General features: G+C 39.7%; 2 protein-coding genes across 4 annotated transcripts; both read right to left on the bottom strand.

Annotated features, from left to right (window-relative positions):
* Positions 1-30,908: 30,908 nt before the first annotated feature.
* On the bottom strand, positions 30,909-109,257 carry LOC130861118 (acyl-coenzyme A synthetase ACSM1, mitochondrial). Of its 3 annotated transcripts, none has more exons than XM_057749688.1 (14): positions 109,177-109,257; positions 99,749-99,991; positions 64,531-64,741; positions 61,667-61,874; positions 59,315-59,455; positions 58,372-58,531; positions 56,379-56,458; positions 54,061-54,184; positions 51,216-51,296; positions 50,574-50,675; positions 35,723-35,850; positions 34,029-34,128; positions 32,749-32,868; positions 30,909-31,245 (listed from the first exon to the last, which is right to left on the bottom strand). In XM_057749688.1, exons 1-14 carry the CDS (start codon positions 109,243-109,245, stop codon positions 31,159-31,161), a joined length of 1,854 nt encoding a protein of 617 aa, XP_057605671.1. In that variant the 5' UTR covers positions 109,246-109,257; the 3' UTR covers positions 30,909-31,158. The 3 variants fall into 3 exon arrangements, with proteins under 3 accessions (XP_057605671.1, XP_057605672.1, XP_057605673.1); XM_057749689.1 differs by having other exon boundaries at positions 99,749-99,987; positions 109,177-109,248; XM_057749690.1 differs by lacking the exon at positions 99,749-99,991 and having other exon boundaries at positions 109,177-109,256.
* Positions 72,101-78,095, bottom strand: LOC130861119 (mitochondrial import inner membrane translocase subunit Tim22-like). The gene has a single exon (XM_057749692.1). It carries the CDS (start codon positions 77,617-77,619, stop codon positions 76,744-76,746), a length of 876 nt encoding a protein of 291 aa, XP_057605675.1. The 5' UTR covers positions 77,620-78,095; the 3' UTR covers positions 72,101-76,743.
* Positions 109,258-144,179: the final 34,922 nt, after the last annotated feature.

Here is a 144,179-nt window from a genome sequence, read left to right as displayed (position 1 = left end):
CAGTCTAACAGGCCTCTGGGACAATGTTAAACACACCAACATTCGCACTATAGGGTCCCTGAAGGAGAAGAGAGAGAGAAAGGAGCTGAGAAAATACTGGAAGAGATTATAGTTGAAAACTTCCCTCACATGGGAAAGGAAATAGCTACCCAAGTCCAGGAAGTGCAGAGAGTCCTAGGCAGGATAAATCCAAGGAGAAACATGCCAAGACATATAGTAGTCAAATTGACAAAAATTAAAGACAAAGAAAATTATTAAAAGCAACAAGGGCAAAACGACGAATAACATACAAGGGAACTCCCATCAGGTTAACAGCTGATTTCTCAGCAGAAACTCTGCAAGCCAGAAGGCAGTGGAACGATATATTTCAAGTGATGAAAGGGAAGAACCTACAACCAAGAATACTCTACCCAGGAAGAATCTCATTCACATTCGACAGAGAAATCAAAAGCTTTACAGAGAAGCAACAGCTAAGAGAATTCAGCACCAACAAACCAGCCTTACAACAAATGCTAAAGGAACTTCTCTAAGCAGGAAACATAAGAGAAGAAAAGGACATATGAAAACAAAAACAGAACAATTAAGAAAATAGTAATAGGAAAATACATATTGATAATTACCTTGAATGTAAATGGACTAAATGCACCAACCAGAAGATACAGACTGGCTGAATGGATACAAAAACAAGACCCATATATATGCTGTCTACAAGAGACCCACTTCAGACCTAGGCACACATACAGACTGAAAGTGAGGGGATGGAAAAAGATATTCCATGCAAATGGAAATCAAAAGAAAGCTGGAGTAGTGATACTCATATCAGATAAAATAGACTTTAAAATAAAAAAATATATATTACAAGGGACAAGAAAGGACACTACATAAAGATCAAGGGATCAATCCAAGAAGAAGAGCTAACAGTTATAAATACAAATGCACCTAATATAGGAGCACCTCAATGCATATGACAAATGCTAACAACTATTAAAGAGGAAATCAACTGTTACACAATCATAGTGGGGGACTTTAGCACCCCACTTACACCAATGGACAGATCATCCAAGCAGAAAATTAATAAGGAAACACAAGCTTTAAATAAAGCAATAATTCAGCTTGATTTAAGATATATCTATAGGACATTACATCCAAAAACAGCAGATTACACATTCTTCTCAAGTGCACATGGAACATTCTCCAGGATAGATCACATTTTGGGTCATAAATCAAGCCTTGGTAAATTCAAGAAAATTGAAATTGTATCAAGCATCTTTTCTGACCACATGCTTTGAAATTAGAAATCAATTACAAGAAAATAATTGTAAAAAATACAAACACATGGAAGTTAAACAATACACTACTAAATAACCAACAGATCACAGAAGAAATCAAAGAGGAAATCAAAAATACCTAGAGACAAATGGCAATGAAAACACAATGATCCAAAATGTATGGGATGCAGCAAAGGCAGTTCTAAGAGGGAATTTTATAGCAATACAATCTTACATCATGAAAAAGAGAAAAATCGCAAATAAATAATCTAACCTTACACCTAAAGAAACTAGAGAAAGAAGAGCAACAAAACTTAAAGTTAGTAGACGGAGAGAAATCATAAAAATCAGAGCAGAAATAACTGAAATAGAAAGAAAATAATAGCAAAAATCAATAAAACTAAAAGCTCATTCTTTGATAAGGTAAATAAAATTGATAAACCTCTAGCAAGACTCATCAAGAAAAGGAAGAAGAGGGCTCAAATCAATAAAATTAGAAAGGAAACAGGAGAAGTTACAATGGACAACACAGAAATAAAAAGCACCAGAAGAGATTACTACAAGCAACTATATGCCAATAAAATGGACAATCTGGAAGAAATGGACAGATTCTAAGAAATGTATAACCTTCTAAGACTAAGTCAGGAAGAAATAGAAAAAAAAAAAAAAAAAAAAAAAAGAACAGCCCAATCAGAGGTAATGAAATTGAAACTGCGATTAAAAATCTCCCAACAAACAAAAGTCCAGGACCAGATGGATTCACAGGTGAATTTTTTCAAACATTTAGAGAAGAGCTAACATCCATCCTTCTCAAACTCTTCCAAAAAATTGCAGAGGAAGGAACACTCCTAAACACATTTTATGAGGCCACCATCACCCTGATACCAAAACCAGACAAAGATATTGCAAAAAAAGAAAGTTGCAGCCCAATATCACTGATGAATTTAGATGCAAAAATTCTCAACAAAATATTAGTCAACAGAATCCAACAACACATTAAAAGGATCATACATCATGATCAAATGGGGTTTATCCCTGGAATGCAAGGATTCTTCAATGTATGCAAATCAATTAGTGATACACCATATTAATAAATTAAAGGATAAAAACCATATGATCATCTCAATAGATGCAGAAAAAGCTTTTGACAAAATTCAACACCCATTTATGATGAAAACTGTCCAGAATGTGGGCATAGAGGGAAGCTACCTCAACATAATAAAGGCCACACATGACAAATCCATAGCAAACATCATTCTAAATGGTGAAAAACTGGAAGCATTGCCTCTAAGATCAGGAACAAGACAAAGATGTCCACTCTCTCCACTACTATTCAATATAGTTTTGGAAGTCCTTGCCACAGCAATCAGTGAAGAAAGAGGAATAAAAAGAACCCAAATTGGGAAAGAAGAAGTTAATCTGTTACTGTTTGCAGATGACATGATAGTGTACATAGAAAATCCTAAAGATGCTACCAGAAAACTACTAGAGCTAAACAATGAACTGGTAAATTTGCAGGCTACAAAATTAACACACAGAAATCTCTTGCATTTCTATACACTAGCAATGAAAGATCAGAAAGACACAAATTAAGGAAACAATCCCATTCACCATTGCAACAAAAAGAATAAAATACCTAGGAATAAACCTAACCAAGGAGGTAAAAGACCTGTACTCAGAAATCTATAAGACACAAATGAAAGAAATAAAAGAAGACACAAACAGAAGGAGGGACATACCATGTTCTTGGAATAGAAAAATCAACATTGTGAAAATGACTATATTACCCACAGCAATTTACAGATTCAATGCAATCCCGATCAAATTACCAATGGCATTTTTCACAGAACTAGAACAAGAAATTTTACTATTTATATGGAAATGCAAAAGACTCCGAATAGCCAAAGCAATCTTGAGAAGGAAAGACGGAGCTGGTGGAATTAAGCTTCCTGACTGCAGGCCATACTACAAGGCTACAGTGATCAAGACAGTATGGTACTGGCACGAAAACAGAAATATAGATCAATGGAACAGGATAGAAAGCCTAGAGATAAACTATGATCAACTCATCTACGACAAAGGAGGCAAGGATATACAATGGAGGAAAGGTAGCCTCTTCATTAGTGGTGCTGGAAAAACTTGACAGCTACTTGTAAAAGAATGAAATTAGAACACTCTTTAACACCATACCCAAAAATAAACTCAAAATGGATAAAAGACCTACATGTAAGGCCAGACACTATAAAACTCCTAGAGGAAAACATAGGAAGAACACTCTTCGATGTCAAAGACAGCAAGATCTTTTTTGACCCACCTCCTGGAGTAATGGAAATAAAAACAAAAATAAATAAGTGGGACCTAATGAAACTTCAAAACTTCTGCACAGCAAAGAAAACTGTAAGCAAGATGAAAAGACAACCCTCAGAATGGGAGAAAATATTTGCAAATGAATCAACAAAGGATTACTCTCCAAACTATATAAACAGTTCATTCATGTCAATATCAAAAAACAAACAAACAAACAACCCAATCAAAAAATGGGCAGAAGACCTAAATAGGCATTTCTCCAAAGAAGACATTCAGATGGCCAAGAGGCACATGAAAAGCTGCTCAACATCACTAACTATTAGAGAAATGCAAATCAAAACTACAATGAGGTATCAGCTCACAACCAGTTAGAATGGGCATCATCAGAAAATCTACAAACAGTAAATTCTGGAGAGGGTGTGGAGGAAAGGGAATGCTCTTACATTGCTGGTGGGAATGTAAATTGATACAGACTCTATGGAGAACAATATAGAGGTTCCTTGCAAACTAAAAATAGAACTACCATATGACCCAGGAATCCCACTTCTGGGCATATACCCAGAGAACACCATCATTCAAAAAGGCACATGCTCTCAGATGTTCATTGCAGCACTATTTACAATAGCCAGGACATGGACACAACCTAAATGTCCATCAACAGATGAATGGATAAAGATGTTGTATATACATACAATGCAATATTATTCAGCTGTAAAAATCAATGAAACTGGGACATTTTTAGAGACATGGATGGACCTAGAGACTGTCATGCAGAGTGAAGTGAGTCAGAAAGAGAAAAACAAATATTGTATATTAACACATATATGTGGAGTATAGAAAAATGTTACAGATCAACTGGTTTGCAAGGCAGAAATAGAGACACAGATGTAGAGAACAAACATATGGACACCAAGTGGGGAAAGTGGGGAGGGTTGGTGGGGAATGAATTGGGATATTGTGATATCAAATTTTACATTCTAAGTATATGCAGTAAGTGTAAAAAAAATAAAAAAAACCCAACACAGCCAATGTAATTAATTAATTAATTAAAAAAGGCATGATGACCCAAAATGCATGGGACATAGCAAAAGCAGTTGTAAGAGGGAAGTTTATACCAATACAATCCTACCAGAAGAAAGAAGAGAAATTGCAAACAAACAACCTAACCTTACACCTAAAATAATTGGGGAAAGAATAACAAAAACCCCCCAAACTAAGCAGAAGGAAATAAATCATAATGATGAGATCAGAAATAAATGAAGAAGCAATGAAGGAAACAATACCAAAAAATCAATAAAACTAAAAGCTGGTTCTCTGAGAATATAAAATTGAGAAACCATTAGCCAGACTCAGAAAAAAAGAGAGAAGATTCAAATCAACAGAATTAGAAATGAAAAAGAAGTAACAACCTACATTGTAGAAATATAAAAGATCATGAAAGACTAATACAAGAAACTATATGCCAATAAATTGGATAACCTCGAAGAAATGGATAAATTCTTAGAAAAGTGCAATCATCCAAGCCAGAACCAGGAAGAAATAGAAACTATGAACAGACCAATCACAAGTACGGAAATTGAGATTGTGATTAAAAATCTCCCAACAAACAAAGCCCAGGACCAGATGGCTTCACAAGCGAATTCCATCACACATTTAGAGAAGAGCTAACACCCATCCATCTCAAGATTTTCCAAAATACAGTAGATGGAGGAACACTCCCAAACTCATTCTATGAGGCCACCATCACTATGCTACTAAAAACCAGGCAAAAATGTCACAAAAAAAGAACATTACAGGCCAATATCACTGAGGAATATAGATGCAAAAATCCTTAACAAAATACTAGCAAACGGAATCCAAAAGCATATTAAGAAGATCATACAGCATGATCTAGTAGCGTTTATCCCTGGAATGCTATGATTCCTCAGTATATGCAAATCAATCAATGTGATACATCATATAAACAAAATGAAGGATAAAACCCACATGATCATTTCAATAGATACAGAAAAAGCATCTGACAAATTTCAACATCCATTTATGATAAAAACTCTCCAGAAAATGGGTAAAGAAGGACGTTACCTCAACATGATAAAAGCCATATATGACAAACCACAGCCAACATCATTCTAAATGATGAAAAACTGAATGCATTTTCTCTAAAGACAGCCAAAAGACAAGGGTGCCCACTCTTACCACTATTATTCAACATAGTTTTAGAAGTTTTAGCCACAGCAATCAGAGAAGAAAAGGAAATAAAAAGAATCCAAGTTGGAAAAGAAGAAAGAAAATTGTCACTCTTTGCAGATGACATGACATTATACATAGAAAATCCTAAAGATTCTACCAGAAAACTGGTAGCACTAATTGATGAATTTAGTAAAGTAGCAAGATACATGGTTAATACACAGAAATCTCTTGTATTCCTATACACTTATAAGGAAATAGCAGAAAGAGAAATTAAGGAAACACTTCCATTCATCACTGCAACAGAAAGTACACAATACCTAGGAATAAACCTGCCTAAGGAGGGCAAAAACCTGTACACAGAAAATTATAAGAGACTGATGAAAGAAATGAAAGATGATACAAACAGATGGAAGGACATAAAATATTCCTGGATTGGAAGAATCAACATAGTGAGAATGTCATACCCAAAGCAATTTACAGATTCAACGTAATCCCTATCAAATTATCAATGGCATTTTTCACAGAAGTAGGACAAGAAATTTTACAATTTGTATGGAAATGCAAAAGACCCCGAATAGTCAAAGTAATCTTGAGAAAGAAAGATGGACCTGGAGGAATCAGGCTCCCTGTCTTCAAACTATACTACATGGTTACAGTTATCAAGACAGTATGGTACTGGCACAAAAATAGAAAGACAGGGAATAGAATAGAGAACCCGGAGATAAACCCAAGCACATATGGGTACCTTATGTTTAACAAAGGAAGCAAGAATATACAATGGAGAAAAGATAGCCTCTTCAATAAGTGGAGCTAGGAAAATTGGACAGCTACATGTAAAAGAATGAAATTAGAACACTTTCTGACAGCATACATAAAAATAAACTCAAAATTGTTTAAAGACCTAAATGTAAGTCCAGACACTATAAAGCTCTTAGAGGAAAACATAGGCAGAACACTCTATGACGTAAATCAAAGCAAGATCCTTTTTGACACAACTCCTAGAATAATGGAAATAAAATCAAGAATAAACAAATGGGACCTCATGAAACTTAAAAGCTTTTGCACAGCGAAAGAAACCATAAACAAGGCAAGAAGACAACCCTCAGAATGGGAGAAAATATTTGCCAATGAAGCAAGTGACAAACAATTAATCTCCAAAATATATATGCAGCTCATCTCATGCAGCTTAATACCAAAAAAAGCAAATAACCCAATCCACAAATGGGTGGAAGACCTAAATGGACAATTCTCCAAAGAAGACATAAAGATGGCTAAGAAACACATGGAAAGATGCTCAACATCACTAATTATTAGAGAAATGCAAGTCAAAGCCACAATGAGGTAACACCTCACACCAGTCAGAATGGCCATCATCAAAAAAACTAAAAACTATAAATACTGGAGAGGGTTCTGAGAAATGGGAACCCTCCTGCACTGTTGGTGGGAATGTAAGTTGCTACAGCCACTTTGGAGAACAGTATGGAGGTTCCTTAAAAAACTAAAAATGGAACTACCAGATGACCCAGCAATCCCACTACTGGGCATATACCCGAAGCAAACCATAATGCAAAAAGAAACATGTACTGTAATGTTCATGGCAGCACTGTTTATAATAGCCCAGACATGGAAGCAACCTAAATGCACATCAACAGATGAATAGATAAAGATGATTTGGCACATATATGCAATGGAATATTACTCAGCCATAAAAAGAATGAAATTGAGTTGTTTGTAATGAGGTGGATAGACCTACAGTCTGTTACACAGAGCAAAGTAAGTCAGAAAGAGAAAAACAAATACCATATGCTAACTCATATAAATGGAATCTAAAAAAAGAAAAAAATGGTAGTGATGAACCCAGTGACAGGGCAAGAATAAAGATGAAAATGTAGAGAACAGACCTGAGGACACAGGTTTGGGGGGCTGCAATTGGGAAGCTTGCGTGAAGTGTGAGTGTAGCTTTGACATGTATACACCACCAAATGTAAAATAGATAGCTCGTGGGTAGTTCCTGAATAACATAAGGAGACAAAGTCAATGATGGGTGATGACTTAGAAAGCCAGGATAGGGAGTTCAGGAAGGAGTCGCAGGAGGGTGGGGATATGTGTACAAATACAGCTGATGCATTTTGGTGTACGTCAAAAATTGTCACGGCAGTGTAAAACAATTATATTCCAATAAAGAGCTTAAATAAAAAATATATGAGAATAATAGAGAAATGTTTATAGATATGGACATAAGTGAGAAAAATGGGCAGCTGCTGTTATAATAAAACTGTGATTATTTTTCCAAACAAAATTAATTGCAAATTACTCTTTAGCCCTAGTTTCTAAATCCATTAAGATTTTCTTTCAATGCACACTTTGATTCTGGACCAGAGCACATAATATCAGACTTCTACAGTATATCAAGACTCGCAAAATGAGTGATCTCTTGTATATTATGACTAGAACTAGAAGAATTGAATTTAGTTAAAAATACAACTCCAGGGCTTCCTAGGTGGCGCAGTGGTTAAGAATCCGCCTGCCAATGCGGAGGTCACGGGTTCGATCCCAGCTCCAGGAAGATCCCACATGCCGCGGAGCAACTAAGCCCGTGTGCCAAAAAAAAAAAAAAAAAAAAAAAAAAAAAAAAAAAAAAAAAACAACTCCAAAAGCCAATTAAAATAATTCACTTTTGTACTTCATAAAATCACACCTACGACAATTAATAAATAGCAAACATAAAAATTAAATTGTAAAAAATTCAAAATTTTTGGATAGTGAAAGCAAAAACCAAGTGTAAGCAAAAGGCAAGTGTATCATCTTTCAAAATCTAGATCTATATATATTTTAGGAGGAAAAAATTCAGTGTGATTCATAGTAATCCACATACCAAGCTCCAGTTTTGTCCAAAAAAAAAAAAATTCTCTAGAAAGTAGCCTTTGAAATTCATAACATTGTCATTGTCAACTGTCACAGCTGAGGTCAGTAAAACATGTGCTGGTAGCAGACATGCACTGGCTTTGAGTAGCCACTGTCTGAAAGAGAGCAGGGACTCGCAGCACAAAGGTTAAACATACAGATCAAATGCACAAAAAAGACAAACATCATCTGTTCACAAATTGCTAAAAAACACCCTCAGTCATGGGCACTCTTTTTACTTATGGCAACTGTGTAAACACTGACATCAGCAGGTGACTCCTGCCTAGCATTGATCCAGCGTGGCCCTAAACTCAGGTGCTCCCAGGCAGTGTCCATGAACAACAGTGGAGGTGGGAAATGCAAGATCAGTTACTTTACCCAAAGTTGAGGTGGGGAAAACGGGCCTAACTAATCTCTGATATACAGCCTCATCCCCTTTGAGGGAAAAAATTTCAGCAAAGATTATCTAGAAATGTCCTCCTTTGTAGACACCAAGGAAACAGAATAGACACTTCTCTGGTTGGAGGTATACCTGTGGCATGACACCATCTCAGTGCAACGGTGCTTCCTGACACTGGACCTTTCCAGATCCCTCAGAATCTGGTGCACAGCAATAAGAAAAAACCCATTCATCTCTATGGGGCATTCTCAGTCTTCATCTCTCTTTTCCTGGGTGTGAAGATGCATTCTCATGGGAGTGAAAACATTCACATTAGGAACCTGGCATTTCTTTATATTTGAACAATTTTAAGGGCATGAAGGACCCATTCTACTTTGGGGAAATCAACACTCTTCATATGGACACAACTGCCAAAGGGACAATGACTCATTCATCTCCTGGTCATGTCACTCCCAGGGGTTTCCCATTAGAAGTACCCCAGCAGTATGAAGCCACTTTGGCTGTGCTCTCAGAGCTCCCACACCAGCCTGGTTGGACAGAGTCCCTGGGGGAAGCATTCAAAAGCACAAGGAAAAGGATGGCTCAGAAGTTGCTAAAAGTCAACAATCCAGAATGTCATTGTGCAACAAATATTGTGCACAGAGCACAGTGACATTGCACTTTTTGACAGACTATTACCTACCCAATGCTTAGATACCACTGTTCCCAGGGAGGCAGGGTGTACTTACAGTAAAACAGCCTACACAGGGGGTGAAACCTGAACTCTCATTGCTTGAAGCAGGATCTTGACAAGCTTTCCAGAAGCCAGTCTAACTCCCAGGACTCCTAATCAATAAGAGTTCCTAACATTTATTTAAATTTATTTATTTATTTATTTATTTATTTATTTATTTTAGTGGCCGTGTTGGGTCTTTTTTGCTGTGCGTGGGCTTTCTTTTCAGTTGTGCTGAATGGGGGCTACTCTTCGTCGTGGTGCATGGGCTCCTCATTGCCATGGCTTCTCTTGTTGCGGAGCTCGGGCTCTAGGTGCATGGGCTTCAGTAGTTGCAGCACATGGGATTAATAGTTGCAGCTGGAGATAGGATTAAGATGGTGGAGTAGGAGGATGTGCGCTCACTCCCTCTTGTAAGAGCACCGGAATTACAACTAACTGCTGAACAATCATCGACAGAAAGACACTGGAGCTCACCACAAAAGACACCCCACATCCAGAGACAAAGGACAAGCCACAATGAGATGGTAGGAGGGGTGCAATCATGTTACAATCAAATCCCATAAATGCTGGGTGGGTGACTGACAAACTGGAGAACAGTTATACTGCAGAAGTCTAACCACTAAAGTGAGGGTTCTGAGCCCCACATCAAGCTTCCCAACCTGGGAGTCCAGCAACAGGAGGAGGAATCCCCAGAGAATCAGACCCTGAAAGCCAGTGGGATTTAATTGCAGGACCTCCACAGGACTGGTGGAAGCAGAGGCTCCACTCTTGGAGCACACACAAAAAAATGTGCTCACCAGGACCCGGGGGAAGGAGCAGTGACCCAATAGGAGACTGAACCAGACCTACCTGCTTGTGTTGGAGGGTTGCCTGCCGAAGTGAGGGGCAGCTGTTGTTCACGGAGGAGGCAGGGGCACTGGAGGTAGGGGTTTGGGGAAGTGCTTATTGGTGTGAACCCTCCCAGAGTCCACCATTAGCCCCACCAAAGAGTCTGTGGGCTCCAGCGCTAGGTGGCCTCAGGCCAAACAACCAACAAGGTGTGAACACAGCCCTACCCATTAGCAGACAAGCAGATTAAAGCTTTACTGAGGTCAGCCCACCAAATCAGATTAAAGCTTTACTGAGCTCTGCCCACCCAGCCCTACCCACCATCAGTCCCTCCCATCAGGAAGCATGCACCAGCCTCCTAGACAGCTTCCTCCACAAGAGGGCAGACAGCAGAATCAAGCTGTATCAGCAGTATTTCATCTAGCAGAACTGAAAACCAGAGCCACAGAAAGATAGAGAAAATGAAAAAGCAGAGGACTTTGTACCAGATGAAGGGACAGGAAAAAGCCCCAGAAAAACAACTAAATGAAGAGGAGATAGGCACCCTTACAGAAAAAGAATTCAGAATAATGATAGTGAAGATGATCCAGGACTTTGAAAAAAGACTGGATGCAAAGATCAAAAAGTTTACCAAAGACCTAGAAGAATTAAAGAGCAAAGAAACAGAGACATGCAACACAATAACTGAAATGAAAAATACACTAGAAGGAACCAATAGCAGATTAAATGAGGCAGAGGGGCGAATAAGTGACCTGGAAGACAGAATGGTGATAATCACTGATGCAGAAAAGAATAAAGAAAAAAGAATGAAAAGAACTGAAGACAGCCTAAGAAACCTCTGGGACAATGTTAAATGCACCAACATTCGCATTATAGGGGTCCCAGAAGGAGAAGAGAGAGAAAGGAGCTGAGAAAATACTGGAAGAGATTATAGTTGAAAACTTCCCTAACATGGGAAAGGAAATAGCTACCCAAGTTCAGGAAGCACAGAGAGTGCCTGGCAGGATAAACCCAAGGAGAAACACACCAAGACATATAGTAGTCAAATGGACAAAAATTAAAGACACAGATATGTTATTAAAAGCAACAAGGGCAAAACGACGAATAACATACAAGGGAACTCCCATCAGGTTAACAGCTGATTTCTTAGCAGAAATTCTGCAAGCCAGAAGGGAGTGGCATGATATATTTCAAATGATGAAAGGGAAGAAAGAACCTACAACCAAGAATACTCTACCCAGCAAGGATCTCATTCAGATTCGATGGAGAAATCAAAAGCTTTACAGACAAGCAACAGCTAAGAGAATTCAGCACCACCAAACCAGCCCTACAACAAATGCTAAAGGAACTTCACTAAGTGGGAAACATAAGAGAAGAAAAGGACCTACAGAAACAAAAACAAAACAATTAAGAAAATGGTAATAGGAACATACATATCGATAATTACCTTTAATGTAAATGGACTAAATGCACCAACCAGAAGACACAGACTGGCTGAATGGATACAAAAACAAGACCCATATATATGCTGTCTACAAGAGACCCACTTCAGACCTAGGAACACATACAGACTGAAAGTGGGGGGATGGAAAAAGATATTCCATGCAAATGAAAATTAAAAGAAAGCTGGAGTAGCAATACTCATATCAGATAAAATAGACTTTAAAATAAAAAATGTTACAAGAGATAAGAAAGGACATTACATAAAGATCAAGGGATCCATCCAAGAAGAGGAGATAACAATTATAAATATATATGCACCCAATATAGGAGCACCTCAATACATGAGGCAAATGCTAACAACTGTGAAAGAGGAAATGCAAGGCAGAAAAAGAGACACAGATGTAGAGAACAAACACATGGACACCAAGTGGGGAAAGCGGGGAGGGTTGTGGGGGAATGAATTGGAAGATTGGGATACCAAATTGTACACTCTAAATATATGCTGTTTATTGTCTGTTAACTGTATCTCAATAAAAGTTCTTAAAAAAATAGTTGCGGCTCACAGGCTCTAAAGCACAGGCTCAGTAGTTTTGGTGCATGGGCTTAGTTTCTCCGTGGCATGTGGAATCTTCCTGGAGCAGGGATCAAACCCGTGTCCCCTGTGTTGGCAGGCGGATTCTCAACCACTGCACCACCTAGCAAGCCCCAAGAGTCCCTTACTTTTTAAAAAACAGCGTTATTGAGACATAATTCCCCTATGGCAAAATCCCCCCACTTGTATCACACAAGTCAATGGCTTTCGTCCATTCCCACCTCCTCCTCTGACACAATAAAGTTACTATTTCATGTTTCATCCTGTCAACCCTGCTGTGTTTGGTCTAAGCAGCAGAGACAGTATTCAGATTGTGATAAGGACATCTGTGGCCAGAGCCAGTTCAGGCTGGTCCAGAAACCTGCCCTGAGGGCCTGGGTCTCACTAAGAACACAGCTCCCATCAACGACCCCATGAAAAAACAGTTATTTAACTACAGTATGAAGGAGCCCAATAAAAGGAAATAAACCACCCACGGCTGGGATTTACTCACATTCATAGTTGGGTAACTCAGAGACCCCAGCAGGAGGAGCCAGAAGAGTAGCCTCTTCACCTCCATGCCCTGGTCCTCTCAGGGGCCCTGAGGTTGCCAGGCAGGAGGTGGGGTGGGAGGGGTGGGGAGGGGTGGGGAGTGGTTGGAGTCAATCAGGAATGGGTTTGAGGAGGGAATGTGGCAGGGAGGAGATTTGGGCACCTGGGCAGAGTAAAAGTGGGTCAGGGAAAGTACCAGGGAGGACAACCAAGTCCTAGAGGAGAGGAAGGAGGGTTCAGACAGGTCAGTAGGTCAGTAGGGCAACAGGGTAGCAGGACAGCAGGACACAAGCAGCAGGTACAATGGACTGACAGGAACAGATAGAAGGACAAGGCTCTGTCTTCCTCTGAGTCTTCTCCTGTTTGGACGATGCTATAGAAACGTGAATTTTCTATTCTCCCCCAACCATTCACTTGCCTTTGCCCCTGGCCTATCACAATGGACATGCCTCACGACCCCATTTTTAGAACGCCCCTCCCTTACCTGCTGCCTATAGCGCACTGTCCAACCCCAGGTCCTCTCTGGAACCTTTCAGAGCTTATGGTTTCTCGTCCTCCTGAACCCAGTTCCCCTGTCCCCCAGTCCTGGGCACTTCTTCCTTCATTTGAGAGTCCCCAAGTTTTCCCGAGGGCAGTGGCTGAAATCAATTGAAGACAGAGATACAAGAATAACCAAATACACAAGCAGGGTAGGAGGTTTTCAAACCTCTCCCACAACAAGTGAGCTCACAGAACATCTGTCAGGTGTAGAAGGTCTTCACAGCAAAGCATTTTAATCATACAACTATACCCATATATCCATCAATATCATATAACAACTGTAGAGGAAACATTAATTGGAGGCACATATAGTATATTTACAGAAGTTAACCCTATTTATTTTGGCCACAAAGCTAATTTCAACATATTTCAAAGGCATGAAATGACACAGAGCATGATTTTGGTGCTCTAATTGTGCCAGAAGAGTCACTGATGAAAAGCAAAGTAGAATGTCCCATGTTTGGAAATTGAGAAGTACCCTTATAAATAAAATGTGAGTAACAAGAAATCCCAAAGGGAAAGATGTTGTAGTGGAATTGAATTACATGGTAATGATACCATGGTAATAAAATATGCTTCCTTTTGGCTTGCGAATCCCACTTTGTGTGATGAGATGTTATGGGTATAGTCTCAAAATCATCCCTAATTAACTTAGACATTTTAACACCTGAAGCAGGGTTAGAGACATCACCTGTTAGCATGGGCTTTAGATTATGAACTCAAGAGGGAAACAAATCCAATATGACTCTCATTATTGGCCCAGGGACCTCCAGAAATTGAGAATTTTAATGGAGAAAGTTTATCAGTTTTTCTTCTGGGGGATCTGACAAAAACACCCAAACAGCTTGGCAGCACCAGGAGTGCTGGGGGTGGGGAGAGCCAAGCATGTAGGCCTGACCCCAGGGCCCCAGGTGATTAGACAAACCCCACTGGTGATCCTCTGTTCTGAGCTCTGTCATGTCCTAAAGATGCTTTTCTGCATGATTGACATAGTGTTTTCCCAGGTCATTCAGGCCCTTGGCAAGTTTAGAAGCATTGCTTTAGGGGGAAAAAAGATGGTGGCAAAATGGAGACACAGAGTGCATGTCTCTCCACAGATGCATCAGGAATATATAAAAAGATTCAATAATTCCCACAGAAAATCACCTGAACACTAGCAGAAGACCTTGGACACCAAAAATGACTGCAAAGATCCTGAAATAACTGGGTAGAACAAGGGGAAAAAAAAAGAAAAAGAAAGGAGAAAGAGGAGAAGAAAAAAGGAGAGATAGGTCCCACGCCCTGGAGCAGGGGGAACTGAAACAGAGGAGAGATTGCCAAATTCGGGGAACCCCCCCCCTCCTAATCTGACTGGGAGACCCCATCTCCAATAGGGAATTTGATTGGGTCACAAGGGACACATTTGGGACTGTCCAAAGAGAATGAAGTGGCTGATCTGTGGCAAATGGAAAGAGAAAGAAACACACAGAGGGTCTGTACCACAGCTTTATGTGCCCTGGAGTGAGATGTGGGTTCACAGGTGTATGGGGGTCTGGGAGCTGGAATGAGGGAACCAGAGAACAGGTTCAGGGTGAGAAACATTGTTGGCTGTGGGGAGATGGGCTGAGGGGACAGGAGGGAAGAAATTCACAGTGGAGAATGCCTACTGCAGAAAGCTGGGTGGCCATGGTGGTGGCTCGCTACTGCTGACTCACAAGCAGGGGGTGGAGCCACTGTTGTAGACTCTCTTTCCACACCTGTGATGAACAAAGGGAGGCTCCCTCTAGGCCTGGTTGTTGCAGTCAAAAAAGGATAGAAAAAGCACCCCCCCCAAAGGCTTTTCTGGCCTGGTGTGCCTGCTGTTGAGAGCCAGAAGAAATCCACAGAGTGGGCCATCCCTGGGTACATTCCACTTACACCCGAACCTGATAGTTTCCTGTGCAATAGGCACCACCACCACTGTCATGGCTCCTGTAATATAATCAAGGTGCTACTGCTGGCTCACACACAGGAGAATGAGCCACTATTATACCCTCTCTATTCCCACACATCAGTGCCTACAGATGAACAATAAAGGAAGCTGTGCTGGTCACAGAGTAATACAAAAAGCCCCTGAGTGCTGCCCATCAGGCACCTTGCACTGGGCACAAGTAAAGAACCACATTAAGGCCAGAATTCCTATACCTGCAGCCACCAGCATCCCTGTACATTCAGTGTCCCCACCCCCACCCCAGGCTACTGTGGTCTAAGCAGGGTGTAACTGTTGAGTCACATTCAGGGAGAGGAGCCATGATCAAAGCCCCTGTCTTCCCACAGACTTCCATCTGCAAATGAACAATAAAAGAAACCCTCACTGAGGCAGACCCAAAGAGCTCCAAGGAAGTCTCAGGACTAGACTCTGGCAGTTAGACCACATACAGAAACAGGGACAAAACCAAAGCTGAACACCAGGGACAGGGGGACTAAGGAAGAGTTTCTAAAATCTTTCCATCAAACATACATGCTTCAGATTAAATCTCCATGATCAGTTGGTAGACCCTATGTCTTTGGAATATCTGAATAGACAATGAATGCTCCCACAAATGAAAAAGGTCTAGCTCTGGCAGCTGTGGACTTTGGGAGCAAGCACACACAGGAAGTGGGCCACGTCAGAGCCTAAGTGGACCCCTTAGGACCCACAGAAGGTCCAGAGTCCACCCCAGAGGCAGAAGAGGACCTCTTAGGGAGGCAAAGGTGGTCTGAGGCTCAAGGTGTGTACAAGGACACTTACAGTTCAGATAGCAAGGAAAGAGAATTATTATAATTAATTATACTGATCTGATCCATTCTGTGGTCATTTCTAGCTTTTTTGTTTGTTTGTTTGCTTTTGTTTGTTTGTTTGCTTTATTTTTTAGTTACAATCGTAGTCCTAAAGGATCTTCATGTTTAAAACTATATATTTGATAATGTTTTAATTTATTTCTTTATTTAGACTTTTTATATATTTCTATTTCTAGCTAGCTCTTTTGTAGTGCTGAGTATATCTCCCTTATCTTTTTCTCTTCTTTATCTTTAATACATTTCTATTTTTTTTCTTTTTCTGTTTATATTTCCAGTCATACTAGGGTGTTCTGTCGCTCTGTGTTCTATCCCTTTTTATTTTATTTTATCTTACTATACTTTTAATCAATATTATTGGTCTGCTTTATTACTTGCTTTATTCTTCAGATGACACATTGCTTTGATTTTTATTAGGTTTTGTCTTTATCTTAGATCTAATTATAATTGTTTGATTTCATTTTGGGGATCTTCCCAACCTATGGGAGGCAGCAAAAGCATTCTAAGATGGAAAGTTATAGCAATAAAATCCTAACTCAAGAAACAAGAATAATCTCGAATAAACAACCTAAATTTACACCTAAAACAATTAGAGAAAGAAGAAAAAAAATTCCCAGAGTGAACAGAAAGAAAGAAATCATAAAGATCAGATCAAAAATAAATGAAAAACAAATGAAGGAAACAATACCAAAGATCAATGAAAGTAAAAGCTGGTTCTTTGAGAAGATAAACAAAACTGATAAACCCGAATCATCAGGAAAAAAAGGGAGAAGACACAAATCAATAGAATTAGAAATGAAAGAGGTGAAGTGCCAACCAACACCGCAGAAATACAAAAAATCATGAAGACTACTACAAGCAACTATATGCCAAAAAATTGGTTTACCTGGAAGATATGGATAAGTTCTTAGAAAAGTACAATCTTCCAAGCCAGAACCAGGGAGAAATAGAAAATATAAACAGACCAATCAAAAGCACTGAAATTGAGACTGTGGTTAAAAATCTCAAATGAAAAAAAGCTCAAGGCAAGATGGTTTCACAGGCAAATTCTATCAAACATTTAGAGAAGAGGTAACACTTATCCTTCTTAAACTCATCCAAAATACAGCAGAAGGAGGAACACTCCCAAACTCATTCTATGAGGCAATTTTCACCCTGATACTAAAACCAGGCAAAGATGTCACACAAAAAAAGAACATTACAGGCCAATATCACTGTTGAATATAGATGCAAAAATCCTCAACAAAATACTAGCAAACATAATCCAACAGCACATTCAAAAGATCATACACCATGATCAAGTGGGGTTTATCCCTGGAATGCAAGGATTCTTCACTATATGCCAATCAAATAATGTGATTCCTCTTATTAACAAATTAAAGGATGAAAACAATATGGTAATCTCAATCAATGCAGAAAAAGCTTTTGACAAAATTCAACATCAATTTATGATAAAAACTCTCCAGAAAATGTGCATAGAAGGAAATTACCTCAACATAATAAAAACCATATATGAAAAATCAACAGCCAACATCATTCTAAATGATGAAAAACTGAAAGCTTTCCCTCTGAGAACAGGAACAAGACAAAGGTGCCCACTCTCACAACTATTATTCAACATACTTTTGAAAGTTTTAGTCACAGAAATGAGAGAAGAAAATGAAATAAAAGGAATCCAAAATGGAAAAGAAGTAAAATGTTCACTATTTGCAGATGACACAAAATTATACACAGAAAACTGTAGAGATGCTACCAGAAAACTGCTAGCAGTAATCAGTGAATTTAGTAACATGGCAGGATGCAAAATTGATGCACAGAAATCGCTTGCATTCCTATACACTAACAACAAAAAAGCAGAAAGAGAAATTAAGAAAACATTCCCATTTAGCATTGCAACAAAAATAATAAAATGCATAGCACACCTTCCTAAGAAGGCAAAAGACCTATATGCATAAAACTATAAGACACTGATGAAAGAATTCTAGATGATAGAAACAGATGGAGGAACATACCATGTTCTTGGATTAGAACAATTAACATAGTGAAAATGACCGTACTACCCAAAGCAATTTACAGGTTCAATGTAATCCCTATCAAATTACCAATGACATTATTCACAGAATTAGAACAAGAAATTTTAGGATTTGTATGGAAATGCAAATGAACCCCGAATTGCCAAAGCAATTTTGAGAAGGAAAAATGGGGCTGGAGGAATAAGGCTCCCTGAATTCAAACTATACTACAAGCCTACACTGATCAAGACAGTATGGTACTGGCACAAAAACAGAAATATAAATCAATGGAACAGAATGGAAAGCCCAGAAATAAACCCACACACATAGGGGCACCTTATATTTGACAAAGGATGCAAGGATATACAATGGAAAAAAGACAGCCTCTTCAATAAGTGGTTCTGGGAAGATTGGACAGCTACATGTAAAAGAATGAAATTAGAACACTTCCTAACACCATACAAAAAAAAAATAAACTCAAAATGAAATAAAGACTTAAATGTAAGGCCAGACATTTTAAAACCCTTAGAGGAAAACATAGGTAGAACACTCTATGACATAAATTAAAGCAAGATGCTTTTTACCCACCTCCTAGAATAATGGGAATAAAATCAAGAATAAACAAATGAGGCCTATTGAAACTTAAGAGCTTATGTCCATTGAAATAAACCATAAACAAGACAAAAAGACAATCCTCAGAATGGGAGAAAATATTTGCCAACGAAGCAATGGACAAATGATTAATCTTCAAAATATACAAGCAGCTCATGCAGCTTAATACAAAAAAGCAAATAACCCAATCCAGAAATGGGTGGAAGACCTAAATAAACATTTCTCCAAAGAAGACATGCAGATTGCTAACAAACACATGAAAAGATGCTGAACAATACTAAGCATTAGAGAAATGCAAGTCAAATCCACAATGAGGCATCACCTCACAATGGTCAGAATGGCCTTACTGAAAAAACCTAGAAACAATAAATGCTGGAGAGGGTTCTGAGAAAAGGGGACTGTCCTGCACTGTTGGTGGGAATGTAAATTGGTACAGCCAATATGGAAAACAGTTTGGAAGTTCCTTAACAAACTAAAAGTAAAATTACCATATGACCCAGAAATCCCACTCCTGGGTATATACGCTGAGAAGACCATCATCCAAAAAGAAACATATATCAAAATGTTCATTGCAGCACTGTTTACAATAGTCAGGACATTCAAGCAACCTAAATGCCTATCAACAGATGAATGGATAAAGACTATGTGGCACATATATACAATGGAATATTAGTCACCCATAAAAAAGAATGAAATTTAGGTATTTGTAGTGAGGTGGGTGGATCTAGAGTCCGTCATACAGAGTGAAGTAAGCCAGAAAGATAAAAACAAATACCATGTGCTAACTCATATATATGAAATCTAAAAAATGGCAGTGACAGGGCAAGAATAAAGATGCAGATATAGAGAAAGGACTTGAGGACATGGCATGGGAAGTGAAAGGGAAACTGGGACAAAGTGAGAGAGTAGCACCCACATATATACACTACCAAATGTAAAATAGATGGCTAGTAGGAAGCTGCTGCTTAACACAGGGAGATCAACTCGATGATGGGTGATAACTTGGAGAGCTGGGATAAGGAGGTTGGGAGGGAGTTGCAGGAGGGAGGGGATATAGGAATGCATGTGTAAATACAGCTGACACTCTTTAGTGTACAACAAAATCTGGCAGGACAGTGTAAAGCAATTATATTCCAATAAAGCTTGAAAAAAGCACATCATTGCTTTATATCCTATAGCTTTTTATTACTATGGAAATTTATTGTTAATGGGAAACATTCTATTACTGTTATAATGGAAAATCAATGCCTTTTACCATAAATATAAAGAAACAATTTTAAAAAAGCAAGCAACACAAAAACAAAAAACAGGAAAAACAGGACAATAGGGTTAAAATCTGTTAAGAAGCTCTTGCCTACCTACCTAGCCCCAGAATTGCACTGTCTGGTTATAAAAAGACACACTAGGCACAGAAGGTGTGGAAGTCAGACTAGCCCAGAGGTGAATAGGAGGCAGACACAGCCTCTAAGTGTCTGGGGACTTCCATGAAGTGTACCAGGATCATACTGGTTATAGTTCTAGCAGGAATGAGGGAAAGAAGGAGAAGTGAACAGAGTCAGGGGGCCTGGAAATGGTGAGACCATTTGTTCAGCTGAGGAAGCATCCCCAAAGCTGGTTCAACCTCCCATGCAGGACAGTCCTCCATGGCCTCTGGAGGCAGAGCCAAGAGCCTTGGGCTTGAGACCCAGCTGTGCTGCTCACCAGCCCTGGGATCCTGGGTGGGTTTCCTCCCTAAAATGGGAGTGTCCATTCCTGCATCCAAAGACTTCCATGAGGACAAAGGGAGGCCGTGTGCTGAGCACATGTACACATTAGCAGCATCCTCTCCCAGGGGCACCTGTCCTCCCAAAACTGGCACCTTAGAAGCTGTGAAGCCTTTAAAAGCCTCCCCTGTTACCAACCTGTAACTGGTAACAGGCCTCTTCTTACGGTACATACCATCATCTATCGCCATTGCACAGATGGAAAATCAGGTTCAGAGCAGTCAGGGAGAGGTGTTGTATCCAGGATGAGAAAAAGGGCAGAGGGGATGTTGGGAGAGGAAGAAGCTGGGGCTGGAGTCTCTCCAGAGAGAGAAGGGGCCAGAGACAATGTTTGCCTGTAGTCCCACTTTGCTCGGGGTGAGCCCTGCTCAGAAGGTGAAGCAAACCAGGTAGCCATGGTCACACCTCACTTCTCCACCTCGGGATGGTCAGTCATTGCTGTGGTGATGATACTATTATTATACAAGAGTCCTGATGATGTCTCTACTGTCAATGTTGTTATTGTAGGACAGGGCATGGCCCACTCTGACACACAGTGGGGAATTAGGAATGCTCCCTTCTTTCCCTCTCTTGGCCTTGGGATCTGCTAATTCCCATGCAACACCCCCACTTTAAGTGCATGCTGTCATAGCCTTAGCCCTAGCCTGTGCCCTATCCCCAGAGCCACCTGACCCTGGCCACACTCTGGGTCTAAGGACATAGGCACAGCCCTCTTGAAGGCCTTGCAATGGGGCAGATGCCTAGCACTAGTTTGGAGCCAGGAAAATACCCCCTACCAATCCAGCTTAATTGGGCAGGTCTTGCTGATCCCGGGGTGTGGAGGCTTGAAGCGGTATCTTAGTTCCCTGACCAGGAATTGAACCCAGGCTGTGGCAGTGAAAGTGCTGAATCCTAACCACTGTTCCACAAGGGCCAGTGGACTTGAAACAGGATCTCGGACCTTGTCTTCTTTTTTTTTTTTAACTGTTTATTTTATATTGGAGTATAGTTAATTATAGTTAATTAACAATGTTGTGTTAGTTTCAGGTATATAGCAAAGTGATTCAGTTACCAATATACATCTATCTATTCTTTTTCAAATTATTTTCCCATTAAGGTTGCTACATAATATTGATTAGATTTCCCAGTTTTATACAGTAGGTTCTTGTTGCTTATACATTTTAAATAAAGCAGTGTGTACATGTCAATCCCAAACTCCCTAACTATCCCTCCCCCCGCCCTACCTTTCCCCCTTGGTAACTATAAGTTCCCTCTCTAAGTCTGTGAGTCTGTTTCTGTTTTGTAAATAAGTTCATTTGTATCATTGTTCTTAGATTCCACATATAATTGCTACAATATGATATTATTCTTTCTGTCTGACTTAATTCACTCAGCATGACAATCTCTCCATCACGTCGCTGCAAATGACATTATTTCATTCTTCTTCTTGTTCTCTTTATTTTGCTCTTTATTGGATTATAATTGCTTTACACTGTTCTGATAGTTTTTGCTGTACAACAAAGTGAATCAGCTGTATTTTTACATATATCCCCATATCCCGTCCCTCCCATGACTCCTTCCCAAGCTCCTTATCCCACAACTCTGTCATCAGCAATCATTGAGTTGATCTACCTGTGTTATGTAGCAGCTTTCCACTAGCTTTCTATTTTACCTTGATAGTGTATATATGTCAATGCTACTCTTTCACTTCATCTCAGTTTTCCCTTTGCCCCCACCCTCTGTCCTCAAGTTCGTTCTCTACATCTTCATTCTTATTCTTGCTCTGTCACTGGATTCGTCTGTACCATTTTTTTAGATTCCATATATATGAGTTAGCATACAGTATTTGTTTTTCTCCTTTTGGCTTACTTCTCTCTGTATGACAGATTCTAGATCCATCCACCTCACTACAAATAACTCAGTTTCATTCCTTTGTATGGCTGAGTAATATTCCATTGTACACATATATGCTAAATCTTCTTTATCCATTCATCTGTTCATGGGCATTTCATTGCTTTCATGTCCTGGCTATTGTAAATAGTGCTGCAATGAACATTTTGGTACATGTTTCTTTTTGGATTATACTTTTCTAAGGGTATACGAGAAGAGTGGGATGGCTGGGTCATAAGGTAGTTCTATTTTTAGATTTTTAAGTAACCTCCATACTGTTTTCTATAATGGCTGTACCAACTTACATTCCCACCAACAGTGCAGGATGGATCCCTTTTCTCCCCACCCTTTCTAGCATTTATTTTTTCTAGATTTTTGATGATGATCATTCTGACCTGTGTGAGGTGCTACCTCATTGTGGCTTTGACTTGCATTTCTCTAATGGTTAGTGATGTGGAGCATCTTTTCGTGTGTTTGTTAGTAATCTGCATGTCTTCTTTACAGAAATGTCTATTTAGGTCTTCCACCCATTTTTTAGATGGAGTTATTTGCTTCCTTGATATTGAGCTGCGTGGGTTGCTTTTATATTTTGGACATTAATCCTTTGTCAGTTGCTTCATTGGCAAATATTTTCTCCCATTGTGAGGGTTGTCTTCTTGTCTTGTTTATGGTTTCTTTTGCTATGCAAAAGCTTTTAAATTTCATTAGGTCTCATTTGTTTATTTTTTTATTTTATTTCCATTATGCTAAGGTGTCACAAAGGATCTCATATTGATTTATGTCATAGAGTGTGCTGCTTGAGTTTTCCTCTAAGAATTTTATAGTGTCTGGATTTACATTTAGCTCTTTAATCCATTTTGAGTTTTTTTTTGTGTATGGTGTTATGAAATGTTTTAATATCATTCTTTTACATGTAGCTTTCCAGTTCTCCCAGCACCACTTATTGAAGAGACTGTCTTTTTTCCATTGTATATCCTTGCATCCTTTGTCAAAGATAAGATGCCCATATGTATATGGGTTTATCTCTGGCCTCTCTATTGTATTTCATTGATCTACATATCTGTTTTCATGGCAGTACCATATTGTCTTTTTTTAATTTATTTATTTATTAATTTTTGGGGGGCGTACACCAAGTTCAATCATCTGTTTTTATACACATACCCCCATATTCCCTCCCTCCCCCATACTGTCTTGATCACTGTAGCCTTGCAGTATAGTTTAAAGTCAGGGAGCTTGATTCCTCCAGCTCTGTCTTTCCTTCTCAGGATTACTTTGGCTATTCAGGGTCTTTTGCATTTCCATACAAATCACAAAATTTCTTGTTCTAGTTCTGTGAAAAAATGCCATTGGTAATTTGACAGGGATTGCGTTGAATCTGTAAATTGCTTTGTGTAGTATACTCACTTTCACAATGCTGATTTTTCCAGTCCAAGGACATGGTATGTCTCTCCATCTGTTTGTATCATCTATGATTTATTTCATCAGTGTCTTACAGTTTTCTGCATTCGGGTCTTTTACTTCCTTAGGCAGATTTATCCTTAGGCATTCTATTCTTTTTGTTGCAATGGTGAATGGGACTGTTCCTTAATTTCTTTCTGCTATTTCCTTGTTATTGTATACAAATGCAAGAGATTTCTATACCTTAATTTTGTATCCTGCAATTTTACTACATTCATTGATTACTGCTAGAAGATTTCTGGTAGCATCTTTAGAATTTTCTATGTATAATTTCATGTCATCTTCAAAGAGTTACAATTTTACTTCTTTTCCAATTTGGATTCCGTTTCTTTCATTTTCTTCTCTGACTGCTGTGGGTAAGACTTCCAAAACTATGTTGAATAATAGTGGTGAGAGTGGGCACCTTTGTCTTGTTCCTGTTCTCAGAGGGAATGCTTTCAGTTTTTCACAATTTAGAATGATGTTGGGTGTTGGTTTGTCATATATGGCTTTTATTATTTTGAGGTAGTTCCCTTCTATGCTACTGTCTGGAGAGCTTTTATCATAAATGGATGTTGAAATTTGTCAAAAGCTTTTTCTGCATCTATTGAGATTATCATATGGTTTTTTTCCTTCAATTTGTTAATATGATGAATCACATTGATTGATTTACATATAGTGAAGAATCCTTGCATTCCAGGGATAAACCCTACTTGATCATGGTGTATGGTATTTTTAATGTGCTGTTGGATTCTGTTTGCTAGTATTTTGTTGAGGATTTTTGCATCTATATTCATCAGTGATATTGACCTGTAATATTCTTTTTTTGTGACATCTTTTCTTGGTTTTGGTATCATGGTGAAGGTTGCCTCATAGAATGAGTTTGGGAGTGTTCCTTCTTCTGCTATATTTTGGAAGAGTTTGTTACTTTGGTTGTTACTTCTCCTCTTTCATTTCTAATTCTGTTGATTTTTGTCTTCTCCCTTTTTTTCCTGATGAGTCTAACTAATGATTTATCATTTTTTAAAATTTTTCTCAAAGTTACAGCTTTTAGTTTTATTGATCTTTGCTATTGTTTCCTTTATTTCTTTTTCATTTTTTTCTGATCTGGTCTTTATGATTTATTTCCTTCTTCCCACTTTGGGTATTTTGTTGTTGTTGTTGTTCTTTCTCAAATTGTTTTAAGTGTAATTTGAGGTTGTTTATTAGAGATTTTTCTTGTTTCTTGGGGTAGGTTGCATTGCTATAAACTTCCCTCTTAGAACTGCTTTTGCTGCGTCCCATAGGTTTTGGGTTGTCTTGTTTTCATTGTCATTTTTTCTACATATTTTTTGATTTCCTCTTTCATTTCTTCAGTGATTTCTTGGTTGTTTAATAGCGTGTTGTTTAGCATCCATGTGTTTGTAGCTTTACAGTTTTTTTTCCCTATAATTGATATCTAGTCAATGCAGTTGGAGAAGATGCTTGATACAAATCCAATTTTCTTGAATGTACCAAGGTTTGATTTGTGGCCCAAGATATGACCTTTCCTGCAGAGTGTTCTGTGTGCATTTGAGAAGAAAGTGCATTCTGTAGTTTTTGGTTGAATTGTCTTATAAATATCAATTAAATTGAGATGTGTAATGTGTCATTAAAACTTGTGTTTCCTTATTTATTTTCTGTTTGAATGATCTGTCCATTGATGTAAGTGGGGTGTTAAATTCTCCTACTATTATTCTGTTACTGTCAATTTCCCCTTTTATGGCTCTTAGCATTTGCCTTATGTATTGAGGTGCTCCTTTGTTGGGTGCATAGATATTTATGATTGGTATGTCTTCTTCTTGGATTGATCCCTTGATCATTATGTTGTGTCCTTCCTTGTAATAGTCTTTAATGTCTAATTTGTCTGATATAAGTATTGCTACTTCAGCTTTATTTTGACTTCCATTTGCACGGACTATCTTTTTCCAACCCCTTACTTTCAGTCTCTATGTGTCCCTAGGTCTGAAGTGGGTTTCTTGTAGACAGCATATATAATGGTCTTGTTTTTGTATCCATTCAGCCAGTCTGTGTCTTTTGGTTGGAGGGTTTAATCCATTATCACATATTGTAATTATTGGCATGTATGTTTCTATTACCATCTTCTTAATTGTTTTCACTGTATTTTTGTATGTCTTTTTCTTGTCTTGTGTTACTGCCTAGAAGAATTCCTTTAGCACATGTTGTAAGGCTGGTTTAGTGGTGCTGAACTCTGTTAATTTTTTCTTGTCTGTAAAGCTTTTGATTTCTCCATCGAATCTGAAAGAGATTCTTGCTGTGTAGAGTATTCTTGGCTGTAGCTGTTTCTCTTTCAAGACTTTAAGTGTATCCTGCCACTCCTTTCTGGCCTGCAGATTTTCTGCAGAAAGATCAGGTTTTATCTTTATGGGTTTTCCCTCATATGTTATTTGTTGCTTTTCTCTAGCTACTTTTAATATTTTTTCTTTGTATTTAATTTTTATTAGTTTGATTAATATATGCCTTGTTGTGTTTCTCCTTGGATTTATTCTGTATGGGACTTTCTGCTATTAATGGACTTGGTTGACTATTTCCTTTCACATGTTGAATAAGTTTTCAACTATAATCTCAAGTATTTTCTCATATGCTCCCCTTTTTTATTCTTCTTCTGGAATGCCTATGATTTGAATGTGATGTGCTTAATGTTGTCCCTGAGGTCTCTGAAACTGTCTTCCATTCTTTTTATTATTTTCTTTTTTTCTTTTTCCTGCTCTGTGGCAGTTATTTCCACCATTCTATCTTATAGCTCACTTACTTGGTCTTCTGCCTCAGTTATTCTACTGTTGATTCCATCTAGAGTATTTTTAATTTCAGTTATTATGTTGTTCATTACTGTTTGTTGGCTCTTTAGTTCTTCTAGGTTCTTATTAAATGTTTTTTGTATTTTTTCTATTTTGTTTTAGAGATTTTAGATAATCTTTATTATCACTACTCTGAATTCTTTTTCAGGCATTTTTCCTATTTCCTTTTCAATTATTTGGTCTTGTGGGTTTTTATCTTGCTCCTTTGCCTGCAAGTTGTTTCTTTGTTTCCTCATTTTGTTTAATTTATAGTACTTGCTGTCTCCTTTCCCTATGCTGCCTAGTAGTAATTCCTCTTGTTTCTGCTCTCTGTCCCTTTTGGTGGGGTTTGTCTTGTGTCTTTGAGTAGACTTCTTGATGCCTGGTGCCTGCTTTCTGATGTGTGGATCTGACTCTTTTCCCTCTGATGAACAAGCCCTTGTCAAGTGGTGTGTTTTAGGGCATCTGTGAGCTTAATATGGCTTTAGGTAGTCTGTGTGCTGATGGATGGGTTTGTGTTCCTGTCTTTTTTATAGTTTTGTATGTAATATCCAGCACTGGCAGTTGCAGGCAGTTGAATGAAACCAGGTCTTAGATTCTGATAGAAGCCTCCTTGTGAGATCTCTGCAGTTAATATTCCCTGTGGCTGAGGACTCTCTAGTGGCCTAGCATTCTGGACTCAGTGCTCCTTTCCCAGATCCTCAAACTTGATTTCTGTTCAAGGAATCCAGACTCCAGTGGTCACTTATCCTGGCAATAAAGGGAAATAAAAATGACTATCCAAGCCCCAGATCAAGCTCTTTAAAGAGATGTGATGCCCACTCTTGCAGTTCTTCTTTGTTGGTTGGAACTGGCTCCAAATTCCATGGGCTGAGCCTGCCTATGGAAGTATTTTCACTTGACTGTAATGGATCAACAGCTTGAGGCCCGCAAGTTTGAGAGATGTGTGAGTGGCCAGAGGAACATCATATTTTTCCTTTCCACTTTTCCTCAAGTTCCTGGTCTGGCCATTTTTCTTTCCACCATTTTAGCAGTACTTGATCCCTGGCCTTGCAAGGGTGTAGAGGAGCTTCCAAATGGGGAGGGGACCAAAATGCTGGCTGGTGAGTAACAATGTACCAAACACAATCTATCTGATCCTCCAAGAGTTACTGTGTTCTCAGAGAGGAAGTCCGGGTTGGCATGGAGAAGAGAAGAGAAGATGTCCTCAAGGAAAAAGAAGCCTCAGCAGCTGCTAAGTCAACCTCTCCCCTGTTTTCCACCACAGGCTCAGAGTTCTACAACTTAGTTGGCAGGTTGGGTGTCCAGCCCTGTCTTGAGTGGCTTGTGATGGAGGAGACTTGAGGTGGCTGCCATAGTCCTCTGTAACACAAGGTAAACTTGATAGCACATGAATGATGCCTCACAACATGAAGAGCTCTTCTGAAACCCTTCACTTCACCAGTTCTAGAAGGTTGCCTCTCTTCTATATTTCAGAGTTTAAAAAATGCATATTGGCTTTCCAGGGTGTGCCCTTTGATCAGCAATTCATTTCTCCTCTTGAGCTTTTCATCTTATTCTTTCATTGTTTCCACTGCCCTGAGGCTTCTCAACAGATCCCTGGCCATTATATCTACTACCTTTTCCTTAATAAATAACTTCGTGGGAGGACTTTGGGCATGTAAAAATAACTGTGCCTTCCACAAAGATACTTAGGCTATGAGAAGCACAGGGAGGTGCATAATGTCATCCCTTTGGCATTGTCAGAGGCAAAGGGCTTTAACCCAAAATGGTAACAAGAGAGGTGTAAAGGAAATGCGTAATAAAAGTTTGGGCCTGGTCCTGCAACTGCAAGGCTGGAAAAGCCTGCACAGAGAGAAACAAACAGTAGGCAGAGGACCTTGACCACTTTGAAGAAAATTCAGCAAAGACACAAGAGGTATTGAAGCTTTAAAATGTTTATTGGAGGAAAGGCACATGCAGAAAGGCACACAGATGGGCTCAGAGAGAGAGGTGTGCTTTTGGGGTGGCTTAAATTGCTTATATGGGTGCAGTGTTGCAGGTTCCCTCTAGCCAATTACCTTGCTTCATCTTGCTTTGTGCCCATATTTGGTTCAACTCATGGTCCTCTCCAACGTGCACAAACATTTTTCCGCCAAGATGGATTCCAGCCTGAGGGTCTTTGGATGGTTGGCAGGACATATTATGGGCTAGTGCCCCCTCCCTTTTTTGACCTCTGAGGAACGTGTTTGCACATGTATAGTCAGGAAATGCTCCTTGACCTCAAGAATGAAAAATGTCGTATTCTTATCTTTTTACTCAAGCAGAGCTCAGCTCCTCTCTGCTCCTGCCTTTCTCTTTGTCTTGAAATGTCAACAGGAGACAAGCTGCAGCTGCTCAGCCAGAAGCCCATTTACCTGCTACCTAATGCCAGAGTCTACTCACACTGTGTGCCTGTGGGGGTCTCCACTGGACTGCTAGGGCTGTCTGGGAGTACGTGTGTGTGTATGTGGCTGTATAACTGTGATGTATGGGCCTTTGTGTCTGAGTTTCTGTGTCTGTGAGTATATTGATTGTGAACATGATTTTTCCAATGCACAGCACTGAGACATTGAGCATCTCTGTTCTTCTCTGTGTGTTTTTCTCTGTATGCATTTGTGTTGTCTGCATCTCTGTCCCTGAATGAGTATATGTTATTTGTGCAAATCTCTCTGTGTGTGTGTGTGTGTGTGTGTGTGTGTGTGTGTGTGTGTGTGTCTGTGACTCAGGGCATATGTGTTCATGGAGATGTGTCTGTGTTTTCTATGTGTGTGAACATATTGTGTGTGAAGTTGCTGTCCCTTTGGGTGTCCCTGCTGGTATCTGTGTGTTTGTCTTCATCTTTGTGCCTGTGTATATGTGTCCATGTTTTCTGTCTATATCTCTACCTGTGTATGTATGTGTGTGTGTGTGTTCCCCTCAGGGTGTCATTGTGTATGTTGGTCTGTGTGTGAGCTGTCCATGAGCCCTACAGCTGAGTCCCCAGATGAGATTGGGGGTGATTCTGTGCCTGTGCATCTCCATGTTGGTGGTGCCTCTATATTTCCCTATGGGTGTGTGTATCTGTGAACCTCAGAAGAGGGCAGCTGTAGTGGGGATTACCTTCTCAGTGACTCCCAGGAAGGGGCGAGAAGGAGACCATGTGTTCTTCTCTCACATCCAGGCTCAGCCTCTTCTGCCTCTGCTCCTTCCAACCTCTGCTGGTTCCATCTTAGGCTTCAAGGATGGATGGAGTGAAGCATTAGGTCACAGTACCACAGACCAGGGGTGGGTCAGAGGGCTATGGATGTCAGAGGGGATTATGCAATGTAAACAAGGGTGTCTGGGGAGGACTCTGGGGCCCTGGGGGGAGGGGCTAGGGTAAAATCTCCTGGGTCCTTGGGAAGGGCTGGAGGAGTCCTGCAGGATTCCTGGGTCCCTAGAGGTCAGGTGCCTCACTCACCTGCACTGGTCCAGGCTGGGTCCTGCAAGCAGCAGAAACAGCATAACTGCTGGGAGGGGAGGCAGTGGACCCACTGGAGGGTGGCAGGTGAGGGAAGGTCTGGTAGCAAGTGTGGTCACCAAGCTGGGCTTTCCTCACCTATTCCTCATTCACCAGACATCACAGTTGCCCTGCCTCCCATCTCAACCTCCAGTTGGGTAGAGGGGAGCCAGGCAGGAGCAGAGCCCTGGGGCCACATGGACTGTCCCTCCTATACCTATATGTCCTGGTCACTGAATGGAGGTGAGGGGTGGCCCAGAGTCTCTGGGACCAGGAGAGAGAATCAGGCCCTGGGGCAATCTCTGATGGGGTGGGGGGGGGGGATTACAGAGGGACAGCATTTAGCACAGGAGCTTTCACACAATACATGAACAAGAGAATCATTGTTGATTCTGAGTCAGTATTTTATTTCCTTCTGGGTGCTCACCCGGACAATCTGAAAGGATCAGAAAACATGGAGGAAGGATAGTGACTGATATTAATGTAAAAGAACAAAAATCCTGGACTGTTGGCACTCCTGGTTCTCTTCAAAGACACCTCTCTCAACGTTCCTCTCCTCACCATCACCATTGTGAGGAAACTGAAGCAGCAAGGGATTTGGCCAGGATACACAGTGGCTTCTGCATTTATTACCAATTACACCTGAGCAAACTCCTTCTTCCGAAGCTCACTTCTTTTGATCTTGCCAGTGATGGTTTTGGGCAGCTCTGAGACAAACTCCACCTGATTGAGCATAAAGCAAACCCATTCCAACTAAGTCCCCCTGTCATTATCTATCCACCCCCTGCTCTCCTCCTTTGCCCCTTCACAGTCCCCCAGACAGGCTGGCAACATGTGGGAACCTTCAAGTGGTTCACCATTTGTGTCATATTCTCCTTTGGCCCTTGAAGTGGGATGCAGCCCTTTGATGTACTTTGAGCAATGAAATATGTGTAGGAGTGAGGTGTGCCACCTCACTTCAACAGAGAAGTTGGGAATCACTGAGATAGGCCACCTTCTGTGTCCATCTCTTCTAGTCCTCTGATGGGTACCTACCTGGTGGCTGCTCCTTTATCCTGGTCCCAGCATGAGGGAATGTGGAGCAAAGGCTATAGGAAAGCAATGGTGGACAAAAAAGGCAGCTTCCTTGTCATAATCCACTACGTCTTTGGGATTGTTTGTTACCCACAATAACATCTAGCCCTTCCTAACTGGTATGCATCCTCTATTCTACTCTCCATAAAGCATCAGATCCTGGTGTTAGCAGCTTGAACTGTCTTGTCACACACACATGGGTTTAGATTCCAGCTTTCACGTCCTCTAATCTTAGGGAATTTACTTTAAGTCTTGAAACCTAGTTTTCTCTGTAAACATGGATGTTTATCTCAGGTTGTGGAGGGGAGTAAATGAAATAATAATGCATGTAAAGCATTGAGTCCAGGGCCTGGTGCACATAGTAAATGGTCAATAAATGTAGCTATATAGCTGTATAATATGTATTTATCAGAAACATTCAGACAATGCAGCCAAGAATGATTGCAAAAGAAGGAAATACTAACTTTTTTTGTTTTTAAACAAATAGAAATGTACTATGTACATTTTTTTATAGATTGTTTATTTTAACATCAATAATATGTTGCTGGGATATTTTTATGTTAAAAATAAAAATAATCTGCATCACCACTTTAAAAACTTAAAGAATAATATTACATTTCTTGAATAATTTAATAATTTATCTATTGGACATTTTTTGTAGGTTATGCCTGGCAGTTAAAACAAAGGATGTTGAATAAAATATATCAGAACATATTACATGTTGTTAGGGCAAATATCATTTTGTTAATTTTTGTTTGTTATGTATGTATATGTGTACTCGGTTGCAACATAAAATGTATGTCTCACTACAAATACTGCTTTTTTTTTTAAGTTTAGAAGTTGCTGATTTAAATATCTTTTTTAAATTCTTCAAGGTTACAAATAACCTTCTTGGATATCTTTGATTAATTGTCCGATTTTTTTTCTTTAGTTTGACAGCCAGCAATGCATGAGTTTCTGACACAGGATAGAGGTTCCATCTGATTCAGTTGGCTTTCCCACACCCCTAACCTGAAATGCTTCTTTCTGCAGAGGAAAATGTTAGCTCTCCTGGCAACTTAATCACCAACCCAGCCACCGTGTGAGACTTGAGGCAGTGGAGCACCCAGAACCACTCACAGTGACCAGCCCCATCCATTTGCTCTCACTCACCTTCCTTGGGTACTTGTATGGGGCTGTCACTGACTTTACATGCTGCTGTAGCTCCTTGGTGAGCTGGTTCCGATCATGGGACAGAAATTCTGGGGTCAGGACAATAAATGCTTTCACTACCTGCAGTGAAAAACCAAAATGGAGGCTCAGGGTGAATGACGACCAAATGCAGAGTTTCAAGAGTAAATGCTTGGAACTTCCCTGGCAGTCCAGTGATTAAGACTCAATCTCCCACCTTCAGGGGGCACAAATTCCATCCCTGGTCAGGGAACTAAGATTCCCCATGCCATGCCATACTGGGTGGCCAAAAGAATAAAGAAAAAAAATTAAAACTAAAGAGTAAATGCTTATTAAATTAATGGAAAAACAAATTGACAGGCAAGACTTTGGAAAGCTCAGGTTCAAATCCCAATACCTCCAATTTCCACTCTTTGCCTTGGAAAGTTACTTAACCTAGTTTAATCTGTTTCCTTCTCTGTGAAATGGTGGTGGTGGGGGGGGGGGGGTGGACAGGTTCATTCTTCATCAGTTTTATGTAAAGATCCCACAAGATGATACATATAAAATGTGAAGTGAGTTTACATTTATGTGTATTCCTACCAGTGTTATCATCACCATTTTCACTGCATTGTAGGGAGAGTTCTGTGGGCATTTAATAATGGTTAAACCTTGTGGGCATTTCATAAAGGTTGATAACTTATTAGTTCATATTATTATTTATGTCCTCAATTTCTCAGGGATTGTACATGGAGGGTGTGCAGTGAACACCTGTTGAATCAAGTACCGCAAGCTCGGGAACCAGCACTCTGAATCTCCCACTGACCCCACCACTTATCAGCTGTGTAATCAGGCAAGTCGTTGACCCTATTTCCACCTCTGTTTCTTTGGGGGTCGGGGAAGGGAGGGAGTACGGGGATGTGTGTATGGAAACAGATGATTGAACCTGGTGTACCCCCCAAAAAATAAAAAAAAATAAAAAAAAAAAGGTATAAACAGAACCCTTGCCTCACTGTGTTCTGGGAGGATGAATGAGCTGCACACAGTGAGGCTTCATTAACCACTAGATGGCGCCAGCAGCGAGTCCACTGTCAGCAGCACTTCAGTCCCAGAGGAGGCCACAGTGCCCCCTGCCGACCACGTCAGGTAAGTGCACATGCCCACCAACCATGCCATCCCTTCACCCCAGGTCCAAGACTGGGTAGGTATGGCCTGAAACTTCCCCCTCACCGTCCTTTCCAACCCCACACCTGCCACAGTGACCTCCATGTCCGCCTCCTTACCTCCCCTCGAATCGGGTCCGGGCTGCTCACCACAGCTGACTCAGCCACTGCTGGGTGCTCGGCCAGCGCATTCTCCACTTCCGTCGGCCCAATGCGGTACCTGCAGGGCCAAGGAGTCCCTCTGAGCCCATTCCAGGGCTAGGGCAACCTAGGCCCTCAGGCCTCAACTTCTGGAGACACATCTTCCCTTGGCACAGAGGGTATCTGTCACAGGGATCCAGAGGCCTGTGCAAAGGCTGTGTAGGGGGACTGAAATGGGAAATCCTGAACATTCCATGCTAAGAAATACGAGGCTCAGGTGTTCCCCAGGGCTACTCACCTCACTCCTCCAGGTGAGGGAGGAGGTGAATGCTTTGTCCTCCCAGAGCAGTGGGGCTTGACTCAAGCTCAAGCAGCTTCATCTGGCATGAAAACTCTTTATCTTAAACATCTGTGCAAATTTTAAACCCTATTCCTCACTACATCAACATTTGTTTTAGAAACTTAAAAAAAATTATACAATTTTCCTGAAATATCCAAGAAAACATGTTATTCTAGTGTAATGCATCTTTTGTTTCCTTTATAAATCATATAATAGTTACATGCTTTATGAAGACTTGGAGTCAGACTGCCTTTGTACAGATCCGGGCTGCACCCTGTAGTATCTATGAAACTTCAAGCAGCTTTTTTCAGTGCTCACTGACTCAGTTTCCTCCTGTAAGATGGGCATAATCCCAGGAATTTCCTGGCACTCCAGGGTCAGGGCTCCATGCTTACACTGCAGGAGTCACAGTTTCAATCCCTGGTCAAGGAAATAAGTTCCTGCATGTCTTGCAGTGTGGCCCTCACACCCTCCAAAATAAAATAAGTTAAAATAGCATGGTTATAATCACATCTACATTCTAGCATTGAGAGATGGATTGTATAAAGCACTACAGAGAGGGCTGTCACATAGTAAGTATTTCATAAAGGTGAATTTTATTGTTGTTGTTTTCATTGAGAAATGGATTATTTCCTGCCATGTCAATAAAAAATGGATGTCACAGTCATCTATGATTGTAGCCCTCCAACGTGAACCAGGGTAACTCAGGGCTGAAAAGAATGCCTACCATCTAGCAATCATCAGAATGCAAGCCAAGGAAACTCAGGATGTGTCAGGATACTGGCCCAGATAGCTGAGGTGCATATCAAAGGAACAATTTCAGTGAGCCCAGACTTTGCATCTTCCCATACATAGAATAGCGCTAATTTCCTTAACTTAAGATATCTGATTTCTTTTAATTAACAATAATCTCTTCACTGTCTGGACTACCTGTCCTTTGTTGCAAAACTCCTAGATACATTGGATTTTCCCCTTGCCTCCTTGGAGCAGTTTCTCTGAGCTATCTGAAACACTGACTCACAGGCTGCAGTCCTCATTTTGCTCTAAATAAAACAACACACAACCATCATGTTGTGAATGTATTTTTTAAGTTGACATCACTGTTTTTCTGTGACATGTGCTTCATCACAGCAGCACACAGAATCAGCTCTATCAACAAATCAGGACCAAAGTGGAGTTTTTCTTTCCACTCACTTTAAATTGCATGATGTCTTACTATGGTTCAGAGTCAGGCTGAGAGTCCATCACCAATGCATGAAGGGATGTCTGGGCAAGATAGATCCCACCAGGCATGTCAGGGTGATATCTTCTGCTCAGGGTCAGCCACACCTACCCGGATGCATTGATGACATCATCAGCCCTCCCCAGGAACCAGATGTAGCCTTCTTCATCAATAGTTGCTCTGTCTCCTGTGTTGTAAAAGTCCCCACACTCCACTTCAGCTGTCTTCACTGGGTTATTCTGCAAAGAGAACAGCATTCCTTTGTTGAAAACAGTGAATTTAGAGATGATGAACTACAGCATAGGGCTTGGATCTGGTTTTGAATCCTGCTTCTGGCTCTGCCTGGAACCTGGGCAATGCTTATTATCTCTCTGAGTTTACTTTCATTACACGCAAGCACACAATACATGCTACTGATCAATTAGTGAATGACATTAAGCCAATTTTAAGAACAATTTTCAAAACTCACAACTCACTTTTGTGTGGCACTCCAGTAGAATAAAATTTCCACTAGAGCATAACCCTGTTTATTTTATTCAGTGTTATAAGCTCAGCATTCACACAGTGCCTGGAGAGATGGGTAGGGTTAATAAATGTTTGCTGAACATTTTTTCCCCCAAATTTTACCTCATTTGAACCTCACAGAAAGCCTATGAAGATGGTATTTTCAATTAAACTTTTAAGATAATTGTATACTTGTATGCAGTTGTGAGAATTAATACAGAGAGGTCTTAGGAACCCTTTAACCAGTTTCTCCTAGTTGTGACATCTTGCAAAAATAATGTTCAATATCATAACCAGGATATTGACATTGATAACATCCACCAATCTCACTCAGATTTCCCCAGTTTCTTACTTGTACTCATTTGTGTGTGAGAGTGTACTTAGTTCTATGCGATTTTATCATGTGTATGTCCATTATCTACACCCACAGTCAAGATACAGAACATTCTATTAACAACGGGGTCTCTTATATTGCTATTATATCCACATTAATTTCTCATCCTTCTTCCTCCTCCCTTCTCATCTCTAACCCTTTGCTATGACTAATCTACTCTCCATTTTTTAATTGTTTCATTGTAACAATGTTACATAAATGGAATCACATAGCATATAATCTTTGGAACTGGCTCTTTTTTAAACTCACTCTCATTCTCTGGAGATCCATCCACATTGTTGTGTTCATCAATAGTTTGATCTTATTTATTGCTGAACAGCATCTCATGTTATGGATGAAACACAGTTTAACTGTTTGCCCATTGAAAGGTGTCTGAGTATCTTCATTTTTAACTATTATGCATAAAGATGCTATGAACCTTACAGATTTTGGGTGAGGCTGACACTTTTATAGCCCATGTTAGATAAGAGGAAACTGATGTTCAAGGAAGCAGAATAACTCACTCAAACTCAGTCAGCTGGTCAGTGGGAAGGTTGCTATTTGAATATACAGTCTATGCATATGACCACTAAGCAATGTGCTGGAATTTTTCTTCCTGTAGAACATGGGATAATTTTAAGAGTTTTCAGAAAAAAAGAAGAAATTAAAACCCTGAATTGCATCCCTTTTACATTCCCTTCAAGTGTTCTGATTATATTGAGACCCTCAAACATATTTTAAAAGCTCTGGAACTACCAAAAAGTAAAGTTTCCATTTCAGAACTGTTTTTGCCTTTAATTTTTTATCATTCTACAATTTTAAAGGTAACTTTCTGTTTATGGTTATTAAACCATTTCAGAACTTTTAGTGAAAATAGAAGTTAGCTAGAATTTAAGAAAATTGTTTTGTATGCATTACAGTTATGAATATAATTGCCTCCTCCTTTTGGCAAAAGATACTGTTTTCCACTTGTGATACCAGATCAACCTCTTTTTTTTAAGCAAAAACTTTAAAGTAAAATAATAATTTGATTTAAAGAGAAAAATAAAGTAATAATATAGATGGTGCATGGATATGGCAAAGTAGTTGACATGGACTTGAATGGCTGAAATTTAGGAGACACTACATCAAACACTACAGAAAATGTCCCACACTCATTCATGTACCACTTGAACTGCTGTCCATATAAGTTTACTGTGATACAGCTGACCTGACACATCCCTGTGGATAGGTCTTCCCTGAAGGAAATGAAATTTCTTGATGCCAATCATATCAGGAAGGGTCAGAGCTTGGAACATGGAAGATGGGACTCCCACACCCAGGGAAGGAATTCCTGTCTCTCTTTGGGACTGAACTTCTTGGAAGTAGACTCTTAGGGCCATAGAAGACCTCCTGAATAGTAGAGTAGTACTGCATCTACCAGAGAGTCTACAAAGGCACCCAAGTGAGTCCTTAACCTTGGCCACTTTAAAACACTGCTACTGTTGTGTGATGTCAAAAAATAGCATATGAAGAAGATTTAAGGTCTCATTTACCCCAAAAACACCAAACAAAGTGTACAAGAAGCTGAACAGACTATGTAGGACCTCTGGAAGGAGTCAAAGGCTTAAAACAATCTTATACCCACCCAATCAAGAAAAAGCCATTTTTAAAATGGTAGAAACATTTTGTTACATTTTATTCACCCTTACCTACCCTTTCTCCTGCATGGCTGTCTTGGTCTTGAACAGATGACAGCCCAGTTCCCAGTCCCCCTGCTCCAACCAGAGACAGCAGAGTTGAACTCTATTGCGAGTTATTGTATGCACCTGTTCTAACCTGTCTGGGGGATAATTGGAGGAATGGTGCAAGGCACCCAGTTCATGTAACTCAGAATTTAGGTGGGAAAAGCAACAGGAACTGTTCATATGAGCTACCAGGCAGACTAGAAAACTGAAAGATGCCTGAGGTAGGAAATTTTGGGTGGATATATACAATAGACCATCAAGGTCTGGAGGAAAAGCTGGGGTGAGATTCTTTGGAGAAATTAGGATATTCAAGACAGCTGTGTACATGGCAGAATTTAGAAAACCATGCACATACCTGAGCAAGATGTGTGCTCACAAAAGTCCTAAGAAGACCTGAAGCTTTCACTTCAGGTGGATCTCTAGGCTCAGAGCAGCCTAGGTAAGTGGTGATGGACAGCCCAGCACACACCCAACTTGTACAGTGGTTGTTCTCTCTTTTTAGTTGTTATTGGCATTTTTGTTTATTTGAGCTCTTGGCACTCAAGAGGGTCTCCACAAAAGCATTAGCTAAACATAAGCTAAATGATCTGAAACTTCAGTGTGCTCAAACATTGTCATGTGAGGAAACAATTTTCCTTTGGAAAAATAATTAGAGAAGTCTCAAAAGAAAAGTACTATTATATGCTTCAAAGGTCAACAAAAATACAAAAACAAACAAACCAATAACAACAGCAGAACCCCAGAAACCCCAGCCCCTAGAGAAGCAGGAGAATCTGATTTCCAGAGTTACCACATTCTAATAGTGAGAGGCCCAATTTTCAACTAAAACTTACAAGATATACAATGAAACAGAAATCATAATTCATTCAAAGGAATGAAATTAATTGGCAGAAACTATCCCCGAGGAAACCCAGACATAAGAGCTACTAGACAAATAGTTTAAATCAAGGGTGTTAAATGTGGTCAAAGAAGTATAGAAAGAAATGCATAAAGCACTATAAGAAGTCTGAAAAATGACACATGGACAAAATCAGAATATCACCAAAGAGAGAGAAATTATAAAAAGGAACCTAATAGGTGTTGTAGAAAAATACAGTAACTAAAAGAAATGATTCACTACAGTAATTGGCAGGAGATTAAAACAGGAATAAGAAAGAACCAGAGAATCAAAGACAGAATAATAGAAATTATTGAGTCTGAGGAGCAAAAAGAAAAAAAAATGAAGAAAAGGAAAAAGAGCCTAATGGACTTGCATGGCAGTTGCGTGTAGTGAAACACACGAATTTACAAACAGAATAAAATCAAGGAAATCCAATAAAATAATCCCAAGAGACCCACACTAGCACACATAATAATCAGAATGTTGGAAACCAAATAGAATCTTGAAAGCAGCAAGAGAAGTGACTCATCATATACAAGGATCCTTAATAAGGTTATCAGCATATTCTCACAGGAAACCCCAAGGCTAGAGGGGCGGGATTATATATTTAGAGTGTTGAAAGAAAAAACTGTCAATTGAAACTTCTATATCCTGCCTTCAGAGCTCTCCATAAAAATGAGGGAGAAATTAAGATATTTTCAGATGAAAGCTGAGGGAGTTGATTACCAATAGACCTTCCCTACAAGAAATGGTAAAGGGATTCCTACAGGTTACAATGAAAAGGCTCTAGACCTGTGTCAATCCTGAATCAAGATATTTTTGAAAAAGGTAGTGAGTGGTCAAATATAAAAGTCAATACTACTGTAATTTGGATTTGTGACTCACTTTTAATTTTCTATAGTATTTAAAAGAAAAATTTATTAAAAGAAAATTCTATATTATTGAGTATACAATATATAAAGATATAACATGATATCAGTAATAGAAAGAGGGGACAAAGCTCTATACAAGTAGATTATTTTTTTGGTCTTTTTTCTTATACTGCTTAAAAGATTTTTAATGAGGTAACATTGGTATATAACATTGTATGTTTAATGTGTACATTATAATTTGACTTTATACACTATAGTGTGCTCACCATCAAGTCTAGTTTCCATCTTTCATGATACAATTGACCTGCTTTACCCATTATGCTCTCCAAGCCCCATCCCCTCTGATAATCTTCAAAATGTTCTCTGTATCTATGCATTTGCTTTTGTTTTATTTGTTGTGTTTTCTAATATTCCACGTATGAGTGAAATCTCATGACATTTGTCCTTCTCTGCTTTCTTGATCATTTCTTTTGCTGTGTTGAAGCATTTTAGTTTGATGTAGTCCCATTTGTTTATTTTTGTTTCTGTTGCCCTTGCCTGAGGAGACATATCCAAAAAACTATTCCTAAGACCAGTGTCAAAGAGCACACTGTCTATTTTTTCTCCTAGGAGTTTTATGGTTTTTGGTCTTCCGTTCAAGTTTTTAATCCTTTTTGAGTTAATTTTTGTGTATGGTGTAAGATAGTGTTCTATTGTCTCTCTTTTTGTGTGTGGCTGGTCAGCTTTCCCAACACCATTTATTAAAGAGACTTTCTTTTCTCCACTGTAGATTCTTGGTTCCTGTGTCATAAATTACTTTTCTGTATATGCATAAATTTATATATGGGCTCTGAAATGTCTCATTGATGTATGTGTTTTGTGCTTGTTTTTCTGCCAATAATATTTTGAATAGTATAACTTTGTAGTATAATTTGAAATCAGCAAGTGTGATACCTCTCATTTTGTTCTGTTTTCTCAGTCAGGATTGCTCTGGCTATTTGGGGTCTTTTGTGGTTCTGGAAAAGTTTAGAATATTTTCTCTATTTCTGTGGAAAGTGTTATTGGGTTTTTGAGATGGATTGCACTGAATCTGCAGATTACTTTACATAAAGTGAATGTTTTAACCATGTGAATCCTCCAATGCATGAGCATGAAATAGTTTTCCATTTCTTGCTCCTTCTTCAATTTCTTTCAACAATGATTTATAGTGTTTAGTGTACAGATCTTTAACCTCCTTAGTTAAATTTATTCCTAAGGATTTTACTCTATTTGTTGTGATTGTAAATAGGATTTTTTCTTAATTTAATGTTCTTCTAGTTCATTGTTATTGTATTTAAATGCAACAGATTTTTGTATACTGATTTTGTATCCTGCAACTTAACTCTTTTCATTTATTACTTCTAATAGATTTGGGTGGTGTCTTTAGGGCTTTCTACATATAAAATCGTGTCATCTGCAAACGGTGACAAGTAAAACATGTCATCTTTCCAATCTGGATGCCTTTTTTTTTTCTTTTTCTTGCCTAATTGCTGTGGTTAGAACTTCTAATACTATGTTGAAGAAGAGGGGCAGGAATGGGCATCCTCATCTTGTTCCTGATTTTAGAGGGATGGCTTTCACTGTCTCACGGTACACTATGGTCTTAGCTATGGGTTTGTCAAAAATGGGCTTTATTATGTTGAGATATATTCCTTTCATCCCAATTTTTTTGAGAGTTTTTTTAAGTCATAAGTGGATGTTAAATTTTGTCAAATGATTTTTTCTGCAAGTGTAGAGATAACAGATGAATTTTATTCTTTGTTTTGTTAATGTGGTGTATCACGCTGCTTGATTTGCATATGTTGAGCCATCCTTGGATCCCTGTAATAAGTCCCACTCAATCATGGTGTACTATCCTTTTAATGTATTGTCATATTAGGTTTGCTAATATTAGTATTTTGTTTATAATTTTCACATCTATGTTCATTAGAGATGTTGGTGTATAATTTTCTTTCTTGCATGTGTTATCCTTGTCTGGTTTTGGTATCAGCCTAATGATGGCTTTGTAAAATGAGTTAGGAAACAGTCCTTCCTCTTTAACTTCTTGGAATAGTTTGAAAATGATAGGTATCAAATTTTCTTTGAATGTTTGGTAGAATTCACCAATGTGGTCCTGGACTTTTGCTTCCTGGGAGGTTTTTGATTACTGTTTCAATCTTCTTAATGGTTATCAGTCTATAGAGATTTTCTATTTCTTCATGATGCATTCATAGAATTTTATATGATTCTAAGAATGTCTCCATTTATTCTAGGTTCTCCACTTTTTTTTATTCATAATGGTCTCATAATCCTTTGTATTTCTGTGGTATCCATTGTTATTACTCCTCTTTTTTTCCCCATTGTTTTCTGCTGTGATTTTTAACATTTCCTTCCTTCTACTAACTTTGGGTTTCACATGATCTTTTTCTAGTTCCTTTGAGTGTAAGGTTAAATTACTTGAGACTTTTCTTGTTTCTTTAAGTAGACCTGTATGACTATAAACTTCCCTCTTAGTGCCAATTTTGCTTCATCCCACAGATTTTGGTATGTCATATTTTTATTTCTATTTGTCTTCAGGCTTTTAAAAATATTTCCTTTGATTTCTTCATTGACACAAAAGTTGTTGAGTACCACGTTTTTCAGTCTTCACCTATCTGTGACTTTTCTAGCTTTCTTCTTTTAGTTCTAGTTTCATACCATTATATTCAGAAAAGATGCTTGATAGGAGTTCAGTCTTCTTAAATTTATTGAGACTTATTTTGTGTCCAAACACATGGACTAACCTTGACAATGTTCCATGTGCACTTGAGAGGAATGTGGAGCCTGCTGGTTTTGCATACAATGTTGAATATAAATCTATAAAGTTCATTTGATCTAACGTTTCATTTAAGACCAATGTCTCCTTGTTGACTTTTTGTCTGAATGATCTATGCGTTAATGTAACTGGAGTGTAAATTCCCCTACTGTTATTTTGCTGCTGTCAATTTCTCCCTTCAGGTCTGTTAATAATCGCTTTATATATGTTGGTGCTCCTGGGTTAGGTACATACAATCGTTGGTTCCAGGACCATCTGCAGATATCGAACTTTGAGGAGGGTCAAGTATCTAATAATTTGCATATAATGTACATTTTCCTGTAAAGGTAATATTATTTCTAGATTACTTATAATATCTAATACAATGTAAATGCTATGCAAATAGTTGCAGGCACACAACAATTTAAGTTCTGCTTTTTGGAACTTTCTGGAATTTTTTTCTGAATTTTCTTGCTGTGCATTTAGTTGACTCTGGGGATGAGGACCTGTGTATGTGGAGGGTGGACTATATATGTGTTAATATATACTATATATTCCTGAGGGGTTGTCTCCTGTATTATTGTATAATCCTCATCTTTCACACTTGTTAACTTTTCTGGCTTGAAGTCTATTTTGTCTGATGTGTATATAGATACACCCACTTTCTTTGGCTGCCTTTGCTTGGGGTATCATCTCTCATGCCTTCATTCAGAGCCTATTTTGTCTTTAAAGCTCAGATGAGTCTCCTGGAGGCAGAATATAGTTAGATCTTTTGTTTTCTGGTTTCTCTGTATCATCATTGTTTTTGTTTTTGTTATTGTTGTTGTTTTGTTTGTTTTTTGTTTTTCCCCTTGTGTTTCATTCCACCATTTTACTTTTAGTTTAGTTTAGTTCTCAACTATTACTTCTTACTTTTTTATATGCTCTCAGCTCTTGTTCCCTTCTCTCCTCCTTGTGGAATATATATTTTACTTCTGTTTCCTTTTCTAATGGAATCTGATTGTTTTCAAAGAGTGTATTCATGTTTTGAAAATTTAGTTCTCTCTCCTACCTGATTCGTTTCTAGATTTCTATCTTTGAACTCAGTAATTCTGTTTTCCACATGGTCTAATCTATTTTTATTAATTTCTAGTACTTTCTTTGTCTCATTTATTGAGTTCTTCTTCTCCAGAATTTCTGTGTGTTTCTTTTTTAGTGTAACCAATCTCTTTCATAAAGTATACCTCTGCTCAACAGCCTTATACCTGAGCTCATTCAACTGCTTTTCTGAATTTTCTTGTAGCTCACTGTGTTTCTTCATGATAGCTGTTTTGAATTTTCCATCAGTCAAAGCACACTCTTCTGTGATTTGCACTTTTGTTTCTGGAGAATTGTCATTTCCTTTTTGTGATACTCTGTTGCTGTGGTTTTCCATGGTGCTTCATAAGTAGTTCCTCTGCCAGTGTATTCTAAGTATCCAACAACTTTCTTATTGGTAAAGTTTTGCTTGCTTTGCTTCTATGAAACCAACTGTTAGTAATTAGAGGCCTTTCTTTTGTTTTTCATTAGGTGGCACTATAGCACATGCTTTTGGTTTGTCTTCCAGAGCTGCCTCTGGCTATATTTGGGCATCTGCTTTCCATCTTCCATTGTCTCTGTGGAAGGTGTGGTCCCTTACCCTCATAGTTGCTTCTTGTGTCTCTGGGGTCACTGGTGACTTGCTGTAGCTGGTGTCACTTCTGTTGCTGGCATAATCACCAGGAGCACTGGTATGGCAGAAGCTTCCAATGTGTCTGGGATTGCCTTGGTTGTAGCCACTGCTGCCACAGTGGCAGAAGTTGGAGGCAGGGGAAGCAGCTGGCATCAGGGGTTGTCAAATTAATGGACACCACCACCACAAGCAGGGGTCTGGGGTTTCATGTACTACTGTGGCTGAAGGGACTGGGGTCATCGGGCTCACTTCTGCCACTGCCCAGTTCTCTGTAGCAGTTGGGAGGCCAGAATCATGGGTGTCACCTTCACTGCTGCTACTGGATTCCCTAGGGATGTGGGCTCAGCCATGGTACCCAGGGGGCCAGTATTGTGGGCACTGCCTCTGCTGTTCCCCTGGTTCTGTCTCCTTGAGGTGTTCCAATCCACACATCTTCAGATGTACAGATGTGTAGATCTATCTGGTGTCCTACTGTGTTGAAGAGAGGAGCTGTTGTTGGGTTATGGATGTTTTAGTAGTTGTAGATTAAAGGAGAGAGACAAAAGGATTGTCTCACACCATCTTAATGCTTAGATGTAGAGCTTTTGTATGTAATTGAAATTAAGTTGTTATTAAATCATATTTTTATAATTTTAGGATGTTATATGTAATCCCCATAGTAAGCATGAAGAAAATATCTATAGAATATAAATGAAAGGAAATTAGAAGACAAGCAAAATATGTCATGACAAAGTATCAACTAAACACAAAAGAAGGCAATAGTAGAGGAAATGAGGGACAAAAAAACTTTAAGACACACAGAAGATGAATATCCAAATGGCATATTTAAACCTTTCCTTATCAAGTATTACTTTAAATGTAAATGCATTAAACTCTCCAATCCAAAATCAGAGATTTGCTGGATATATAATAAAACATCATTCAATGAAAAAATGTCTACAAGAGACTCATTTCAGATTCAAAGGCACAAGTGGGTTGAAAAAATGGAAAAAGACATTTCCTACAATTAGGAACCAACAGGGAGCTGGTGTAGCTAACTTATAATGCCAGACAAAGTAAACGTAAAGTTAAAAAATGTTACAAGTGACCAAAAAAATGACATTATACATTGAAAAAAAAGGTTAATTCATGGATAGTATATAACATTTAGAAACATATATGTCTCTAACAGCATAGTGCCAAAATATATGACCCAAACATTCACAGAATTAAAGGGAGAAATCAGAACTCTAAATTATATAAAATAAACATTGACAGAATTGAAGGGAGAAATATACAGTTCTGCAGTAATACGTGGAGAGTTCAGTATATTACTTTCAATAATGGATAGAGCAACTAGATAGAAGATCAATAATGAGGTGGAGGACTTGTCTAACACTAAAAACCAATGGGATCTAACAGACATATAAAATACCCTGCCTAAGGAAAACAGAATACACATTTTTCTCAAATGCACATGGAACATTCTACAGGATGGACTACATAGTAAGACACAAAACAAAGGTTAGTATATTTTAGAAGATTGAAATCATCCAAAGCATCTTATCTGATGCATAGAATGAAACAAAATCAATAAGCAAAAAAAGTGAGACATTCACAAATATGAATGAAACAATACAGTCTTAAACAACTAATAAGTCAAAAAAGAAATCACAAGGGAAATCAGAATTTACATTGAGATATATAAAAACCAACTACAACATACCAAAACTTGTGATTTTAGGAAAATCAATGCTGAGAAGGAATTTTAAACAAATAAATTAGGGGGGAAAAAAACTCAAGTCAATAATTTAACACCTTAAGTAACTAGAAAAAGGGGAGCAAACTAAATCCAAAGCTAGCAAAAGATGGAAATAAGAGAGTTTGTATCTGAGAATAATAAAATACAGAATAGGAAAACAATAAAGACAATAATTAAAGCCAAATTTTCTTCTTTGATAAGATCAGAAAATCAACAAACCTTTACCTACATTGATTAAGAAAAATAGAGAGATATTTCAAATTATTAAAATCAGAAATGCAAGAGGAGATTTTACTACCAATTTTACATTCCAAAACCAAAAGTTTATAAGAGAATATTAAGAACAATTATATGCCAAAAGACTGGATAATCTACATGAATTAGACAAACTTCTAGAAACACATAATTTTCCAAAAATAAATCATGAATAAATAGAGAATCTGAATAGACCTATAACTAGAAAGGAGATTGAATCAGTAATCAACCCCCTCATCCTTCCCCACCCTAAGAAAACAAAAAACAAAAACAAATAAACAAAACAACAACAAAGCAACAACCACAACAACAAAAACAGACTTGATGCCTTCATTAGTGAATTCTCCCAAACAGTTAAGGTTGAATTAATAGCAATTATTCTGAAACAATTCCAAGAAATTGAAGAGGAGGGGAAATACCCCTAAATTGAATCTATGAGGTCAACATTACTGTTAAACCAGGTCCAGGTGAAGATACTACAAGAAATGAACACTACAGATGCTTATAAATAATTGATGCAAAATACTTAACAAAAAACTAGCAAATAGAATTCAGCAGCATATTAAAAGTTATATACACCATGACCAAGTGGAATTATTCCGGGTTGGAATAAATATGCACATATGAAAATCGATCAGTGTAATGAACCATGTTAATAGAATGAAAGTGGGGGCTGGGGGCCACATATCTAGTCAATTGGTGCAGAGAAAGCATTTAACAAAATTCAATACTCTTTCATGATAAAAATACACTCAGTTTATTTAATAAACTAGGAATAGAAGGAAAATTCTCTACATAACAAACACCACATATTAGAAAGAAGAAAAAGAAAAGCATAGCTAACATCATTCTCATTGTAAAAGACAGAAAGATTTCCTCCTAAGATCATGAAGAAGAGAGCGGTGCCTGATCTCACCATTTCTGCTCAGCAGAGTATTGGAAGTTTAGCTGGATCAATTAGGTGAGAAAAAGAAATGAGGCATCAAAATTAAAAAAAAAGCATTAAAATTAGATCTGTTCACAGATAACATGACATATGTAGAAAATCATAAACATTTCTCTCTCACAAACACACACATGCACACAAACACAGAAATTGTTAGAGCTAATAAAGGAATTCAACAAAGCTATAGAAAAGAAAATCAATACACAAAACTCTTGTTGCATTTCTATACATTGACAATTAACAATCCAAAAAGGAAATTAAGAAAACATAAAAAAAAAATACTAAGGATAAACTTATTAAAGAAGGTGAAAGACTTGTACACTGAAAATTAAGAATCTTTGCTGAAAAAGAGAAAGAAGACATAAATAAATGGAAAAGCATCCCATATTCACTGATTTGAGACAACATTAAGGTGACAATATTTCCCAATGGTATCTACAGATTCAATGCAATCCCTATCAAAATGTCAATGGTGCTTTACACAGAAATAGAAAAACCCATTCTAAAATTCATATAACATCTCACAACCTTTAGAAAGGTGAAGGAAATTGGAGGCCAACACTTCCAATTTCAAAACTTACTTCAAATCTAAAGCAATCAAAACAAAGTGGTACTTTCATAAAGAGACACACAGACCACTGGAATAGTATAGAGAACCCAGAAAGTAACCCTCACTTACATTGACAGTTGATTTTAGGTAAGGGTGCCAAGACTATTCAGTGGCAAAGTACAGCCTTTTTAAGAAATGGTGTTGGGAAACTTGGATGTCCACATGTAAAAGAATGAAGTTACCTTATATCATATGCAAAAACTAATTCAAAATGAATCAAAAACTTAAATGTAAAAAACTAAGCTTGTGCAACTCTTGGAAGAAAACAGGAAAAAATTCTTGACGTTGGATTTGGCAATGATTTCTTGATTATGAGTCCAAAAGCATAGGAAAAAAAAGAACAATTAGAGATAAATAGATTAAATGTTCTTCATTAAATTTAAAAACTTTGTATGTCAAAGGATACTATCAAGAAAGTGAAAAGACAAGGTGCTCAATGGAAGAAAATATCTGCAAAGCATATATTTGCATATCTGATAAGGTATTAATATCCAGAGAACTCTTACAATTTAGCAACAACACCAAAAACAACATATGAACAACCCAATTAAACATGGGCAAAGAACTTGAAAAGACAATTCTCGGAAGATATACAAATTGCCAATAAGAACATGACAAGACACTAGTCATTAGGGAAATGTAAATCAAAACCACAATGAGATACCATTTCACATCCATTAGTGTGGCTGTTATTAAAAGTAAACTGAAAATAGCAAGCATATGTAAAGATATGGAGAAATCAAAACCCTTGTGCATTGCTGATGGGAATGTGGAAAACAGTCTGGCAGTTCCTCCAAAAGTTAAACAGAATTACCATATGATCTAGCAATTCCACTTCCACCAAGAAAAGTGAAAGTAGGGACCCAAACAATTACTTGCACAACCAGTGTTCACAGCAGCGTTATTCACAGTAGTCAAAAATGTGGAAATAACCGAAATGTCCATCAAAAGATTCATGAATATATAAAATGTAGTATTCTATACAATGGAATATTATTCAGTCTCAAAAAATGACATTTTGCTACAACATGGGTGAAGCTTGAAAACACTGTGCTGACATAAGCCAGTCACAAAAGGGTAAATGTTGTATGATTCCCCTTATATGAGGCAACTAAAATAGGCAGGTTGTTAAAGACAAAAGTACCATTAGAGGTTACCAAGTGTTGGGTATATGGGGAATAGGGAGCTATTGATTAATGGGAACAGAATTTCTTCTGGGGATGGTGAACACTTTCTGCAGGTGCATAGCTGTGATGGCTGCACAATATTGTAAGTTTTACTCAGTGCTAATGAATTGTATGTTCAAGAATGGTGAAAGGGTAAATTTTATATTATATACATATAACAAAAAATTTATATTGTATATATTATATAACATATATATGACATAAAACATATATATTATATATATACACACACACACACACACATCAAAGAGAAGAAGATAAATGAACATAACATAAGGCAACAAACCTCACTGGAAAAGTGACATCTCTCATTTCTATGAGAGCATGTGAAATGGAAGAAATCAGTGTGGTCATATGTGAAGACATCTTTATAAAATAAAATATGTCATTTACAATTTTTGTTTTAAAATGTCATTGCTCTGGACCACCCCAGTTCAATTTCACCAGAATCTCTGTGGTTACAGTCAAATATTTTATAAAAAAAAATTGCCCAGATGAGTCTAAAGTGCAGGCAGGATAAAGAACTGCAGATCTATATACCTGTTCCTCTGTGTTTATTTTCTCTTTTATCCAGCTTTGACATTGTGCTACTGAGAATCAAGGCTAAGGCTTGCATGCCTGCTTCTGGACATCAGTACCATAAGAGGAGCAGGACCTCTTCCCTCCTTAAGACCATAGTGTGAGGACAACAGTGACAACACTGGCTGTGACTTTGTAGAAAGGAGATGGAGTCTGAGATCAATTTCAGGGTCTGTCTACCCTCCTATGCAACCAATCCTGGAAACTGATAATTTCCTCCTGGTGGCCACTGCTGGCTAGGGTTTGTCTGATGAAGAGTTACTACAGATTTCCTTACAGACTGTTACAGTTTGCCGTAATCCCTGAGTTTCTCATTTAGAGTTTGGGGCCCAAAACACACCGCTTACCATCCTAGGCCTGCCATTTATTTGACATGGTAAAGACATGTAAATCTTCCAATCTGCAGTTTCTTCCTCTTTCAAGTGGGGATAATAGTGCCCCTGGAGGCTCAGAGACATTAACAGATTTGTTTGTACCTCATTGATAAGTGGGGTGGTAGGATTTGAACCCAGTCAATGCCAACATTCTTAATCACAAGAGATCATTGGACCCCAAGTCTGCTGGTCCTGAAGCCAGGCTGTTCCTACCCCCTCAGTCAGCCCATAAGTGCCAGATGGGCTACAACAGAAAGGGATGTGGGAATATACTAGAGCTTTGAGATTAATAATAACAGGTTTCATTGACTTGGAGCAACTAAAGGAAGATGGAAGAAGTCTCAGCATGCAGAGCTGAGTCCAGTCCCTTCTCCCTACACAGCTCCCTTCAAGGAATCTTGGGCCTGTATGGGGGCAGACGGTGTGTCCTTACCTCATAGCACAAGAAGAGGCCTATGGGCCTGCTGGGTTTGATCCTGATGCCAATGTTTCCTTCAGTGTTGGGTGGCAGGATGTTGCCCTTGTCATCAATGATCTGGAGCAAGAGACCTGTGAATCCCAGCCTGCAGTGATCCCCAACATTCCTGGCCCCCCAAATATTGCCTGGCTTTTTCATGTGACACAGTGGGGGTAAATGGGGAGGGGTTTGTGGTAGAGGAGCCCTGCAGAAAATAGAATAATACTGTCAAAAGTCTTTGAAAATAGCAAATGGTGAAACCCAAGTTATGGGTCTATTTGTTTCATGGATATTTAGACATCACAATTGTGTCTTCAACCTAGAAAACATGGATCAGGAAAAACTGAAATCACCAGCAATGGAGAGAGCCACCAAAGCTACTCAAGTGCTCTTTTTCCAGGCTTGGTTTGTGAGGCCTCTGGCAGTCCTGGGAAGCTGCACTCAGGCCCAGGATGTTGCAGATCTCAACTGAAACCTCCCCATGAAATTGGAGGAAAAGTCAGCGGAGAGGAGGAAGGACAACTGGGATGCATGACTGGTTCTGTCACCTTGTGTCACACAAGGGTCCAACCCCAGCTGAGCACTAACTGCTCTCTGCCTATGTCTTCAGCACCAGACCTGAATGTCATAGGGTGGGATGGCCTTCCCCATGGAACCCGGCTTGATCTTCATCCCCCGGAGAGTGCCACAAGTTACTCCCTGTTCACAAAAGAAGAGAACGGGGTTTGCCCAAGAGTCCAGGCTAATCACAAAGCAGCAAGGATCATACATGATTTCCTTGGTCACAGGTCCTTTGATGTTGTGTGAAGAGCCCTTGTGGGGAAGCTACGAGGCATTGACCCAACTCTAGTCAGCGGACATCCACTGCACCTGACATGGGGTCATTCTGAGCCTGGTGCTGGGGCTACAGAGTCCAGTGGGAGGGGCCAAGAAGGGGCAGAGGGGTGAGCCCATGGCTGTGAGAATGTAGCATAGGCTGTGGGATACCCACTGTATGCCTGACATGTGTCCATTTACCAGGGGAGGGCCATGAGTCCATTTAACAAACATGTACTTGGAGCTGCCTCAGCTACTTCTCAGAGCTGTGATGAGGTTATTCAGATTGTTCACGTTGTTCCCTGTGCACTGACCTATCCCCTTTGTTTTCCTAATGAATCTTGTTCCTTCTCTATGGGTCTCTAAAACATCATTCTTCCTAAAGTTAAGCACTTTACCCTCAGACAGACCAAGGTTTGAATCTGGACTCCACCACTCAATAGCTGTGTACAAATGAAACCCCCTTGATCCCCTCCTCTGTGAAAAGGGGGTAATTACAACATTCCCTGTTACAGCGCTTGTGAGCATGTGCCAGGCACACAGCACGTATTCAATACACAGCTACTGCCAGTGATCATTCAGGCCCCAAAAAAGAGAGCTGGGAGATTATCTTTCTGTGTTATTTTCCCCCACACTTCTAGTGTCCCAGACGTCTAGTGTTGCGCATTATGCTTATTTTTGCATGTCAGTTTCCCTCAGTAGATAATGAGTATTCAGAGAACAGAGGCTGTCCCATCCATCTTTGCACCCTGGCATCTAAACACAATACCTACCTAAAAACAACAAAAACCACCATAATTGCAAAAGGGCTTGGACACTGGGGCAAGAGATTTGTATACTTTTTTTCATTGACCTTATCACAACTTGGCAAGACTGGCATTTTATTTCCATTTTGGAGAAGGGGAAGCTAGACTCAACAAGATTCAGAGATGTGCCTACAGTCTCAAAGCCTTTAACTGGCAAGGCTGAGATTTGAATTGGGGTCTGAGCTCCTGGGTGAGGAAACACGTTCCCCTCTGGTACGTCACTGCTCATACTATAGGAAAGTGGAAAATGTTGCACAGATGAGTGTGTAGGTGTGGAAATGTTTGAAGAAATAAAGCACCATCTGGGTATCAGGGAGTATTCTGTTGTTACAAATAGTTGATGCAAAGGGACTAGGGCTAATGCATAGTTTTAACCTCACACTCCTTTTCCAAATATAATCCGTGAATCAGCAAGGACAGATCTAGAATCTTAAGATTTCTCAGGCCTGGAAGCAGACTCAATATCTCATTATTTAATTTTTTCTTTTTTGCAAAATAATGTCATACTATTATGTGAATTCTAACTAAAACAGCTATGTTTTATACCAGAATGTTCATAGTATCATATCTATGATAAGAAAATATTGTTAGCCACTGAAATGGTCATCAGTAATAGAAGGGACAAGCAATTTGTGGTATATTTATACAATAAAATATTACTCACAATAAAAAATCTTAATATTGATACTCCCAACAACATTGATAAAATTCAAAAATGTTAAGCTCAGTGAATCAAGATATATGTAAAAACACATTCCATTTATATGAAGTTCAAAAAGACGCCAAACTAATCTGCAGTGACAGAGATCAGAATTGTTGCTGGAGATATGCGATGCTCAGGGAAATTGACTTAGACTAAACAGCATGAGGGGACGCTCTAGGATGATTAAAATGTCTTACATCTTAACTTGGGTATTAGGTACCTCGAAACTATATTTTTCAGAACTTGTCAAACTAAAAATTTATCTGTGCATTTACAAAAACTTGATTAGGAAAAATCTCACGTCTCTCGTTAACTTCATATATGCTTATACCTATAATTAAGTAATTTATACTTAATACTTGATAAATAACAGCTACTTTGCTACAGGTCCTGAGATGACAGTCATCCCTCTGTCAGCTGAAGGGATGATGGGGAGGTAGGGAAAGTGGCTCTGTCCAGCATCCGAAATGGATTGTGATGTGTTAGAAGAGAGATATCTGTCCACACTGTCATGGATAAAGGGCTTGAGGTTCAAGACATGCATGGTTCTCTGAATGCCCTGCCACCTGACTGGTCAGTGATCTTCTTTGGGATCGCACTGTGTGTGGGTTGGTGTGTGTTGGAGGGGTGGTATATATAGAAGCTCTCTCCTATAATACTAGTGTCTAACAGTCAAAGCTGTGTGCTCTCTTTATAAACACACAGAAGTGAACTATTGAACATCTGATATCAGCTCCTGCCTGCCCCCTGTGATTGCTGCCTAGGAAGGGATGGTGAAGTGGACAGGACTTGTGGTGGTGACCTCCATGTTTCTGCAGGATGCCTTGTACCCCATGGCCCCTGCTGGGCTCCCTTAAACTAATTATAAAAGTGACACCATGTTCTTAGACTGCTTTGTAAGTTTTTGTTCAATAGTTTTGAGCACATTGGTCTTTTAACAAGTTGATGAGTTGTGAATTGTCTTTTCTGCAAATTTGTTTGGGACAAATTAGCCTAGAGCTCTGGAGCCTCTCATTGACTCTGAGCAATTCTATGCACACAGTGGGGCCCCTGTACACACTCGTAGCACGATTCAGCTCATCTGCTGGGCTCAGTGGATGGGGAATCCTGACTGGCCCAGAAGGGATCATTCACCTACTGTTTCTGACTGTCCGTAGCCTTCATGGAGCAGAATCCCTGCCTGTTTTCTCCACTGTTCTTGATCCTCGGGCTTCAGGGCCTCCCCACCAGTGAGGCAGTGCTGCAGAGTGGGGAACCTGAGACTGAGGGGAAGGAAAGGTGTCAACAGAGCTTCAGACTGGGCTTGGGTGCTCTTCCCCCTTCCCAGTGTGTTAGAGGCTCATAACATTGTCATCTGGATCATTCAATCTTCTGCTTCTTCACTTTTTTACTTGCCTTCTGGGCATTTTACTAATGGTCAACTCCAAGCAGAAGTCACTCACTTCCTATCAGTCCCTGTTGACACTTTTGGCAGGAGAAGGTGGTGGTGGTGTTGAGGCTAATGGGTTAAATCAGGGAGATCAGGATTGAGTTTGGATGTTGATGTAACAAGTGGGAGAAAAGTGTGCTTAGAACATGTTCTCAGAATTTTATGTGTCTAAGAGGAATATTTTTCTAAACTGTAAATGCTGAGAGATAAGATCTTAAGGATATGTGAGAATGGTAATAGAACTGTACCACCTACTGTGGAGAGTGGCCTCTGTGAACTGAATGGCTTTTGTGTCTGGCTAGTGAAAGCAAGTTAGGGGTTGGAAATGAATTGCTCAGGACATCAAGCAAGACAGGCCTTCATGTAAGAAAAGAAAAGAAGGATCACAGGCAACAGCCCTGAGAGAAGGCATTTTGGAGAGAACAGAAGTCTGCTGTGAACATTTGCCTTAGTTTTCTAGGCACATTGGGTGATGAAAATCCTCTCATTCCTCATGAAAATTTCCATAAATAACATAAGAACTATCACAAAATAATGATAGATTCCCTGAAGGAAATGGGCAGAAGTGATTGAGGTCTTAGTACCAGCCTGCATGGGGCCGAGCTGGGCCAGCTCTTAGGGATGAGGGAGGTGGCAGGCTTCCTTGTCACCCTTTCCTGGTACATACAGAGCCAGTAGTGATGGATAGGAGGGCTGGTTTCCTCATTCTTGAGCTTAATCCAAAGTACATAAAATGGGCAGAGTCTCCAATAGAGTCAGGAGTTATGCCTTGGCTGAATGCCCACTGGGTTTGGTCACCACCTCAGGGGTATTGCAAAAAGTGGCTCTGATAAGAGCTTTAAAATGCAGCTGGAAACATAATTCAGCCAGATGGAGGGTTCATGAATACAATCAAGCTGTATTTCAGTTATCTTCATAAACTGAACAATTTTATACTGTAACTCTTATGTGTAAAACAGGTTAGCTGTGATTTTGAAGTAACCATTTCAATTTCAGAGTTGCTAAAAACAGGTAAACAACCATGAGGATCAAAGAGCAGATTTCATGTTAGTTAAAAATTAATCTGGAAACATGGGGAAATGCAAAACTAAAATTACATTATGATACTACATACACAGCAGATGGGCAAAAATCAAAACTTTGGCAATAACAAATATTGCCAAAGATGTGGAAAAATGGAAATTCTCCTTCCCTGCTAGTGGGAGCATACATTGGCTCAATACTTTCCAAAATAAGGTGGTAGGGTACAATGTCAGTGTGACCTAGCAAATCCTTTCCCAGAGAAGTTTCACAGAAATGTGTGTTTACATGTTTATGTACATGTGCAAGGATTCATTGCAGCATTAACCTTCAATAGCCCCAAACTGAAACCTACCCAAATGCCCATTAATAGAACTGATTAAAAATGTGGTACTTTCATAAAATGTATTATTATCCAGCAATGAAAATCAACCACGGCATTATGTAACAACACGGACACATCCTAGAACCATAATACTGAAAAAAGAAGCCAGATATTACAGAAAAATGTATGATTACATGAACTTCATAAGCAAGTAAAATAGAATAACTTGTCTAGGGATATTTCCTTAGGAGGTAAACTATGAGGGAAAATAAGAAATGAACATCATAAAATCAAAGATAGTGGATTCCTTTAGTGGAGATGGAGAGGCATGAGTTGGTCTCCGGGGTGCAGGCAGTGTTCTATTTTGTGACTTTGGTGAGTGGTTACATAGGTGTTTTATTTTCAATGATTCAGTAATCTGTAAATGTGTATCTTATGTACTTTTCTGTAGCTTTCTTTAACAACACAACTCCCTGAGTGTTTTATTCTCTCTCTCTCTCTTTCTCTCTCTCTCTCTCTCTCTCTCTCTCTCTCTCTCTCTCTCTCTCTCACACACACACACACACACACACTAACACAGAGTATCCCCAAAGAACCATAGTTAAAAACAGACTGCAGTGCATCAGGTACTTAAAGTCCTACCCAGAGATTCTTGTTACTTGCCACAGACCCCTTTGCATACCTGGTGAAATTTTGTTGCAGAATCGTTCGAAATACAGAGGGTACAGCAAGGCATTGGGTGATAGGGTATTTGAAGAATGTCTAGAATGTGAGGAGAGAAGAAATTTTAGTTTACAATTAAGATTTACAATATGGATCTGTTATTAGTATTTCAATTCTGATCTCTCCTCTAGGAGAGCCCATTTATTCATTAGTTCTTTCAGTCTGCCTAAATTGAGCATGAATTTCATACATGGCATGTGTCAGGTACTATCGGGGGAACACAAGAAAATCTAAGTTGAGGGAGTAGGCAGAGAGGGGATAGAGGGAAAGTTTTATTTTGTGAATTTAAACAGTAAATTTTTAATTTAACATTTTTGGTTTTAGTCACTAGCTTCCATCTTTAGTAAGAGAGACTGAAACTAAGTAAATTTAAAAGTTTATTATTAAAAAAATCACAAAAGAAGTAAGTATAAAATAAATTAAACAATGAAACTTTCAAATGCAGGGTTTGGGGCAAATTTGTAGAATTAATACTTTGAAATAATTCAAGCTTAAAATACACTGAGACTTTCAGGTCACCTCTTGTAGGGGAAGGAGAATTAGACTGGGTGGAGTAAGGTGAAAGGTGGATTCAGAGTTGTAAGCCTCAGAGACTGGCAGCATGCAGGCAGAAAATGATGGAGAGGCAGATATTGATATAGGGGTAGGGGATGACAAATGGGAGGTGCAGTTTCAGGTGCTGGAGGGATGAAGAGATGAACTTAACCAACCAGCAGAAAAATGTGGGGGAACTAGCCAGGAGAGAGAAGACTGGACAGTTTTAAGAGCCACCTGAGTAGATGTGCCTGCTGGAGAAATGGATGTGAAGGAAATTGCTTAAAAGGGAGGGAAAGAAAGTGAAGGGCAGAGCTTTGGAGGACTACCGTGTTGAGGAGTAACCTGGGGGGAAGAGGAGGCGACTGTAACAAGTGGAGAAGGTTCTATGGAGCAATTTGATCTTCGGGGAGGAAAGACAGGGCTGGTTCAATGTGTATCAGGGTAAAGGGAAGGTATTTTTAGGATGAGAAACTTTCAATACAGTTCAGGACTGAGTGAGCAGAGCCAATGAAAAGTAAGAGATTGCAAATAGAGGAGAAAAGGTTTAATGAGTTAAAGATTAATAGAAAGGGGCTCCGGACAGAAGAGCAGGGACAAGAACAGGATCAGCAGCAGCTGTCAGGAGGGAACTGGACTTTGAGAGGTGAAGGGGAAGGTCTGCCTCTAAGATAGAAAGCAGAGGAGTGAGTGGACACACAAAGCCAATTCTCAGGTGAAGACAAGTGCAATATATGGAAGGAGTTCATGCTGGTGCCCTCAGTTATTATCTTGATCTATGCATGCCAGCAACAGCTACCACTTATTGCATGTTTTCTATGTGCTAGTTTCAGGGCTAAGCACTTTACACACCTTTCCTGTATCAACTCATTAATATTCCCAACCATTTTGGGGAGGTAGTAACCATTAGGACTCCCATTTTACAGATAAGGAAACTGAAGGTAAGTAAACCACTAATAAATTCAAACATGGGATAAGAAATATATCTGTCATATTTCAAGGCCTCTGTTTCTAACACACCATTTAATTGAGCAGCCACACACAACATTTATACACATTTACACACACATGCACATTTACACACTAGCTACCTGGCCCTGGTAGAGCCAGGATCCAGGTTCCAGGAGACCTGAGCTTGTTCTGGTTGCTTTCATTTCTCCAAATGTATGTTCTACTTCCCAAGTCCACAGAGTCTGACCCACAGGTCTAGGGACAGATTTGGAACATGTATTCTCTTCAGGGTTACATCTTGATGTGATTCTGATACAATGATTGATGCAGTGCTTCACACTTTGAGAAACCCAGAGCCAGGGTATGCTAAGAGACTAAATAAAGTATTTCTCAGTTGGGCCCAGCTTTTGAGCTCAAAATGAGTTTCTTCTGGGAGTTTGCAGATATTAAAATGTTAGTCTTCTTACCTGCACAATGACCTTGGGGTCAAACTGGGGCAGATGGTGGACAAAGACTGTAGACCCTGCTGTCCATGGTTCAAGCAGGGACCCCAGGAGAGCCACAACCCATCCTGTGTCTGACAGGCACCAGAAGATATCAGTTGTGTTCAGCTGCAGTAATTTCCTGCTAACTCAAAAATAGCATGGGGGTCAGATACTATTTTGACTGTTATGCTACGCACCCGTTCTCTACACCCCTGTTCCCCCAGGGTTTGTCTACTCAGTTGTTATCGTTAGCACAGATACCAATTTTTCACATAAAGCCTTCTCTTCCTCTTGGTGTGGTTAGTAAGTTAGAAACTATTTGAACGTGGGCTGGTTTGAATGTTACTGGTTGGGGGAGGCAGGGAAGGGAGAAGAGTTTGGTATAAAATTGATTATATGGTTAATCCAGCCTTAGTCTGTGTGTTTGTTCCAGGTTAGGGCAGTGGCTTTCTGTGGCTTGGTTCCAGGTATTATTATTCCATAACAGCTTGTGATTGGGAAATCTTATGCCTGATCTGTGCACAATTGAGGAGAGGAGAGGACCTGTCCATAGGGTCACATTCATGGAGCATTTTATCTTTCCCCACCAAACCCTGGAATCACTGACAGGGACACAGGGGCTTGTCATTTGTGTGGTTTGCAGAATGCCTGCTGTTCCCACCCACATCTCCTCCACACCTCCTGTGAAGGTGCTCAGGCAGGACCCAAATGTGCCTCCTTTGTCATTCAGATGCCTCTGTCAGCAAACACTCAAAGAAAGCCTATACTTCTCACACACCTAGGGGTCTGAACCAAAGAGAGCAGCAGGGATAAACAGGATGGGGTCAATTCCACCAGCAGCTCCTTTCCCAGCACATACACGTACATGCACACACTCAACCCCAGATCTGTGGCCCAGCTTCTACATTGGTGCCCTCTGTCCTACCATGAAGGGAACAAGGATCGCAATGCAAGTCCATGGCTGTGCTTTGCCATCTTCGGGAAGCCTGTGGTCCCACTGGTGAATAAGATGACCATTGGGTCCAGGGTCTTTGACTTAATACAGGTGTGATTTGGGGATGCTGAACTGCAAAGGAATTCAATACAAAAGATAGAAGTCATGTTTCCTGTTTTTCCATCCTCTGGGGAAACAAAAGAAACAACATGAGTCTTGGAGTCAGAAAACAGGAGTTTACAGCTCCCATTATTAGACATCAAATAAAGTTTATAGGTGACTCGGATAGCTGGACTGACATTTCTTCAACGTAAGAAGTGAGGAAATATGATGGATTATTTTGTTTTAATTTAACAAACATTGAAATGGTGTTTCCTATTATTCCACACAACACTGTAAACAATTTACAAATAAGACCTCATTTAATCTTCAGAGGAACCCTAAGAGGTAGATACTGCTTTTATGCCCATTTAGCAGATGAGGAAACTGAGGCTCAGAGAGGTTAGGTTACTTACCTGAAGACATATAGCCAGCAAGTTGCAGAGCCAGGATTCAAACTCAGACAGTCTGACCCATACAATATGCTTTTAGCCACACTGCTAACATTGTTATTTACACAAAATAGCTTTACAGGAATTTAACCTCACAAACTTGATGATGAGGGGTAGGAAAGAGAAAACTAGGGAGAATGAGAATGAAGGAAATGTATGTACATGTCTGTCCTGGCATGAGCTTGAGGTGGTAGGTAGAATCCGTAGTTCCCTGTCTGCCTTAATTGTTGGGGAGCTTCTCCTAGACTGAGGGTCTCTTTCTTGGGTCTATTATGATTGTAAATGCAAGCTTCCTATAGAGTTCAGCCAGAGAGACTGCAAGCAATCCCAATGCTGGAGAAAGCACTGTCTCTTTTTGAGAAATGACACTATACTGACTCTAGGCAATTTCGGGGAGTTTTAATGAGTATTTTTGTTTAAGCTATTTTCATTTAATTCTCTGACTTTAGAATATAGAATCACATGTGATTTCACTGTAATAATTGCCTTTTGGGATTGAAGTAAAGAGCTTTAAATACTGTGGAGTTATCACAAGAAAACAAATCCAGCATGGTTTGTGTGGGAAATGAAAAATGCCTGAAGGCTTGGAGAATCAGAGTTTTGGAGGTGGAGTGGGTCTTCCTTACCTCCAACCCTTCCCTAACTTTCCTCACAAGGTGTCCCTATAGGTACCCAACCCCTAGGAGATGGAAAGTGCTTGCTTCCAAAGCTACCTGTCATTTTTCTCTCAGTCTCAAGTGTCAACTTAAAATTTCATTTTTTATGATGAATAATCCATTGTATATATGTGTCACATCTTCTTTTTCCATTCATTTGTTGATGGGCATTTAGATTGTTTCAATGTCCTGGCTATTGTAAATAGTGCTGCAATGAACACTGTGGTACATATATCTTTTGGGCTTATGGTTTTCACAGTATATATATTACTCAGCCATAAAAAGCAATGAATTTGAGTTATGTGTAGTGAGGTGGATAGACCTAAAATTTGTCATACAGAGTGAAGTAAGCCAGAAAGAGAAAAACAAATACTATATGCTAACACATATATATGGAATCTAAAACAATGGTACTGATGAACCCAGTGGCAGGGCAAGAATAAGGATGCAGATGTAGAGAATGGACTTGAGGACAACGTTAGTGGGGGGCAATGGAGAGGCTGCAATGAAGTGAGAGAGTAGCATTGACAGATATACACTACCAAATGTACAATAGATGGCTAGTGGGAAGCTGCTGCATAACACATGGAGATCAACTCAATGATGGGTGATGACTTAGAGTGCTGGGATAGGGAAGGTGTGAAGGCATTGAGGGAGGGAGGGAATATGGGGATATATGTATAAATACAGATGATTCACTTTGTTGTACAGTAAAAACTGGCACAAAAGTGTAAAGCACTTATACTCCAATGAAGAGAAAAAAAACTTCATCCTAACCTTTAACTCAACTTCTTTAGATGTAAATTTTTATATAAATATTTCAGATTCCCCACCTACAAAGAAAATGCAACACAATACCTCTCTGACTTTACACATCTTCTTTGTGCAGGGGTGATTCTATTTTAGTGAGAGAGGCATAGAAGTTCAATATCCTTATTTTATAGATAAAACAATTGCAGCCAAAAGAGGAGAAGGAACTAGCCCAGGGTCCCACCTCAAATCAGTGACATAACTGGGAAGATAAACTCAGACCTGGTGAGCTTCCTCCCACTGACTGCTTCTCTGCCAGCACTTGGGAGTGAGTGGTCTTCTCCTGCCATTCCTCAGAAAGCACATTCATCAGAGAAGAGACTCACTTAATCAGTGATCGGAAGTCCAGCCACCCTTTATGGCTGTGGTCAGATACCAGGAGCTTGGTTTGCAGAGCAGGACACTCTGAAGCCACAGAATCCACCACTGGGGCAAGAGTATCTGTGGTCACGATGCCCTTGGCTTTAGACACTTGGAGTCGGTAGAGAATGTCGTTGGCCTTCATCTGGGTTGTCCCTGGCATGAAGATGATCCCTAGGGATGAGAAAGAAACAGCTTGTTGTGGTTTCTCTTTCACAACCTCACAACCATGGGCATCAGACCTGGTTTATCTGCAGAGAAATCCCCTAAGCCCTGACTGTGCAAGGTGTGGTCCAGAGCATCAACACCCCTAGGACACAGAACCTCACACCCCACTCCAAGCTTATTGAATCAGAATCTGCATTTTTCTCCAAGTTATGTCTATGCACATGAAAATTTGAAAGCCTGTCCTAAACTTTACTGCTCTAGATGGATCTAGCCAGTAGACAGTTGGGTCCTTCTTTACACAAATTTACAGGGGACCTGGGAAAGACACAAATAGGACAGTGTCCCTGACACTGCCTCCCTGCCCCCATTTTTCTCCTCTCACTTCCTTCTCTGTCATCTTGAATCTCTTGTCATCTCTTGCCTTCATTCCTCATGTCATCTTGAATTTCATCTCTTTCCTTCATTCCTCATGCCCAAAGATAACTACAATGTCCTTTGAACTTTCCTACCTTCCCTTCCATTCTCCATCACCAACAATTAGTTCAAGTCTTTGTGTACCCTTATTGGATTATAATTTCTCTCTCTACCAGATGCTCTGTCCTGAATCTTCCTACTACCACCTTTCTGTATTATTAGCCTGCTAGACACCATGAAGCACTGACTTTTTCCCCTCCACATCTCTTCTCTTCAGTAACACCTGTGCCCTCTCTCCTGGAAAACACAACATCCCCATCCTGACACTGAGGGCACTGTTCACTCTCCACCTTCTCTCCCACAACTCTGTTCTCTCTTTCAAAATGGCCATTCTTCATATGGGCTACTCCTGCTCCTAAGCACTTCCATGTGCTGTGCCCATTCTTGGAATTTCCGCCCACTGCTTCTACTCCTCTTGAATTCTTCATATCCCAAATGTCTCAACTCAGGTCTTGCATTTCTCATGGACCATCTCTGAACTACACAGATGATATGGCTTCTCTATAATTCCTCAACCACTGCTCTTAGTTCTTGACCTTGGTGGATTCATAAACTATTTATGAGAAAATGTGAGAGACAGAATGTATGAGCAAGAGCATGGCATGTTGTCTGAGCATACATGATAGAACAAATGAAGTGATTCAAAAAAGAATCCAAGAGTCCCATACTGATTATATAGATTAATGCATAGATAAGCAATTAATAGGGAAAGGAAAATCTCTACAGAAGAATGCCAACTTATAATTATACAGGGAATGATAAAAATGGAAAGTCCTCATATAAAACCATCACTAAAATATTTAGTTCAGTCAAGAATCATCACTGGATGCTCAAAGCATAAGGTGAAAAACAGTTGGGGAAGAGGATATTCACACTGTCCCATAAATACCACATGACCATAAAGGGAAACTGTACCTTTTCAAAGGTGGATACTAACTTTCTAAAGTGATAAAACAATATCACTGATGTTGGGAGGAACCAACTTTATATATCCCTGATGTGATGCACCCAGAAAGACACAATATTGCCCTTATTGTACTTGTGCAAAAATGTTTAACCTGAGTATAATCATGAAGAAGGAGTCAGAAATACAAGCTTTGAGGGACCTTCTGCAAAACAACTGGCTTAGACACTTCAAAAAATGACATTGCCATGTAGACAATGTAGAGGTAGAGAAACATTCTAGATAAAAGGAGCCTGAGGAGATATAACTACTAAATGCAGTACATGATCCTCAGTTGGATTTTATTATTATTTTTTCTTTTCTTTAATTTTGGCTTTATTGGGTCTTCATTGTTGCATATGGGCTTTCCCTAGTTGCAGCGACCTGGGGCTAATTTTCATTGTGTGCAGGGACTTCTCATTGCAGTGGCTTTTTCTGTTGTGGAGCTCGGGCTCTAGGCATGCAGGTTTCAGTAGTTGTGATGCAAGGACAAAGCAGTTGTGGCTCATGGTCCCAGATGATCCTCAGCATATGGGATCCTCCCAGTTCAGGGATCAAACCCATGCCCCATGCATTGGCAGGCAAATTCTTAACCATTGCACCACCAGGGAAGTCCCTGGATTTTTGATTTAAACAACAACAAAAAAATGCAATAAAGGACATTATTGGGACAATTGAGTAATGTTGACCTTGGATGTATATCAAGTAGCTATGGGTTGGCCAAAAATTTCATTTGGGTTTTCTGTAACATCTTACAGAAAAATCTGAACAAATATTTTGGCCAACCCCATATATTACATCAGGGTTAAAGTTCTTGTGTGATACCTCTATTGTGGTGATGTGAAGGAAAGATCTTGGATCTTAGCAGATTCCTGCTCCAGTGTTTATCTGGTGTTTGTATGTGTCACAATGTCTGCAACTGATTCTTAAATGACTCACTGGGAGAGAGGGGCTCAAATATGGCAAAACATTAACAATTGATGAGTCTTATAAAAAATAAGAATGTCTGAGGCTGTGTCAGAGAAAGTGTGTGTGTGTGTGTGAGAGAGAGAGAGAATTATGACATTTTGTTTGAGAGAGCGTGAGTATAAATGAGAGAATGAATGAGAAGGAGTGAAATCATATTTGAGGGAGTCTGAGAAAAAGAAAGACGTGAGGAAGACAACACTGGGGGAAAGAGCAAGCACCCAGCATATCAGGACCAGTAGGCTCCTGGCAGCCCTGAGGTCCATGTGGGTCACTGACCTGTTCGGATGCAGCCCACAGTCACCAGCCACCACTCAGGCACTCGGGGCAGAATCAAGGCTAGGCGGTCTCCTTCCTGGAGGCCACAGGTCTGGGTGAAGATGTTGGCTGCACGACGAGTTAGGTCTGTCACCTCTCTGAAACTCCACTTCACTTCATCCCCTTGATCATTCACCCACCACAGGGCTGGGTTTGGACCTCTCTTGCCTTCCTGGTTAAGATCATATGCCACATGTTACTTCCTGCTTCAAAGGAAAGGGGCACTAATTTGGCCCATCCACTACTATATCACATTCCAATGTGAGTGTAGCTCAAGGACTGAGATCCCATTTTCACGCATTTATAGAGCCAAGAGAAGTTGGTGGGAGATGAGATCCAGCTGACTTCTTCTGGTCTACTGTAACCCTCACCTCTTAAGTCACATAAAACCATAAATAGCCTTCATGTCACTTATTGAAGACAAATTATTATATCCCCATGTGTCTGTCTTAGTTCCATATGGACAGTAGGTTACTCTCTGTATCTCAGTTTTCTCACCTATGAAAATGATATAATAATACTACCTAGAATGTAGTAAAGTTTAAATATTTTAAGAGCCTAGGTGTGTATAACAGTGCCTGGTACATAGTAGGTACTCAATAAAATTACTGTTGTTATTATAGTTACAACAAAATAAAAGAGGGTATTTTAATTCCTGAATATTTGGGGAAATTATTTTTAAAATTAAGGTACCTCTAGAGGTGGAAGAAGTCAGGGTTGGAAGCACCAGGCCTTTTTTCCCCCTCACAAATACACTGAGTAAACAACAATAGACAAAGATATCTTCATCAGAACTTAGAAGCAGTCACAAATATGCAGCAGTCATCAAATGCCCAAACAATAAAAAGTCATAATCAAAATGGTAAGAAATTTTGTGGTGTTTTTGCATACTCTTTCACCACCCCATCTCCCATGTGGTACAGTGCAGTCAGGAGGCAGGCACCCAATTCCCAGCCCCTCCCTTAGGACAGATGAAAAAGAATAGAACTTGTTTGCAATGTTCTGGCTTGTCTGGAGCCTGCTTTAGGGACTGGTTTCTGTCTTGACTGACTTGGAGCTCAGAAGAAAATGATGGCATATTGGAGGTATCTGAAAACAGTGGCAGATGTCACAGAGTTGGGAAACTGTAGCCTGGTGGTTACCTAGGGATAAGAGACTACAGACTGAGAAATAATAGAACATCTAAGTCCTCAAGACGAAGCAGGTATGAGACTTTTAAGACAGTTAACACAATTAAAAGCAGCCATGAATTTTGGAAAACTGGAGAAAAACACACATGCACAGGCCTAGGAAAGACACATGCAAGAGAAGACCTGAGAAGACCTTACATTTTCATAATGGCACATTACTGAAGGTCTTTCCCTGCATGGAACCAGTCTGCAAAGACTTACAGAGGTGGCTATTAAAAAAAAAATCCAATTCTTAACAACAGATCATAAGGTCTACAAAGAAAAAGAGAAGCAGCCTATTCAAAATAACAACATTAATCCCCAGAAATTAAACCTAAAGAGACATATGATGCAGTTGTTAGACAAAGCTTACTAAATGATTCTCTTAAGTATGCTGAAAGAGCTAAAGGAAAACACAAATAACCAAAGCAAATCAGGAAAATGATACATGAACAAAATGAGAATATCAACAAAGAGATACAAATTATAAAAAGAACCAAACATTAATTCTGGAGCTGAAAATACAATAACTGAATTGAAAATTTCACAAAAGGACTCAACAGCAGACTTCAGCAGGGAGAAGAAAGAATCAGTAAACTCAAAGACAAGTCAATTAAAATTATTGAGTCAGAAGAGCAACAAGAAAAATACATGAAGTAAAGTGAAGAGAGCCTATGGAGTTTATGGGGCAAATTCAAAGAGACCAGTATGCATATTATGGGAATATTAGAGGGAGAAGAGAGAGAAAAAATGGAGCATAGAACTTATTTGCAGTAATAATGGCTGAACACTTCTCAAATTTGAGGAAGGGCATGGAGAGACAAATACAAGAGCCTCAATGAACTCCAAGTAGGAAAACTCAAAGATGCCCATAGAGAGACATTACAATAAAACCACAAAAGACAAAGACAAAGAGAAAATCTTAAAGCAGCAAGAGAAAAGTGACTCATCAAATGTAAGCATTTCTTAATAAGATCACCAGTGGATTGAAGACCATAAGGCAGTGAGATTTTATACTTAAAGTGATAAGGAAGAAAAAACTCTCAACCAATAATTCCATATATAGCAAAATTGTCCTTCAAAGTGAATGAGTCACTTTGCGGTGTACCTGAAACTATCACAACATTGTTAATTGGTTATACTCCAATATAAAATAAAATGTTTAAAAAATGAGAGAGAAATTAGGACATACTCAGATAAAAATAATATTGAGATAACACATTAACCTTAGACTTTCCCTACAAGAAAAGCTTTAAGGGGTTCCAGTTTAAATGAAAGGACATTAGAGAGTAACCTAAATACAAAAGTATAAAGTTCTTTAATAAAGTTAGATAGAGACAAATATAAAAACAGTACTGTTATAATTTTTAGTTCATAACTTCACTTTTTATTCTTTCACCATATATAAAACACAAAAGCATAATAACTAATTATAAAACTATTTTAATGGGGAGATAATATGTAAAGATGTAGTTTGTGAAATGAATAAGATAATATGAGAAGGGTTGAGGGAACTGCAAAACAGTAGAGTTTCGTATGTTAACACTGTTATGTTGTTATTAGTTTAATATAAAGTGTTATAATTTAGAGGGTTATATGTAATCCCCATGGTAACCACAAGGAAATCATCTATGGAATATATACAAAAGGACATGAAAAGAAACTCACAGCATATCAGTACAAAAAATCAACTAAACACAGAGGAAGGCAATAAGGGATGAACTGAGGGACAAAAAAGCTGTGATATCAAGGAAACAACAATATGGCAATAGTAAGTTATCTTGATCAGTAATTATTTTAAATGTAACAATGAAATTCCCCAATCAAAAGAACTAGATTGGCAAAATGGATTAAAAAAGACAACAGGTTTTTGTATATGCTGTTGACAAAATTGTTAACTCCATGTGATGGATTATGTTAAAACAAAACCAAAAAAACTTTCAGAGTATTTTTGCAATAAAAATCTCATGATCCAATATCAATTTAGAAAAGCAAAACCATATTTACATTAAATCCACATTTATGTATTAGTATCCATTCATTCATTCAATATATATTTGCTAAGTTCTCACTATTTCTTAGGCTCTCTTTTTATACCAAAATGATACAATAGTGAACAAGACATACATACACACATGTATGCAAATGGTTTTAAATGTTTATGGACAATTTTCATTTTTTTGTTTAAATGTAGTCTTTTATTTTCCCCAAGGAAAAGAATTATTTAAAGTTTTCATTGTTGTTTATTTCCCAAAATAAAACATATTCAGGGTAAAATTTCAGTCAATGCACAATGTTACTAACAGAAAAAAAAATCTTATGATCAGAAAGAATTCTTCAAATTGCTCATAACATTTTCATTTCCTGAAGGTCAACACTGATCATTGTTTGGTTTATAGTCTTCCAGCAGTTTTTTCCCTACATATGTGCAAATATGATCCTACCGCCTTTGCCTTATATGATTGGAAAAAATGAGTGTGTCTCACCTGAGATAAGATTTATATAGACACATACATACACACACAAATAAATGTATATATACACACATTTATATGTGTATATGTATACACACACATATATATGCACACATATAAATATACATATATATGCCCATGTAAACACACAAATATATATGTGAGATATATATATATACATATATATATATATATACACACACACACTCATATCTATGGAAGAATCAGTGCTATGAAAAAGTTCTTCCCTAACAATTTAAGGAAGTTAGCAAATGCAAATGATTACTTGTTCACTGTCTATTTAAGGGGAACAGAATATGTAATATTTCTGTAGGATTTTATAAAATGATAGAAATTCTGGGGTATCAAGGTAAAAACAATTGTTGCTTTAATTCAGAAAAAGTTTAGACTCATAACTTTTGCAAATTGAAGAAGATACTGCTTAATCAGTCATGGGTTTTTGTGCTTGGAATTAATGTGATAATGTGACATTAAGATTAGCATGTTTTTGGAGATGGTTCAAGATGGCAGAATAGAAAGACATGCATTCACTCCCTCTTGCAAGAGCACCAGAATCACAACTAACTACTGAACAATCATTGACAGGAAGACACTGGAACTAACCAAAAATGACACTCCACATCCAGAGACAAAGGAGGACCTTCAGTGAGATGATTGGAGGGGCACAATTGCAATAAAATCAAATCCCATAACCACTTGGTGGGTGACTCAAAACCTGGAGAACAGTTATACCACAGAAGTCCACCCACTGGAGTGAGGGTTCTGAGCCCCACATCAGGCTTTCCAACATGGGGATTCGGCAATGGGAGGAGGACTCCTCAGAGAATCAGACTTTGAAGGCCAGCAGGATTGATTGCAGGGCTTTCACAGGACTGGGGGAAACAGAATTCCTCTTGGAGGACACAAAATGTAGTGTGTGCACCAGGCCCCAGGGGGAAGGAGCAGTGACCCCATAGGAGACTGAATCAGACCTATCTGCTGGTGTTGGAGGGCCACCTGCAGAGGTAGGGGGTGGCTTTGGCTCATTGTAGGGACAGGGACACTGGTAGTGGGGGTTCTGAGAAGGGCTCAATGGCTTGAGTCCTCCCAGAGGCCACCATTAGCCCTGTCAAAGATCCTGCAAGCTCCCGTGCTGGATCACCTCAGGCCAAAACCAACAGAGAGGGAATGCAGCCCCACCCATTGGCAGACAAGTGAATTAAAGTTTTACTGAGCTCTGCCCACCAAAGCAACACCCAGTCCTATCTACCATTGGTCCTTCCCATCAGGAGACACATGCACAAGCCTCTTAGATAGCCTCCTCCACAAGAGGGCAGACAGCAGTATCAAGCAGGATCAGCAGTTTTTCATTGTGTGGAACTGAAAACCACAGCCACAGAAAGATAGGGAAACTGAAAAGGCTGAGTTCTTTGGCACAGATGAAGGAACAAGATAACCCCAGAAAAACAACTAAATGAAGTGGAGATAGGCAACCTTCCAGAAAAAGAATTCAGAATAATGATACTGAATATGATCCAGAACTTTGAAAAAAGATTGGATGCAATGATTGAAAAGATGCAAGAAAAGGTTAAGAAAGACCTAGAATAATTAAAGAACAAACAGAGATAAGCAATACAATAACTGAAATGAAAAATGCACTAGAATAAACCAACAGCAGAATAACTTAAGCAGAAGAATGGATAAGTGACCTGGAAGACAGAATGGTGAAAATCACTGATGTGGAAAAGAATAAAGGAAAAAAGAATGAAATGAAATGAACACAGCCTAAGAGACCTCTGGGTCAACATTAAACACACCAACATTTGCATTATAGGGGTCCCAGAAGGAGAAGAGAGAGAGAAAGGATCCGAGAAAATATTGGAAGAAGTCATAGTTGAAAACTTCCCTGACATGGGAAAGGAAATAGTCACCCATGTCCAGGAAGCACAGAGTCCCAGGCAGGATAAACCTGAGGAGAAACAACCAGACACATAGTAGTCGAATTGACAAAAATGAAAGACAAAGAAAAATTATTAAAAGCAACAAGGGAAAAATGACAAATAACACACAAGGGAACTCCCATAAGGTTACCAGCTAATTTCTGAACAAAACCTCTACTAGCCAGAAGGGAGTTGCATGATATATTTAAAGAGATGAAAGAGAAGAATCTACAAGCAAGAATACTCTACACAGCAAGGATCTCATGCAGATTTGATGGAGAGATCAAAAGCTTTACAAACAAGCAACAGTTAAGCGAATTTCAGCACCACCAAACCAGCCCTATAATAAATGCTAAGGGAACTTCTTCAAGTGGGAAACACAAGATAGAAAAGGACCTACAATAACTAACCCAAAACAATTAAGAAAATGGTAATAGGAAAATACATATCAATAATTACCTAGAATGTAAGTGGATTTAATGCTCCAACCAAAAGACACAGACTGGCTGAATGGATACCAAAACAAAACCCATATATATCCTATGTACAAGAGACCCAGTTAAAACCTAGGGATGCAAAGAGACTGAAAGTGAGGGCATGGAAAAAAGATATTCCATACAGGAATGAATAAAGAAGATGTGGCACATATATACAATGGAATATTACTCACCCACTAAAAGGAACAAAAATGGAATATTTGTAGAAACATGTATGGACCTAGAGATTGTCATAGAGAGTGAAGCAAGTTAGAAAGAGTAAAACAAATAACATATATTAATGCATATATGTGGAATATAAAAAAATGGTACAGGTCAACCAGTTTGCAGGGTAGAAATAGAGACACAGATGTAGGGAACAAGCATATGGCACCAAGTGGGAAAAGCAGTGGGTGTTGGGGTGGGACGAATTGGGAGATTGGGATTGCCATATATACATTATTAATAAGAATATATATATATATACACCAAGTTGTACACTTTGCATATATGCAATTTATTGTATGTCAATTATATCTCCATAAAAGTTCCAAAAAAAGGATTAGCATGTTTTCAAGAAGATAAAACACAAGCTTTAAACTGAATATGAGATTTAAAGTCTTTGTTTCAATCATTATTTTTAAGCTCTTTATTGGAATATAATTGCTTTACACTGTTGTGCCAGCTTCTGCTGTACAACAAAGTGAATCAACTGTATTTCTACACATATCCCCATATCCCCTCCCTCCAGCAACTCTCTCCCACACTCCTTATCCTACCCCTCTAAGTCATCACCCATTATTGAGTTGATCTCCCTGTTTTATGCAACAGCTTCCCAATAGCTTTCTATTTTATATTTGGTAATGTATATATCTCAATGCTACTCTCTCAATTCCTCCTAGCTGCCACTTAACTCTGCTCTCCATGTCCTCAAGTCTGTCCTGTATGTCTGCATCTTTATTCTTTCCCTGTCACTGGGTCCATCAGTACCATTCTTTATATTCCATATATATGAGTTAGCATATGGTATTTGTCTTCTCCTTCTGGCTTACTTCGCTCTGTATGACAGACTCTAGGCCCATCCATCTCAGTACAAATATCTCAATTTCATTCCTTAATATGGGTGAGTAATATTGCATTGTTTGTATGTGCCACATCTTCTTTATCCATTCATCTGTTGATGGCATTTAGGTTGATTCCATGTCATGGCTATTGTAAATAGTGCTGCAATGAACATATGGTTTTTGTTTCTTTTTGGATTATGGTTTTCTCTGGGTATGTGCCCAGTAGTGGGATTGCTGGGTCATATGGTAGTTCTATTTTTAAAATTTGAAGGAACCTCCATATTACATTTCCACCAGCAGAGCAGGAGGGTTCCCTTTTCTCTGCACCATCTCCAGCATTCATTGTTTCTGGATTTTTTGATGATGGCCATTCTGACTGGAGTGAGGTGATACCTCATGTGGCTTTGACTTGCATTTCTCTAATGATTAGTGATGTTGAGCATCTGTTCATGTGTTTGTTAGCAATCTGAATGTCTTCTTTGGAGAAATGTCTATTTAGGTCTTCTGCCCATTTGTGGATTGGGTTATTTGGGTTTTGGTATTAAGCTGCATGAGCTGCTTGTATATTTTGAAGATTAATCTTCTGTCAGTTGCTTCATTAGCAAATATTTTCTCCTATTGTGAGGGTTGTCTTCTAGTCTTGTTTATGGTTTCTTTTGCTGTGCAAGAACTTTTATGTTTCATTAGGTCCCATTTGTTTATTCGTGACTTTATTTTCATTATTCTAGGTGGTGGGTCAAAAAGGATCTTGCTTTGATTTACATCACACAGTGTTCTGCCTATGTTTTCCTCTAAGAGTTTTAGAGTGTCTGGCCTTACATTTAGGTCTTTAATCCATTTTGAGTTTATTTTTGAGTGTGGTGTTAGGGAGCATTCTAATTTCATTCTTTTACATGTAGCTGTCCATTTTTTCCAGCACCACTTATTGAAGAAGCTGTCTTTTTTTCCATTGTACACTCTTGCCTCCTTTTTCAATGATTTGTTGTCCATACGTGCATGGATTTATCTCTGGGCTCTCTATTCTGTCCCATTGATCTATATTTCAGTTTTTGTGCCAGTACCATACTGTCTTGCCCACTGTAGCCTTGTAGTATAGTTCAAAGTCAGGGAGCCTGATTCCCCCAGCTCCATCTTTCCTTCTCAAGATTGCTTTGGCTATTTGGGATCTTTTGTGTTTCCATACAAATCATAAAATTTCTTGTTCCAATTCTGTGAAAAATGTCATTGGTAATTTGATAAGGATTGCACTGACTCTGTAAATTGCTTTGTGTAGTATATTTATGTTCTCAATGATGATTCTTCCAATCCACTAACATGGTATGTTCCTCCGTCTGTTTGTATGTCCTTGATTTCTTTCATTGGAGTCTTATAGTTTTCTGCATAAAGTTCTTTTGCCTCTTCAGGCAGGTTTATTCCAAAGTATTTTATTCTTTTTGTTGCAATGGTAAATGGAAGTGTTTCCTTAAATTCTCTTTCTGATCATTCATTGTTAGTGTATAGGAATGCAAGAGCTTTCTGTGCATTAATTTTGCAGCCTGCAACTTTACTAAGTTCATCAATTAGTGCTAGAAGTTTTCTGGTAGCTTCTTTAGAGTTTTCTGTGTATAATATAATGTCATCTGCAAAGAGTGACAATTTCACTTCTTCTTTTCCTATTTGGATTCCTCTTATATCATTTTCCTCTCTGATTGCTCTGGCTAAAACTTCCAAAACTATGTTTAATAATAGTGGTGAGAGTGGGCACATTTGTCTTGTTTCTACTCTTAGAGGGAATGCTTTCAGTTTCTCAACATTTAGGATGATGTTGGCTGTTGGGTTGTTATATATGGTTTTTATTATGTTGAGGTAACTTCCTTCTATGATCACTTTCTGGAGAGTTTTTATCATAAATGGATGTTGAAATTTGTCACGAGATTTTTCTGCATCTGTTGAAGTGATCATATGGTTTTTATCCTTCAATTTGTAAATATAATGTATCACATTGATTTGTTTGCATATATTGAAATATCCTTGCATCCCAGGGAAAAAATACCACTTGATCATGGTGTATGATCTTTCTAATGTGCTGTTGGATTCTGTTTGCTAGTATTTTGTTGAGGATTTTTGCATCTATATTCATCAGTGATATTGGCCTGTAATGTTGTTTTTTGTGGCATCTTTGCCTGGTTTTAATAGAATGAGTTTGGGAGTGTTACTCCTTCTGCTATATTTTGGAAGAGTGTGAGAAGAATAAGTGTTACCACTTCTCTAAATGTTTGATAGAATTTGCCTGTGAAGCCGTCTTGCCCTGGCCTTTTTTTCATTGTGAGATTTTGAATCATAGTTTCAATTTCAGTGCTTGTGATTAGTCTGTTCATATTTTCTATTTCTCCCTGGTTCTGGCTTGGAAGATTGTACTTTTCTAAGAATGTATCCTTTTCTTCCAGGTTATGCAATTTATTGGCATGCAGCTACTTATAGTATTCTCTCATGATTTTTTTTTTATTTCTGCAATGTTGGAAATACAATTTTCATTTCTATTTCTGTTGATTGTGTTTTCTCCCTTTTTTTCCTGATGAGTGTGGCTAATGTTTTATCAAATTTGTTTATCTTCTCAAGGAACCAGCTTTTAGATTTATTGATCTTTGCTATTTTTTCCTTCATTTCTTTTTGTTTATCTGATCTGATCTTTGTGATGTCTTTCCTTCTGCTCACTTTGTGTTTTGTTGTTGTTGTGGTTGTTCTTCTTCTTCCTCCTCTTCCTCCTCCTCCTCCTCTTCTTCTCCTCCTTCTCCTTCTCCTCCTCTTCTTCTTCTTCTCCTCCTCCTCCTCCTCCTCCTCCTTCTCCTCCTCCTTCTTCTCCTTCTCCTCCTCCTTCTTCTCCTTCTCCTTTACCTTCACCTTCACCTTCTCCTTCTCCTCCTTCTTCTTGTTTTAGGTGTAAGGTTAGGTTGTTTATTCAAGATTTTTCTTGTTTCTTGAGTTAGGATTTTATTGCTATAAACTTCCCTCTTAGAACTGCTTTTGCTATGTCCCATAGGTTTGGGGTCATCCTGTATTCATTGTCATTTTTTCTATGTATTTTTTGATTTCCTCTGTGGTTTCTTCACTGATTTCTCTGTTGTTTAATATCATATTGTTTAGCCTCCATGTGTTTGTATTTTTTACAGGTTTTTTTTCTATAATTGATATTTAGTCTCATGGCCTTATGTTTTGAGAAAAGTCTTGATACAATTTCAATTTTCTTGAATTTACTGAGGTTTGATTTGTGACACAAGATGTGATCTATCCTGGAGAATGTTCTGTGTGCACTTGAGAAGAAAGTGTGTTCTGTAGTTTTTGGATGGAATGTCCTATAAATATCAATTAAGTCGACATGGTCTAATGTGTCATTTAAAGCTTATGTTTCCTTATTTATCTTCTGTTTGGATGACCTGTCCATGGGTGTAAGTGGGGTGTTAAAGTCTCCTACTATTTTTGTGTTATTGCCGATTTCCTATTTTATGGCTTTTAACAGTTTCCTCATGTATTGAGGTGCTCCTATGTTGGGTGCACAATTGAGTTATCTCCTTCTTGGATTGATCCCTTGATCTCATTGTGTTGTGTCCTTCCTTGTCTCTTGTAATAGTGTTTACATTAAAGTCTAACTTTTCTAATATGAGTATTGCTACTCCATCTTTCTTTTGACGTCCATTTGCATGGAATATCTTTTTCTAACCCGTACTTTCAGTCTCTATGTGACACTAGGTCTGAAGTGGGTTTTTGTAGACAGCATAAATAAAGGCCTTGTTTTTGTATCCATTCAGCCAGTCTGTGTCTCTTGGTTAGAGCAATTAATCCATTTACATTTAAGGTCATTATTGATATGTATGTTCCTATGACCATTTTCTTAATTGTTTTGGGTTTGCTTTTGTAGGTCTTTTCCTTCTCTTGTGTTTCCTGCTGAAAGAAGTTCCCTTAGCAATTGTTGTAAGGCTGGTTTGGTGGTGCAGAATTCTCTTAACTTTTGCTTGCCTGTAAAGCTTTTGATTTCTCTGTTGAATCTGAATTAGATTTTTGCTGGGTAGAGTATTCTTAGCTCTCTATATTTTTTTTCTTTCAAGACTTTCAGTATATCCTGTCACTACTTTCTGGCCTGCAGAGTTTCTGCAGAAAAATCAGCTCTTATCCTTACAGGTTTCCCCTTATTTGTTATTTGCTGCTTTTCTCTTGCTGCTTTTGATTAATATGTGCCTTGATGTGTTTCTCCTCGGCTTTATTCTGTATGGGACTCTTTGTTCTTCTTGTACTTGATTAATCATTTCTTTTCCCATATTGGGGAAGTTTCCCATTATAATCTCTTCCAATATTTTCTCTGATCCTTTCTTTTTCTCTTCTTCTGGGACCCCTATAATTCGAATGTTGTTATGTTTAACATTGTCCCTGAGGCACTGAGACTGTTTTCCATTCTTTTTATTCTTTTTTCTTTTTCCTGCTTTATGGTAGTTTTTCCCCAACATTCTATATTCCTGCTAACTTACTTTTGCTTCTCCCTCAGCTATTCTGCTGTTGATTCCATCCAGAGTAATTTTTTTTTTTTTGTAATATAAATACATATATATTTTTTTCTTAACTAGGAAGCAGAACACTAGACAATATGACATAACTGGTCGGATGGCATAAATTCACTCTGCCCTGCCCCAATGTGTGAGATGGAGGACTGCATGGAGGTCCACAGTAGAAGAGCTTCCTGGGTACATGTAAAGTCCTCTCCATTCCCACAGCACCAAACAACCAGAGGGCCAGTTGTGGTCAGCACTGAACCTCTGTGAACTCAATCCCTACAGGTCAACATACTGACCCCTGATCTGCCCGAAAGAGAGAGGCTGGCGTGGCACACGCTCTGCACAGCCTGGCTGGAGGCCAGGAGCAGAGAGTGTGGCTGCGCAGACGCGGCTCCCTCACGACACCAGCTAGGTGAGGGGAAACAAATGTCTTCAGTCTCTGAAGCAAGTGCCCTGGAATGGCGCAGACCCTCCACAGAACAGCTCTGATCCTGGGCTGGCATCGTCCTTCCCTGGAGGCAATTGCTCTCACCGCAGGTAATAATCGATCGCAGCAGAGAAAGCAGCAAAACCTCCGCAACCAATGACCCCAGCCTTTAAGCCAGCTCTGAAACCAATGGCTCCTCCAGTGATGCAGCCACTAATGACACTGTTCTTCCAATCTGATTTTCCTCGGTAAGATTCTACCAAACACTCAGTGCAAGAAAACATGGCGCCCACAATGGCAAAATTTTTGGCGTAGGACATTCCTCTCTGCCCCATGTCTTTAAGGACTTCTCTTGCCGTAGGCGTACGGTAAGGATCCTTAGGGTCAAAGCCCACATTGGTATCAATGCCGGCGGTGAACACCCCAAATGCACCTCCCAAGACAAATCCTCCCACGCAAGCCAGCGCCGCCTTGAAGGCGCAGCTTTCCATCGCCCTCTCGATCATCTTCTGCTCCTCACTCTTGGCCGGACTCGGGATCCCGCCCAGGCTCCCAGGCTCCAGGAGCCGGGGCTGACGCTTGTCACCCACCAGGTACTGCAGAAGAAGGCTGTACTGCAGCGGGGCTTCGGCGGAAGCCGCCGCCTCGGTCGCGGAGCCCCCGGCACTGGGGGCCGTCGCCGCCATGACTGTGGCTGCCCGAGAAACCTGGCGTCCTTCTTCCCACAGCAGATTCCTCCCCAGAGTAATTTTAATTTCAGTTATTGTGTTGTTCATTATTGTTTCTTTGCACTTTAGTTCCTCCAGCTCTTTGTTAAACATGTATTTCATTTGCTCCATCTGTGCCTTAATACTATGTCTGAAATTTTGGATCATCTTTGCTATCATTATTCTGAATTCTTTTTCAAAAAGACTGCCTATCTCATCTTCGTGTGCCTGGTCATGTGGGATTTTACCTCTATCTTTCATCAGCTGCATCTTTCTGTTTTCTCATTCTGTTTAATTTACTGTCTTCTCCGGGGTCATAGTTACTTATATCTCTATTGTCTGTCCCCAGTGGGCAGGTTGGTTCAGTGGGTTGTGTAGGCTTCTTGGTGGCGGGGCTGATGCCTGTGTTCCTATGTATGGAGCTGAATCTTAAACTTCTGATGTGCAGGGCCAAGTCTGTTGGTGTGTTTGGGTGTGTCTGTCAGCTTAGTATGACTGTAGGCTGTCTGTCTGCTAATGGGTGGGTTTATATTCTTGTCATGCTAGTTGTTTGGCTTGAGGTATCCAGCACTGGCGCTTGCTGGCCTTCGGTTGCATTTGGATCGTAGTGTTGAGAATGAAACCTCTGGGAGGGCACTTGCTGATTAATATTCCATGGGGTCAGGAGTTCTCTGGTGTTCCAAAGTCCTGGACTCAGGTCTGCTGCCTCAGAGGTCCAGATCTGACTGCTGGCCAGGACACCAAGCCCCTTGAAGCTGCACAGCATGGAGAAAAAGGAAGTAGAAAGAGAGAAAAGAAAAAAAGAAAAAAAATGGAGGAAAGGAAAAGAACAGACAAATCCCCCAGACAGGTGGTAAAACAACTCTAAACAGTCAAAATCACACAAGGAGATGTGCACACTTGCACTTGCAAAAAGAAAAGAGAAAAGAGTGAGAAGAGAAAAAAAGAAGGTAGTAATCAAACCCATATACAAACCCACATACAAATGTATACAGTAAAGATTAAACTAACAAATACATAAAACTAGAAACAAGTGAAACATATCAGGAAGTCCTCCAATACTTCTAGGTAGGTCTCTCCACCTGCTGTGGGGAGGACTGTGGTAAGCTCAGACTGTATTAGTATTAGTCCTGTGTGTATTTGCCCCCACAGTCCACAGTTGCCCCCTAAGTCTACAGCCCCTATTTTAGAAACCCCCTTCTATTCAGGTGATCCATAGATGCAGAGTCTTTGAAGCCTATTATGTGTATTAAATTTGCTTTTCCTGCATCTGTTTCCCTTTCTCTTCTTTGGTCCTACAGTCCTCAGGGATTGGTTTTGGTTTGATCCCTTCTTTGCATGTGAGCTGCTCTCAGGAGTCAGTTCCCCACCCAGGCAAGAGGGGGCAAAAGAGGGTGATTGGGGCTGATCAGGTTGGAGGGAGAGAGGGGTATGGCAGTCTAATTGACGTTTGCAGGAGTGTTTGCAGCAGCAGAGATCAGTGTGAGCCTAAGGTGTGCTGTGTGCTATCCCAGGGAACCTGGTCCCAAATTCAGGATCCTTGGTGCTGGTGGGCTCCACCCACCACTGGTCCAGCCTACTGGAGGATGGGGCAATGGCCTGCCCTTCATACAGGACCCTTGGCAGCGATGGTGGTGGATGTGGTGTTGAGCACAGCAGTGGCAACACGCTCTCTGTTTCAATTTAGCAGCCGTGGGTCATGGGTGCTGCTCGCACAGATGTCGCTCTGCAGCCTATGAGTTTGCAGAGCAGTAAGCTCCTCTCAAGCACCCAAAATAAAGGTCTCCTGCCTCTCTGTCAGGCCTAGGTTTTCCCCCAAACTCCCTCCCAGCTAGCTGTGGCACACTTTCCCCCTAAGCTGTTTTCTTGCAGCCAAACCTTGTTCTCTTCCTGGTGTCTGTTCTCTGAAGCTCAGGCCTCGGTGCCCAACCCCCCCCCCCCCCCACTGCTGGTGAGCAGACCAGTGTCTCAGGCTGGGGAGTACTGTCAGAATCCTCTGAGAATTTTTTAGCTCTGCCCTCCACACACCTGTTGTTGCTCTCTCCTCTGGGGGCTCCAAAGCTCCCCCTTTCCATCCCTAGCAGCGAGAGAGCTTCCCAGTTTCCCCCTTAACAGCTCCCTCCCAGATGGGTGTTTTTCCTTGGGATTCCTTTATCTCTTTTTTTTTCCCTTTTTTTGTTTTGCACTACCCGGTTACCTGGGAATTTCCTTGCCTTTCTGGAGGGCTGAGATCCCCTGCCAGCATTCAGAAGGTGTCTCCTAGGAGCTTTTCCACAAGTATATGTATTCTTTATGTATTTATGGGGAGGAAGGTGATCTCCATGTCTTACGCCTCTGCCATCTTTTTTTCAGTCCCCCAAGATTTAAAGTTTTAGGAGGAGATGTTTGAAGCCAGAGGAATTTGAGAAATAGATTTTAAAAATAAAGCACCAATACAGCAATACGAAAGGAATGAAGACACAATAAACAAAGCAATATGAATGACTCTCAAAAACATTCTGAGAAAAAAAAAGCACAAAAATGTGCATCCTATATTATTGCATTTCTATGAAAACCTAGGAAAGAGAAATATAATTACTAGGGCAGGATATCAATGGCTACCTGGGGCTCAGGGTTGGGATGGGTGGGTATTGACTAGAAAAAGGACAAAAGAAACATTTTGAGGTATAGAAATGCGCCAAATATTATTAAACTGTCACTTAAAATGTGTGAATTGTGTTCTAGGTAAATTATAGGTCAATATAGTTGATTTAAATAAACAAAAACCTACACAGCTCCTCCTTCTTAATCCCTAACTAAAATATACTTTAAAGAAGGAAATTTGGAAGGGTTGATCAATTGCTCACGTGATTGTTGAGTGAGATGATTCTTTCTGAATGTAAAAACACGTAAGAGTTTATTGCCTATAGAAAGGGCTTGCCTTGTTTACAATTAAAATGAAATACATATAGATTTCTATAATTTTGTAAATTAATTATAGAATATGATAGATTTCATAGAATTTAAATCCTGATTGACATAGATAAAACACTTTCCCCGACAAGGATATAATTCATTTTCTTTTCCATTGCATTTGGAACGTTTACTAATCTCCCAAACTTCACAAGTCAGAGTATGTTTTTTGACGACAATGGAGTTAAGCTAGAAATATTAACAAGAAGACAGTGAGAAACCCAATTCAATTATCAGGAAACTAACCAATACATCTCTATGTAATCTATGGGCCAGAGAAGAATCAAAAGGCAAATAAAAATATTTTGAACTGAATAGGAATAAAATATGACAAATCAAAATTTGAATAATGCATCTAAAAGGAGTGCTTAATGGGAAATTTATAACTTAATGCATATATTAGAAGAAAAGGAAGGCTGAAAGAAGATTTTAAAAAAAGAATACCAAATTAAATCAAAGAAATGTAAAAGAAAATAAATAGTAAAGATAACAGCAGGTATCTATGAAATGGAAAGCAAATACACAGAGAACATCAGTAAAACAAAAACTGGTTTTGAAAAGATTAATAAAATTGGTAAAGTCTTAGGATGACTTATCAAGAAAAAAGAATAAATATATTAGCAATATCAGGAATAAAAAACTGTAAATTTTTTAAATTCTAATAGACATAAAAATAGCAATAAGAAAAATATTAATAACCTTATATCAAAAAATCTGACATTTTGAATGAAAGGAATAAATTGCTAAAAAAAATTAACTTTCCAAAGTTGATGAACAGAAATCTTAATAACCACCTATGTATTAAAATAACGTTAAATCCATTACCAAAATCTTTTCAAAATGAAAACCCCAGATTTTGTGTCTAAATATTTTGATATGCATGCTAATGCATTAAAAATTTGACTTGAAAAGATGCTGCTTTTTGTTTTTATTAAGAAATCCATTGATAATTATATTTCAATTATGTTTCTATAAAACAACAAAAATTAGTGATAACAAATTCTTTAACAAAGCACTTAGAAGAGCAAACATTAAATGTTAATTAAATATGTATTGAATAAAAAGTAAACAATTCTGGAATATAAAGAATAATAAGGAATTTCAGGGTTTCAGTAAAACTAAAGATAAGCCCAATCACCAGTGAGTCAACACAAGCTCTAGCTGCCCCCAGTCCCCATGGCCAGCTATCCCAGGATCCAGCTTCACACATAAGTGAGCAAGACCAGCCCTCAAACACACCAGGCCATGTGGCCAGCCACACCAGGAACCATCCCTGCCTACTGGCTGGTAATTACCACATGAGACAGGAAATTGTCAGCCAAGCAGTCTAGGGACCATCCTCACATGTCAGTGCTCTCACAGTAGTTGGCCGTGCCACAACATGAGTCCACATAAGGGGGAACCCTAAAGTGTATAAGTCTAGTGACTAGAGGGGAGTGTGTTGCTGGGCCCATAGGACATTTTCTACATTAGGCCAGTTCTCCAAGATCAGGAACCACTTATAAAGCTAGTAGGAAGCTTAAAAGGCAAAAGTAATAAAATCATCTATACCCACAATAAGTAGAAACGAGATATACATACCTAAAATATGTAAAGTATATCATAAAAAGCAACAAATATGGGGGGGAACTCTGAAAATGTAGGGTGGTTACAATAAATTTGACCTTAAGAGATCATCAACTTAAAACACACACACACACACACACACACACACACACACACACACACACACTATATATACACACACACGCGCACAAGTTAACCACAAACCAAAAACCTATAGTAGGTACACACACAGAAAAGCAAAAGAAATTCAAACATAACACTAAAGATAGTCATCAAATCACAAGGAAAGCGCAGAAAATGCAAAAAGGGAAAAAAAGAACTACAGAAGCGACCTGAAAACAACAAAATATCAATGAATACATAGCTAGCAATAATTACTTTAAATATAAATGGATTGCTATTCTAATCAAAGGACATAGAGTAGCTGAATGGCTAAAAAAAAAAAAAAAAAAAAAAAACCCAAGACCCATTATATCCTGCCTACAAGAGATTCACTTCAGATCTAAAGTCACACAGACTGAAAGTGAAGGGATGGAAAAAAGTGTTCCATATAAATGGAAATGATAAAAAAGCTGGGGTGACAATATATATATCAGACAATATAGACTTTAAAACAAAGTAACAAGAGACAAAGAAGGACATTTCATAGTGGTAAAGGAGTCAAACCAAAAAAAGAAATAACAATATAAGAGCACCTAATACATAAAGCAAATACATTTGACCCTTGAACAACACAGGTTTGGACTGTATGGGTTCTGTTGCATTTCTATACCCTAAGAATGAACTAACAGAAAGACAAATTAAGAAAGCAATCACATTTACATTTGCATCAAAAGGAATTAAACACCAGGAATAATTCTAAATTAAGAGGTAAAAATCTTAGATCTTGAAAACTGTGACATAATGATGAAAGAAACTGATGACAACAAAAGTAAATAGAAAGATATACTGCGTTCATGGATTGGAAAAATTTACAGTGTTAAAATGATCATACTCCAAAAGAAATCTATAGATTTAATGCATTTCCTATCAAAACATAAATGGTGCTTTTTACAGAACTTGAAAAAATAATTCTAAAATTTGCATGGTAAGACCCCCAAATAGCCAAAACAATCTTGAGAAAGGAGAACAAAGCTGGAAGTATCATGCTCCTTATAGATGTCAAACTATACTGCAAATCTATAGTAATCAAAACAATATGGCACTGGCTGAAAAACAGACACACCAATCAATGGACTAGAATAGAGAGTCTGGAAACAAACCCACACTTACTTGGTTAATGAATCTACAATAAAAAACAAACAAACAAAAAAAAAAAACAAGAGTATACAAAGCAAAAAAAGACAATCTCTTCAATTAATGATTTGGGAAAACTGGACACCTATGTGCAACAGAATCAGACTAGAATACTTACTAACACTATATACAAATATAAACTCAGCATGGAACTAAGACTTAAATATAAGGCCTGAAAGCAGAAAAGTCTCAGAAGATAACATAAAACAGTATGCTCTTTGACATTGATCTAAGTAATATTTATTTGAATCTGTATCCTTAGACAAGGGCAACAAAAGCAAAAGTAAACAACTGGGACTCTATCAAATTAAAAACCTTATTCAGAGTGAAAGAAACCTTTGACAAAACAGATATGGAGCCTACTGATTGGGAAAAGGATATTTGTCAAAGATGTATCTGGAAAGGGTTAATATATAAAGTATACAAAGAACTCATACAGCCCAACAGCAAAGAAACCAAATAACAATTTAAAAATGGGCAGAGGAGAAGAATAGGCATTTTGTCAAAGAAGATATCCGTATGGCCAATAGGTAAAAAGATGCCTTACATCAGTATACATCAAGGATATGCAAATCAAAATCACAATGAAATAAAACACCACACCTTTTGCCTTTTAACTTTCCAACCAGCTTAATAAGTGGCTTGTGATCTTGGAAAACTGGCCTAATGTAGGAGATGTCCTATGGCCCAGCAGCACACTCCCCTCTGGTTACAAGAGTTATATGTTTTAGGGTTCCCCTTATGTGGGCTCTTATGCTCTGGCATGTCCAACTACTGTGAGAGCACTGGTATGCAAGGCTGGCTCTCAGACTGTGTGGAAGGATGTAGAGAAAAGAGAACATTTGCGTACTGTTGATGAGAATGTAAACTGGTGCTGTCACTATGGAAAACAGTATGATGGTTCCTCAAAAATATAAAAAGAACTACTATATGATCCAGTAATTCCATTTCTCAGTGTTTATTTAAAGAAAACAAACACACTCATTTGAAAAGAAACATGCATTCCAATACTGTTAATTAGAGGCAAGATATAGGAGCTGCCTAAGTGTCCAAACATAGATGAATGGATTATCTATCTATATATCTATATCTATATATATTCCATTCCACATATGTGGAATATTACTCAGGTATAAAAAAAACCCTGAAATCTTGAAAACTGTAACAAAATAGATGGAACCAGTGGGTCTTATGATAGTCAGTCAGAAAAATAAAATATATGATTTCACATACATGGAATCTAAAAAGGGAAAACAACAACAACAACAATAAAACAAGCAAATGAACAAAAAATAACATGACAGGAGGAAAGAAATCATAAAGATCAGATCAGAAATAAATGAAAGAAAATGAAGGAAACAATAACAAACATCAAGAAAACTACAAGCTTGTTCTTTGAGAAGATAAACAAAATTGATAAAACATTAGCCACACTCTTCAGGAAAAAAAGGGAGAAAACACAAATAAACAGAATTAGAAAAGAAAAAGGAGAAGTAACAAATGGCACTGCAGAAATACAAAAGACCATGAGAGACTACTGCAAGCAACTATATGTCAATAAATTGGATAAGCTGGAATAAAAAGATAAATTCTTTGAAAAGTACAATCTTCCAAGACTAAGCCAGGAAGAAATAGAAAATATGAACAGACCAATTACAAGTACAGAAATTGAGACTGTGATTAAAAATCTCCCAATAAACAAAAGCCAGGGTCAGATGGCTACACAGATGAATTGCAACAAACTTGTAGGGAAGAAAAAACACCCATCCTTCTCAAGCTTTCCAATATAGATTAGAAGGAGGAACACTCCCAAACTCGTTCTATGAGGCCACCATCACCTTGGTACCAAAAATCAGACAAAGATGCAATAAAAAAAAAGAAAATTACAAGCCAATATCACTGATGAATATAGATGCAAAAATTCTCAAAAAATATTAGCAAACAGAATCCAACAGCACATTAAAAAGATCATACACCATGATCAAGTGGGGTTTATCCATGGAATACAAGAATTCTTCCATATATGCAAATAAATCAATGTGATACATCATATTAACAAATTGAAGGATAAAAAAACATATGACCATTTTGATAGATGCAGAAAAAGCTCTTCACAACATTCAACATCCATTTATCATAAAAACTCTCCAGAAAGTGGGCATAGAAGGAAGTTACCTCAACATAATAAAAGATATATATGATGAACCAACAGCTAACATCATTCTATATGGTGAAAAACTTAAAGCATTCCCCCTAAGAACAGGCACAAAACAAGGGTGCCCACTCTCACCACTATCGTTCAACATAGTTTTGGAAGTTTTAGCCACAGCAATCAGAGAAGAAAAAGAAATAAAAGGAATCCAATTGGAAAAAAGAAGTAAAATTGTCACTCTTTGCAGATGACATGATATTATACATAGAAAATTCTAAAGAAGCCACCAGAAAACTGCTAGCACTAATTGGTTAATTTAGTAATGTAGCAGGCTACAAAATTAATGCACAGAAATCTCTTGCATTCCTATACAGTAACAACAAAAGAGCAGAAAGAGAAATTAAGGAAACATTTCCATTTATCATTGTAACAAAAAGAATAAAATACCAGGGAATAAACCTTCCTAAAGAAGCAAAAGACCTGTATGCAGAAAACTATAAGACACTGATGAAAGAAATCAAAGACAAGACAAGTAGATGGAGGGACATACCATATCCTTGGATTGGAAGAATCAACATAGTAAAAATTACTATACTACCCAAAGCAGTTTAGAGATTTAAGCAATTCCTATCAAATTACCAATGGCATTTTTCACAGAACTAGAGCAAGAAATCTTGTGATTTGTATGGAAGCACAAAAGACCCCAAATAGCCAAAGAAATCTTGAGAAGGAAAGATGGAGCTGGAGGAATCAGGCTCCCTGACTTCAAACTATACTACAGTGACCAAGACAGTATGGTACTGACACAAAAACAGAAATACAGACCAGTGGAACAGGATAGAGAGCCCAGAGATAAATCTACTCACATATGGGCACCTTATCTTTGACAAAGGAGGCAAGACTATTCAATGTACAAAAGACAGCCTCTTTAATAAGCAGAGCTGGGAAACTTGGACAGCTACATGTAAAAGAATGAAATTAGAACACTTCCTAACACCATACACAAAAATAAACTCAAAATGGATTAAGGACCTAAATCTAATGCCAGACACTATAAAACTCTTAGAGGAAAACATAGGCAGAACACTCTAGGTGTGCAAAGTCAAGATGGCAGCATGAGAAGAGATGGAGATCATGTCTCCCCACAAATACATCAGTTACCGGAGGCTGGTGGGGGACCTGAGGCCAAAGCAGACCTCAGGAACCCCAAAGCAACTGGGTACAACCTGAGGGATATCAGTGGGCCAGGGAAGGGGAAGCTGGATGGGACCAGTGCCGATGAGGGGTGTGGCTGGGTGAGGGGGGAGGTTCCCTCCAGAAGGGACCATTGGGGGCTGGGGAGATTGGGGAAACCACAACTGGGTTTCTCCCACCCAGAAAGCCAGGAGGCCTGCTGAGCTCCCTGGCTTGGGGGCCTGCTGAGCTCCCTAGTGGTGTCCTCAAACCTCCAAGGTCCCCTTTGGGCTGCCTGGGTCCTGGTGGTGTGGAAAGTAGGGAAGAGGGGTGGGAGGTGGAGAGGCAGACAGGTGGGGATGGGAGCCTTGAGATTGGGGATTGGGGAGGTCAGAGGACATTTCAGCTGCCCTCTTGGCCAAGGAGACAAATTGGGCTTCTGGGCCTGGCCCTTCACTCTCCAGGCTCCCCTCAAGCACGAGGGTCCTGGGGGCTTGGGGGGAGGGGGAGGGAGAGAGGCAGACAGTGGGGGTGGGAAGGGATCTCTCCAGGTCAGAAGAATAGGGGAGGTGCTGCCTTCTTTTGGGTGGGTCCTCCACATTCCAAGGCTCCTTCCAGCCATTGGTCCTAGAAGTACAGGAGGGAAATAGTGGGGGGAAAAGAAGAGAGGCAGAAGGGGTGAGGGATCCTCTGGGAGCAGAGGACTGGGGGAGGAGCAGAAGACATTTCTGCTGCTAACTGGCCTGGGAAGCCTGCCTGGTCTCCAAATCTCCAGGGTCCACTTCCAGATGCATTGGTGCTGGGAACATTGGAGCATGTCAGGGGAAGAGGAAGAGAGGCAGGTGGTGGGACATTCCAGGAATAGCAGACCAGTGGAGGTGTGGAGGACCTTTCCCCTGCCCACTTGGGCCTGGTGGGCCTGCTGGGCACCTGAGTCTGGTCCCTCGGTCTCTCCAGCCGAGTGAGTTGTACAGGCATGGGAGGGAGGAGAGGGGGAAGGGAAGAGAGGCAGAGAGTGGTGGGTGGCATCTTGCAGGATTGGAGGATCAGGGGAGATGTTGTGGGAAATCTCCCTACCCACTTGGCACTGGGAGGCCCGTTCCACCTGCAGGACTGGTCTTCGGTCCTCCAGGGGCCCCTCTAGGTCTCACTGGTCCTAGTGGTGTAGAAGGAAAGCAGGGGAGAAGAGGAGTGGTGGGCAGGGGAGGAGGCCTTCTGGGATTGGAGGATCAAGGGTGGTGGAGAAGGTATTTCCCCTGCCCACTAGCTCTGGGAAGGCTGCTAGGCTCATGGACCTGCTCTTTCACACTCCAGGGCCCCCTTCAGCTGCTTGGGACCTAGGAGAGTAGGGGGTGGGGGAGAGGAAGAGAGGCAGACAGGGACCCTATGAGACTGGGAGATCTGGGGAAGTGCCACAGGCATTAACTTAGCCCAGTTGGCCCTGGGAAGCCTGTTAGGCATCAGAGTCTGGTCTCCTGCCTTCCAGTGCCCCCTCCAGCTGTGAGGGTCCTAGGGGAATAGGAGAGAGGGGGTGAGGAAGAAGAGAACCCAAGGGGGAGGGACCCTCCAAGACTGGAGGACTAGGGGAGGTGCTTAGCATTTTCCCATCAACTCAGGCCCAGGGAGCCTGCTGGGTACCTTGACCTGGTACTTTGCCCCCAGAGCCAGAGGCATTCCTGGGCCCCTCTGTCTCATTGGGCCTAAGCCCTATTCCCCACCACCCCCAGGGCCTTTTCTAAGTGGAGGCCCTGCCCATTGCCTAACTTCCCCCCACCCCACCCCCACCCTTGTCTAAGCCCCACCCCAATAGCCAAGTCCTTTTCTGGCTTTTTTTTTCTTTTTTTTTCTTTTTCTTTTTTTTCTTGCCACCTCCTCACTTAGGCTATTGCAGGTGTTTTACCTTCCAGTTGTTGCTACATCATTTTTTAATTTTTTTTCTAACACATGTGTTAGTTTCCTATTATTGTATTTTTTATCTTGCTTGTTCTGCTGTTATCCTACTTTTTAAATTTTTTTTCCACTTTCCTGCTCCACACAGCTTGTGGGATCTCGATTCACAAGCCCAAGGTCAGGCCTGAACTCCTGAGGTGGGAGCTCTGAGTCCAAAACACTGGACTAACAGGGAAACTCAGGTCCCAGGGAATATTCATCAGAGTGAGGTCTCCCAGAGGTTCTTAGCTCAACACTAAGACCCAGGTATACTCAACAGTCTACAAACTCCAGTGCTTGAAACCTCAGGCCAAACACCCACTGGGACAGGAACACAGTCCTGACCATCCAAAGTGGGGGGGAAATGAGATGACAAAAAAATATGTCACAGATGAAGGAACAAGATAAAAATACACAAGACCAAATAAATGAAGAGGAAATAGGAAAAGTGCCTGAAAAAGAATTCAGAGTAATGATAGTAAAGATGATCCAAAATCTCAATAACAAAATAGAGAATATAAAATAAATAGTTAATAAGGACTCAGAAGAACTAAAGAGTAAACAAACAGTAATAGATAACAAAATAACCAACATTAAAAATATTCTAGATGGTATAAACAGCAGAATAACTGAGGCAGAAGAACGAATAAGTGAGTTGGAAGATAGAATGGGGGAAATAACTGCCACAGAGCAGGAAAAGAAAAAATAATAAAAAGAATGTAAGACCATCTTAGAGACCTTGGTGACAACATTAAGCACACCAATATTCAAATCATAGGCATCCCAGAAGAAGAAGAAGAAAAGAAAAGGTCTGAGGAAATATTTCAAGAGGTTATAGTGCAAAACTTCCCCAACATGGAAAAGGAAACAATTAAGTCCAAGAAATGGAGAGAGTCCCATACAGAAAAAACGCAAGGAGAAATACACTGAAGAACACATTCATAAAACTAATGAAATTTAAACACAAAGGAAAATATGAAAAGCAGCAAGAGAAAAGCAACAAATAACATGTAAGGGAAGATGTATAAGGATAACAGCTGATCTTTCTGCAGCAACTCTGCAGGCCAGAAAGGAATGGCAGGATATACTGAAAGTCCTGAGAGAGAAGAGCCTAGAGCCCAGAATACTCTACCCAGCAAGAATCTCATTCAGATTTGATGGAGAAATCAAAAGCTTTAGCAACAAGAAAAGTTAAGAGAATTTAGCACCCCCAAACCAGCCTTACAACAATCTCTAAAGGAACTTTTCTAAGCAGGAAAGACAGAGAAGGAAAAGGCCTACAATAACAGAAAACAATTAAGAAAATGGTAACAAGAATATACATGTTGATAATAAATAAATAAGGACACAGAAGCTCTAAATGACACATTACACCATCTCGACTTAATTGATACGACATTCCATTCAAACACTGCAGAACACACTTTCTTCTCAAGTGCACATGGAAAATTCTCCAGGATAGATCACACCTTGGGTCACAAATCAAGCCTCAGTAAATTCAAAAAAATTGAAATTGTATCAAACATTTTCTCTGACAACAATACCATGAGACTACATATTGATAACAGGGAGGAAATGTAAAAAATACAAACACATGGAGACTAAACAATATGCTATTAAACAACCAAGCATTCACTATAGAAATAAAAGAGGAAATCAAAAAATACCTAGAAACATATGACAATGAAAATACAACAACCCAAAACCTATAAGATGCAGCAAAAGTGGTTCTAAGAGGGAAGTTTATAGCAATACAGTCCTACCTCAAGAAACAAGAAAAATATGGAATAAAAAACATAACCTTACACCTAAAACAATTAGAGAAAGAAGAAGAAGAAGAAGAAGAAGAAGAAGAAGAAGAAGAAGAAGAAGAAGAAGAAGAAGAACAACAACAACAACAACAACAACAACAACAACAACAACAACAACAAAAAACCCCAAAGTGAGCAGAAGGAAAAAAATAAAAAAGATGAGATCAGAAAAAAATGAAAAAGAAATGAAGGAAATAATAGCAAAGATCAATAAAACTAAAAGATGGTTCTTTGAGAAGATGAATAAAATTGGTAAACCATTAGCCAGACTCAAGACAGAAAAAAGGGAGAAGATGCAAATCAACAGAATTAGAAATGAAAAAGGAGAAGTAACAACTGACAACACAGAAATACAAAAGATCATGAGAGACTACTACAAGCAACTATATGCCAATAAATTGGATAACCTGGAAGAAATGGATACATGCTTAGAAAAGTACAATCTTCCAAGACTAAAACAGGAAGAAAGAGAAAATATGAACAGACCAATCACAAGTATGGAAATTGAGACTCTGATTAAAAATCTCCCAACACACAAAAGCCCAGGGCCAGATGGCTTCACAGGTGAATTCTATCCAACATGTAGAGAAGAGGTAACACCTATCATTCCCAAACTCTTCCAAAATGCAGCGAAGAAGGAACATTCCCAAATTCATTCTATGAGGCCACCATCACCTTGATACCAAAACCAGGAAAAAAGGTGACACACAAAAAAGAAATTACAGGCCCATATCACTGATGAATATAGATGCAAAAAACCTCAACAAAATACTAGCAAACAGAATCTAACAGCACATTTAAGAGATCATACACCATGATCAAGTGGGGTTTATCCCTGGAATACAAGTATTCCTCAATATATCCAAAGCAATCAATGTGATACATCATATTAACAAATTGAAGGATAAAAACCATATGATTATCTCAACAGATGTGGAAAAATTTTGACAAAATTCAACATCCATTTATGATAAAAACTCTCCAGAAAATGGGCACAGAAGGAAATTACCTCAACATAATAAAAGGCATATATGACAAACCAACAGCCAGCATCATTCTAAATGGTGAAAAACTGAAAGCGTTCCCTCTAAGATTAGGAACAAAACAAGGGTGCCCACTCTCACCATTACTATTCAACACAGTTTTGGAAGTTTTAGCCACAGCAATCAGAGAAGAAAATGAAATAAAAGGAATCCAAATTGGAAAAGAAGTAAAATTGTCACTCTTTGCAGATGACATGATATTATGGATAGAAAACCCTAAATATTCTACCAAAAAACTGCTAGCACTATTTGATGAATTTAGTAAAGCAACAGGATATAAAATTAATGCACAGAAACCTCTTGCATTCCTATACACTAACAACAAAAGAGCAAAAATAGAAATTAAGGAAACTCTCCCATTTACCATTGCAACAAAAAGAATAAAATACCTAGGAATAATCCTGCCTAACAAGGCAAAAGACCTGTATGCAGAAAACTATAAGACACTGATGAAAGAAATCAAAGACAAAACACACAGATGGAGAGACATACAATATTCTTGGATTGGAAGAATCAATATTGTGAAAATGACTATCTTACCCCAAACAATTTACAGATTCAATGCAATCCCTATCAAATAACCAACGTCATTTTTCACAGAACTAGGACAAGTAATCTTATGATTTTTATAGAAACACAAAAGAACCCAAATAGCCAAAGAAATATTGAGAAGGAAAGACAGGCTTGGTGGACATAGGCTTCCAGACTTCAAACTATACTGCAAGGCCACAGTGATCAAGACAGTATGTTACTGGCACAAAAATAGAAAAGTTGATCAATGGAATAGAATAGAGAACTCAGAGGTAAACCCAAGCACATATGGGCAGCTTATCTTTGAAAAAGGAGGCAAGAGTATATGATGGAAAAAAGACAGCCTCTTCAATAAGTGGTGCTGGGAAAATTGGACAGCAACATGTAAAAGAATGAAATTAGAACACTTCTTAACATCATATACAGAAACAAACTCAAAATGGATTAAAGACCTAAATGTAAGGCCAGACACTATAAAAATCCTAGAGGAAAACATAGGCAGAACACTCTATGACATATATCAAAGCACAATCCTTTTGGACCCACCTCCTAGAATCATGGAAATAAAATCAAGAATAAACAAATGGGACCTAATGAAACTTGAAAGCTTTTGCACAGTGAAGGAAACCATAAATAAAACAAGAAGACGACCCTCAGAATGGAAGAAAATATTTGCCAATGAAGCAACTGACAAAGGATTAACCTCCAAAATATTCAAGCAGCTCATGCGGCTTAATACCAAAAAAGGAAATAACCCAATCCACAAATGGGCAGAAGACCTAAATAGACATTTCTCCAAAGAAGACGTGCAGATTGCTAACAAACACATGAACAGATGCCCAACATCACTAATCATTAGAGAAATGCAAGTCAAAGCCACAATGAGGTATTACCTCACACCAGTCAGAATAGCCATCATCACAAAATCTAGAAAAAATAAATGTTGGAGAAGGTGTGGAGAAAAGGGAACTCTCCTGCACTGTTGGTGGGAATGTAAGCTGGTTCAGCCACTATGGAAAACAGTTTGGAGGTTCCTTAAAAAAGTGAAAATGGAAATACCATATGACCCAGCAATCCCACTACTGTGCATATACCTGTAGAAAACCATAATCCCATAAGAAACATGTACCATAATGTTCATTGCAGCACTATTTACAATAGCCAGGACATGGAAGCAACCTAATTGCCTATCAACAGATGATTGGATAAAGAAGATGTGGCACATATATAGCATGGAATATTACTCAGCTGTAAAAAGGAATGAAATTGAAGTATATGTAATGAGATGGATAGACCTAGAGATTGTCATAGAGAGCAAAGCAAGCCAGAAAGAGAATAACAAATACCATATACTAACTCATATATATGGAATCTGAAGAAATGGTACTGACGAACCCAGTGACATGGCAAAAGTGGAGGTGCAGATGTAAAGAATGAACTTGAGGACATGGGGCTGGGGTGGGTGGCAAAGGGGAAGCTGGGATGAAGTGAGAGGGTAGCATTGACATAGATACACTACCAAATGTAAAATAGACAGCTATTGGGATGTTGCTGTATAGCAAAGGGAGATCAACCCAATGATGGGTGATACTTTAGAGAGCCAGGACAGGCAGGGTGGGAGTGAGTCTCAGGACGGAGGGGATATAGTCATATATGTATAAATACAGCTTATTCAGTTTGGTGTACCTCAAAAACCAGTAAAAAAGTGTAAAGCATTTATATTCCAATGAATAATTAAAAAAAAAGAACACTCTATGACATAAATCAAAGCAAGATCATTTTGACACACCTCCTAGAAAAATGGAAATAAAATAAAAAATAAACAAATGGTCCTAATGAAACAAATCTTTTGCAAAGCAAAAGTAACCATAAACAAGACCAGAAGACAACCCTCAGAATGGAGAAAGTATTTGCCAGCAAAGCAAGTGACAAATGATTCATCTCCAAAATATACAAACAGCTCATGCAGCTCAATACCAAAAAAGCAAATAACCCCTTCCAAAAATGGGTGGAAGACCTAAACAGACATTTGTCCAAGAAGAGGTACAGATAGCTCACAAACACATGATAAGATGCTCAACATCACTAATCCTTAGAGAAATGCAAGTAAAAACCACAATGAGGTAACACCTTACACCAATCAGAATGGCCATCATCCTTAAATTAAAAAAACAATACATGCTAGAGATGGTGCAGAGAAAAGGGAACCCTCCTGCACTGTTGGGGGGGATGTGAATTGGTACAGCCACTATGGAAAACAGCATGGAAGTTCCTTAGAAAACTAAAAATGGAACTACCATATGACCCAGCAATCCCACTCTTGGGCATATACTCTGAGAAAATCATAATCCCAAAAGAAACATGTACCACAATGTTCATTCCAGCGCTATTTCCTATAGTCAGGATGTGGAAGCAACATAATGCCCATCAATAGATGAATGGATAAAAAAGATGTGTCACACATATACAATAGAATATAACTCACCCATAAAAAAGAATGAAATTGATTTATTTGTAGTGAGGTGGATGGTTATAAAGTCTTTCATACAGAGCGAAATAAGCCAGAAATGGAAAAACAAATATAGTATGCTAACTCATATATATAGAATCTAAAAAAAATGGTACTGATGAACCCAGTGACAGGGAAAGAATAAAGATGCAGATGTAGAGAACAGACTTGAGGACATGGGGTGGCAAGGCATGAAAGGGAAGCTGGGATGAAATGGGAGATAACATTGACATATATACAGTACCAAATGTAAAATAGATAGCTTGTGGGAGGCTGCTCTATAATACAGGGAGATCAACTCAATGATGGGTGATAATGTAAGGGATTGGAATGGGGGTTGGGAAGGATTCATGGGAGGAGTGGGATATGGGGATATACATATAAATACAGCTGATTCACTTTGTTGTACAGCATACACTGGCACAATAGTGTAAAGCAATTAAATTGCAATAAAAAGCTTAAAGATAAAATACAAACAAACCAAAAAAGTGACTCATAGATACAAAAAACAAACTCATATTTGCCAGAGGAGAAAATCATGAAATACTTGAAGGGGATTAAGAGGCACAGGCTTCTAGCTGTGAAATAAATGAGCCACAGATACATAATGTACAGCATAGGGAATATAGTCAATAACATTGTAATAGCTTTATACAGTGAGAGGTGGTAACTTATATGATCACCTTATATTGTGATCATTTTGTAATGTATAATAATATTAAATCACCTATGTTGTACACCTGAAACTAATATAATAGTGTAAGTAAATTATACTTTGATAAAACATCTAAAGATAAGACCACACTTTTAATCCTTTAGATAAAACTTATGACTTATTTTTCTAAATTTGGCAGTAACTATATTTTCCGTATGTAGGTTATGACCAAACTACTTATTTTAAATATAAGATTGACTGCAATTTAACTTACAAAGAAAGTGGTTTAAATGTAATTTAAAATAAGTGCCATGTTATTCTTTTGCAAATTGCCATTGATAAGAAATGAGTATATTACTTACAGGCTCATCAAACTATCAATATGTAGTATGATAAATCAAAGTAGGAGACACACTCATGAAATCAATTAAATAGAGTTGGGAGACAAGCTGGGGGAGCTCTCACATGTTGCAGTGTTAGCTGAGCCCAAAATGAAGAAGAAATAATTTCTTCTTCATTCCAGGCAAGGAATCAGCTTAAGCCACAGACTCTTTATTTACTATAGCCCCCCAACTTCTTTTTCCTCTGAATAAAAGCATTTTTCTTCCCTTGCCATGTGGGTACTTTCACATAAATTAAATGTAAGAGGCACAAAACATAGACCCATTGGCTCAGAAAAAAATAAAAAATAACAAGCAAACAAACAAAAAACAACTAGGTGAACATGACCTAGATATGAACAAAATATTTAGAGTGTTTGTCAGCACTTAATTTCTTTGGGAAAATATTATAGAACAAAGAGCCAGACATTATGTGGCAAAGACATTCAGCTCATGCTTTCTTAAGCTTTGTGGTTAATAGATATTTGACTATATTTATTAAGCAATATTTAATAATCAATTGCATTGGAAGTTGGTAGGAAGGAGTATACACAAAGCTACAGTAAGCAAGACAATATGGTACTAGCACTAAAACAAAAATATATATAAATGGAAGAGGATGGAAAGCCCAGAGATAAACCCATGCACCTATGGTCACCCTATCTTTGACAAATGAGGAAAGAATATACAATGGAGAAAAGACAGCTTCTTCAGTTAATGGTGCTGGGAAAATTAGACAGCTACATGTAAAAGAATGAAATTAGAACATTTCCTAAGACCATACACAAAAATAAACTCAACATGGATTAAAGACCTAAAAGTAAGGCCAGCCACTATAAAATTCTTAGAGGAAAACATAGGCAGAACACTCAATGACATCAATCACAGCAAGATCCTTTTTGTCCCACCTCCTAGAGTAGTGGAAATAAAAACAAAAATAAACAAATGGAACCTAATAAAACTTAAAAGCTTTTGCACAGTGAAGGAAACCATAAGCAAGAAAAAGGACAACCCTCAGAATGAGAGAAAATATTTGTCAACAAAGCAACCAACAAAGGACTATTCTCCAAAATATACAAGCAGCTAATGCAGCTTAATATAAAAAATAACCAAAAAAAAATCCAAAAATGGGTGGAAGACCTATATAAAGATTTCTCCAGAGAAGATATAGATGGCCAACAAACACATGAAAAGATGCTCAACATCACTAATCATTAGAGAAATGCAAATCAAAACCACAGTGAGGTATCACCTCACAACGGTCAGAATGGCCATCATCAAAAAATCTAGAAACAATAAATTCAGGAGAGGGCATGAAGGAAATGTAACTCTCCTGCACTGTTTTTGGGAATGTAAATTGACACAATCACTATGGAGAGCAGCATAGATGTTCCTTAAAAAACTAAAATAGAAGTACCATATGACCCATCAATCCCATTACTGGGCATATACTCTGAGAAAACCAAAATTCAAAAAGATGCATGTACCACAATGTTCTAGGAGATGCAGCACTATTTACACTAGCTAGGACATGGAAGCAACCTAAATGTCCATTGACAGATGAATGAGTAACGAAGATGTGGCACATATATAAAATGGAATATTACTCAGCCCTAAAAAGGAACATAACTGAATTGTTTTTTGTTTTTTGTTTTTGTAGTGAGGTGGAAGGGCCTAGTTTCTGTCACACAAACTGAAGTAACTCAGAAAGAGTAAAACAAATACCATATTCCAATGCATATATATGTAATCCAAAAAAGAAAAAATCACAGAAAACAAAAACAAATGGTACTGATGAACCAAGTGGCAGGGCAAGAATAAAGAAGCATATGTGGAGACAAGACTTGAGAACACAGTGGGGGAAGGGGAAGCTGGGGTGAAGTGAGAGAGTAGCATTGACTTATATATCAAATGTGTAATAGATAGCTAGTGGGAAGCTGCTGCATAGCACAGTGAGATCAGCTTGAAGCTTGGTGATGACATAGAGGTGTGGGATAGGGACAGTGGGAGGGAGGCTCAAGAACAAGGGCATATAGGGATATATGTATACATATAGCTGATTCACTTGTTATACAGAATACATTATAACACAGTATTGTAAAGCCATTATACTCCAGAAAAATCTGAAAAAAAAATAAAGAAAAAAAAGTTGGTAGGAAGAATTTGCACGTCATGATTTTTGCCCAAACAGAAGTCAGTGTCACAGATGTTGTACTCATCTTTCCTGAGACATGAAGTGGAGAATTCCACTATCAAGAGAGGAAGGATAAAAAGTTGTATGTTATTTACTTCTCTACCCCTATTTTATCTAGAACAGTGCTTGGCACATGATAGGTTCTCACTAAATCTTAACTGAATGAATGAATGAATGTAGTATCAAAGAGACAGAATGAATAATTTTGGACATGAATGTGATCTCTTGGGAATAGATTTGGGAGCTTGCTCCAGGAATGAATTGGAATATAATACCATAGGAGCCTAGAGTAATATAGTAACACAGAGTTTAATTCCCAAGGATAGGAAGGAGTTATAATTTGTTGGGCTGTATATGTGTCTATATTCCACACCTGGACTTATGTTGTCTGGCTTACATATATTAACATGTATTAATATATATTAATATGTTGGATTTCTTACTTAACATTTTTATAAGGAAAATGTGTTGAAAATTGTGTTAAAATAACTTCTGTCAATTCATTATGGTTTGTGTTGTGTTGATTAGGCTATCAATCAGTTTCTGAGTGGCACTTGTTAAGTTGTAAGGGGAGGCCCAGAAAGCCAGAGTGGCCTATGGTCCCATGCCCTCTGGATCATCTTTCATAGGAGAAACATCAATCCCTGCAGTGCTTTTAAGGCAAGATTCAAAATTAATGTGTTTCCCAAATGTGAACTGAGGGATTGCTAGGTGTCAGACACCATATGTCACTAGAAAGACACTAATTATGATCAAGGCAATTGGAAAAGTAGAGATAGATCAGAACTGTTGTGAGAATGAGTATTAATGGGATGGGGGTGCTGGGGGTAGGAGAAATATGGAGATATGTAGGAATTGACAATGACCAATAATAATCTTCCTGGGCAAATTTTTACATGGTGATAATCTCCATGGGTTGTTGTGTAAACTAATAAGTACTTTATGAAGAAAAATGCAGAAAAAATGTGATGGCATCTCCAGCTCATCTAAGGATTCAAAGCACTTAACCAGATTTTTGGTCTTGGCAGTGATGAAAATCAGTTTGATTCTAAAGGCAGAATTGTTTTGATAACATCAGATTGTGAACCCAGGTGAAACAATGGATTATAGATTCAGACAACCTGAACCCAAATCCCCTTCCTTCACTGATTAGGTATGTGAATTCTGTAGGTTATTTGAACTTTTGAAACCTCACTTAACTCATCTGGAAAATGGGGTAATTAAAGTGCCCATCTAATCAAAATATTAAATGACAAATGCTTAACCTTCCACATAAAAGACAAAAACAAAACAAACAAAAAACCAGGCTCACCACAAAGGAGGCATCTATTTTCCTCAGAGTTATTGTGGAAATTCAGTAAAAGGAAAAAGATGGAGGTAGGGAAAAGTATCAATGAAATACATATCAGCTTTGAAAACTAACATATGTATGTGTATTCATGGCCAATGAGAAATACATCAACTTTCTGACTCCATTTCAGGTGAATTCTTTCTTCTACACAAATACAGTGTTGACTGGGTTTTCATAAGGTGGACATTACCAGCTGGGACTCACTAACTGGAACACCACACACAGTCTACCCCTACTCTTAGTAGCACCATTAGACCTCTCTTGGTCAATCTCTTGGTAAAAGACAAACCAAGATATGCATTTTTTTGCAAAGACCACAGGGACAGTTTTCTCTGGACACACCCTAATGCCACGCTTAAGTCGGTAGTTGATAGGGCGGACTCCAGCTGTACTTGACATCCTCACAGGAAGATAGATGATATGATGGGGTTACATGTGTCAGATGTTCATGTGCACAATCAGGGTGTCTGTGCCCTACCTCTTGGTGTGGCCTGAAGTCAAGCCCAAATTTGACAGGATGAATTTTACTCACGGTATCATTACTTGCATGTTCAGACCAATATCAACTTGCTGACATGTGATTAGAACTTGACAGTTGGTCACAATTACCTGACTCTGTGCCAGATAATTTCACCTGCTATCTTGTTTCTTAAATGAGATTTTTCCCATTTCATGGACAGAACCACTGGGGCTCAGATAATTGAGGAAGTATCCAGGCTGAAAATTGAACCCCGAAACATGTTTTTCCCATGATGCTTGTAAGCTTAGTCAGAAGTTGTTCTTAGTTCTGTGCCCTTAGCCTGCTAGGAGAAAGAGGTGAATCCTGTTCTCACTCCCCATCATGGGTGCCTCTTTACCTTCTCCATTTGAGTCCAGTAGTCCAGTACATCACTTGCAAAGTTAAATTCCTCAGGTGTATCATAGTCATTCCATCTTGGGGCTCCAGCTCCTGATAAAGACTGGTAGCGCAGGTGCAGAGGGGCAGGGTGAAAACCATGGCAGAATTTGTGGATGCCCCACAGGACCCGGAACTTCATTAGCAGTTGCATGGTGGAGCAATGCTCAGGAATCAGGCACCGAATTCTCAGGTCACTACCTGCCTTGGGAAGAGATGACTAATAGTTTGGTCATCAGAGCAGGAATTTCTTCCACAAAGTGAAAGTCCATTCCTGGTAAATTTCTAGTGTGACAGCTTTGTTTCAACTCACTGAAATTTGGAAGACACAACTTATTTACTTCACTGGGTATTTCCCTTCCCAGATGAGGAATCACAAGGAAACAAAATGATGGGGAGGGGTTATAGCTACTATATCAGGTTGACACCTACTCCTGAGGGTCTTATCTTTCTCTTTTATCCCCAGGGATGGCAGCCATGTAGCCACCCCATTTGTGGTAGAAACTCATCATTTTTAAAGTCCTGTACCTCATATTATCCTTGCTCTGGAGACCTATCTTCCCAGTGAGCCCAAATGTGTGAGTCTCATAGAAACTCTCACATTTTTAGATAATCCCACCCCCAGTGCAAACTCTATTGGTCTAGAGTTGAGCAGTGATTTCCTATGATTTTTAATTGCAAACTGGGCTAAACCTAGTCCCACTACAAAATGTGTGTGTGTGTGCGCACATGTGTGCACACGCTTGATACCAAAGGGTATGTAAGTCAGTCTCTCCTCAGTGGAAGCCATGAAATGCACACTTTGGAAACTGTAATTTGGAAACCTATAATTCCTGTCATGTGGAGATAACAGTTATGCATGAGAGAAGAAATCAAGGAAGATTTCAGAGACCTTGCAATAGGGGCATACGGTATCTTAGAGACATGGAAGTCTCTGGTTCAGAACTACTGTTCCTGAGGCCCATCTGCATCTCTGCCCATCTCTTGCTAATATCCTGTCTTGAATTCTATGAGCCAACAGTTTTTCCTCCCTGAGATTGTGTTTCTTTCACTTGGGACTATAAGAATATGGACAAATATGTACCACCACACTCAGGAGAGAGGAGGCTAATATCAGAGCACCCTCCATACTGGACTGGGATCTGGTCTCAGGGCCTTCGCCAGGACAGCATTCCAGGTAGCTATTACCAGTCCATCACTTGACCTTTGATATAAAACTACTTTGCCACTCCAGATCCCAATAAATGCTTCTAACTTGGGAGAAGAATACTCACTTATTAGAATGCTTCTCAAAGTTTGATTGTGAAAATTGACTTAAGCTAGAAATCCAGTTCTGTGAGAATAAAGCCACTTTACAAATAGCTTTATGGTTCAAGCACTTTGTCACTACAAACAATTAAGTCTCCTCCTTCTCAGTTTGAGCAGTGAGATAATACTGTTTGATAATATATTGACCCATAAAATAAACCAATAAACCTTAACTCAATTTATTTCCAAACATTTTAGACTTGTAATAACCAAACACCAATTAATTTTGATGCTGCCTTCAGAACCTTGCTACTCTCTGCATAAAAGGGGATGAATATATGAAAGCTTCATCCCCTAGAGTTTGCTTGTCAGTGGGGATCCCTGGGCCATGTGAAGTAAAGTATGTTCCCTTCCTTTATAGTGCTTGTCAGTCAGCAGTATTGTCTTTTGTTTTCTCAGAGTGCTTAAGGAAGAAAGGCCCTAAGATATCAGCTGGCCCAGGAATTTGACCCTCATCCTTTGTAGAAAAGATTTGTGTTGCCAAGATTTAAAATTTGGGAGATTTCATTGAAAATGTGAATTGAAGATTTCCCTTGAAAACTTAAAAGGCCCAGCAACAGCGGACCTTTCTTTCAACCCAGCATCAACTGACTGAAGCTGAAAATTTTCTGCTTCACTTAAACAAAATATTCTCCAATTCCAAGTGGTTTCCACCACTCCCTATTTTGTCACAGCTAGATGCTGTTGCACTTACTGTATGTGTTACTGAGTCCAAGCTCACTCTGCTCATCTCATGACAGGCCAATGAATCAGAGATGAGGTGTTGAGGCAAGGAATACAACTTTATTCAAAAAGCCAGCAGACCAAGAAGATGGCAGAGTAGTGTCTCCTAAAAACCATTTTATTGGGGTTTGGCTGCCAGTTTATTTTATAGAATCAGACAGGGAGAGGCAGGGAAGCAAAGTAAAAAGTGTTATCAGCCTTGCAAAACATCTCCTGTGATGAACAGCCTTGGGGAAGGGATGTGTTAGTTTCACAGGTGGGTAGGGTTCCCTGAGGTAGGCCATTTTGTATGATTAATGCAATAAAAATCAAATGTTAAAGTCAAAGAAACAGATCCAGCATGGAATACAATTTAGCTCTTCCCTGTTACCTACCTATCCAGCAATTGTTGACATTTAAACTTAAAACCCCTGATGTAGACCAATATCCCAAGAGGGACACCAATTTTCCCAAGGTTGCAAGGCAAGTTTATTAGCAGGTGTAGTTCTGAAAGCCTGATTCTCCTGCTGTTTTTTCTAACACATCCCTCTCTCCACAGGCATGAGCTCATTGAGAGCAAGAATACCAGCCTCTGTTGCTACTTTTGTACCCAGGTGTTCACATGACTGCCACATCATCCTTAAAACAGTCAAGGATAGGAACTGGAAAAAGATGGGGGAGGAGTGGGACATGGTGTTCACCTTCCTCCACACAAATACATCAAAAACACATCCACTTGGGGAGTGGCTCCTGGAGAGCACTTCCCGAATGCAGGCAGAAGTCCTCAGACCACCAAAAAGGCAAGAGAAATTCCATGTAATTGGGTAGCACAAAAGAAAGAAGGGAAAAAAAGAGGCAAATAATTCTAAGACCAGCTTCTCTGGGAGGGAGCTGTGAGGGGGGAAGGCTCCCACACACAGGAGAGCCCCTCACTCTGGGGAAAGACAGGGGGAGCCTCGGAGCCCCCAGAAGAGAAAGCAATGGCAGGTCTGCTGAGGGCAGAGCAGAGAGATCCCTGCACAGAGGTGTCAGGCAGCACTCCCCAGCCAGAGAAGCTAATCTGCTTAGTCGAAACACAGGTGGGGGCTGGGTGCTGAGATTTGGGCTTTGGAGAACATTCCCCAGGGAGAGATCTGGTGCTGGCTGCATGAGAAAAGCTTGGGGGGGGGGGGTTGGCGGAGCAAGTGCACCAGCAAGATAGGGAGTTTGGGGGAAAACCTGGGACAGACAGAGAGACAGGGGACTTTTGATTCAGAGTGTTTGGGAGGAAAATCCCTCTCTGCAAACCCATAGGCAGTGGTGAAGCAGCATGACTCCTTGCTGCTCGCTTGAAAAGCCCACAGTCCTGTGCCTCCACCTACCCCATGAACCACTGTGTCCTCCTGAACACCTGCCCACATGCCTGCTAACCCCATTCCCCCACCCCTGCCACTGTGCCACTGGCCTGGGGGCTGCTGCATTGAAAAGCCAACTGCCCCGGCCTGCTCTACACACTGCTGGGTCCCACCAAGTGCATGCTAACCTGCCTGCCACCCTACTCCCACGCCCCCACCACTGTGGAGCCAGCCCACAGCCCACCCACCCACAGCCACCAAGCATCCTGTGTGTAAGCAAGTTGTTGGCCACACCCTCCTGGCAGCAGGGAAAGCCCACCAACACCAAGGGTCCCATGATCAAGACCAAATTCACTGGGAGAATGCACAGCATACTTCAGGGTCATGTTGACCTCTGCTGCTGCAAGCAATCCCACAGATTTCAGTTAGACTGCCATATCCCTCCCTACCTCTGACTTGAAGTTGCAAGTGAGCCCCAATCACCCTCTTTCACCCCCTCTTGTCTGGGTGGGGAACTGACTCCTGAGAGATACCTATGTGCAAAGTAGGGACCAAAACCAAAACTGATACCTGAGGTCTGCAGAACCAAAGAAGAGAAAGAGAAACAGCCACAGGAGGAGGAAATTTAATGCCCACAATAGGCTTGAAAGAACCTGCATCTGGGTATCAACTGATTAGATGAGTGTTTCTACAATAGAGACTGCAGACATAGAGGACAACTGGGGACTATGGGGACAAATATACACATGACTAATACCAGATCACAGTCTAAGCTCTCCACAGTCTTCTCCACAGCAGGGAAAGAACCTAGAAATATGAGAGAACATTTTGGTGTGCTTATCTTGTTTCTGGTTTTCTGTATTTGCTCAGTTTTTACTGTACACATGTGTATGTGGATTTGCTTATAATTGGTATGAGTACTCACTTCTATCCTTTATTTCCTCTCTCATTTTCTCTTCTCATTGGTTTCTTTTCCTCTTCTCTTTCTGCAAGTGCAAGTGTGTACCATCTCCTTGTGTGATTTTGACTGATTAAAGTTGCTTTTACCACCAGTCTTGGGGATCTGTCTTCCCCTTTCCTTCCTCCTCTATTTCTTCCTTTTTTTCTTTAATATCCTTCTACCTCATTTTTCTCCATGCTGTACAGCTTCCAGGGTTTGGTGCCCCAGCTGGGGGCCAAACCTGGACTTCTGAGACAGAAGAGCAGAGTCCAGGGCATTGGAACACCAGAGAACTCCTGACCCCATGGACTATTAATTAGCAAGTGCTCCCCCAGAGTTCTCATTCTAAAAAACAAGCTCCAACCCCAATCAAAGGCCAGCAAGCCTCAGTGCTTGACAACTTAAGCCAAACAGAACAGAGATAAGAGGAATTTCTACTAAGCAGGATAGGGAAAGGAGACAGAAAATACAATAAATTAGACACAAATGAGAAAGCAAAGAAACACCTTGCAGGAAAAGGAGCAAGATAAAAATCCACAAGACCAAATAAATGAAGAAGAAATTGGAAAATTGCCTGAAAAAGAATTCAGATAGTAAAGATGGTCCAAAATCTCAAAAACAAAATAGAGAAAATACAAGAAACATTTAATAAGGACCTATAAGAATCAAAGAGCAAACAAACAGTAATGAACAACACAGTAACTGAAATTAAAAATACTCTAGATGGTATAAACAGCAGAATAACTGAGGCAGAAGAACAAGTAAGTGAGTTGGAAGACAATATGTGGGAAATAACTGCCACAGATCAGGAAAAAAGAGAGAAAAATAATAGAAAGAATGGAAGACAGTCTCAGAGACCTTGGGGATAACATTAAATGTACCAACACTTGAATCATAGGGTTCCAGAAGAAGAAGAAAAAAAGAAAAGTTCTGAGAAAATATTTGAAGAGATTATGGTGGAAAACTTCCCCCACATGGAAAAGGAAAGAGTAAACCAAGTTCAAGAAGTGCAGAGAGTCCCATACAGAGTAAACCCAAGGAGAAACACACCGAGGCACATATTAATCAAACTAAAGCTGAGACAAAGTGAGAGAGTAGCACAGACATATATATACTACCAACTGTAAAATAGATAGCCAGTGGGAAGTTGTTGTATAACAAAGGGAGTTCAACTCGAGGATGGAAGATGCCTTAGAGGACTGGGGTGGGGAGGGTGGGGGGGACTCAAGGGAGGGTGGGGGGGGGAGTCAAGGGAGGGAGGGAATACAGGGATATGTGTATAAAAGCAGATGATTGAACTTGGTGTACCCCCCCAAAAATAATAAATAAATAAATAAAATTTAAAGTTCATACTTTAAAAAAAATTATCTAAAATTGTTACTTCAGATTTTGGTAACTATTAATTGTCTCTTGGCTTTCACTAGACATTGAGGTTTTTTAGAATCAGGGATTCTAATTTAAATACATAATTAAAGCTACTTAAAATAATAAAACATTTCAGTATGGCAGAACGTGTGTTTTCAGTTAAGAAGGTATAAGAAATGGAATTACATAATAGTGAAACAGTTTTGTACATGGTCAGGATTAACTAAATTCAGATTGGAGTTAACTAAGTAAATAGGTTTTGTTAAGTAAGCTAATACAAGACTGGAATTTGATCTGTTAGAAGTGCCTCTTTTTTGATAACAGATTGTATGTGTTTTTGTACCCTTAGGTGATCCATGTTTGTTTTCTTTTGATCATTTTTTGACTATGGTTAAATGAATAAGTATTGTTTCACAGTGACTTATGATCCTGTTCTGTTTTAAAATCTGGTTGATATTGTTAAAAAACTTCCCAAACATCAAAATCTGACTAAAGCTTTTTAGCCTCCAGCTGACTCTGGGATACTTCGAAAGAGCATCTCTGAGACATCTCAGAGAGAAATGTCAAGCTAGTTTATTTGGTATGTTAAATTACTTCAAAAAAATTGTCAAGTGATTGGAGATGAACCTTAGGTTATAGATGTATGGGTAAATATTGTTTCTATAGATATTCCAAAATTTATATGGAATCCCTAACATCTGATATGTCCAATATGTTACGAATCAAAATACTAGTTATTCTAAAATGTTATATCCAAGTATCCTACTAACTGCATTGCACTCAAATCTTTAACCATGCTATTTTAAGTGTTGTCCTGATGCTTTTACAAAGGAAAGATTTTCAAGAAGATTGACAGAAAGGAACTTTTTAACAAATATAAGTTTCTGCTACCCTTACTAATAGAACCTGATTATTTCATCCAGACCAATGGGAATTAATGGGACTAAGTAAACTGGTAAATATGATTTATAACTTTATGACTTTGGGTTTATGCTATGACCTTCAACAAGTTGATAAGGTGTGCCTAAGTAAATAAAGATGAAACATTTATCTTTTTCTCTCTACTTGATCCAGCCAGAATTTGGTGTTTCTAGTTGGCTCTCCTGTGAACTTGGTACTATGATAATCATTGTTCTAATTTGTTCTTTTTTTCCAAATTGTTTGTGCTTGGTGTCTCCCTACTGCACTATGCCCTTGTCAATGTTACTAGCTGCATTACTTACATCTTGTCTATTTTATAGGCCACCAACAAAACTTCTATGGTTAAAGATCTTTGGGAAATAGATAAAAATAATTGTAATGATGTGATTCTAGGTATGGGAAGAAGTAACAAGGGAAAATGTCTCCTGGATCATAACTAGATAGAGGATCGAGGGAATCTTTAATTATCAATAGGGCCTAATCCAGAGATTAGCACCTGGAGTGGCATGTGAAGAATTTCCATCTGATGTGAGATGAACCTCCCAAAACCATGGGACAAAATTTAATCCTGAAAATGTCTTCCAAATATTGGTCAAATTCCTGGCCAAAGGGAGAGGATCAGTCATCAGCAATTGCAACCATTCAACATGAGCTGGTGAACACTGAGGACATTCAGGATATAAAAGTACAGGATACAGGCCCCAGAGAGTTGTGGTACATATCCCCCAAAAAATGATGATTTCAGTGAGCCCAGACCCTTGCATCTTCCCATACACAGAAAACTGCTAAAATCCTTAACTTGAGATGCAGCCTCCTGAGCTTGAAGCCCTCAAAATTCCTGATAACTCTCAACTTTTAGGTTGTATTTTTAAACCTACAGATGGAAAGTAGACACTTCCAAAGTGGAAAAAAAGACAAATCTCAACATTTGGAACACTGACACTGATGGCAGACACTTCTGGAGAGTTCCATCTGATGGAGCAGTTAAAACATTGCCACCCCTAATTCCACAAGATTATGGAATGGACATTGACATTGGGGATTGTTACAAGGGAGAGCTAAATCGGACTCCATGTTAGATCTGTTTGCTTTACATTAACCTTTGTATTCTATTGCTTTTGTTAAAATATACAATGTTACTTTATAGCCTGAAAAATGCAGGATATCCCATTCTCAAATCTCTGACCTTTAAAGTTGCAGAACAGAGAATAACATTTGCCTTGTTGGCGGTTTACAAGAACACTGTGATCTGACCTATGTAGACAGCTGCAAGAACAAAAGATTCTGGCACCAGCAAGTCTGCAATAATCAGTAACACCTCCCCCCCTTTTTAGTGTAAAAGGAACCTGAATTCTAACACAGCAAGATGATTTTTTTGACAGACATAAGTCTGCCATCTTCTTGGTCTGCCGGCTTTGCAAATAAAGTCGTATTCCTTGCCTCAACACCTTGTCTCCATTTCATTGGCCTGTCATGGGGCCAACAGAGCAAGATTGGATGAGGTAAAACTAACCCTCTGGACCATGAAATGTGACAGTATTTTGGAGGTAGAATCTTTAAAGGGGGAATTAAGTTAAAATGAGGTCATTAGATGGACCTTAATCCCATGACAAGTTCTTTTGACAGAGCTTTGATTTCACAAGCATTTGGACTGGAAAAGTTATTTATTTTATGAGACAACATCCTTAATGTGTTATAGGGGTTCCGATAGTTACAGAGCCAGGTTTGGCTGTGCTGGGTACGAGCTGAGTGATCTTGTCTGTAAACTTGAGGGCATAATAATAATAACCACTATGTGGCTTCCACAAGGACTAGTGTGATAATCAATAAAAATCACTTTGCCAGCACTGTGTCTGATGCAGAATAAGGGTTCAATAAATGTTGAGGTGTCTCTTAACTCCCAGCAAATTCTGAAGCTAACCACCTCCAGGTTAGATAATTAAAATATTTTAATATGATAAATGGAATATTTTTAAATGGAATGGAATATCTGAGAAATGGAACATTCCTGACATGTCAATAAACAAAGGGTGTCACAGTCATCTAGGATTGCAGCCCTCCAGAGTGAGCCAAGGTGACTCAGGGCTGAAAAGAATGCCTGCCACCAGCAGCCATCATACTGCAGTTACTTCCTGAGGTGAGCCCTGAGAAAACTCAGGGTGTGTTAGGATACTGGCCCACATAGCTGAGGTGCATATCAAAGGAAGGATTTCAGTTAGCTGAGTCTGTTGCATCCTCCCATATACAGAATAGCACTAAATTCTTTAACTTGAGATATCTGGTTTCTTTAATTAACAATCTCTTGATGTTCCCACAAATAAAACTTAACTCAGAACCCTCACATTGTGCATATATATAGTTTTTAAGTCAACAAATAAAAGTCATTCACCTTATATAATGTGGACAAACATTTACACAATGGAGACTTCTTTCCAGTATTTAACTTCTAGGTCTTTTTTACTCCCCTAAACACCCTCCTCCCACCACCCACTACATTCAAAGCTGTCCAGCATTAAATCACCACCCATGTGGCAGCCATGGTTCTATGCATACCACATGTATATCCCCATTGATCCCTCTCTGAATATCACCATCCTCATTTTGCAGTAAAGGAAATGCAGTGTCAGAGAAGTTAAAAAAAAAAAAAAAAAAAAACTTGCCCAAGGTCTGTAAGTGGCATTGCCATAATTTGAAATTGAGTCTTCAGATTTTATGTTCAGGTTCTGTATATAATTTACTGCCCTGTAGCAGATAAACACATACACATACACATATAAACACAGAGCCCTCCCAAGAAGCTGTCATTCACTTCCATCTTACCTGGTACTGTCCAGCAAACACTTGGGTTAGGTCTTGGATGGGGAACTTGCAGGTTGAGTTCTCTCTCATCAACAGTTCAGTTCTCTCTGTGCACACAACAGAACTTGGTTCCAGGCCACGGTTGGGGTGGAGAATTGTTAGGAATGGAATGATTCAGGAGGGGGAGGATATGCTCATGTGTAACAGGGCAGAAAGCAATCACAAACTCTCATATGGGACAAAATCAGTTAGAAAAACAAATTATATAAAGTAATCTCCAATTATTTTGGGGATGCCTTGTGGTGTGAGTGAACAAATAAAGCCAAATGGAGCATTTTCAAAAGTTCTCTGTGGCTAACCTACCTTTTCCTAGTCTGATGTCTCCAATATTCTCATGTAAAGGAAGCCAGGTGACATGGCCTAATAGTTAAAGCCTATGCATGGAGGCAGAATGATTTGGGTTTAAGCATCAGGTCTGCCACTTACCCTCTCTTTGATCTTTGTAGATCTCATTTTCCTACAATTCAGTTTCCTTATCTGTGACATGGGAATGTTATCAGTGGCACCTATCTCCTATGATGCCCTCTGTTGTTATCATTGTTAGTATTAGAAGAAATAATTCATGAAATGTACATAGCACAGTGCTTGGCATAATCTATGTTTGCTGTTTTTATTAACTTGTGATTCTGAGGGAAAGAGTTTGGTGTTCTAACAAGATGTAGGGTCTTTGGAGTCCCAAGGTCTTGAGCTAAAATCCTGGCACAACCACTTGTAAGATGGCCTATGGTGATTTATGATGAAAGTAGTGTGAGCTGTAGCTAGCAGTAAGCAGCAGCAAGCAGTAGTGGAAAGCAAGACCTTTGTTCCCTGTCCGGGAGTCCTAACTGTTAGACCATGGAGGCCAGCAGCTACAGCCTAAGTGCCCAGTACTTGCCTGCCTTGATAAGAAAGAATTCTGGTGAGAAGGCAGAAGGTAAGTAAAAAAGTTAAAAGTTTACTGGAAAAGCAAAGTACATGTGGAAAGACACACAGATGAACTCAGAGTCTCTAGAGTCGCATCTTTGAAGTTTAAATCCTTTATGAGGGAGTGGTTTTCTGGGTCTTTGTCTTTTTTCTGGCCAATCATCTTGTTCCCCCTCCCACCCCCGCCTAATTTGTTTCAGGACCCACACCCTAGTTGTGCTTGCACCTCCCAGAAAAGAGAGTTCTCACCTCAAAGGCATCTGGGAAAACCAAGACTCATTATGGACTGGCATCCCCTGACCTCCAAGAAGGAACATTTGTGTGCATGTGTAGTGTATCCCTTGCCCCAAGGCAGAGGGTGCGAGCAATGACCTCTTGATCTTTACTCAAAGAAAGTTTTGCCATGTTTTGTTCTTGCCATGACTGTTATCTTAAGGCTTCCACAAGACACAAAGCCTGGCTATTTACCATTTCTCTGTTGTTACTTCCATTTCAGAGAGTAAACAGGAGGTTGATTTTAAATGTCTCGGCTGGATCCCATCTATCTTCTGTCTCAGGAAATGTAAACAGGAGGCTAATTGTAAGTGTCTAATCTGGAGCCCATATATCTTCTGCCTCAATGGTAAACCGTTTGACCCTTCTAACTTTTCTCTTCTCATCTTAAAAGTGGAGGAATGGGGAGTTGTTAATAAGATTTGTTCCATAGGATCTTGGAAACATTTGCACAATGTAAAGTCTGCAGGGTGCCTGGCCCAGGCATACAAACACTGGACTGATTTTTGCATTGAACATATCCAGATTGTCAGAAGTAGTGGCTTTTACTGTTAGTTTTCTTCTAGAGCCATTTTGGGGTGTTTTTAGGGGATAGTCAATGTCTAGTATCCTGGCCCAACTTTCCCTCCCAACCTCCATTGAACCAGGGAGAAAATAACTTCTGCTCAAAGCCATCACCAAAGATTGCTGGAGAGAACTGAAACACTCCTGCTAGGGCTGAAGGGCAAGCCTGACTTATGAGGGGTGGGTTTTGCTCTTTCTGGATGATGCATTCATGGTGAATTCTTGCTCAAGATACACTCTTATTTTGTGGAGAGGAGCAAGTAAGAAAGTGGGGCTGATTTGTTAATGCAAGTTTGTGTGTCTGACACACAGTGAGGCCAAAAAAACTGAAATATCAGAGTTTGAAACAGAGAAAGGTTTATTCAAGGCTAGCAAGTAGACAGGTAGCTCATGCCTCCAAATCTCTGAGCTCCCAAAGGCTTTCAGCAAAGTTCTTTTAAAAGCCAGATGAGTAAAGGGATGTCACAGTGTCTGTGATCAGCTTGTGCACAATTCTCTGATTTGCTGATGGTGAGATAACAGGGTGGTGTCACAGGAGTTAACATTATTAGTCCTTAGGGTCCAGGATTCCTGACACTATGGGCTCATGGTCTTCAAGTAGTTAACATCTTCTATTTGTTGGAGAGGTGGAGGTGTTTTACCTCTGCAAGACAAATAAGGAAATGTGCATCAGATACTACTGTTTAGATCCTTTAGAGAGGATAAGGCAGAGGATTTTGGAGAAGGCTTGTCCCAGGAAGGCCCCACTGGGTCCTGCTCAGTTACAATTTAACTGGCTATATAGTAAGCTAAAGATCACAAAGTACAAAAAACCCAGTTACTCAAGCAGAAAAGTAGAGAATGAGGACAGGAGGAAGAGTGCACAAGACACTCTCTGGATCTCAGGATATCTTCTGTGTGGAACTGTCACACCAGCATTGTGGTCAAGAAGAAAGGCTCTGGTGCAAGACAGTCTGGGTTTCAGTCTAGATTTTACCAGTTACCAGCTCTGGGACACTGAGGGAGTCTATCATCTCTTTGTACCTCAGTTTTCTCATCCTAACAATGGGTACATGGTAGAGACAGTAGAATTCTCTAAAGATTCCATGTGCACATCTCTCTCATTTCTAAGCTTATTCTGTAGTTAAAATTCCACTTTGGACAATGGGGTCCAGATGGAAGTGACACAAGTCACTTCCGGTCTAGGGCATTTAAGAGCTGGTGTTGATTTTGGACGCAGGCAGCTGTAAGCAGCAGCTTGAAGCAAGCAGCAGTGAGCAGAAGATGGAAGCAAGATCTTCATTCCCAGACCAGGAGTCCTAACCACTGGACCACAGGGACCAGGAGCTAGGGCCTGGGTCTGTAGTTCTTGCCTGCCTTGTCAAGAATGAATTCAGGTGAGGAGGCAGAAGGTAAAGAGAAAAGTAAAAATGTTAATGGAATATAGAAAAATGATACAAATCAACTGGTTTACAAGGTAAAAATAGACACAGATGTAGAGAAAAAACATATGGGCACCAAGTGGGGGACACATTGGGGGCAGAGCTTGGGGGTAATGAATTGGGAGATTGGGATTGTCATATATACATTACTAATAAGAAAAAAAATATCAAATTGTACCCTTTAAATATATGCATTTTATTGTATGCCAATTGTATCTCAATAAATGTTCTTAAAGGAAAAAAAATTAATGGAAAAGCAAAGTACATGTGGAAAATCACACAGGTAACTCATTGAGAGAGTCCCCACAGTCACACCTTTGGGGAGTTTAAATCCTTTATAGGGGGTGGTCATTTGGGTCTTTGTCTTCCTCTTGGCCAATCATAGTGTTTTGACCCCTTGGTTAATTTGCCTCTGGACCTTCCCGTGAGTTTTTATGCACCTCTCATTCAAGATGGATCCCATTGCAAAGGCTTTTGGGAGGGAGATAGCAAGACTTACTATGGTCTGGCATCCCCTGCCTTTTTGACTCCATGAAGGCTTTTGTGCACGTGTAGTGTCTCCCTTGTCCCAACTACGGGGAATATATGACCTCTTGATCTTTTAACAGGGTTTAACCCTTCTCTGTCCCTGTCACAAAAGAGCCCAAATGTCTAGTTTTCTACCCTATTCCTGTTGCTCTTTCTTATATCAAGGTGCAGATCTCAAAATACACACAGGAATCTGGTCCTAAATATGTAGTCCACATCCCAGTTGACTCTTGCCCCAGGAAATGTAAACAGGGAGCTGGTAATGAATGTCTGGCCTGGAGCTCATCATCTTCTCAACCCAGAAGGTGTGAATAGGAGGCCAGGTGTAAATGCCTAGCCTGGAGCCCATCTATCTCCTACCTCTATTCTAGGTATGGGAGGAAGCAACACAGGTAAATATTTACTGGATCATAATTGGACAAAGCATGCAGAGAATCTTTAATTATCAATAGAGCCTAATCTGAAAATTAGCACCTGAAATGACGTATCAAGAATTTTTGCCTGCCTGGGATGAGCCCCCAGCACCATGGGAGAAAATTTGATCATGAAATGTCTCCCAAATATTGGTCCAATTCCTTACCATAGGGGAGGATCAAACATTGGCAATTGCAGCCCTCCAATGTAAGCCAGTGAACCCTAAGGTAACTCAAGAAGGAGAAGAATACCTGCCATCAGTAGCTATCAGATTGCAGCCACTTCTTATGGTGAGCCCCGAGGAAACTCAGGATATGAAAATACAGGATACAGGCTGCATATAGCTGTGGTGCATATCAAAGGAATGATTTCAGTGAGCCCAGAATCTTGCACCTTCCCATACATAGAAAAATGCAAAATTCCTTAACTTGAGATGAGGGCTTGAAGCCGCAAAATTCCCAATAACTCTCAAATTTTAGGAAGTGAGTATTTCTTAAGTCTATAGGTGTAAAGAAAACACTTACAAGGAAGAAGAAAAGAAGACAAATCTCAACACTTGGAACACTGGCACTGATGACAGACTCCCAGAAAGATCCATCTGATAAAGCAGTTAGAATAGTTGTCACTCTTTTTCTCAACAAGATTGTGGGATGGACATTGACAGTGGAGAAATGTAAAAAGGAAGAGCTAATTTTGACTCCATGTTGGATCTGTTTCTTTGAATCTAGCCTTTGCTTTCAGTTGCTTTTGTTATTATACTCCTATATAATGGCCTGCCACAGGGCCTACCCACCTGTGATTGGATGCAAGAAAGAAGAAGTTAACACATCTCCTCCCAAGGCTGGCCATCCCAGGAGATGTTTTGCAAGACTATTGGGCCTTTATTCTTTACTTCCTCCCCACCTCTCCCTCTCTATTTTGCCTTTTTACTTTACTTCCCTCTCTGATTTTATAAAACAAACTGGCATCCACACACCAATAAGTTTTTTTTTTTTCTGAGATATTAATCTGCCATCTTCTCAGTCCACCAGATTTCTGAATAAAGTTGTATTTCTTACCTCAACACCTGCTCTCCTGACCTTTGGCTGATGGTGAGCAGAGTGAGGTTGGACTCAGTAACAGTATCACATTCTCTTATACCTTCTGTGTGGCTTGCTGGGACATTTGGACTTCCCAAACCAAGTGTGGGACAGGTTTCATATCCAGCTCACAGCCCCAGGGCTCTCTGTTTCTCTTCCACAAGGACCCTCTTCTTTTCAGAGTACCTGGGCCATGGAGGCACTTGGTTGATAGAATGGTATCCATGAGTGGATAGAGATGAATGAGAAAAAAAGTCATGACTCAACAGAAAGCTGGATCTTAGATTGTGAAACTAGTCCTGCTCTTCTGAGCAAATGCCCCTGCTCTGCTCACTCCTCCCCTCTCTCTCTCATTCTGTAAGCAGATGGGCTCTCTTGGTGGACTGAATATTTACTTAAGGGTGGCTAATATTAAATAGCAATGTTAATCAGCCCTTACGTTGCTCTATTCTACCTTTCTGTTTTTGCATTCTGCCTTTCTGAGTCTTCTTTCTCAGTAGTGATCATAGGATTCTCTTCCTCTTAAAGTATTACTGTTGTCCAAGGACTAACCCACAGCAAAGAGTTCCTCTCATTCCATTCCATTCCATTTATTCTCTGTTTTTCTCTCTGTCTCTCTCAGTATCTCTGTCTCTCTGTTGCTCTGTCTCTGTCTCTGCTTGTGTCTCTGTCTGTTTCTCTCTCTCTCAATAATTTCCTAACCACATTAAAATCTTTATTTCCCCCATGAGATCAAACTTAAATAGCCAGCTGATTACTAAATATATACTAACCTCAGTATGTCATAGACAAATTAGCACAACCACAATTGAATTCTGTGTTCCTGACTCCAAATCTATTCCTCTCAGAAAGTTTTATGACCACCTACCCTAGTTTACATTATTAAAAATCTAGACATCATCCTCCTTTTCCTCCTTGCCCTTAACCCTATCTGCCTTATTTAGTCACTAAGTTATCAAGTTCCAAGAAGAGGGAATTCTTCTTCTAAACATTTCTCAAATTCTCCTTTAATACATTTATCACTTGGCTGGAAAGGTAATCATTTCAAAATAAATTGTTGACTGAGTTCATTACTCTTCAGACAAAGTCCAACTGTTATCATGTGATATAATTACCACCCCTTCTGACATTTCACAACCTGAACGGTGATGTTGAAATAATGCAAGTGAGATGATTATCCTTTATTCAGAGTAAGTTGCTCCTTCTACCTACAGATAAGTGCAGCAATCCGGGGGCAACTTATGCCATCAACACATACACAAGTTAGTTAGTCTGTGGATTCTCTAGAGTTAATGATTGTCCAGGGAAGTTATGCATAATATATATGGGGTCACAGGGACTTGACAATCATTAATTCTTGGTTCTGAGGGTTACTGGGACATTGTAAATGCTTTTACTAGACAAAGACAGGAAAGATGAGGTAGTCTATTTTTATCTCATCATGAGAAAATCAAGAGTCTGTGATTTCCTTGTGCAGGCACAGCTTGGAGATATTGCAGGTTCATTTCCAGATCACTGCAATAAAGTGAATATCACAGTTAAGTGAGTCTCACACATTTTTCTTGATTTCCCAGTGCATATAAAATTGTGTTTACACTATACAATAATCTATGAAGTGTACAGAAGCAATATATCTTTAAAAAGTACATACCTTAATTTAAAAATACTGTATTGCTAAAAAATGCTATCTGTCATCTGACAACACACAGTTGCCCAAACCCCTCAATTTGTAAAAACCACAATATCTGTGAAGCACAATAAAGTGAAACAATAAAATGAGGTATGTCTGTAGTCACAGTAAGCCAATCTGAAAAGCACTGGCTTAATATTGTGATTTCTATATACAAGTCAAATGGAGAAGAAGGTGGAGTGGAGGGAGGAGAGGCAGCTTATATACTTTGGGTGAGTGATAGATTTTTCCCTTAAAGTATGGCTTCCCAGCATCTCTCATTCCAGAGCCTGGAGAAGGTAAGGCGATCATGGGATGGACACTGGGTAAGGAGATATGACCCAAATCATTCTCATTATAGGATAAAGATAACAGTGAAAATGTCAGATTGATCAATCTGTTAGATTTAAAATTTTTGGAAGGTGTCATTTATATGATATTCCCTTCAAGAGTGATAAATCCAGATTGTGAAAAAGAAAGTTTTGCTATTTGATTAGCAGCCTGTGTTTCTCTACTAGGTCAAACATAAAACTCCAGTGGATTTTAGTGGACTCCAGGAGCAGAGTATATCACAGTATATTCATATTCTGGTGGATATTTTATGTTATTATTGAGTTGCAATTAACATGCAATAGTATATTAGTTTCAGGTGCACAACATAGTGAATTAATATTTTTATATATTATAAAATGATCAACATAATAAGACCAGGTAACATCATCACCATACAAAGTTACTACAATATTTTGATTATATTTCCTATCTGAACATTACATCTCTGTGATGTATTATTTTACTTTACTTTCATTTCTTTATTTTTCTAAGAACTTTTATTGAGATATAATTGAACTGCAATAAACTGCATATATTTAAAGTGTATTATTTGATTTTTTTTCTTATTAGTAATGCATATATGACAATCCCAATCTCCCAATTCATCCCACCTCAACCCCCCTTGCTTTCCCCTCTTGGTGTGCATATATTTGTTCTCCACATTTGTGTCCCTCTTTTTACCTTACAAACTGGTTGATATGTACCATTTTTCTAGATTCCACATATGTGCATTAGTATATGATATTTGTTTTTCTCTTTCTGACTAACTTCACTCTGTATGACAATCTGTAGGTCCATCCATGTCTCTACAAATGTCCCAATTTCATTCCTTAAAAGCCTTTCTAAGGCTGAGTAATATTCCATTGTATATATGTACCACATCTTCTTTATCCATTCATCCATTGATGGACATTTATGTTGCTTCCATTACCTGGCTAGTGTAAATAGTGCTACAATGAACATTGGGGTGAATAAGTTTTTCTGAATTATGCTGTTCTCTGGGTATATGCCCAGTAGTGGGATTGCTGGGTTATATGGTACTTCTATTTTTAGTTTTTTAAGGAACCTCCATACTGTTCCTCATAGTGGCTCTATCAATTTACATTCCCACCAACAATGCAAGAGGGTTTGCTTTTGCCCATACTCTCTCCAGCATTTATTGTTTGTAGATTGTCTGATGATGCCCATTCTAACTGGTGTGAGGTGATTCCTCATTGTAGTTTTGATTTATATTTCTCCTATAATTAGTGTTGTTGAGCAGCTTTTCATGTGTATCTTGGCCATCTGTATGTCTTTTTTGGAGAAAAGCCTATTTAGGTCTTCTGCCCATTTTTAGATTGGGCTTTTTTGTTTTGTTTTGTTTTGTTTTTTGTTTTTGATATTGAGCTGCATGAACTGTGTATATATTTTGGAGATTAACGCTTTTTCTATTGATTCATTTGCATATATTTTCTCCCATTCTGTGGATTGCCTTTTCGTCTTGCTTATAGTTTCCTTTGCTTTGCAGAAGCTTTGAAGTTTCATTAGGTCCCACTTATTTATTTTTGTTTTTATTTCCATTCATCTAGGAGGCTGGTCAAAAAAGGTCTTGCTGTGATCTATGTCCAGTGTCCTTCCTATGGTTCCCTCTAGGAATTTTATATAGTCTGCCCTTACATTTAAGTCTTTAATTCATTTTGAGTTTATTTTTGTGTATGGTGTCAGGGAGTGTTCTAATTTCATTCTTTTACATATAGCTTTCTGTTTTTTCCAGCACCACTTATTGAAGAGACTGTCTTTTCTCCATTGCATATCCTTACCTCCTTTGTCAGAGATTAGTTGACCACAGATTATCTCTGGGCTTTATATCCTGTTCCATAGGTCTACATTTCTGTTTCTGTGCCAGTACCATATTGTTTTGATTACTGTAGTTTTGTAATGTAGTCTCAAGTCAGGGAGTCCGATTCCTCCAGCTCCTTTTTGTTTTTTCCCCTCAAGATTGCTTTCCCTATTCAGGGTCTTTTATGTCTCTATACAATTTTAGGATTTTTTTTTCTAGTTCTGTAAAAAATGCCATTTGTAATTTGATAGGGATTGCATTGAGTCTGTAGATTGCTTTAGGTAGTATAGTCAATTTCACAATTTTGATTCTTCCAATCCAAGACAGGCTATATCTCTCCGTCTGTTTGTGCCATCTCTGACTTCTTTCATCAGTGTTTTACAATTTTCTGAGTACAGATCTTTTACCTCCTTAGTTAGGTTTATTCCTAGGTATTTTATTATTTTTGTTGCAATGGTGAATGGGATTGTTTCCTTAATTTCTCTTTCTGATGTTTCATTGTTAACATATAGGATTGCAAGGGATTTTTTTGTGTGTTAATTTTGTATCCTGCAACTTTACCAAACTCATTGATTGGCTCAAAAATTTTTCTAGTGGCATTTTTAGTATTTTCTATGTATAGTATCGTCATCTGCAAACAATGACAGTTTTACTTCTTTTCCAATTAGAATTCCTTTTATTTGTTTATTTTTTCTTTTTTCTTTCTTTTCTTTTCTTTTTTCTTTTTTTTTGGCTGCATTGGTTCTTCATTGCTGCACACAGGCATTCTCTAGTCATGGTGGGTGGTGGCTGCTCTTCATTGTGGTACACAGGGTTCTCATTGCACTGGCTTCTCTTGTTGTGGAGCATGGGCTCTAGGCATGCAGCCTTCAGTATGCAGTCTCAGTAGTCTCACAGGCTTAGTTGCTCCCCCAGCATGTGAGATCTTCCCAGCCCAGGGATCAAACCCTTGTCCCCTGTGTTGGCAGGTAGATTTTTAACCACTGTGCTATCAGGGAAGCCCTGGATTCTTTGATATCTTTTTCTTCTCTGATCACTGTGGCAAGGACTTCCAAATATATGTTGAATAATAGTGGTGAGATTGGACACCCCTATCTTATTCCTGATCTTGGGGGAAAGCTTTCATATTTTCACCATTGAGAATGAAATTTGCTGTGCATTTGTTGTATATTGCCCTTATTATTTTGAGGTACATGCCCTCTGTGCCCACTTTCTGGAGAGTTTTTATCATAAATGGGTGGTGAATTTTGTCAAAAGCTTTTTCTGCATCTATTGAGATAATCATATGGTTTTTATCCTCCAATTTGTTAATATGGTATATCACATTGATTGATGTGAGCATATTGAAAAATCTTTGCATTCCTGGAGTACACACCACTTGATCATGGTCTATGATCCTATTAATGTGTTGTTGGATTCTGTTTGCTAGTTGAGGATTTTTGCATCAAAATTCATCAGTGATATTGGTTGGTAATTTTCTTTTCTTTTCTTTTTCTTTTATTCTTTCTTCTTTTGTAGTATCTTTGTCTGATTTTGGTATCAGGGGGATGGTGACCTCATAGAATGAATTTGGGAGTATTCTTCCCTCACCAATTTTTTGGAAGAGTTTGAGAAGGATGGGTGTTAGCTTTTCTCTAAATGTTTGATAGAATTCACCTGTGAAGCCATCTGGTCCTGGACTTTTGTTTGTTGGATGATTTTTAATCACAGTTTCAATTTCATTACTAGTGATTGGTTTATTCACATTTCCTCTTTCTTCCTGATACAGTCTTGGAAGTTTATACATTTCTAAGAATTTGTCCATTTCTTTCAGGTTGTCCATTTTATTGGCATATACTTGCTTTTAGTAGTCTCTTATGATTTTTTTTCTTTACTTCTGCAGTGTCTGTTGTAACTTCTCCTGTTTCATTTCTAATTTTATTGATTTGTGTCCTCTCCCTCTTTTTCTTGATGAGCCTGACAAGGTTTGTGAATTTTGTTTATCTTCTTAAAGAACTAGCTTTTAATTTTATTGATCTTTGCTATTGTTTGTTTCTATTTCATTTACTTATGATCTGATCTTTAGGATTTCTTTCCTTCCACTAACTTTAGGTTTTTTTTTCTTCTTTCTCTAGTTTTTTAGGTGTAAGGTTAAATTTTTTATTGGGGATTTTTCTTGTTTCTTGAGGTAGGATTGTATTGCTATAAACTTCCCTCTTAGAATTGCTTTTGCTGCATCTCACAGGTGTTGGGTCATTGTGTTTTCATTGTCATTTGTCTCTAGGTATTTTTAAATTTCCTCTTTGATTTCTTCAATTATCTCTTGATTATTTAGTAGTGTAGTGTTTAGCCTCCATGTGTTTGTGTTTTTACAGTTTTTTCTTTCTGTAGTTGATTTCTAATCTCAAAGCATTGTGGTTTGAAAAAATGCTTCATATGATTTCAATATTCTTAAATTTACCAGGGCTTGATTTGCGACCCAAGATGTGATCTATCCTGGAGAATGTTCTGTGTACTCTTGAGAAGAAAGTGTAATATTCTGTTTTTTGGATGGAATGTCCTATAAATATAAATTAAATCTAGCTGCTCTATTATGTCATTTAAAGTTTGTGTTTCCTTGTTACTTTTCTGTCTGGATGATCTGTCCATTGGTGTAAGTTGGCTGTAAAACTCCCCCGCTATTATTGTGTTATTGTCAATTTCCTCCTTTATAGTTGTTAGCATTTTCCTTATGTGTTGAGGTGCTCCTATATTGGGTGCATATATATTTATAATTGTTATATTATCTTCTTGGATTGATCCCTTTATCATTATGTAGTGTCCTTTCTTGTCTCTTGCAACTTTTTTTATTTTAAAGTCTATTTTATCTGATATGAGTATTGCTACTTCAGCTTTCTTTTGATTTCCATTTGCATGGAATATACTTTTCCATCCCCTCAATTTCAGTCTGTATGTGTGCTTAGGTCTGAAGTGGGTGTCCTGTAGACATAATATATGTGGGTCTTGTTTTTGTATCCATTCAGCCAGTCTGTGTCTTTTGGTTGGAGCATTTAGTCCACTTATATTCAAGGTAATTATCAATGTGCATGTTCCTCTTACGATTTTCTTAATTGTTTCAGGTTTGTTTTTGTAGGTCCTTTTCTTTTCTTATGTTTCCCACTTGGAAAATTTCCTTTAGCATTTGTTGTAGGGCTGCTTTGTGGTGATGAATTCTCTTAGCTTTTGCTTGTCTGTAAAGCTTTTGATTTCTCCATTGAATCTGCATCAGATCTTTGCTGGGTAAAGTATTCTTGGTTGTAGGTTCTTCCCTTTCATCACTTGAAATATATAGTGTAACTGAGAGCTTCATGGCCTGACTGGCTGGGGGAAGTGTGGAAAAACTTGAGAATGCGATTTAAAGCTCCTTCTTTCTTTAGGATTGATTCTTACAATGCCCCTTCATAATCTTGATTGCAAGCTAGCGTAATGATTATTTGGGACCTCACAAATCACTGAGTTAAGAAATCCCTAAACTCTGATGACTATCATAACCCTTTCGGGGAACGATCAATCCTTAATCCTTCGGCTAAAGTCATTGCTTTTAGTAATCAATCCATTGCTGTTTTAAATTCCTATTGTTACAGGTAACTAGGTGGGGGTTATGATTAACTCCCCTAATTTTAAGGTATATAAGACACATGTACGACTCCAAAGTGGGTCTCTCCCCCCAGTTCTGGTATCTGTGCCAGGAACTATTGTACTTTCTCTCCCTAATAAACTGTTACTCTGCTACTTAAACCTGAGCAGCGGCTTGTTATTGATCCCAGGGGAAATTCTTTTCTTCTGGAGATCATGAATCCACACCCCTAGATGGATTTCACAGCAACATTTTTGGGGGCTCATCCAGGATCAACAACAAGGTAAGGCTGCTCAGGGTTTTTCTCAATTCTATCTCCTCTCTTGCTTGCTATGGAATGCATGCTTGAGAGAATGAGACGTCCAATCAAGGACACAGAGAGAAGGGGTCCCCCCCTCTGTGGTTCTGTGAATGATTCCTATAGTTAAGGGCAGCCCCAAAAGGGGAGCCTGACTTGGGGTTATACAGTCTGGCCAATGCTAAGAAACACCCTAAGCTTCCACAAGATGAGGATGAAGTACTTGAATGTTTTAGACTTCCAATTTCTGTTTCCATCTTTCCACTTTCCTAGCCTTTTTGAATTATTCTTGACAACTTGGGGTCCTCTAAATGCTGTTTTCAACCTGAAGCTATGTAGGGTTCAGTGTCTCTGTTCTCACTGTTGTTACTGCCTCTTTTTATTGCTCCCAATCTTGAAATGACATTCATGGGGAACAAGGCCTTTGCCTCTAGGGGATAGAAATCTCCATTTGGGCTGTTTTCTAACCCATTGTCAAGAGAAACATGTTGAGGAACCGGGGGGAGCATTAGCTGCTGGCACGGCTCTCCGATTAGAGATTACACTTTTGGTGTCTACTTGCCGAGCCTGGACAAGGGTAAGAGAAGAATGTTCTCTCCGTTGGCTCTGTCTTGAAACCTTATGGATAGAAGTTCTCCTAACCTGAATGAATTTCCTTAAGACCTTGAAAGGGAACTTCTGGGCAGACTGGAAATTAATGGGCTAGTTCCTTTGATGTCTTTAGCAAAGAGTGGTCCACCTTATGCTCTCAGGTGGCTATTCAGACAGTTACTACAATATTCTTACTGTGACATCTGCTGTTTGGGATGGAATGTTTTTGGGGAGTCAGAGGAGGATGATAATTTTCCCTCCCCTCTTTGGTCATTTATACACCATTTCTGTTGCTACCATTTAACCTGGTGTGGAAATCCCTGGACAAAACATTATGGATTTACCAATAGGCCTGTTTAGGTATACTCCTCTCATACCAGCTTCCCCTTTTCCCTCATGAGAGTTTATAAGATCCGTCAAATGCTCTCTCTCCAAGAGCTAGCATAGGAGGTGTTTCACAGAACTACTTTTTTGCACCCTGGATGACATATCAGGTGATGGGGCGATCCCATTAAGGTTTAAAGAATAAGGAACTGGCAACATGTCTGGGATAAGTCTGGACCCACCTCCAACTTATCTTCATCTTCACTTGTGAGTGGGACAACTGAAGACGAATGGTGACCTGCATCAGTTGTGGGTAGAATAAGTCCAAATAGGAGTGAAGCTCATGGTGGAAGTCTGCCTCCACTCCATCTATAGGAAGGGTCTTCTATTGCTTTTTGAGAGAATTGGTGTTGGACACCATATCTTTTTTTTTTACAGATGGGAGCTTCACAAAGTTCCAGTTCTACTCCCTTGGATTGTCTCCTGAAGAACTCGGACCTGTTTCATCTGCAAAGCTTAAAAACAAACAAACAAACAAACAAACAAAAACCTGCTTTTCTTTTGTAATACTGCTTGGCCTTATTATCCTTTAGGGGATGGTGTATGCTGACCCCAGGGAGGGACACTTAATTAAAACACAATGCTACAACTTGATTTGTTTTGTAGGAGACAAGGAAAATGGGTAGAAGTGCCTTATGTAGCACAGTTCTATTTTTTAAGAGATGGACCTGAAATATGTGTCAGGGATAATCTTATGGTGGTGGTTCCCCCTCCTCTCCCTCAATTATCTCCATATTTGGCTTCCCCCGAATAAGTTGGGTGTCTCAATAACCCTCATCCCACTCGGAGGTAAATTCAGAAGTGAGGCCTGGCCCAGAAGAGGTTCAAGTGTTGTCTTATAAAGCTGACAGAGCTCCTTTTAAGGCTGAGCCCCATAAGGTGTTGGCTCTTCAAGAAGTGGTAAATGGGGAATTTGGACCTACTAAGATCCAAAAGCCTTTCTCTTATCAGGAGGTTCAGAGGATAAAAGAAGATTTAGGGGATTACTCAGAAGATCCTGAGAGGTATTTAAGAACCTTTCAGACACTTAGTCATCTGTATGATTTGACCTGGAAAGACACGATGATGTTATTGAGTCAGACTCTGACTCGAGATTCTCTAGACAGGGTTTTAGCTGAAGCCCAAAAGTGTGGCGATGAATGGCTGGAGTTAAATATCAGGGGGAAATCAGAGGAAGAAAGTAACATGTTTCCTATTGGAATGCAGGCAGTTCCCCCAACTGAACCTGATTGGGACTATGACACTGAAAGAAGTGAATGGTTTAGAAAACATTTTATTACCTGTATACTAGTGGGGTTATGGAAAGCCAAAGCTAAATCCCTCAATTACTCTAAACTGGCAGAGTTGGAACAGGGAGTGAGGGAGTCTCCAGGCAGATTTCTAGTAAGGCTGAGAGAAGCTTTACAAAAGTTTACTGATTTAGACCCCAAAAGCCCGGAAGGCATAGTTATCTTGAGGGATAAATTCCTCAATCAGTCGGCCCCAGATATTTGAAAGAAATAACAGAAGCATGCCTTTGGATGAGACCAGTCTTTAGACAGACTGTTACAGTTGGCTCAAACGGTCTATTACAGTCAGGACACAGAGGAACAAAAACATAGACAAAAGAGAACAAAGGAGAAAGCTGAGGCCATGGTGATGGCAGTCCAGGCTGCAATTAGACCCCCCCAAGGAGGTTCCTCAAGTCGGAGCACCCCTGGCAAGGGACTAACCTGCTTTCTGTGTGGAAAGGAGGGACACTTCAGGCAAGAGTGTTCCCGGGATAAGGCCACTCCCAGCTCCTTGTCTCATCTGTAAAGGACCGCATTGGTGGAGGAACTGCCCCCAGGGACTCAGGTCCCAGGGGTCAGACCTCCCAGAGGCTCAAGATTGATGGGGCCCAGGTGTCCCCACACAAGCCCCTGTAGTGATTACATCTGAGGAACCCTGGGTGCCGATAACAGTGGGCAGCCAATCCATCAACTTCTTATTGGATACTGGGGCAACTTTCTCCGTTCTTGCTGAGAACCCTGGTCTACTTTCCTCTCATTCTATGACCATAAGGGGACTGTCTGGTAAGACAAAATGATATTACTTTAGTCAGCCTTTGAGTTGTGATTGGGAGTCTGTTCTTTTTTCTCATGTCTTTCTGATAGTGCCTGAGACTCCATCTCCCCTATTAGGATGGGACATATTAATGAAAGTTAAGATGTCAGTACACCTGAATATTGAGGCCTCTGCCCCTCAACATCTCCCCCTGATATAAACACAGGTAGATCCTGAAGTGTTGGCTGAGGGAAGAAAGATAGGAAGGGCTAGATATGCAAAACCTGTGGTGATAAGGCTCAAGGACTCCAGTCTTTTTCCTCATCAAAGACACTATCCTTTAAGGCCAGAAGTCAAGGAGGTATTAAAGCCAATTATAAAAAATCTTAAACAACAGGGTCTATCAACACCTTGTAACTGTTCCTGTAGCACTCCAATTTTGGGAATTAAAAAGCTCAATGGTCAATGGCATTTGGTACAGGATTTGAGAATTATTAATGAGGCTGTAATTCCTTTACATCCTGTAAATCCTAATCCCTATGCTTTTGGATTTGAAAGATGCTTTCTTTTGTATTCTGCTGGAGGCTAAATGCCAATTTCTGTTTGCTTTCGAGGATCCTACCCAAATGGCTCTTCAGCTTACTTGGACAGTGTTGCCCAAGGCTTTTGAGATAGCCTTCATTTACTTGGGCAAGCCCCATCACAAGATTTACAAAGATTCTCAGATTCTAGGGCAGCTGTTTTACAATATGTGGATGACATTCTGGTCTGTACAGATACTGAGGAACACTGTTCGAGTATCACTGAAAGTTTATTGAATTTCTTGGCAGACTGTGGCTATTGGCTTTCTGGATCCAAGGCCCAATTATGTAAATCTTCTGTTAAGTATTTGGGTCTTATAATTTCTCAAGGCTCAAGGCCCTTAGGGCCTGAGAGAATAGAGCCAAATCTTAAACATCCTTTGCCTGCCACTTCAAGACAATTGCGAGGATTTTTAGGTCTTACTGGCTATTGTAGAATTTGGATACCTGTCTATGGGGAATTAGCTAAATCTTTATATCAGCTTTTAACTGACACCCAGGAGGCTAATACAGATTGGGTACTGTGGACACTGGAGGCTAAAAATATTATTGAGTCCGAGCTCATTCTGCTCACTGCACGACAGGCCAATGAATTGAAGATGAGGTGTTGAGGCAAGGAATACGACTTTATTCAGAAAGCCAGCAAACTGAGAAGTTGGCAGATTAATGTCTCTTAATAAACCATCTTATTGGGTTCTGGATGCCAGCTTGTTTTATAGAATCAGAAAGGGTGGGGCTTGGAAGTAAAGTAAAAAGAGTTATCAGTCTTGCAAAACATCTCCTGGGGTGACTAGCCTCAGGGAAGGGATGTGTTAATTTCACAGGTGGGTAGGGTTCCCTGAGGCAAGCCATTGTGTATGATTAAAGCAATGAAAAACAAAGGTTAAAGTCAAAGAAACAGATCCAACATGGAGTCTGATTTAGCTCTACACCATAACAATTCCCACTGTCAATGTCCATTCCACAGTCTGTGGGAAAAGGGTGGCAATATTCTAACTGATCCATCAGATGGACCTTTCTGGGTATGTCCAGCATTGGTGTCAGTGTTCCAAATGTTGAGATTTGTCTTTTATTCCACTTTGGAAGTGTAAACCTGTAAACTTAAAAGTATTCACAACCTAAAAGTTGAGAGTTATCAGGAATTTTGAGGGCTCAAACCCATGTGCTGGGACTCGAATCCAGCTAAACCCAGACTGGGACTCAGACCCACATGACCGGGACTCAAATCCAGCCAAAACCCAGATTGGGACTTGAACCCAAGTGGCCACATCTCAAGTTAAAGAATCTAGCATTTTTCTATGTATGGGAAGATGCAAGAGGCTGTGCTCATTGAAATCATCATTTCTTTTTTTCTCACATGTGCCACAGCTGTCTAGGGCCTGTGTCCTGTATTTTCATATCCTGAGTTTCCTCAGGGTTCACCAAAGGAAGTGGCTGAAGTCTGATGGCTGCTAGATGGCAGATCTTCTTCTCTTTCCTGAGTTTTCTCAGGTTTCACCAGATCACATTAGAGGCCTGCATCCGCCAATGACTGATCCTCTCCTCTTGGTCAGGAATTTGACCAGTATTTGGGAGATGTTTCATGATGAAATTTTGTCCCACGGTGCTGGGAGGCTCATCCCAGGTCAAGTGAAAATTCTTGATATGCCACCCTAGGTGCTAATTTCAGATTAGGCCCTATCAATAAAAATTCTCTGGACCCTCTGTCTAATTGTGATCCAGGAGACATTTACCTTTGTTGCTTCTTCCCATACCTAGAATCACATTATTACACTTTTAGGCAGAGAAATTTTGTTGGAGACCTGGTTACACATTGGGTCCTACAAGAGACAACAATCATAAAATAAGGTATAAGTAACTCAGCTAGTAACATTGACAAAGACATACTGCAGCAGGGAAACACAAAGCACAAATAATTTGTAAACAAAGAACAAATTAAAACAATGATTAGTATAACTATTTGTAATCCAGCTGCAATAAAATATCAAGCCCACAGGAGAGACAGCTAGAGACACCAAATTCTGGTAGGATCAGGTAGAGAGAAAAAAGATAAAATGTTTTGTCTTTTCTTAAAAAGGCATACTTTATCACCTTGTTGTAGGTCAAAACATAAAAGGTCTTTTCCAAAAACACAAGGATTAAAGCCAGTATATTTCCCAAAGCCATAGTTATAAATCATATTTATCTGTTCACTCAGTCCTATGTAATTAATCTCCATTGATCTGGATGAAATAATCAAGCTTCTTATGTTTTCATCATTTGTTACCCAGTCCAGTGATACTATCTAAAGGAAAGTTACATTTGTTAAAAAGTTTTTTTTAAAGCATCAGGCCATATCAGAATTTAGGGATTCCATATAAATTTTGCAATATACATATAAATGACATTTATCCATACTGTAACCTAAGGTTCATCTCCAATCACTTGACAATGTTTTTGAAACAATTTAACACACCAAATAAACTTAGCTTGACATCTCCCTCTGAGACGTCTCAGAGATGTTCTTTCCAAGAATCCCAGAGTTAGCTGGAGGCTAAAAAGCTTTAGTCAGATTTTGATATTTGGGAAGTTTGTTAAAAATATCAAAAAGGTTTTAAAACATAACAGGATCATAGGTTACTGTGAAACAATAGTTATTCATTTAACCCAAAGTCACAAAACGATTGAAAGAAAACAAATAGGGATCACCTAAGGGAGCAGAAACTCATACAATCTGTTATCAAAGAAAGAACATTCTTAAAAGGTTAAATTCCAGTCTTGTATTAGGTTACTTAACAAAGTCCATTTACTTAGTTAACTTCAATCTAACTTTAGTTAATCCTGACCATATACAACTTTCTCAGTAAAATGAAATTCCATTTCTCATAACTTCTTAACTGAAAACACACATTATACTCTCAAGTTATTTTTCTTGCTGACAAATTTGCAACAGATAACATTATTTCATTTAACTTCCATTAAACCTAGGTGAGTGAGAGTACCACACAATGTTGATGGCTCTAATGACATGTCTATATTAATTAGATCAACAAACAAACACTAATACTAGGTATTAGTTTAATACTGAATATTTCGCAGTTCACATGAGCCTGAAATTCATTTAGCTTAATTTCTCTTGTATTTAGAAGTAGTTGGTTTGTAAGTGCTTACTTTTCTTTAAGCCAATTAAATAGAGCTCATTTATAGATTAACATCAACAATGTTATACAAAGACACATACAAACACACAAACAGAGACCTCATAGTTCTCATTTCAAAATTTCAGCCCAGAGTCAGGTACAGCAATGTAAAAACACATCTGTTTACAAAGGGTTGGACTAAGATTGTGTTTCTGCCAGATGGAATAAATCAAGCTCACTTGCCTAGTTGGCTAAACCCTTTTTACTAAAATTTATGGAAAACAAGTCAAGTTCTAAATTACTGTCTCCTAGGATGACATCGTTTCCCCTTTGTAGGTCTCTGAGCAGACAAAGCCATTGCAATCATGTGGGCCTTTTGCCTATTTCTCTGGGTGTATTCAGCCTTTTCAGCCATATCCCTATCATTGAAAACTGAATAAGCCAATTGGACTCTGGAGTCTGAGGACCAGCATTTGCTTTCCGAATTCCACACCTGATGTCTGGGGCAGACTGGGCTATGAAATGCATAGCCAAAAAGGGTCTGCACCTTGGGAGAGGAGGGATCCATGTTCATTTGGGATCCATGGCCCTGTAGGGGGAGGTCCCTTAATTGGCCTTCTAGAGGTTGTAAGAATGAACAGTGTTGTACTTCTCCAGAAACTCCCATGATCAGGATAGACCAAGATGTTTTCCTTGCCACTTTGGTGTTTAGCACAGAATATATGGCACCCGTATCTATTATAAAGTTTGTTAACTTATTTCCCACTGTCAGGGTTACCTGGGGTTCCTGTGGAGAAATCAGAGTCAGACACCTCAAGTCCAAGGGAGTCTGCTGGTCTCTCAGAGGATATCAGGCAAGGGAAATTGCCCTGCTGCAGAAGTGGCTCCTGGTCCAAATTGGGTGCCAAGTCCCTGTGCTTCAGGGGTTAATATCATGTCCCCACTCTCATTTTCTCTCTCTTCCCTTGTAGAACAGGTTTCCCCTTGGGTTTCCTTTCAGACAACTGTACCATAAGGTGGCAGTCCTCTGACTCCTTTTCTTCTTGATGCAATAGCATAAATGCTTCTACATATGGAATCTCATCTCTTTTCCCTGCTCTTTTGCAAAACACTTCTAACTGCTAGATGGCATAATAATTGAGGGGCCATTGTTCTTCTGATCCTAGCATATATTGGGTCCACATCTAATTACATTAGTATATCATGCTTTTCTTAGTCATAGGCTCATGACTATGCTTTGCCCCTTTATCTAATATACGCCCCAAAGGGCTCTCTGGGATTGATGAAGTATTTCCCATTTTTATAAGTATGATAACAGCAAACCATGAAAGATGCAAATTAATTCTAATGCTAAAAGCTTAAACTAATTCTAGCATCAATGCACATAGATCCAAGACAAAACCAAGACAAAAACCAGTGAACTAGTGCCCAGTGATCCAGCTCCCAGAATCAGGTAGAGCCCAAATGATGAGGAAAATCTGGAATACATACATAGCTAGAAAATAGCTTTATGCCTGCTCTGCTTCTGTAAAACCTGCTTGCTGCACTAGAGTGAGGACAAAATACTTTAACAATCAACTGGAACCTAAAAGATGATCAGATAAGTATGGAATGTTCTGTTTCTGCCCCTGCTCACCTTTGTTTGAAAACCCTTTGCATGTAACCCCTCGCAACTCCCACTCTCTGCAATCACCTGTAACCTATGGAAACAGAGTAGCCAATCAATTAATGCCAACTGTAGCCAATCAACTAATGCCAACTGTAGCCAATCAACTAATGCCAACTGTAGCTATATGTCTTAACCTATTTAAGGAGAGAATTCACCTGGAACAGGGCCCAGAATTTTGGAGCTTTAGCTTGTCTGGGTCTGCCAGCTCAATAAACCTGAGTTCTCCAACCCTCCAAGTGTGGTGCTTGATTTCTCATGGGATCAATTTCTGCAACATTTTTGGAGGCCCCAGTGAGATTCCAACCATGCCAGCCCTTTGAGTTGTCGGACTGGTGGCTTGGCCAAGTCAGGGAGAAGGAGCTCTGAGACAAAAGAGGAGGTGCGCCATCTGATGGTTTTCTGGGTTCTCTTTTGGAACAGTGCTCTGATTCTCCAGATGGCTGGGCCCCAAAAGGACTCATTGGAGGGATGGACAAACTCACCAGGAGCAGTCACAGGATAAGGTAAGGCCCCAGGGCACTGAACCCAGTCAGGTCCCATCTCCAGATGGAAGAGGAACTTGATCACCTCCTAAGGTCTTCAGTAAGAAGACCACGAGTTAGGAACCTTCCCAGAGTGGGGAAGCACCCACCAGTTAGGGACCTTCCCAGAGTGGGGAGGCACCCACCAGTTGGGGACCTTCCCAGAGGGGGAAGGCACCCACCAGTTAGGGACTTTTCCAGAGAGGGGAAGCACTGTAATAAACTCTGGTCTGAATGTGTGTGTGAGTGTGTGTGAGTGAGCACCCTGGTTCATCCTCATTCCAGGATGATTGTGTGGCTCCATGGCCATCCAAGTGGGTCCAAACCTGTGGTTCCATGGTGGCAGTATCTGCCTCTGCAGGACCCAGTCCCTCCCTGAGAGTCAGATTCAAGTTGGGATCCTATGCCACCCACCAAAGCTAAGAGGCACCTAAATTTCCCAAGGGGATGAGGCCAGGTGGGCACCTGAGTGGTCCCCTCTTTGGAGGGGGCACCCATCCTTGTTTGCCTCTGTGCCATTGACACAAGGTGGGGTACATGGGTAGGAAAAAAATAATTGCCCTTTGCTTTAGAGCCCCTACAACTTTGGATTATCCTCCCCCTTCCTAAGCTAACCTTCTGAGCCAGTATATTGGGTGCAGGGGCTGAGAGCAGGGGCTAGGAAACCAACCAACATGTCCAAGATGATTGAAGTGCACCAAAAGCCAGATGAGTTACCTATGGAGTTCTATGAGAGATTATGTGAAGCATTCCGGGTGTGTACCCCTTTTTACCCTGAAATGTGAGAGAATCAATGTATGGTTAATACAGCATATATGGCCCAGTCTCATGCTGACATCCGCCGTAAGCTTCAGAACCTTGAGGACTTCACTGGGATGAATACCCCCACCACAGAGGGGCAACTGAAGTGTCAAAGAAGTTCAATCAACCCAGCAGAGGATGGTACCAGCTTAAGCCAGTTGTCCAAGACCTTACTGGCCTGGCTTGAACAGAGTCAGAATAGGGGAGACTGGGCTTCCTGAACCTGGGCCCCCAGGAGCCAATGGTTGTGATGAAAATTGGGGGCCAATCAACGACTTTCATGGTGGACACTGGAGCTGAACACTCTGTGGTGACCACACCTGTGGCCCCCCTTACAGGTTGGACAGCAACTATCATTGGGGCCACAGGAGACAAGATTGCTTCCACATTCTGTAAAGCCTGCTCATGTCAACTTGGGGGCCACTTGGTGACTCACGAATTCTTGTACTTACCAGAGTGCCCCATTCCTTTGCTGGGTAGAGATTTGCTAACAAAGCTAGGGGAACAAATCACTTGCGCCCCTGGGAAACCCACAAGTCTCACCCTGGAGAGACAACCAGCTCTGATAATGGCTATGACTGTGCCCAGGGAAGATGAACATCATCTCTATTCTACAAAATGAGAACAACAACAACAACAAAAAATCCAACTAGCCTGCTAGGAGAGTTCCCAACTGTCTGGGCAGAAAAGGTGTCCCTGGGTTTGGCCAAAACCCATGCATACATTGTGGTGGACCTAAGGCCAGGGTCCACTCCTGTCAGGCAGAGGCAGTATCCAGTACTGTGAGAAGCATGCCTGGGAATCCAGGACCACATTCAATGCCTACATGATGCCAGAATTCTGATCTAATGTCAGTCTCCTTGGAACACTCTGCTCTTACTAGTCAAGAAGCCTGGAGGAAATGACTACCATCCTGTCCAGGACCTCCGCACCATCAATAACATAGCAGTCACCATCCATCCAGTGGTCCTGAACCCTTACACCCTCCTGAGCCTCTTGCCTGCCCAAGCAAGCTGGTTCACTTGCCTTGATCTCAAGGATGCCTTCTTTTGCCTCTGGCTATCACCGGCAAGCTAGCCCTTATTCGCCTTTGAGTGGGGAGACCCACACAATGGAAGGAAGACACAGCTGACTTGGACCCTACTGCCACAAGTCTTCAAAAACTCGCCTACCTTGTTTGGTGAACCACTGGCCGCAGATCTTGCTGGCTTCCCTGGAGAGGATCTGAACTGCACCCTACTCCAGTACATAGACGACCTGTTGCTAGCCAGTCCCACCCAAGAAGACTGCTGCAAAGGCACCAAAGCCCTATTGGCCCTACTCTCCAACACAGGGTACAAGGTGTCATGGAGTAAGTCTCAGATCTGCAGACAGGAGGTCAGATACCTTGGGTTTGTCATCTCAAGGGGACATCGGGTGCTCAGACACCTAAGGAAGAAAACCATCTGCTCAATACTCTGGCCAAGCACTAAGAAAGAGGTCCAGGAATTCCTTAGACCTGCTGGATTCTGCTGGATCTGGAAACCACATTTTTCTGAAATTGTCAAGCCACTATACGAGGCTACAGCTGGATCTGGTAGGGACCCCCTAGAGTGGGGACCTAAACAAGAAAAAGCTTTCAAGGAAATAAAGACACATTTAACCAGTGCTCCAGCATTAGGGCTGCCAGATGTGACATGGGACCTTAGCCTCTTTGTGCATGAGAGAAATCATACTGCATTGGGGGTCTTCACCCAAACAGTTGGGCCATGGCAGTGCCTGGTCACATATTTATCCAAACTACTGGGTTCTGTAGCTGCAGGATGGCCACCATGTCTCCGGATTTTGGCTGCTACAGTAGCCCTGGTTAGGGAAGCAGACAAGCTTACACTGGGGCAAAATATGAATGTAAAGATTCCCCATGCTGTTACTATGCTGATGAACAGCCAGGGGCATAAATAGCTGACCAACGCCAGAATGACACACTATCAAGGACTGCTCTGTGAAAACCCACCAGTCCGCCTTGAGACTGTGTGGACACAATTCTTCCACCTTCTTACCTATGGAGGTGGGGCCCTCGATCAGAACTGTGAAGAGGTTTTAGATGAAATCTACTCAAGCAGGCCAGGGCTAATGGACACTTCCCTTCAGAACCCAGAATTGGAACTGTTTACTAATGGAAGCAGTTTCATCCAGGAAGGACAACACAAAGCAGACTATGCCATAACAACAGCAGATGAAATAACAAAAGCTGAGCCCGTACCCCAGGGGTGGTCAACACAATGGGCTAAACTATGAGCAGTTATCCAGGCACTAAGGCATGCCGAAGGGAAGTGAGCCAACATCTACACAGACTCAAGATATGCTTTTGCTACTTTATATGTACATGGAGCCACCTACAAAGAAAGGGGACTACGAACAGCAGGGGGAAAAGAGATAAAAAACAAAGAAGAAATCCTTCAGTTGTTAGAGGCAATTTGGAAGCCCTCCCAGGTGGCAGCCATCCATTGCAAAGGTCACCATAAAGAGACTGATCCACTCAGCAAAGGAAATTGGTTGGATGACCAGGCAGCCAAGGAGGCAAAGACCCAACCGAATCCCACATCAGGCCCTGAACCAAATTCCAAAATCCTCTCAGCACCGGAATTGCCCCCATCCTTGAGATATACCAAAGAAGAAGGTCAATGGACTTTAAATGAGGGAGGAACTAAGGGGAAGGAAGGCTGGTGGAAGTTTCCAGACCAAAGACTCTTTGTTCCTAGTACTATATCCATTCATCTAGTAAAGCAACACCATGAGACAACTCACTCAGGGAAAACTTCATTAGAAAGTCTACTGAACCACTACTATTTTGTTCCTAAGCTCCCAATCCTGTGTGCCCAGGTCAGTGCTAGGTGCATGACTTGTGCACGAAACAATGCCAGCCAAAGACCAAGACCAAGCCCTGGGGTACAGACAGTTGGACTGTTACCCTTTGAGGATTTAGAGGTGGACTTTACTGAAATTAAGCCTTGCCAGGGCTACAGGTATTTGCTCGTGATAGTCTATACCTACTTGGGATGGGCTGAAGCCTACCTCATGTGCACTGAGCGAGCATGAGAGGTAGCCAAGGCCCTACTAAGAGACGTAATCCTCAGATATGGTCTACCTCTCTCCATAGGGTCTGACAATGGGCCAGCCTTTGTGTCTGAGACAGTCCAGCCCTTGTCCAAGGCACTGGGAATCAAATGGAAGCTTCACTTTGCTTGCAGGCCACAAAGTTCAGGGAAAGTTGAGCACATGAATCAGACCCTTAAGACTATGTTAGCTAAACTCTTTCAGGAGACCTAATTACCCTGGATTGACATGCTGCCCCTAGCCTTGCTCCAAGCCCAGTGCACCACAAGGTCCTCAGGCTATTCTTCCTTTGAAATCTTATATGGGAGACCCCCCCCCCCCCACCCAGTGGTAGGGAGACTCAAGGGAGACCCCCAACAACTAGCTAACCTGGAGATGTCTTGACACCTCCAGGCCTTGGGAAAGGTCTTTCACCATATTACCTGAGAAGCCCTAGAAAGGACTCACATTCCTTTGGGCAGTTTGCTTCATCCCTATCAGACAGGAGATGAGGTATGGGTAAAAGATTGGAGAAAGGAACCACTTCAGCCAGTTTGGACAGGCCCTCATATGGTCATCCTGGTGACCCCTACTGCTGTTAAAGTTACAGGAATAACACTGTGGATCCACCACTCCTGGGTGAAGAAAGCAGCACCTCTAGAAGGGAGAGAGACCTGGACTGCAAAGGCTCATCCAAACCAGCCACTTTGGGTCTTCCTATGGAGACAACCAAGTCCAATCTAAGACCTTCAGCCCTGCTCCACTCACTCCAGGGCTGACTGGTCTACGCAGAGCAGAAGCTTGAGGAATTTGAGGGACATCTGAAAATCAGGGTTATGATGGCATCCCGCATTGTAGAGACTAGTTACACCACAGGCCTTGATGTTCTCTACAGGCCAAACACAAGGGGTCATTTTGGTTATAATATGCCCAAAAGTAGTGGAATTAAGTGGAGTCAAATGTTTTGTGCAATAATGATTTATATCCTCCTAAGCTGTAGTGCATTAGAAAACAAGATGGACCCCTCACATACTCCATGTATCTGCATGACTAGATGAGGTCAGGGAATCACATGGGCCGCTATTCAAGAGAGTAGTTTCCAGCCTGGCTGAAGCCACTGTGGAAAGGAGAGCCACCATACACCTTCTGGCCCTGAGAGATTATCAACCCATAGGCCTAGATGATCAAGAAGTTGACACCTTATAAAGATTTTTAGGAGTGTCAAGAAGGGGGAATGGTGAGGAAAATCTGGAGTTCATACATAGCTAGAAAATAGCTTTATGCCTGCTCTGCTTCTGTAAAACCTGCTTGCTACACTAGAGTGAGGACAAAATACTTTAACAATCAACTGGAACCTAAAAGATGATCAGATAAGTATGGAATGTTCTGTTCCTGCCCCTGCTTACCTTTGTTTGAAAACCCTTTGCATGTAACCCCTAGCAACTCCCTTGCTCAGTAATCACCTGTAACCTATGAAAACTGAGTAGCCAATCAATTAATGCCAACTGTAGCTATGTGTCTTAACCTATTTAAGGAGAGAATTCAACTGGAACAGGGCCCAGATTTTTGGAGCATTAGCTTGTCTGGGTCTGCCAGCTCAATAAACCTGAGTTCTCCAACCTTCTGAGTGTGGTACTTGGTTTCTCATGGGATCAATTTCTGCAACACAACAATTCACCCCTCCAGCGGGGTACCCCAACCAGATTTGCTTGTCCCATAAAGGAAAAGCCCAGATTGAGGGGGAATATGTTCCTGGCATGCACACTGGAGCAACTTACCCTCAGAATTGGATTGAGTCCATTGACTCATATCCCTAGATGGGACCAAAGCTCCCCAGATGGGACTGGAGTCCTGGAATTGAATCAAGTCCATTGACTCATAACATAGAAGGATACACAAAACCAAACCAAGGCAACACCAAGACAAATGAACTGGTTACTGAACTGAGTAGACTTACCCTACAAAATTGAGTCTGTGAACTCACAGAAGTTGGTCAGTTCCTTGCTTCAGCTGCCAAGCACTGGGGTAGCCAGCGACACTTCAGGAAACCTTGAAGGGAAAATCCTCAGGACAAATGGCCCTGGCAGCTGCTAGGGCCACAAGCAGCAAGGCTCCTGGCTGGCTTGCCAAACTTGTTACCAAGTCCAAGTTCATTCTGCTTGCTGCACGACAGGCCAATGAATCAAAGATGAAGTGTCAAGGCAAGGAATACAGCTTTATTCAGAAAGCCAGCAAACTGAGAAGATGGCAGACTAATATCTCCTAATAAACCATCTTATTGGGCTCTGGATGTCAGCTTGTTTTATAGAATCAGAAAGGGAGGGGCTGGGAAGTAAAGTAAAAAGAGTTATCAGTCTTGCAAAACATCTCCTGGAATGACTAGCCTTGGGGAAGGGATGTGTTAATTTCACAGGTGGGTAGGGTTCCCTGAGGCAAGCCATTGTGTATGATTAAAGCAATGAAAAGCAAAGGTTAAAGTTAAAGAAGCAGATCCAATATGGGGTCTGATTTAGCTCTACACAGTAACAAAAATGCTTTTAAGGTTCTTCAGCAAGCTTTGACACAACCACCAGTCCTTAATTCCCTGACTGGTCAGGAATTTAATCTGTATGTTACTAAATGAAAGGGAATGACATTAGGAGTCATGACCCAACCTAAAGGTCCTCAACAACAGCCAGTGGCTTATTTAAGCAAAACTTTGGATACAGTAGCCCAAGGGTGGCCCCACTGCCTGAGGGTGGTAGCTGTTATTTCTTTACTAATTCCTGAGGCTCTTAAATTCACCCATAGCCAAAATTTAAATGTTCTTACCCCTCATGATGTATCTGGGATTCTCAGTTCTAAAAACAACCTTTGGATGTCTTACAATTGCCTTCTTAAATATCAGTCTTTATTGCTAGAAGGACCAGTTACTGAATTCAAAGTATGTAATGTTTTAAATCCTGCCACTTTTTGCCAGAAGAAATGACTGAGGCTCCAGCTTATGACTGTGTTCAGATTTTGTCACTTAATTATGCCACTAGGGCAGACTTAAGAGACTCTCCTATACCTAATCCTAATGACTCACTGTTTACTGATGGCAGTTCTTTTATACAAGGGGGTGTAAGAAAAGTGGGATATGCAGTAACTACAGACAGAAAGATATTAGAGGCAAATCCTCTTTCCCCAGGAACTAGCACCAAGCTGGCAGAACTAATTGCTCTAACTCAAGCTCTGGAACTAGTAAGGGAAAGAGAGTTAACATATATACAGATTCTAAATATGCATATCTGGTATTGCATACTCATGCTGCTATCTGGAGGGAGAGACAATTTAAGACAACTTCAGGAGGTCCTATTAAATATCTGTCTGAAATTCATAGACTATGAGAGGCCATTCATTGGCCAACAGAAGTTGTGGTTATACACTGCTGGGGCCATCAAAAAGATGAAATTTCAGTAGCTTTCAGAAACCAATTTGCAGACTCTCAAGCTTGTAAAGCTACCTTTCTTGAATATGTTCCCTCACAGGCTCCTTTAATCCAGACTGGCCCTCCCACTGAGGTGCAACCTCAGTATTCTGAAGAAGATGTAAATTATTACCAACAAAAGGGAGCCAAGCCAATAGATAGATGGTGGCTACAAACAGAGGATGGCAGATTATTGCTTCCATGAAACAGCCAGTGGAAGTTATTAAAGACTTTACACCACACCCATCATCTGTGTGTGGAGGGAACTTACCAATTAGCCACCAAAGTTTTTGGTGGGAGACAAATATTTAAAGAAATAAAAAAAATATAATGAGGCAGTGTAAGATCTGCCTAAAGAATAATCCCAAGACTGGATGGCTCATTTACTGGGGCCACAATGGCAAGGGCACTTTCCTGGTGAGGATTGGGAAATTGACTTTACCCATATGCCTAAGGCAGGAGTGTTTTCTTGTCTAAAAGTATGGGTAGACACTTTTACCAGATGTGTTGAAGCTTTTTCTTGTCAGACTGAACAGGCTAAAGAAGTAATAAGAACTTTACTCCACAAGATTATTCCCAGGATTGGGTTTCCTTGAAACCTCCACAGTGATAATGGGTCTGCCTTTAAGGCAGAAGTAACCCAGGGAGTATCTAAGGCTCTGGGAATAGAATATCACCTCCATTTTGCCTGGAGGCCTCTGTCTTCAGGGAAAGTGGAAAAAATGAATGGTATCATCAAGTGACACTTACAAGCTGACACAGGAGACTCAAGAGAATTGGGTAAAATTACTCCCAGTCTCCCTACTGAAAGTTAGAACCTCTCCCGGAGAAACTGGCTTGTATCCATATGAATGTTTGTACAGTCACCCATTTCTTAAGACTGACATTATAATTCATCCTGAGACTTCAGAATTGACTCATTATGTAACTCAATTGGCTGCTTTCCAGCAAGCCTTATGTGATTTGAAAGCACCTATATTTGAAACAGGCTCTCATCAACCTCCTTTATTCGAGTCTGGAATGGAGGTGTTAGTAAAAACTTTATCTTTAGGGAGTCCTTCTCTGGAGCCGCTTTGGGAAGGACATTTTCCAGTCATTCTTTCTTCCCCTACAACAGTAAAAGTGCCAGGGTTCACCACACAAGAGTAAAGAAATGGATTCAAAGGAAGGAATCCATTTCTTTACTCCATTTATTGTGACTCCAACTTAACTCTGGCTTCCAGAACTATGTGCTTCTTTTTTTTTGGGGGGGGGGTACATCAGGTTCAATCATCTGTTTTTATACACATAGCCCCGTATTCCCTCCCTTCCTTGACTCCCCCCCCTCGAGTCCCCCTGCTTATTTTGTTTTACAGAATGATCATTACATTCTTACAGTTTTGGATGATTACTTCATCTTTGCTTGTTCCTCATGTTGATTCTCAAGCTAGTTTACAGGCGCATCATGGGGAAGAATGTTATTAACTGCTACTATATGCATGTTTTATTTCTACTATTTTCTCCTTGCCTTTTTAACTGTATAAGCAGGTTGATTTCTAAGAGACTGCAAGCCTTCAATTTACAGATGGTTGTGGAACCTCTATCTATCACCTGAATTACACTGGCTACTTGGGCCCTCAGGATCCAGGTACCTCCAGGAATAGTGATGGAAATAATGTTGCTTTCCCCTAAATGACGATGCCCCTTCACAGCAGGAAGTAGCTAGAGGAATATGGCGCCCCTTTTCCCACAGCATTAGTTTCCATCTCAGAGAGGGGGGATTATGAGAGCTTCAGGGCCTGAATGGCTAGAGGAAGGGCAGAAAAACTTGAGAATGTGATTTAAAGCTCCTTCTTTCTTTAGGATTGATTCTTACAATGCCCCTTCGTAATCTTGATTGCAAGCTAGCATAATGATTATTTGGGACCTCACAAATCACTGAGTTAAGAAATTCCTAAACTCTGATGAATATCATGATCCTTCTGGGGAATGATCAATCTTCAATCCTTGGGCTAAAGTCATTGTTTTTAGTAATCAATCCATTGTTGTTTTAAATTCCTATTGTTACAGGTAACTAGGTGAGGGTTATGATTAACTCCTCTAATTTTAGGGTATATAAGACACATGTACTACTCTGTAGTGGGTCTCTCCACCCGCTTCTGGTGTCTGTGCCAGAAGCTATTGTACTTTCTCTCCCTAATAAACTGTTGCTCTGCTACTTAAACCTGAGCAGCGGCTTGTTATTGATCCCAGGGGAAATTCTTTTCTTCTGGAGATCACGAATCCACACCCCTAGAAGGATTTCTCAGCAACACAACTCCCTTCTGGCTAGTAGAGTTGTTGCTGAGAAATCATTTGTTAACCTTATGGGAGCTCCTTTGTATGTTGTTTGTCATTTTTCCTCTGTTGCTGTTAATAATTTTCCCTGTCTTTAATTTTTGTCAGTTTGACTACTATGTGTCTTGGCATGTTTCTGCTCGGGTTTATCCTGCCTGGGACTCTCTGTGCTTCCTGGACTTGGGTGGCTATTTCCTTTCCCAAGTTAGGGAAATTTTTGACTATAAGCTCTTCCTATATTTTCTTGGGTCCTTTCTCACTCTCTTCTCCATCTGGGACCCCTATAATGCAAATGTTGGTGTATTCAATGATCCACTAGTCTCTTAGGCTGTCTTCATTTCTTTTCATTCTTTTTTCTTTATTCTTTTGCACGTCAGTGATTTTCACCATTCTGTCTTCCAAGACACTTATCTCTTCTTCTGCCTCAGTTATTCTGTTATTGTTTCCTTCTAATGTATTTTTCATTTCAGTTATTGTATTCCTTATCTCTGTTTGTTTGTTCTTTAATTCTTCTAGGTCTTCATTAACCTTTTCTTGCATCTTTTCAATCATTGCATCCAGTCTTTTTCCAAACTCCTGGATCATCTTCACTATCATTATTCTGAATTCTTTCTGGAAGGTTGCCTATCTCCACTTCATTGAGTTGTTTTTCTGGGCTTTTGTGTTGTTCCTTCATCTGGTCTAAAGCCCTCTGCCTTTTCATTTTCTCTATCTTTCTGTGGCTGTAGTTTTTGTTCCCCAGGCTACAGAAGTATAGTTTTTCTTGCTACTGCTGTCTGCTCTCTTGTGAATGAGGCTATCTAAGAATCTTGTGTGTGCTTCCTGATGTGAGGGACTGGTGGTGGGTAGGGCTGGGTGTTTCTTTGGTGGGTGTAGCTCAGTAAAAATTTCATCTGCTTGTATGCTAATGGGTAGGCCTGGATTTCCACCCTGTTGGTTGTTGGCCTGAGGTGAACCAGCATTGGAGCTTACAGATTCTTTTGCAGGGCTAATTGTGGGCTCAGGGAGGGCTCACACAAATGAGCTCTTCCAAGCCATCCTTGTCCCTGTCCTTGCAGTGAGCTGCAGCTGTCCCCCACCTCTGCAGGCGACCCTCCAACACCAGCAGGTATATCTGGTTCAATCTCCTATGGGGTCAGTGCTCCTTTCCCCTGGGTCCTGGTGCACACACTATTTTTTGTGTGCCCTCCATGAGTGGAGTCTCCGTTTCACCCATTCCTGTGGAAGTCCTGCCATCAAATCCCATTGGTCTTCAAAGTCTGCTTCTCTGTGTTTCCTCCTCCTGTTGCTGGACCCCCAGGTTGGGAAGCCTGATGTGGGCTCAGAACCCTCAGTCCAGTGGGTGGACTTCTGTGGTATATGTTCTCCAGTTTGTGAGTTGCCCACTCATTGGTTTTGGGATTTAATTTTTTCACAATTGTTCTCCTCCTACTGTCTCATTGAGGCTTCTCCTTTGTCTCTGGATGTGGGACGTCTTTTTTGGTGTGTTCCATTGTCTTCCTGTCAATGACTGTTCAGCAGTTATTTGTGATTCCAGTGCCCTTGCAAGAGGCAGTGAGCACATGTCTTTCCACTCTGCCATCTTGAGCCCTCTTTCTGACTTATTTATTTTATTTTTGGAAGTTTGTATGTTTAATTCTCTTCACCTGTTTTGTGAAGAGAAACCCCCCCCCCCATCAACCCATATCCTCTCTGGCAACCACCAGTTTATTCTCTGTATCCTTCAGTCTTTTTTGTTTTGTTTGTTCGTTTGTTTTGTTTTCTAGATTCCACATGTAAGTGAAATTGTGTGGAGCCTGTTTTTCTCTGTCTTATTTATCTTAGCACAATATCCTCTAGACCATCCATGTTGCCACAAAGTTCTAGCTTTCATACTTTTTGATGGCTGAGTAATAGTCCACCATGCATATACGCATCACACCTTCTTTTTCCATTCATCTATTGATGGACATTTAGGTTGCTTTCATATCTTGGCTATTGTAAATAATGTTGTAAAGAACATAGGGGTACATGAATCTTTTTGAATTAGTGTTTTTATTTTCTTCAGATAAATTCCCAGAAGTGGAGTTGCTGGGTTGTATGGAAGTTCTATTTTTAGGTTTTTGAGGAATCTCCATGCTGTTTCACCATAGTGGCTCCACAAATTTACATTTCCAACAACAGTTCATGAGGGTACCCTGTTCTCCACATTCCTGTCTCTTTCTTACTGTTTGAAAATAGCCTTTCTGATAGGTGTGAGGTGATATTTCCTTGGAGATTTGATTTTCATTTCCCTGATGATTAGTGATGCTGAGTACCTATTCATGTGCCTGTTGAACATATGCATGTCTTATTTGGAATGGTGTATATTAATGTCTTTTTCCTATTTTTAAATCAGGTTTAAACATCTTGTATATTGAATTTTACTAGTTCTTTACATATTTTGTTTATTAAAAATTTTATATTGAATTCTAACTCATTTATACATTTTTAAAATCTTTATTGGATGTATCATTTGCAAATATCTTCTCCAATTCATTAAGTTGCCTTTTTAATTTTGTTGTTGGTTTCCTTCCCTGTGCCAAAGCTTTGCAGTTTGATGTAATTCCATTTGTTTATTTTTGCTTCTGTTGTCTTTGCTTGAGGAGATAGCTCCAAAAACTGTTGCTAAATCAATGACAAAGAGGCCACTGCCCATGTTTTCTTTGAAGAATTTTATGGTTTCAAGTTTTACATTTGAGTCTTTAATATATTTTGAGTATATTTTTCTGAATGATGAAAAGGAGTGGTTGAGTTTGTTCTTTTACAAGTGACTATCCAGCTTTACCAGCATCATTTATTGAGGAGACTGTCTTTTCCCTCATTGTATATCCTTGCCTCCTTTGTCACAGGTTATTTGACCACATGAATGTGGTTTTATTTCTTGACTCTCTCTTCTATTCCATTTGATATCTGTAATTGTTTTTGTACCAGAATCATACAGTTTTGATTATTTTAGCTTTGTAGTAACTTTTCAAGCCTGAGAGTATAATATCTCTAGCATTGTTCCTTTTTTATATATACATATTTATTGTAGTATAATTGCTTTACAATGTTGTGTTAGTTTCTGTTGTACTAGAGAGTGAATCAGCTATAGTTATAGATATATCATCATATTCCCTTCCTCTTGAACCTCCCTCCCACACTCCCCATCCTGCCCCTCTAGTGCACCACAGAGCACCAAGCTGATCTCATTGTGCTTTGCAGCAGCTTCCCACTAACTCTTTGTGTTACATTTGGTAGTGTACATATGTCAATGCTACTCTCTCACTATGTCACAGCCTCCCCTTCCCCCACTGTGTCCTCAACTCCATTCTCTACATCTGTATCTTTATTCTTGGCCTGTGACTGGATTCATCAGTACTATTTTCTTAGATTCAATATATAGCCTTAGCATACAATATTTGATTTTCTTTTTCTGACTTACTTCACTTTGTAAGACAGACTCTAGGTCCATCCACCTCACTACAAATAAGTCAATTTCATTCCTTTTTATGGCTGAGTTCTATTTCATTGCATA

Source organism: Hippopotamus amphibius, chromosome 9 (assembly GCF_030028045.1).
Source record: "Hippopotamus amphibius kiboko isolate mHipAmp2 chromosome 9, mHipAmp2.hap2, whole genome shotgun sequence".
Lineage (NCBI taxonomy): Eukaryota > Metazoa > Chordata > Mammalia > Artiodactyla > Hippopotamidae > Hippopotamus > Hippopotamus amphibius.
The sequence above is the reverse complement of the archived record's forward strand: the minus strand, read 5'-3'. Positions and strand labels throughout refer to the sequence as shown.

Excerpts from the sequence above, each read along its gene's own strand:
- LOC130861119 (XM_057749692.1), bottom strand. The coding sequence starts at position 77,619 with ATGCAGCTGATGAAAGATAGAGGTAAAATCCCACATGACCAGGCACAC.
- LOC130861118 (XM_057749688.1), bottom strand. The coding sequence starts at position 109,245 with ATGAGAGAGAACTCAACCTGCAAGTTCCCCATCCAAGACCTAACCCAA. Across the intron at positions 58,532-59,314 it reads CGATCCTTGTTCCCTTCATG|CAGGAAATTACTGCAGCTGA; the intron begins GTAGGACAGAGG and ends TTTTTGAGTTAG. Across the intron at positions 56,459-58,371 it reads ACCCCAAGGTCATTGTGCAG|ACATTCTTCAAATACCCTAT; the intron begins GTAAGAAGACTA and ends CTCACATTCTAG.